This window comes from Pieris napi, chromosome 12 (assembly GCF_905475465.1).
Source record: "Pieris napi chromosome 12, ilPieNapi1.2, whole genome shotgun sequence".
Taxonomy (NCBI): Eukaryota; Metazoa; Arthropoda; class Insecta; order Lepidoptera; family Pieridae; genus Pieris; species Pieris napi.
The window spans coordinates 7,114,372-7,240,115 of NC_062245.1; the positions used below are offsets into that span (position 1 = coordinate 7,114,372).

At 32.2% G+C, this 125,744-nt stretch overlaps 1 protein-coding gene and 1 long non-coding RNA gene across 2 annotated transcripts; one reads left to right on the top strand and one right to left on the bottom strand.

Moving 5' to 3' along the window:
- Positions 1–992: 992 nt before the first annotated feature.
- On the top strand, positions 993–67,912 carry LOC125054604 (dopamine receptor 1). The gene is made up of 8 exons (XM_047656598.1): positions 993–1,110; positions 50,996–51,136; positions 54,338–54,425; positions 57,409–57,589; positions 58,341–58,469; positions 59,278–59,526; positions 60,292–60,539; positions 65,176–67,912. The coding sequence occupies exons 2-8, from the start codon at positions 51,107–51,109 to the stop codon at positions 65,481–65,483; spliced, it is 1,233 nt and encodes a 410-aa protein (XP_047512554.1). The 5' UTR covers positions 993–1,110; positions 50,996–51,106; the 3' UTR covers positions 65,484–67,912.
- Positions 67,913–76,981: 9,069 nt separating this feature from the next.
- LOC125054662 lies at positions 76,982–77,625 on the bottom strand. The gene is made up of 2 exons (XR_007117734.1): positions 77,477–77,625; positions 76,982–77,321 (listed from the first exon to the last, which is right to left on the bottom strand). It is a non-coding gene; the product is annotated as an uncharacterized LOC125054662 (long non-coding RNA).
- Between the last annotated feature and the right edge of the window lie 48,119 nt (positions 77,626–125,744).

The window sequence follows — 125,744 nt, forward strand, 5'->3', positions numbered from 1 at the left end:
TATACAGTAAAAAGTGATTATATAGGTTTTTGATATAGATCATACTATAGAAACTCTAATGTTAGACAGTCTACGTAAAGCTTTAATTGATATTAGACTGAGCGCTATATTAAGAAGTGCATTTAAGGATCGAAATTAAAAAAATCTCAGGAATTTGAAAAGTGAGTATGTGAGTATAAAAATATTAGGTAAATTTTGATATCAGCTAAACGTCAATTTAAATCTAAAACTAAATCCGGGGTCTTAACAATCTTATCAAACTGTTATAGGTATTCATTTGACTCATTTTTATATAAATTAAAACTGTAACATTAAAACCGACTCGAAAGTTTAAAGATTTGTAACAAAAGCCAAATTCCAAAGAATTCGAGGTAAGATATATCTGCTCCTTAATTTATAATTATGGAATACTAAAATATTCCTGGTGAAATTATTATTAATTTGGGAAGAAAATATGAACACAATATACCAAAATAATAGTAATTTTTAAATTCAAAAGGATGAGAAAGTTAAGCTCTTAAAGATTATGTTCTCGTCTCATAATATCAGGCAAATAATTTTCTTCGTACTTACGGTAAGGGTTGCCAATTATTTTCACGTTCTTATTATTAAACTATGTAAATAATCATAGAAGTTTTTTGCAATAATAAACCATCGTAGTAATGCTTTATTACTAAGCCATTATGTTAATGTTAAATGATATTTTCTTTAATATACTAACTATTAACGAAAAACAAGAGGTCAAATAATGCGTTAACATTCTTTTTTCCTAAGTTGACTGTTAAGACTCATATTTTTTCCATGAATTTAGTTTGAATGAAAATAGAGCGAGTTACAACCCTACCTGTAGAAGAAAATGGCGCCAATTCACGGCACGGCAGTAGACTGTGCGGCGCCGATGCCAGAGGCCACTAGTTGAGTGCCGCAAGTTCAAGATCGGAACGTTTCAGGACATTTGAAATTCGAACTATTCTAATTCTGTTTAATTTGGCGAGACTTTATTGTCTGTGGTAATTAATTGATGACATTTTTTTTGTGTTTTCTGAGTGAGTGTTCGGTGCATTGGCTATTTTCAAGACTTATTTTTCACATAAAAATATTGGTAATAAGGTAACATATATTAAGTTATAATTAATATGACAATACATACAACTTGGCGAACTATCATATTTTTATTAAAGCATTTTATTATATTTTTAACGGGCATAGTTAATACTAATTTAATCGTTACTTATAATCGTTTATTACTGTAGAGTAAGTTTAAAAGTCTTTTACATTCATAGCAACTGAAGCATTTTATAAGTAATCTTCTATAGTCTGCATTGAAAGTAAGAATTTTTCCTCACACAATAAATTGTAAGTTTTCAAAGAAGTTTTATTATAATCAAGTTGGAAATTAAGAATTTAATTGCTTCAAAGTTATTTATAATTTTAAAGTACACAAAACAAAATATAATATGTACAACATTATAGTTGTAAAAATAATATAACAATCATAGAGGTTGTATGTATAACACTTTTAATTCGTGTAACGATGACGTGAAAAAATACAAAATAAAGAAAAATTCGTTAAATCAGGTACTTTTAAAAGCGAATAAAACCTTTTTTGGCACTACGAAGTGCTAAGTAGGACAGTATTAGCTATTCACACAAATCTCACGTTTTAAATTCAGAATTTCAGCTTAAAAATCCGAGAATTCGAACTTTATTTGCACATTTTAAATGAAAATTTGAAACTAGATGTTATATGGAACGTATCATATATTTTCTAGTTTCACATTTCAATCTTATATGTGCTTTGTATATTATGTAATCTATGACAGCTGTTTCTTATTTACATTCAATATTAATTTAATCAAAATAATTTTTAAATTCTAATCAACATCTTAGTTATTATAAAATTTATACGTAAAAAAGTTTTGAGGCTATAGACAAATCGTTATATCTAAGGGGTTCTAAGGGTATCGAAAAATAGTATGACCGCTATTATCGGTGTATCGCTCTCGAAGGCTATAATGAATAATCAAATCAAATTCTATCAAGAAAAGAGATTTTTGTCTATGTTAGCTTAGGAACTTTTCGGCCCACCTATCTGCCGCTGCAAGTACTTAAATTATTTCTAGTACATGAGAATTTGTTAAGTAACTTCTTGACCACACATCAATGTTACACATAAGAAGACTATAACCAATGTGTGGCCAAGATAAAAGGTACGGACGGCGTGAACAAACATAATGCTTATTATATAATAAGTTTAAGTTAAAAAAATTATACAAAAGTATAAACTTTTGTATAATTTTTTTCGTTTAAATTAGAGCGGTTTATACATTTTTTCGTCTTAATCATGTTACGTGTATGATTGTTTGTACAGACTAAATCTAAGTAAAATATATATCTTTTATAAAAATATTACTGTTTCGATAACTTTTTAAAAAAATATTTTACCCACACAAAATATATCTCTATTCAGAATTTTCTACAACTGAGCGTTTTGTAAAGAATTTTTTGCCGCGTACAACCACTATGTGGAACTAGCTGCTCACTGAAGTATTTCCGAACCAATTCAACTAAGGCTATTTCAAGAAAAGAGCGTACCAATTCTTTAGAAGGTCGGCAACGCACTTGCGATTAACGTGAGTGTCCACGGAGGGCGGTATCACTTAACATCAGATGAGCCTCCTGCCCATTTACAAAAAAAAAACACTACGCATAATTATATAAACCTACATGGATCCACAAAACAACAATTATGGCGAAACAATTAAATCTTAATTTCTCTTTTTTTATTACCAAAATTACCTCAATATTTTAAGCACACATTATTGCATATATTCCGAATTGTATTGCTGTAACAAGAAAAAATTAATATACGTCGAAGCAAACATGATAAATCAGAGCAGGTGCAGACTATGTGAATGGCTGGCAAATTGAAATTCACAGCTTTGTCGCCACAATCCATATAGAAAACTTCGCCTTTGTGTCACAAAATAGGTTATTGTGGGTCATCTTGCTGAAGATTTATTTATTGAAAAGGCATTTTTACTCACAATTACAAATGTTATATAGAAATTGGTCATTTTGCTTGAGGTTTTGACACTGACTTTCAAGGCGCAGGTAACACATGTATACAGGTGTTTCTATAAACAATATTAACTTTAAATTACTCTAATCTACGGCAACTTCAAATTGCAAATAGCAGCAAATTTAACAGGGAATTAGAGGTAAACGTTTCTTGCTTTTTCATGACTTAGTTATTAATTTCAGTCTCTTTACAAATACAATTTGAATTCAATTTTCTGTATTTGCAAACTTTATATTAGTCGCAACCTCGCACAAAAAATATATATATAAATTATAAATACTTTACTTTCCTCTTCACAGGAAGAGGAAAGCTATAAATACCTTACTTAACGAAGTAATACCGAGTTAAGAGCACAAAAATTAAAAAAATGCCAGCTTTTAAAACGTTTTATACCTCCCTAGGTAGTAAAAACTAGAACAATGCACTTAAGTCTTTTTAAAGTCGCACTTTTACAATGGAAACTTATTCGAGATGAATTTAAATGCATTACGACAGTTTCAAATACATTTTTAAATAAGTGATCAGATTTACGAGGAGAAAGAATACATTTTCGTAAAAAACCAGCGTTGTATGGCAACATTTGTTGGCTCTGCGATCCAAAAATTGTCTTGGCCTCCTAAACGAGGAACTTCCTAGGTCTTACTTCCCTGTTCCACCTCCCGCCAATGTTGCACATTTAAGCACTAATCATGACATCAAATTGTTATCCGTTTACTTGGTGAGCCGGTCTCTGACTGACCGCGATTACTATAAAGATCGAAACAATATGAGTTCTTTAGATTTCCGTTAGTAATGTTTTAATAAAATATACTTGCGAAAATCAAAAACAATTTAATATAAATATTTAAAACCACTGTGAAAAATTATTATCAATTGCAAAGTGAATTTTTTAAGGATATTTACAGAGAGAATTCTACGTAAATTATTTGGGTGTATTTCTCGATTATAATTAGATATATGTTATTTCGTAAAGAAAAACAATTACACAATTTAATAACATTTACGGCCTATTCATTTAGCACAATAGTAGAGAAAATAAATGTGTTTTTCCTTAACGACTCGTTACTCATCATTTGTGAGAATTCAAAGGAAAATAATTGCTGTTTAAATTGCTAAACAATATTTGATTTGAGATTTTATTACTTTCAATAAAAACAATTAAAATTAATTTATGCATTAATTATTAAGCGAGGCGGAGAAGTGGAGAGTGTATCAAATACAAAACTGCTTTTGTTTCATTAATAATGTTTTCATAATATATGATAATAAGTTCAGATTTCCTGAAAGTCTAAGATTTAATTAAAAGACATGCTTCCTTAAAATAGTTCGTATTCCTTCGTTATTTTTTCGAAAGCGCGGAATAACAAATTAAGAATTAAATTAGCATCAAGGCTTTTTGAATATTAAAAATATTGATTTTTATACGGATCATTGTGACACAAAATGGCCACAGATTAGTCGAATAGACCATGACTTAGCATGCTAGTAATTATTATGTTATCCCCTGTTGTATAATAATAATAATTATAATACTGTTTTGGAGCTTAATGTTGACACAAACTTTTTTTAATCGAAATATGATATTATGTGTAAATTTTTTATTTATTTATTTCGTAATCCAACACAAATTTATTTATTTTACACAAATTTTAGGAATTATAATAATTAATACGTAAAACACTTGACGTTCCTTACGTGTTTCATATGGTTGTCACAGGGGCTGGCGCGAGGCCATCTTGTTTAGAGAAGTCTTTTGGCGGGTTCTAGAAATAATGAATGTGGGCTATCCTTAAAAATTATTATTATTATTATATCATCAGTAGTACATATTTCATTGAAAGCAAATACGACAGCAGTGTAAATCTATTGCATAATATAATTATAGTATTATTACTGGCAATGTTTCTTAGCTCGGGGGACTAACTGTATACCTATGTTTCTATTTTATTGTTAGTTTACGTTTTGTTTGTGAGTTATTATTATATTTGTTAATATATGTAAACGTGCAGGATGTTTTAAAAAATGGACACGAATATCTGCAGTATGCAAAAACGCGGGATTGACTTTCATTAGATACAGAGTACCGACACAGGTCGGCTCCACATATTACGGGCTTTTTACGAACCTAAAAAAAAACATAAAAGGTTACCCTTATTACAGTGTATAAGAGACCCATTTCAAATATTATTTGAACATGAGACCACAGAGTACTTTTACTATTTTTGTACGAATTACTGACTAAAATTATATCTGCATTATTTTGACAACTGACAATCAATCACACAATATACATTCGATGAAACATTTTGTTCACATTGTTACATTAGTACAGTTGGCGATATAATCCGATTCTGTTGCTGTTCGTTGTGGTGAAGCCACTAATTAATTAGTGAATTTATTACTGTTGCATAATTCGTAATGTGTTGAAGGTATTTCCGATTAAGTATCATTTATCATAAATTCTGTATTACAATTCAATACTTTTTGTAGGTATACATGTAACTTTAGTTTTGTTTGCAAACATAATTGTATGTTTAGAAGCTTAGCAGATTTATTTTGTGTAAAATGAATCTATTATCATAGACTTAAGATATCTCGATAATATGTCATTGTAGTGACAGCCGAAGCTAGTCAGTGTTGCTAGAACCGACCTATTTGTAAATTCTGCCTACCAAGCAGACCGCCGCTTTTCGCCCGCAAACATTACCCTAAAGTCGGGACATACTGTGGTGGCAACACTTTTGTAATATGAAATGTGCTAAAGTATTCTGCTTATTTAATTGGTATCGATTAAACACTTTCGCGACCCTTACATCTTTCGTTTTATAAGCGTTCAATGTTCACATTGTACTAGACGCTAGAGGTCGACAATTTTAAACCCAATACAAATAGTTTTTCTAATATACGTCGTGAACAGTTGTGGCAGACCGCATATCGTGAGCACGTGCCACCGCAAACCGCGTACGTGCCTACTATGTACTCGGGCCAATTCATAAAGCCGGGTCCGGGTTCACGGGTCGAAAATGATAGACATAACTTAATTTTTAATAAAATTAAAAAAAAATAATACTTAAAACGTTATGGCAAAACATTACCTTAACATATAATCTAAATTGGCCTGATTCTAAATCAGTGACTATTGTACTAGTTATAAAGTGATGTCAAAATAGAAATTGTTAAGACAAGTAGAAATGAAATGTAAAACACGAAATGTCTTTCATAAATGAAGAAAGCGAAAAGTCCCGAAATAAGTCTACAAAATCAGTTAAGTAATTGCCATTGTCAAATATATGGGATAGGTGACAATAAATCCCTAAAAGCATCAATGCACTCTGAATATGAAGCGATGATTGCAATAACTTATTGTCGTTCGATCAATTGGATTAATGTACTGCCGATAGGAAATAATTGCCAATCGGGTGCCTATTCATACAATTCAGTACTATCGATACATTCTTTACCAATTTATACGTGAATTTAAAAGTATAAAAGCTACGATGAAGTACTTTTAATCCTCTTATTAATTGGGACAGTTAGTTAATTAAGTTGTCATACTTTTCTTTGTAACTATTACCGTTATTGTCTTTCTAATATACAAATCATCATTTAATCATATGTACTGTTTTTATTAATATTTTCTAATAAACGTAACCCTTATGTTCAAAGTATTTAATAACACTTTTAATTTCCACTATACTTACCCATTGTTTACTAGACTAGTTCAAAGGCTTGGTAATTTCGATTTCGTACTAAAGTCTCATAATGTCGATTCATTCTCGTGGTAAAGCTTTTAATGACGGTGTTTGGCAATTTTTTTGTTGACTTTTGTGGAGCAATTCGTATTTGTGTTCTTGTTTCATAACAATAAGCAATTAAGGCAATATATGTTGTTAATCTGAGAATTATTATGGAATGGAATTTTTTTAAATATTTAGTAATAATGTTACACGGATTTCCTTAAGTATTCCTGTATATCGATACGGTAACGCCACAACCTCGATCGTATCGACAATTTTCTGTACGATTCGTATCTGATAGCCTGCTCAGTGATGCATCCAAAATTGACTGGAGTGGTCTGTACGACTTAGCTTGCCTCGACGACAAAGTTGAGTTGTTCACTTCTTCCATCACAAACCTCTATGATAAGCACGCCCCATTAAGACGTGTTAAACTTAAACATCTACCTGCTCCCTGGCTCTCTGATGAGATAAAAAGATTGATTCACAAAAAAAACAGAGCCATAGCTAAAATGAGAACTGCCAAATCTGATGCGGAGCGCGAAAAATATAAAGTAGTTCGCAATCGTTGTAATACTCGCTGTCGTGATGCTCAAAGGCAACATATCCACGACTCAGTATCCAATGGTGACACCTCAAAAATCTGGAAGTTCCTCAAAACCTTGGGGATTGGCAGATCGGCACAGAATGTTATTTCTTCAGCAATAGATTTAAACAACCTTAACTCTCACTTCACCTGTTCTCCTGCCCACGATAAGTCTTCTCTTAGGAAGACAATCAATAAACTAGCTTCTCTTCCAACTCCAAACTTCATGCCTTTTAATTTCACTGAATTCACCGAGCGCGAAGTGGAGGGTTGCATCCTGTATATCTCGTCGGATGCTGTCGGATGTGATCAAGTTAGTCGTGCTATGATCTTACCTATCTTGCCAGCTATTCTTCAAGTTATTACTCATATTTTTAATTATTCAGTTACTAGTGGTAAATTCCCTACTTCTTGGAAGGATAGTCTAGTTATTCCTATTCCCAAACGGCCCAATCCCATTAACTTTTCTGACTTCCGGCCCATTTCTATTCTACCATTCCTATCTAAAGCTCTAGAGCGCCTTATACACTCGCAGCTTAGCGGATTTCTGAATAAAAACTCAATTCTAGACCCTCTCCAATCGGGTTTCCGCCCGGGGCATAGCACGACTACTGCATTGGTTAAAGTTTGTGACGACATTCGCCGAGGGATGGATGGTGGGCAGCTCACTGTTCTCACTCTGCTTGACTTTAGCAATGCTTTCAATACTGTGAACTTTGAAATTCTGCTTGGGTTGCTTCGCTCTATGAATATCTGTCCATCCGCTATTGACTGGTTTCATAGCTATCTTAACGGTCGTCGGCAGCGTATTAAGATGAATGATGCTTACTCTCAGTGGAATAGTATAAGTGCTGGTGTTCCGCAGGGTGGCGTTCTTTCACCTCTTCTTTTTTCTGTCTTTATCAATACCCTGACTGCACATCTATCCGCTAGTTATCACCTTTACGCTGATGACCTCCAAATCTACGTTCAGTCTACACTGGATGAGCTTCCTCTTGCAATACAGGCGATGAATGATGATCTTGAAAACATAGCCAACTGGAGTAAAGACTTTGGTCTTCAAATTAATCCTGCCAAGAGTCAAGTCATCATCATCGGAAGCCCTTTCTTTATTTCAAGAGTCAAATGGGCTCAGCTCCCTGGTGTTTACCTTGACGGTGTGGCCTTGGCCCTCAATAAGACTGTTAAAAACCTTGGGGTCTTCTTCGACCAAACATTTTCCTGGAGTCATCACGTAAAGGAGATCAGCCGTAAACTTTACGCCGCTTCTTTTACTCTGAAATGTCTTTCTAATTTCCTTCCTATCCGCACTAAAACTATGTTAGCGCAGTCTCTTCTGCTTCCTATTCTCGATTATGCGGACTCATGCTCCTCTGATTTGAACGAAGAGCTACTTGACAAGATCGAACGCCTGCAGAATTTCTGCATACGGTTCATATTTGGTCTTAGGAAATATGACCATGTGTCTAAATTCCGCAGGCAGCTGGGGTGGCTACCTATTCGATTCAGACGTCACGCTCATCTTCTTCAACTTCTATACTCAATTCTTTTCAATCCGAAAACCCCTTCTTATCTCAAAAATCACTTTAAATTCTTAGGTCCTTCTAACTATATGTTACGCTCTTCTAATAGATGTTTATTGGAAATTCCTTCTCACACTTCATCCTTCTTAGGCAATTCATTCACGATCTCCGCCATTAAGTTGTGGAATACGCTGCCCGACTCCGTACGATTGGCTACCTCTCTATCATCTTTTAAAACTCTTCTGCATAAACATTTCTTAACCTTATCCTATCCTGATCAATCGTGACTTGTATAAATCTTATGTTTCCTTTTTCATCACTATTTGCTGTCCATGTATTTGTAAGATTAGCTTTTAAGTTTTTAGTCTGTTGTTAATATTTTTTTTTGTATTACTTTAGATTAAGGTACTATGTATATATATATATTTTTTTTTATATAACATTTGTTTCTGCACTTCTCGCACGTATCATGTTTCTTTTTTTAGTTTTTTTTCTTTAACTAGGGTTGCCTGGAAGAGATCGCTTATTAGCGATAAGGCCGCCCGTTGCATCCCTTATATTTTTTTTTTGTATTGTGTTTGATTTATTGTTTTTTTGCAACGAAGTGTTAATAAATAAATAAATAAATAAATATAGTATAGTTTACTACACGAATTCTATCGAACGATGAATGTTCGTGCTAATAACAAGAGCGTACCATTCCCTCAAAAGTCGGCAAAGCTCAAGCAACCCCGCGGCGTTGCAGTCTGCAGATGTCCGCGGCGGTTAGCACTTAATTCAAAGATATAGACTTAATAAATATTTAATATTAATATTTAATGTAACTAAAAAATGATTAAAAAATAATTTAAAAAACTTTGGTATCTTTTATTAATAATGGCTTTCTTATTCTTCCTTTATATTAGATATATATTATAATGATCAATGAATCTTTGAACTCGGAATTTAGAATTTATTATAAATATATATATATATGTGCTTTGTTTGTTTGAATGTGTATTCCGTTTTTGGCCTTTGTGTTCACAGTACAATGTAATTGTTTGGATATTATTTAGTGAGTAGCTGTAGGAACACCGCCTGCTCCATAAAACAAATAATAGCCTAAGAAATTTCTCTTTTTTTATGTCGGTTAACAAGATGTCGCTCTACTTCCATGCAAGGAAGTAATTTTGTGTAATTAGTTCCCCTATTATGTAAACACGCCAACCGGGTACCGTTTAATTTAGTATGTAACGTCTCCGAGACAAAAGCTCGCAAGCAATCGACTTTAATATATACGGTTACGATAAAATGTAAAACAAAATCGTAAACGTATCGTATACCTACCAGAAAAAAGCACCTACTACTGTTAGCAGCGGGAAAATTTATACATGAACATTGAACATAATACTCGTATCTATAATACTTTAAAGTTGAATAGTTTATTTTGTTTTGAATTGACGAATTAAATTATTTTGTGTTGCGGTTTAATGCAGGTTCTTAAGAACAACCTTGAAACATGAAAAACAAATATTGCATGCAATGCATTTTATTGTTTATTTTTCTTAGGTATAACGGGTAAACCAATTCAAAAATACAAGAACAAGTAAACATTTACTATACTTAAATTACGTCACATGGTGCACGAGCCAAGGCTGTCATTTAGCTCACTCAGGCTTTCTTAGTTTTATAAGCATGGCGATTTCCTAAATCATGGGAGTTACGCCCCGAGACGCAGGCTCTCTCTTTAACATTCGTTCGTTACATAGCAATTAACATTTCATTATTTCGCTTATATTCTATTGTTGTACGCGAGTGGTTAATATAGACTAAAACTAAAACCCTCCATTATTTAAAGCATCACCATCGACGTCGGTGGTGGTGGCGACAGCTCGCACACATGCTATACTATTTTCTTAATTAATATTTTATTATTTTAATTGTAAACGAGGCAATCTATAATATAATTCTAAAATAATTGTATTGTAATTGGGTTTGGTCGATAGATTACGCCATAATGATTACTAACTTTATTAGAGTTTCTATCCCAGCGAATTATTGAAACCACGCGTTCGTGTCCATCTCGTCCTGTGTTTGAGTTTCGTTCTATAAATTATTCGTTACGCTATTACATGTAATCCATATAACGCAGAATCTGTTATATACCTGCTATGATAACTAATGTAGGGTGCCAAGCATCTCCCGCGCTTCATAGTTTGAAGAGTTAATCCGCCGTAGACAGAATCTCGTAAAATGTATATTGTAACATTCTCTGTTATATTTTGTTAATGTTTGTATATTCCTAATTATTTTGCTTTTAGAGTAGATAAGATAAGTTTCTTATTTTTATATGTAACGTGATGACGTGACCTTTTAAATAAAAAATGTGTGCGTGTACTAGGTTATACAAGTAAGAAGTGAAACTTCTTTATGACCTTATTTTTCGAAAAATGATCTACTACATATATGCAACTTTACAGAAATTGGTTAAATAAAGTTAAATTAGATAAAGTTTAACAAAAGGCTTTTATTATCATAGACATGAATACAAATACAATTATTTCATTTTAGTATTACTATCATTGTATATATTTTTGTTACTAATGGCTTCGAATCTCTTCGGATCAACCGTGGTAGGGACAAGAAAAAGATGGCGCGTAACCGAAAAATGTGACAAATGTGTGTAATTTTTTTTCCAACGCCGATAAAGAAGTTTGACTTCAAAAAGCAACATGGCGCGTAACCTGCTACAAAATTTCTCCCATACGTCGATAAAGAAGTTTCACTTCAAAAGATGGCACGTAACGGAAAAATGTGACGCGTAACGAAAAAATTTTACACTAAATTTTTTTCCAACCCCGATAAAGAAGTTTCACTACAAATACCTAATCTAAAAAACATTTTTAATTATAACCTAGTTGTTATACAATGTATAAAGGAAAAGTCGTATAATGTAATGGGCACTTTGATCTACTAAGCCAGCTTGACCTAACTAGGATTAATGTAACATTAGATTTACACGATATAATCTCACTGTCGTATGTGGATTACTTAAGTAGTCCAACTAGTGGAAACACATTTATTTTCTTGATACATAGGCTGTGGTAAAAATATTTATAGTACTTTTATTAATCATTGGTAATGCTGTAAATACTAAACAATAATTACTTAATCAATGCCTTGTATTATTTTTTTCAAACTACGTGACACAAAAATTTAATAGAATTTAAATTTACATATTATAAATAGTTAATTTCGATATTCCATTTTGTTAACATATCAAGGTTTTTTAAATTTTTTACACAGCTTTACTTCTGTCTCTGTGTATAGATATAGTGTATTTTGCTAGTGAGTATCTGTGTCTTATGTTTAAAAAAGGCTTGTTTTCCATATATGTAAAAATGAATTGCTGTTCGTTGGTATCGCTAAAACTTGAGACTGGCTGGATCAATATGGATAATTATAATCTTGAAATATTTGTGAAGTTCAGGAAAGTTTTGATCGGTGGGTAACATAACTAATAAGTAAAGAAAAGTACTTAACCCGACAATTGAATTTTCCATTAAAAACTGTTCCTAGCTAGGAAATATTTGATGTCACTAATGTCTTTTGTCTTTTTATTATTCCTTTTATTATTTTATTAAAAAAAAAAAAAATGTCACTTAGTTGTTTTAAATTTAGATGTCTTTAGAAATTTGTGTTTCATAGTTGTAGTATGAGATCTCTTTGGTCTGTTTTAAATATTTTGTATTAAGTTTTGACACAAACATGTGTACGTGATATGAAGTTCAACGAGTCATCCAGTAAGATAATAAAAACATTAGAATCCGTATTAATATCCTTTTGTCTATGAATATTTCACTGATCCTTTGTCTTGTTGACAGTTTTACGCGTAAGTAAAATGTATTCCCATAACACGTTGTATACTCCTGAAGCAATGAGTTTTGAAATTGAATCTTAATATCCATTTTGATCGTTACGGGACCTATTTTGTGTCGGATTACAAAAATTGGTTTTGAGGCCGAAAAACAATATAACAGGAAAACAAGTTAGCTCTATTATAAAAGTAAAAAAATGTAATAACGGACTATTTTCTATTAACTGGCGCTTAGTTGCTATTTAACTTTGAAATTGATTATTCCATATACGTGGATGATATTTGAGTAAAAAGCGGTTTCTCATGCTTGGTCAAGTGTTTTGTTCATTCAATGCGGTGAACGCATTAAGCCGTGTTTCATTTTCAGGAGACAAGATAGGCGTACCCACTCATGAATAGATACTGTATCATATAACTAATGTTTGCGGTTTATCACGTGCGTATATCATGTTTTAAATTTATTGCTTTTAATAGTCTATTTTGTTATTTTAGGAGTAGAAATTATATATTTGTGCTTTGTGGGTGAATAATTAAATGCTTCATCTGCCATTTTAGTTGAATTTCAGGAACTACAAACTTTCTTTTTGAACAAAATTTCTTGTAGAATCCAAACAACTATAATTTTAAGGAAATTTTAAATCCGCTGATCTGAATTACGTTAATGTTAATTTTAAAACGTATACGTAACGATAAGAAACTGGCATCTGATCTAGAAGGTATGAAATGGTCAACGGATTTGACGTCATAAAATGTGTTACGTTGATTGATAAATTGCACAATAAGTACTGCCTGTTTGAGCTACTACTTGCTTTGTTATTATTTTACTAAGTGTCACGGAGACATGTGGTGAAGCAAACTGGTTTGGTTAAATTTACATGTAAGAGCAATATGCCTGGATATTTCACAATACATCAAACTTTAGATCCACCTACGCACTTAGATTCTCTTCCTTGAATGTAACTCAGTCGCGTGAAGGCATGTAAATAATATATTTCGTGAATAGAATTACTGGCAATGTATTTAAGTTTTATTAATAAATACTATTCAAGTAATAGAGGCACGCGTGAGGTTACTTGAAATGGAAACAGACAGAGCAACTTATACTAAATTACTAAACAATCAGTAAGATTGTTAGCATCACTTTATGCTCACTCTCCTTTATATATTTGCATGAAGTATTTGAGTATTAAGGTCGGTTAATTCTTGCGTGAATTAACTTATGCGTGAACTAACTTGAATCAATGTATCGATCTATTTATTTGTAACGAGTTGGAATAATTGTGGCAACTCGTTCTAAGATTAGTTTTCCTTTGTTTTATATCTGTTTATTGTATGCTTATAAATATATGTAAACTTTAATTGCTGTTAGAAATTGTGTATTATTTATTAATTTAAACTTAACACAACTTAAGTACTTGGAAGCTTGGAACTTGGAAAATGCACTTGGAAATACGCTTAGGTATTTCTTCGTTCAATCAAAGAACTTAGTAAACTGTGCAAACTATGCAAATCACTATTATTGAAGTATTATTTGCTTGATACTTTTGCTTAAATTACTATTTAAAAAATCTGGCATTGAAGAAGAATATTTATATTTGATACTAGTTCTATATAGTGATATACAGTAGATATAGTACTGCTGCGTTCTACTCGTAAATAAGCATATTCTATTTTAATACGAGAAATGCGTAAAATATAATGATAGATAGATAAGAGCATATTCAGAAGTATGAAACAATTTTAAGGTTGTTCATGCACATTTTCCTGCAAAATATAAAATAAATCTTATTATTGGTATTTTCAGATTAGTCGGACAACGTAGAAACGCTTATCTTCATAAAAGCGAGCAAAACTAACACAATCGAATCTAAATAAATAAAAATGGATCGCAAAATAAACGGCTGGACCATTTCGTTTCTTTATTTGTTTTTGAGCTCTGATGAGGCTTTTTATGGAAAAAATTAAAGTACTTTGGTTTTTAATACGGAAAGGAGACCAGTGTCTATGGGGTAGCTTAGCAATATATTCCTTATGTCGGTATGTAGCTAAAAATGTGGGCCAATTAAAAAAAGCAATGTTGGCCTAGAGGCTTCAGCTTCACTCTCATCCCTGAAGTCATAGGTTGGATTCCTGGCTGTGCACCAATTGATTTTCGTTATATGTGCGCATTTAACATTAGCTTGTACGGTGAAGGAAAACATCGGGAGAAAACGGGCTTGTCTTAGACCCAAAAAGTCTTGATAAATGATCATGAAAAGGTTTAGGCGCTATTGAATTATTTTTTATTAAGGTAAATATCATATTATTGCTAGAGATATATAATAAAGAGATATGAGCTTTCCTCTCTAGTCTCTAAGGTTATCGTGTCTGAAGATTGTTACTGGCATCAATGATCAGCGTTGCATATGTGGGGTGGAGTCCAACGGCCTATTCACATTTATCAAAATTTAATACCATAAATAATATAAAATTAAAGTATGTATACATAAATTATTAGCACCATATAGTTTATTAAAAACTTGTTGAGATAATTCAAGCGAAACTCCAAAGCAGAACCTCAAGACATTCCCGTTTATTAAACTTTTGATTAACTTGAATCGATGAATATTTATGTTTTCTTGTCATTTTCAACAAAAGACAAAATTTCGCAATATTTTTATAAGATTCACACAAATACTAAGTTAGTATTTGTCACTTTTATAAATATTTGTGATCCACGTACTTCTTCCATATTTTATGGGACTCGTAGCAACCTCCCTTCTTTAAATGTATATATTGGGTTGGGGAAAAAGTCTTTTCGCATTACAGTATGTATGAACTTGTAATAAAATATCTTTGGCTATACTAGATGGATCAGGCTGGTTTTGTTATCAAGGAATGTTGAGATATTAAAGAAGATAATTCCAAAATCAAATTAGGATAATGTTTGTTTTTTATTTATTTTTCGTACCGTCAAGATGAGTGAACCGAATGAAGAAATTCGATACATTTATAATTTTCCTCCAAAAAAGGTCGAAATACAACACAAGCCGCGAAAGAAATTTGTGATGTTAATATGGCCCTAGCACAGTATCTGTGACAGTAGCACAAATTTGGTTTAAGCGTTTTCAATCCGGAAATTTTGATGTCAAAGATCCAAGTCGCTCTGATCGCCCTATAACGGATAAAATGGATGCCATGTTTGAAAAAGTGGAGCAAGATCAGCATATCAGTAGTTAAGACGTAGCTGAAGAACGGGGAATCGACCACAAAAAAGTTTTGGTGCATTTGGAAAAAACTGGGTACACAAAAAAGCTCAATATTTGGGTACCTCACGAGCTCACTGTAATAAACCTAATGAACCGTGTACTCATTTTTGATTCTTTATTACGACTTAATGGAACCGAACCATTTTTGAAGAAGCTGACAACTGATGATGAAAAGTGGATCACGTATGACAAGAACGTGCGAAAAAGGTCGTGGTCAAAGGTCGGTCAGGCTTCCCAGACTGTGGCGAAACCCGGGATAACTCGCAACAAGGTGATGCTGTGTGTGTTGTGGGATTGGAAGGGCATTATTCATTATGAGCTGTTACCACCAGACAGGACCATCGATTTTGAACTCTACTGCGAACAACTGATGAGATTAAAGCAAGAAGTTGAGAGAAAGCGGCCCGAATTAATCACCAGAAGGGGTGTGGTTTTTCATCATGATAACGCTAGACCTCACACATCTTTAGCATCTCAGCAAAAACTAAGAGAGCTTGGCTAGGAGGTGATAATGCATCCGACGTATAGTCCTGACCTTGCACCTTCAGATTTCCACCTGTTTCAGTCTCTCCAGAATTCTTTAGGCAGTGTCAGGTTAAAATCACGAGAGGACTGCCAAAACCAATTGTCGCGGTATTTTGATCAGAAGTCCCAAAATTTCTGTAGCAATGGGATCATGTCCCTACCTAAATGATGGCAAAAAAATATCGAACAAAATGGTACCTACATACTTTAGTCAAATGTAAATAAACTATTTTAAAAAATGTTTTGAATTTTCTTAAAAAATGCGAAGAAACTTTTTCCCCAACCTATTATGATTAAAAATAACTAAATAAACAAAAGATTACGTTAAACTTCAATTCCACATGATCCAATAATCATATTTATCTACCAAAAATCAGAACCGAATTACTTCGTATATATCTTATTTCGGAGCGAGTACAACAGCGTGCCAATAGTAGCAGTGGACTAAATAAACTTGCGAAGGTTTTTGGTGAATGGACTTTGATAAACTAATACCGGACGACGCGACGGTGGTATATTTTTTTACTTTCTCATAAGTTAAGTTGTTCTCATGTGACGCACTTTACCAAAAGTCTTCAAACCAAGTAGCACAAAACAATTCCTTAAAGAAAAGGCATTTTTTTCTTTTTAAGATACAACAAGTTACAAATGCTAATTACTAAGTAGTTAAGATCTCGACTTGGATTCTTGCCAACATGGCTGGCTTTATGAATAATACATAAATAGGATTCAAGATAGACATCTGTGAGGTCGCGAATAAGAGATAATATCCAAATTAATATATTTTTTTTTATATATATTATGAATAATTAGGATTTTTGGTGCTTACCAGAACTTGTCTAAATTAAGGAACTTTTATGATAATATAAATGATAAAATCAGCTATTACACACATTATGATTAATAACTAACAATACACGTATATTTTTATTATAATTTCCATCTCCTATAAGAACAATAATAGCTTAAAACGCCTGGTTTAAATTACAAAGCTGACGTATCCGATTATTTCGTCAATATGTTAATGTCTAGTTGGCTACACAAATTCTATTCCAACTATGTAACGTGTTTTCGTGTATTTCCTAAATTTGAGCTAAATTTTTCATAAATAATATAACATCGCTATAACAATAGCTATTCAACTTACGTATTGTTTGTTCACCAGAAAACCGTCTTCCTTCAAATCTGAAAAAAGAAAATAAATAATAAAAGCTATAACTTATGAAATTTTCTAAGAACTTCTTATCTCTTAGAACTGGCCCATTCGTATAAAAGTAAAAAGAAAATAAATTGTTTCATTTTCAATTTAAAAATTCAGCAAAATGTTGGATAAAATGAAACCCTACAATGCAGTTAAGCCTTAATTAATAGCTTGATTGCATAAACTTAGCTCAAAGTTATAATTAATACTGCACATGAAGCTATATATTAGCAGGTTTCGCATCGGTTGAACGTATCGGAAAACCGAAAACAAATGTTATGCAATTAAGAAAAGTTTTCCTTTAAATTACTACCCATTTTATGTTTAATCACAATTAGTCAATATAGGTTTGGGTCTTGGAAACAGACGATTGTTTACAAAAGCGCTTTATTAATCTTAATATATAAGAAAATAATAGCTAAATAAGTTGCTAAGCGCAAAACTCGAAGACGGCTGGATGAATTCCAGTATTTTTTTAAATTTATTCCTTGAACTGAGTAATGTTTTTATGGAGAGAAAAATTTGAGGAAAGAATAGCTTTATTCAGTACATAGGTTTTTATTCCGGTAAAGCGAACAGTCTCTATAAAGGTGCGTACAGACTATATAACATAACATGTTATACAACATTGCTATACAACATGTTTCAGATAATGTGGATACTGAATGTTATAAAACATGTTATAATAACATGTTATTGATATGTATGCTAGGACGAACCCAGCATCTACGTTTTTTGTTTTTCTTTTGTTATTTAAAATGGTTATATAACATTGTTATATTGCTTTGTTATTATAATGTGTACAGTATTGTTTTATGTTATAATGTTGAATGACAAGGTTACATAATGTGGACGTGTTATAAAACACAAGTTATATAATATGTTACATAGTCTGTACGCACCCTTACGTTTTTGCGTTTGTTACGTTGAAGTTAATTAACAAAGGAATTCAGGTAATACCAGATATTGATTATTATTATTACCGGCTTAAATAGGTCTTAAATTTCTTATACATTTGCTAATGTAATATAGCGTAAACCAATACAAATGGATATATATATTATCTTAAATTTAAAAATACATAGATATCTATTTGACTGAAAAACTATTGGACCAATTTCAAAAATTATTTCACTATTATCCCTAAATAACATCGTCTATATTTATTTCGAAAATATTAAAAAATGTAAATACATAAATAACAAAATTGTTTCGTATTAAAACTTAAATCTAGTTAGATCCAGATGAATAATTAAACATAAATATGTTTCATAACGAACGCTCCCTGTTATTGATGCGAATGGAATAATTACTGCGAACGGCTTCAATATAAAATTACGAATAAAGATTTTAGTTGCTTTTAAAGCTTTCATAATTAAAATAAGATTGGACGCGTAATTCTATTTTTGTTCTTTAAAATAAAATAATATTGCTTATGGCACTTTAATAGACGTTTTGGAAATTTTTAACCTTCTTAAAGGATACACTACTTAATTAAATGTCCAAGGAGTTTGAAAAAAATACGATATTTATACATACTAATTTCGTTAGTAAACTTAGTTTAAATAGAGCGGAAATCTGAACAATTTAAAATATTCGTGACATAGAGATAGGTTGACGCAAATGAACGATCTTAGTGTCTTACCCTCAGTTTTAGAGTCTAGACTGACTAGCTCTAAGTGAGGATTTCCCGAATGTCAAATCCGTTTATTACAAACGGAAGTAATATACGTATATACGACGACTCATTAGTCTAGTGGTTAGTACCCCTGACTAGGAATCCATGGGTCCCGGGTTCGATCCCCGGCTGAGGCGAACATTGATGTGATGAGCATTTGGTGTTGTTCTTAGGTCTTGGGTGTTTAGATATGTATTTATATGTATATCTATCTATAATATGTATGTATATCCGTTGCCTAGTACCCATAACACAAGCTTCACCAGCTTAGCATGGGACTAGGTCAATTGGTGTGAATTGTCTTTAAAAAAAAAAAAAAAAAAAAAAATATAGCACTGAGTCCCGATCTTCGGTATCGTATATTTTAGAACTTATATGGTATCATTATGTGAATCAAACCATTAACCAGAAATTTAATGGATAATTTCGTAATATTCAAACCACAATTCAAACTAAAGCCGAGCTGTCTACGTTTCTGACCATAATTGGCGTATCAACCCTAAATTCTTGTTTGCTTAAACTGTAAATTATAGTTTGTAAGCTTAATTCGATGTAGAAGTCAATAAAATTTCTCAGTTTTAGAATATTTGTATTAGGTGGAATATCTTTATGTTTCCATCTTAACCTACGTACTAAACTAATCCTGATATTGTTGTAGAGGATTATAGCAACGTGTAAGCTCATATATTTCCTCACCTCACACAAAGGGGATTACTAAAGTGAATCAATTAAGCAATGCAGATTTTATTATGAAAAACATGTACCGTTAGGGTGCGTACAGACTATGTAACATATTATATAACTTGTGTTTTATAACACGTCCACATTATGTAACCTTGTTATTCAACATTATAACATAAAACAATACTGTACACATTAGAATAACAATGCAATATAACAATGTTACATAACCATTTTAAATAACAAAAGAAAAACAAAAAACGTAGATGCTGGGATCGTCCTAGCATACATTTCAATAACATGTTATTGTAACATGTTTTATAACATTCAGTGTCCACATTATCAGTAACATGTTGTATAGCAATGTTGTATAACATGTTATGTTATATAGTCTGTACGCACCTTTATAAAAAAAATACTAGAAACAAAACACAATGCATGATTCGCAATAGATGTTCAATAAAAATATATATAAACATATTTTTTGTAGGAAAATGTTGGTGAGGTGTTCTCGAAGTGGTATGTCACAAAGACGAGCCTAAATGTAAAATTCAATTACGAATTAGATTATGTAATATTAGCGAAGGCCCAGATATCGGTTTGTAGGCACGTAGCGGTGTTTAACGGGTTAACCTGTTTACAGGTATTTATTACCGTTGCCTGGCAAGGAATACTTAAATTTAGGCGGTTTATTAAGATCTATGTACTTTATAAAGCAATGTTTATATTTCAAGAATTTCAATTTACAAATCACTTTCGTGATTTATTCAAGTAGGTTTCGACTCTGGGAATCGATAACAAACTAAACGTAGTATAGTTTTGCAATTAACTCGCGTTATAATTTGGTTTCTCACCCTATTAACAATACTTAAATATTGAAGAATATACATATCTAATGATTATTTTAAATTGAGCAGTGTTGGCCTAGTGGCTTCAGCGTGCGACTCTCATCCCTGAGGTCGTAGGTTCAATCCCCGGTTGTGCACCAATGGATTTTCTGTCTATGTGCGCATTTAATAGTCAGGCACAGAAAAATGATCATGAAACAGATTCAGAAATTTGAGGGCTAGACCTAAAGAGGTTGTAGCGCCACTGATTTATTTTATTTATAATGATTATTTTAATCTGTAACTTATCGTACCGTGCCGTGGTCGTTAACTGCTAGATCTTAACATAATTCTTTATTAAGCTATTGCATAGATTTTATCGCAGGCTTTGAGCGCGGCGACCGAATCAAGAAATTCCGTAACGAAAAATAAACCTAACACACGATGACGTAATATAGGTGCGGCCAATACGCGTTAGAGCGGGATAACGCAACGTCTCACATCGGTTTAGCGTGATCGGATAGGCGTGTTAGTCTGAGTCTGGTAGAGTGGTAGATTGAATTAATATCAAAGAAAAAAAAATACTGCAAAAAATAAATAAATAATTATATTGCATTAGTCATAAAAAATGCTATGCAATAGCTTTACCGCGGCAGTCCCCGAGTGCCACACGTATTTTTTAAATAAAGTGCAGAGTACGAGCAGCGTTGGCCTAGTTGCTTCAGCGTGAGACGCTCATCCCTGAGGTCGTAGGTTCGATCTCCGGCTGTGCACCAATGGAGTTTCATTCTATATGCGCATTTAACATTCACTCGAATGGTGAAGGAAAACATCGTGAGGAAACCAGCTTGCCTTAGACCCAAAAAGTCGACGGCGTGTAGGCACAGGAGGCTGATCACCTAATGGCCTATTAGATTGATAAAAGATCATGAAACATACAGAAATCTGAGGGCCAGACCTAAAAGTTTGTAGCGCCACTGATTTGTTTTTATTTAAATAAATGAAGGTACTTTAATACCTTCAAACGGCAATAACAAAAATAAACATGAATGAAAGATTCAATTTTTCTTTTTGTCACATACAATTCAGAGCGTGTTGCTGAGTACAATACATTTTTTCGACAGTTACAATTTTTTACTTTTATCCCTACATTTTCGCGTAAATAATGGATTTTACGGTTTACCACGCTTTATGCATCTATCATGCGTTTATAGTATACATTTTCACTTATATACCTCAGTTATATTTGGTATTCAGAAGCAGAAAATTTATGTTCTCTTTTGTGTTTAATCTTTTTAGTATATATCACTTTAAATAAAGGCTTTTATTTCCATATCAAATGTTGTTAGTACATATGTTTATAGTATACATTTTCACTTATATACCTCAGTTATATTTGGTAATCGGAAGCAGAAAATTTATGTTCTCTTTTGTGTTTAATCTTTTTTATATATATGACTTTAAATAAAGTCTTTTATTTCCATATCAAATGTTGTTAGTATGTACTTATGGCTAAATATTAGTATAATAGCTAGGTAGCTAACTAGCCTACTGTGGGATTTTTAAGCTTTTCGCGACATTAGGCAATATATGAAATAGAATATACATGAAGAGCTGATAAAACATCCAATCATCCCACGTTATCCACAAGGCACCCTCAACTTTTCAATCTTCGTAAGCAAATTTGTTTCCGTTGGAGCACACTTGATTAGTTTACTGAAGGCCAAGTATTCTAGATGTCTAGATGAGTATTTATTCATTTATTTTTAGCCTATGATTTCCTGTATTATAATTAACTTTTCTATAGTTTTGAGAAGTGTTCTTATATAATGTCGGTTAATGTCGAATAGATTTTTAAAGTAGATATAATAATAATAATAATTTATAAAATATTTTATATATATAACTACACGATGAATATTTTTTTTACATTCCATATAGTTTTAAAGCAGTTTTTTCCGCGTACCACTATGTGAGACCAGCAGACTATTGAAGTATGTCCATTGAAAGAATTCGATTTAAAGTCCTCTAAGAAAAGAGTACCAATTGGCAAAAGGCCGTTGCCTTTTATGAATTGGTACTCTACACTTCTGGCAGTGGGAATGTCCATGAGCGTGTGGTATCCCTTAACATAAAGAGAGCCACGCCCACTGTCCACTGTTAGATAAAAAAAGGTTTAATTTTTGTAACAAGACAAATATTTTGATAAGCTTAATTTCGGTAACTAGTCGATTCTACGTTTAAGATACTGCAGTGGTATTATATTACAGTGCTTATGTTTCTCGCATACTGCTACGTCAGCATGTCTATTCACTTCTTCAACAATGGCGCAATGTAAACACTTTTATAAGAGATCATAGAAGGTCGATTCTTATACCAAACGTTTGCTATTTATATTTTAATACTAATATAATAATACAGTCAGTGCTCGAAATATTTAATATGTAAGTAAGCAGCCGATACTCAATACCTAGTGTCTGATCTCAAGGATATTTTTTATGAATGGACAATTCCCACCAATTGACCTAGTCCCATGCTAAGCTGGTGAAGCTTGTGTTATGGGTACTAGGCAACGGATATACATACATATTATACATAGATAAACCTAACACATATAAACACATATTTAAACAGTCAAGACCTAAGCACAACACCAAATGCTCATCACATCGACGTTTGTCTCAGCCAGTGATCGAACCCGGGACCCATGGATTCGCAGTCAGGACCACTAGACCAATGAGCCGTCTAATATATCTGATACTAAATAAGTTAAATTGGATATCTGACCCATATAAACTCGAATTTTTAAATTACAGGATATACACCTGTCTAATTAATATCACAGTCTTCTTTTTTCTATTTCTTCCTACGTTTGGGATTGGTGAGCAAGCTAAAATATGCATTTGTTTTTACAAGACTGGAGGCTAAACTTTGTTTCTCAGACAAAAGGGGTCGTTGAATAAACAAAAATGAAAGGAAATCTTTCTTAACCCTTCGTCCTTATCCCTTTTCCTCTGAAGACGTGGCAATGTAAATATTTGCCCTTCAATATTTTAAATGTAGCGAATCGAAATCTATTCTACAAGTTGAAATAAGAATGTATTTCCTTACGATATTTAAAAGGCGAAATTGAAAATGACTTGATAGGTTGTAATTTATTTAGCTTTAAAATTAATCTGTGGTCATAGATCAGACAATGATAAGTACATTCATTCATATATCGAGTGTTTCATATATTAATAGTGCCTTCAAGAATTCTTAATAATTTAATTGCTTGTAATGAAATTGCATTTATCATATTCTGACCTATGGATATCAGAACATGTAGCATGTTTATACGGGATACTTTGCATTATTATTGAGAGTATTTTCTCTTAATTGGAAAGCTATTGCTCTATGGCGTTAGGTCTTTATCAAGGGGCTACACTTGTACCCCATTGTTTCAAATATTACTTGCAAATCCAATACACGCTTGAGATGATTAAGTTTGCCTTCTCCATCGACAAAGTTTCATATTTGCACGAATGAGGTGAGACGGCGCTATACTAAAACTCGTAGCATTAAATAAAAGAATGCACACTATCACACTAGCAGTGATACTTTATTAATAAGTTAATAATCTTATACGGGTATACTAATCGTACTAAAATTAATTCATTAACTACGCTGGTTTACTCTACGTATTCGCAGAATATTCGTAACTGGTGCAACAGAGGTTTTATAATACATCAACCAGTTTAATACATGATATAAATCAAAGGCAATTTTAAGCACTTCATTACATGGACCACTTGCTTCAATTCAGCGCTGGTTTCAGTATAGCATTAATTTTAGTCTGGTTTTAGCATTTAAGGCATTGATACACTTGCGTTCATAGTATTTTTTCGGTCGCACTCAGAAATATATTGTATAATTTATATTATTTTCTATAAAAAATGAGTAAATTGTAGTTAAACCCGCATGAAGAGGTTACCAATTGTTTTTATTTATACAAAATACAAGTAAATTGTTAGTTTATCTCGTATTTTAATTTATCACGACATTGAATTAACAAAATTTACACTATCGCATTAATCTGCTAAATGAGTGTGAACTTGTAATAAGTGTGAATTTAAATAAATAGATAGTATTTTGTGTAACATGCGCTGCATAAACAAATATTTATAAAATGGCCACGTACTTTCGTAATTTCCATACAAATTTATTTTGAGATTGCGACACGTCCTCGAAAATAGGTTTTTTGTCTTTAAGCCTCAGGCATTTTAATTAAAAATGGAGCTAGCCCCAGCGCTTTGAAAACCAGATAAAGTAATAATGCTGATTTTATCTGGACATCGGCTATAAATAAATAACTAAGTATAAATAAAAAGTTTGAATTTTTTCATGAAAATCTATAACATAATGCAATTTGTGATAAAAAAAACAAGTATTAGCCTTTATGCAAACGTCTAAAGAGTTTGTTGCTTGATAGTTCATATATTTTTAGAATCTATGGGAATATCACCAGTTTATTTTTAATTTATTACATATTTTTTTAATTATGGAAATTAATTTAATTTATTTAATCGATTGAATAGTTTCAAATATCAACAGAACGCTTCTTCTCTCAATTTTCTTATTTCTTGTGTCACGTCGCATGTCGCATAGCTTTCTCCGTTCCTCCTGTTTTCAAGCCTTGACGCCTAAGTAAAACTAAGGTCTGTAAAGATCTCTACTTGGTCGGTCCATTAGGTGGGAGCTCGTGACTCTACAAGCTGCTCCAAGTTATTGAGATCTCTGCGTGCTGTATGTCTTAAGAAGCCTATGTGCTGTATGACAGGTTCATTCGGTAACACACTGAAGAAAGGGTCTTCCGAATTATGTGACCATTTTAGAACTGGGCCTCAGAATTTTATATCTGCTTCGAGATTATTTTTATTTTTTTCTGTTATACATTGCTTTATTTCAACGAGTGTAATAAAGCAAATGAATCTTAAGTCACAATCTCCACTTAACTGGACCACTGCCAAATTTGACAAACTCCTAAAAAAACCGTTTGACCGTAAGTGACGTTTTAGAATAATTGTGGGTCCTATATTGTCTGAAGACTATTTCTAATTAGTGTGTTGCCATCCTTACATCTTTTAGGGGTTGTTTATTTAACACAGCTTCAGAGACTTCTGTTCTCACACCTGCCTTATCTTTGAATACAATTAACATACCCTTATTTTTATTCTATTACAAAGGAAAATAAAGTTAGACCTTCATGCGGTGTGTTGTCCTTGTTTACGACGTTTTATAGATAAAAAGTAATATTCTTTAACTTGAGTGGGTTGCCGTAAATTTAAAAAGGTTTCCGCAGCAACAAGTCACAGCTCTTGGTAGAACTTTTTCCGACCCTAATTTTTCTCATTTGCGACGGCGAGGAGATGTTTAGTAGATAGGGCTATTAAAGCAAACCTTGGGGAATATTTTCCGAAAAAAAATTCTATATGGTAGATTAAACAAAAAAATATCAGTGTTTAATATACACCATGTTAAAAAAGAAATTCAAGGTTTATCTCTTAAACACGGTACGATAAGAGCAGAGTAGTACAAAACATCACAAACTAATACTGTAAACTGCAATACCATTACATGTACTATCTGCATAACATGAGCTGCAAGCATTTGCTATAATAATAATAATTTAAATTTTCCTATTATATTAAAAAAATAAGAATACAAATAATATATCGAAATGATATAAGTTGGCGTAGCAGTCCTGCGATTCTGTAACTCACTTTTCGAACTCACACAGCTGTTTTCGCACCGGCCACGGCGGTCGCTCTCAAATCAGTCATTTTATGATTTGGAATTCTGATAAACAATAAACTACAAGCTCCCACCTTTTCATTAATATTATACCATATATCATTTTCGGTAATAAAAAGGTAAATAAGAATGTATCTTGAAGGTTATGAGAAAATCTGCAATATAATAGAATATAAAATATAACATTCATTTAAAATACTTCGATTTGCTGACGGTGCATAAACAGAGATTTAAAGGTTGTATACAATAATCACCAGCAGTAAAAATTTATTTGTCGTGAAGCCGTATAGACCGGAACGCCATTTTATTTTAACTAACGCTATGTTTATGGCTTTTTATGGTATTACGGCTTACTTTATGACCTCATTTTTCACATCAATTCACTATCGAGGCATGCATCACTGCGTTTATTGAGAATATGAATTATAGGTTTGTTTTAGTAATGATGCTTTTTCATAGATGTATTGTAACCTAATTAGATATACAATGTCCATGTTTATTTATTTAGAGAATGATACTAGAGTGATAAGAAAACTCTCCACAGGTTCAGATAACTCATTCATACAGTTTTTAATTGAAGGCCAATTACGTAAATAGGAATTTTATAGCTGACGTAGAAGAAAGTATAGCGTATAATTTAGCAATTTTTTCGCGAGTAATGGCAATTCTGTTTATTGCCAGTTCTTTTCTTCCGTTCTACGCCCTTGATTTGAGAACTAGCACGAAATTAGAAACATAAATTTCTTTTTTGACGCTCATAAGTGTACGTTGTTTTCCATGAATAAATGATTTTAATTTGATTTGTGTTGATTTGATTTGAATGCACTTTCGCACTGACTGTAGACTTCCTATAACAACCATACCCAATAAACCCATCCCACCCATCACGTCACGGGAGACACGTTCGTATTCTATCAACAGACCTCGTGACTAGCTAATATAGCAACTCTTTCCCTCTAAGTTATAATCGGGCTGCAATTTCTTGGATCAAACGTGTGATTTGCCTGCATGTTCTCGCTCATATATACAACGCAACGCAGTGCTTCCTCACATCTTGCAAATGTACGTTTCATTTTCCTGCACCTAATGCATATATTGTCCCACTAGATGAGCAGATCTTGCTGGCTGCCTAACACTGTAGCGGTATTGATTTCAACAGCAGCGAAATATTCTCGCTGTATTGACCCGCTATGGTGCTAGTCGATTGCAGTAATTTTTAATTCAAAGAATATGTTATTGAATGTCACGCCCATAATCACGAATGTCACGAATTTAGAATGTAAAATATCAATTGAAGACTTGTTTTTGGTTAACGAAAATCATCAAAATTCTTGAATATTTATTCCATCTTTATTCGTTATTTTAATTGTTTTATTCCAACTTCAGAGATTTTAACAAATTGTCGTTCAGTCAACAAAAGAGAATCCATTCTCTAGGTTGGAGAAATTTCTTTCTCACTTAACACTAATAAACCTTTATATCACCGTTTTTCACAAGCCTCTGTTACTGTAGATAAATTTTTAGATATCAGCCCTGCAATTCTGTAACTCACTTTTCGAACTCACACAGCGGTTTTCACAGCGGCGGTCGCGCTTAAATCAGTCGTGAAGCAGTCATTTTATGATTTGGCATTCTGAATAAACTACAAGCTCCCTTCTTATCAGAGATTCGAAAAGTGAGTTACATAATCGCAAGGCAGGCCTCAAAATATACCTATAATAATAAAATATACCTAAGTAATTAATTGTTTAAATCTAACAGCCATTTTTATTCCACGCGCATTCTTAATCCTGCAATTGTATTATAGTATCATGAGTGGTATTAGTACTAATACTAAAAGCATTTAAGCGTTACAGTTTAAAGTTTGTTCATACAAAGTTACAACGCCGACAAAACTTGTATTTATTATCTTCTGACCTGCCCTAGTTTCATATACCGAGTCATTCATAGAAAAACTGTACCATGAAACTGTATAATGTGAATTTCTGTTATCAACTCAGGAATGGAGTTTTCTTAGCAACCAAACCACTACCCTGATCATTTAGACTCTGTAAAATAAAATAACACCTTTATAGGAAAACAGAACCAACTCAAAAATATTCTAAATAAAAATTGAACCAAATGTTAATCTGGAAACTTTTGTTCATTACATTAACTACATTTAACATACATCCATACTTTAATTGAAGCAAGACAAATTATTTATTTTGTTTTAAAATAAGTTTTGTACTGATACGTGAGTAATTGTAATGTTATAATTAATAGGTAATTAATAATATATTTTTTTTACATTTGATTACTTATGGCATGTCTTCCAATCCGATACCAGAAAACGCATCCCAGGCTCCTGATGCATGTTCTCTATAGTAATATAAATATTTATTATAATAGTTTAATTTAAAAAAAAATACGATAAAACAATAATTGTGACGATGAATAATTTATGATAAGATTAATAAGTATATATTATAAGTTTAATATTCCATATAATTTAGTAGATTTTTCATATCGTAATTTTCAAATGCTGTAAGTCCGCGGAGGCACTTTTTGTGCTGACATTGGTAGGCGTTTCTAAAAACTTCTCTTCTAAAGTGGTGCTAGACAGGTGTAGTGCCTTTATGGACTTGTGATTTAAACAGGATTTTATGATTATTTTATTGCAAGCACCTTCGGGTTCTTTAGTAAAATTAGCGGCTTATTTATAAATATATAACGACCCGCTTATTCCACTGTCTACGAAATATTTTTATAGCCTGAACAGCGATCTTTATTGCTGAACTATGGCTGACGTTTTACTAATGGTTGCGGCGTAAATAATACTACTGTTTGCAAAATGAGGTATCCGTTTTTATCGTGTCTCCGGAAAAACTTTCCATTTGATGTGTGTCACGCAATTTCGCGACACAAAAATATCGTTTGAACGTTATCTTCTGTCTGTTTTTTTATTCTTTTATAGTTCTATTCATGCTTTGATCACGATCTAGTCATAAAATTAAACTAAGGTTCAGTTCATGTAACAATAGATTTCTGTTAAATCCAAGACCCACGTATATCCATGTACAATCGGATAATATTATTAAAAGTAAAAACTAGTTGAAATGTAAAATAATTCATATTATTTCGGGTCGGTCAATAGAGTTATGGGCGCAATATGAGAGGAAAACCAATATTTGAACGAGTTGTAATATTTGAAGGGGTTAAATAAACCCATTTATTTCTACGTAACGATTTATTTCGATTGTGCGGAAATTTGAAATAAAACTTTATTGGTTTCAGAATAACATGAAAGTTTTGTCAGTTTGATTTTTTGTAATTACTAGATCTGTGTCATTCTTTTTATCATAGTGCTGTGAGTACACCGGCAAGACCATGGTGTTAAGTCATAATCTAAATGTTTTCCGCATGTCAAGATAAGCGCCAATATTCTTTTGCTTATCTCATCTCGTCTTAAGCTCTAAATAATATCGCTATTTAGAAGAAATGGTTTGACAGCGCTTGAAACTAAATGTTTTAAAGCAAAAATGCGAGTCTTGAATTGATAATTGACTTGTATATTAGATGTTTTCAAATTGCAAAAATTAAAGCTGCATTTACATCGTAAAACAAAGAAGTAAATAATATTGTTTATGATTTAAAGATATATATTTATAAACGATATTCTAACATAAGTGTCAATAAAACTTCTCGTACTCGGGGGAGCAGCGAACATGTTGTTACATAAACAAATATGGGAGATATTTTATTTTCTAGAAGGGATTTATGTTAGCTGTTAGATTCATTTTATTTGTTTGTATTGAACATTGTAACAAGCTACACGTAAAATAAATAATTCCCACGTCTTAGTTGAAACCATAAATAGTATAACTGAATACATTTCTGGGCGATAGATGTAGGTTTGAAAGAGTTGCAGTTTATGTTTTTACGCTTTAATAGACCTTACACGCATAAAATGTCTTAAAACTAAACAGCGATTTGGAAGGCTTATTAATTCATTTATAAGTTCTAAAACAACGTGTATGCATAAAATTATTCAATAAAATATAACATCACAAATTTTACATACATACACCTCAGTTATATAATATACTAGCAGATCGGCCAAGCGTTGCTGTGGCTAAGGTTTTTGTTATAATAGTAAACTATTCAAGGGAAACGATGGGAGAACGCCAGTTGTGGGGACCACCATGCTTTTTTGGTGGTAATGTCATTAAATTATAGCTTATGTGAAACGTTGCTACTTTTAAGACAGCGCCATCTGTTAGCCGTCATATTGTGACCGTCAAATAAATAATATTGAGGGTATAAATTGAGATGTAAGCTATCCTATCTTTTAAGTTAGATCAAACTGCACACAGTGTAAAAATTTGATTGATATCGGTTCAGTAGTTTAGGAGTCCATAGTTGACAAACAACGTGACACGTAATTTATATATATATATATACTAGCAGACTCGGCCAAGCGTTGCTGTGGCTAAGGTTTTTGTTATATTACATAATAGTAAACTATTCAAGGGAAACGGTAGGAGAACACCAGTCATGGGGACCACCATGCTTTTTTGGTGGTTATGCCATTAAATTGTAGCTTATGTGAAACGTTGGTACTTTCAACACAGCGCCGCGCCATCTGTTAGAATTGTGTCAAATAATTTGTAAAAAAAATCCATTGCGGGTATTAATTGAGATGTACGCTATCCTATCTTTTAAGTTGGATCAAACTACACACGGTGTGCAAATTTGATTGATATCGGTTCGGTAGTTTAGGAGTCCATTGAGGACAAACATTGTGACACGAGATTTATATATATTAAGATTAAGACTAGCAGACCGGCCAAACTTTGCTGTGGCTAAGGTTTTTGTTATATTACATAGTAGCAAACTATTCAAGGGAAACGGTAGGAGAACACCAATCATGGGACCACCATGCTTTATGATGGTTATGCCATTAAATTGTAGCTTATGTGAAACGTTGGTACTTTCAACACAGCGCCATCTGTTAGAATTGTGACTATTAAAAAATAAACAAATATTTTGCCATAAAATAATATTGCGGGTATAAATTAAGATGTAAGCTATCCTATCTTTTAAGTTAGATCAAACTGCACACGGTGTGCAAATTTGATTGAAATCGGTTAAGTAGTTTAGGAGTCCATAGCGGACAAACAACGTGACACGTAATTTATATATATTAAGATATTATATACTTCCTGATTGCTTATACAGATTTATTATTATTGAAATATACCCGTATGTTTATATGAACGTAAACATATCTGTTTTATTTACTGCCTGTAAAGTTCACATCTGAGAATAGTGTTGCTCATCCCTTAGGTCGTAGGTTTGAGCCCCGGCTTGGTGCGCACCAATGGACTTTCTGTCTATGTTTGCATTGAACATTGGCTCGAACGGTGTAGGAAAACATTGTGAGGAAGGGCTTGCCTTAGACCCAAAAAGTCGACGGCGTGCGGCACAGGAGGCTGAGCTACTTGCTGATTGATAAATGATCATGAAATAGATACAGAAATCTGAGGCCCAGACCTAAAAAAGATGTAAAGCAAATGGGTTTTAAGTTCATATTGGTTTTTCGAATTTAAAGCTATAGAAATTATTTTGTTAACTTTGGTAAAATTGCAGCTACGTTTTCCTAATTCTTGGTAGACGAGGTTTAGTATCAATTTAATTAGTCTACGTTTAAAACGATTAAAACTGAAAGCTATTAGCCTAGATTAATAACGCTTTAATTAAATATCTTGGAAGATCGGTAGATGAGAGGTATAGCTATTACAGTAGAATTTAGTTTCTGTATTTATTGGAATACAAGAGAAGATAAAGTCAATTAAAGAAATAACATCTTCTGTTCTTATTTTGACTGACAGACAAAATTATTTCGAAGTTTTTGTATGAAATTTTAAGGTTTTGCTTGTCGTCTTGTCTGCGAACTTAAAGGATTTTTAATAATATTCTACATTTGGCTAGTTTGAATGTAGCAAATTGCCGAAATTCACTAAAACTGCCGCTTCAATTTCTTTATGTTGCAATTCTATTCCCCGTTCACAGCAATTTAGCCTCTACTGTTGTTCAGAAATAAAACTCCTATTTTTAAAGTCGCTTTTTTATGTAAACGTTGAAACTGTTTTCTGAACAAAAGTTTTAATCTGTACGTATTTTTTTATGATTTTCATTTTATATATATAATTTTTAGGGGGCGAAAGGGCTCATCTGATGTTAAGTGATATATGCCGCCCACAGACACTCAATGCCAGTGGGCTCGCGAGTACGTTGCCAGCCTTTTAAGAATTGGTACTTTATTTTCTCGAAGGACCCTAAGTTTAAGACCGAATTGGTTTGGAAAAATTTTGTGGGCAGCTGGTTCCACATAGTAGTGGTGCGCGGTAAAAACTGCCTTAAAAAACGTTCCGTTGTAGATCGACGGACGTCGAGGTGGGTGGTATTTCGTATTCTGCCTCGAGACCCGTTGATGAAACTAAACATTACAAACCTGAATTGATGTTATTATATTAAAATTTTTGACAAGAAAATATCTCTAAGATGGGTAATTACTATATAGTTTTTAAATTACGATAAATGTAAAAGCTCACGGTATAACGCATTAATCAATAATTAGCAAAGAATATATCACTTAATATAGTATATATATATATATATATATATACACAACGACACTTACTATATAAGTATATATATATATATATATATATATATATATATATATATATATATATATATATATACTATATACTTATATAGTAAGTGTCGTTTTAAGTTTAGTTTAGTATTTCTATAGTATTAAATGTTAATACATATTATTTACGCCTGAGTTGTCTGGATAACACTGCTTTATCAGTAAAACCGCCTAACGTAATCTTTGGCCTTCTTTTTTTTTACCTGGTGTGATATTTTCGTGATTTAAATATAAACAATACATACATTTATTATATATATCTATGTCTATGTCTACATTTATTAAAAAATGACCTAAATTAATAACCAGAACTACGTAGTATTAACTATTTTATACGTTAATGGAATTATTTTAATATTAATTATCAAAGCTAAATTATAGATATTGTTAATAATACTAAATACGTGTCTATTAATGAGCTTGGCTCACTTTCCATCTATAAGTAGGTCAGGCACAAGTGTCGCGCAAATTAGCTCAGCCTCACGTCAGGGATGTATTTGAATTAAAGGTACAGACAAAAATATGATGTGGATTGTCCCAAAATACTATATGGGTTTTCAACACATCGATCTATTAATGCTTCTTAAATAACTAATTTCCGTCGATTGTCTTAGCATCTATTGCTTTTGTTAATGTGTATATTTGTCTCATGACCATAATTTTATAGCAGAATACGAGAACGTGTAAATACGATCATGTTATATCTTTATATTGAATCAAATATTGTAAACTATATTTTGGTGAAATTAGATGTAATTTCGAACATGAATGGAAACAAAAATATATAATATTTTATATTAATAAAAAAATAAAATAACGTTAAATTTATACAGTTTTTACATATTATTATTCTTTATAAGAACAAATATGAAATATTGCGTATTATAAATATAGTAAGTTGGCAAATGCAGCCCTGTCTTGTTCAATATTAGGAGTATGTTTGATATCTCGTAAGAAATTAAAATATTTCGTGTTTGAAATGAGATATGGGTTGCTTTGATGAAAATGGTTATTATTTACTGACACATATGTAATTATTTATATAGTATTGGTTTCGGTGGAGCTTCCATATTTGTATTAAATCACAGCTCGTATTTAATACGTTCATTTTCCCTATTTACTATACTATAAAGGTTATACATGTTTTATTTATATATTGTACCAGTAACGCTACATAAAATTAATTATACATTACAAATATCGTCGAAAATCAATGTTTAATTGCATAGAGTCGCGAGTAACACGCACTAATGAAATGCTAACTTTAATGACCCCAGTACTGGTGCTTTCCTCACTCAAAGAATAATAGTATCGCAATACGAGAATTGTTTTCCTCGTAGAGTGAGGAAATGCTGTCAGAGTTAAAAAAAAAATTGCCACAGGGAAACAAAAATCGAACAGCAGTTATGTCATATAATCAAGTGTTTCTAAAGACGGGAAATCTAATAAAGACTAAACTTATCTAATTGTTTGAAAAAAGCAGTTATCTAACTCATATTTTCGTAAGCCTGGAGACTAAAATTATTTCAAATATACATATAATATATAAATGAATAACTGTTCGATTGTCTTGGTAAAACTCGAGAATGGCTGGACCGATTTGACTTATTATGATTTTAAAATATTTGTGGAAGTACTGAGAAGGTTTATACGGTGGGACACATAATTATATAAGCAAAGAAATGTAACTAAAATAGAAAATTGAATTTTCCTATATTAAAACTGTACCTAGCAGTGAAATATTTGACGTTAATGAATGAGCTCTGTGATATAAATGATAATGGCAGCTGACAGTAGCGAAATTACTCCGACGTATATAATTTTTGATTTTATCGATCATGCGTTTAATAAAACAAGATCACTTACACCATGGCAAAGAAAGTTACCCAATTAATACACCATGCAATTAAAACTTACCCCTGAAGCTCTCTCGGTTGAACGTAATGTGATTGGCAGTGCAAAATGAGTTCAAAGATGTAGGTGAGAAAATGCAGCGAGCCGTTAACACACCGAGGATCGATTTTGTGTCATTCATCCCTCACGTGAATAAACTTCCATTAATAAACCTCCTCTACCTTTTTGACAACAGTATTTTTTACACTAGGGTCAGTATTCTGTACATTGCGATAGATCGGACGTGTTTGTTTGTAAGTTTGAAGTAGTTTTCTAAATATCTGTACCGCTGATGTCTGAACGGGAGTTACAGGGTTTCCCAGCGGTCAAGTCGCGATTTCGTTGCCTGCCTTTAAGATTAATTAGATTAGATTCATTGGATTTGAACCTCGACGGACAGCTGGTTTAATATACTTATTGAAAGTACGCTCTGTGTGTCTTGAGAAACGCTAAATCGTGAAAAATTTAAAATTAAGTATCTACAAATAGAGTCTGGCTAATGAAAGAAGATAACGAAAAAGCGCGGCAAATTAAAAAAAAAATTGTATGGTATCCCTAAAAGTTTGATATATTTTGTTGATTAACTTACTTGATAGTAGTTCTGTATTTCTGTGAAATTAAATACTATACGTATTTAGTCTTTTACTATTGATACTTAAAATGACTAGCATTGCATGGAAAACTAAAACTATATTTATTATAAAACACAACTTTATTCGGAATAATCAAATCCTTCGAAAGAAACGAAATATTCTATCAAATAAAACAAAGTTTAGGCTATTGTACCGGTTAACTATTCGGAAAAAATATATAATAGAAATAAAAATGAGTAATTGCATGAAGTATCAAGACAATAAATCATACTAACCTAAGAAATTCAATGACATTCTGTGTTGCCATCCGAAAGTTTTCAAATAATTCAATTATCTTCTTTCATTAGCCAGACTCTACTACATAAGCGTCATTTCAATTTTTAAAAATCGAAAAACATACTCCAAAACACACAAATTAAATATTAATACGTTTTTTTACTAAATAAATATATAACATATAACCTATGCGTATGTTAACATATTTGATTATTTATGTTGTTATAAAAAAGTTATAACGTTAAGCAGTAGTCACACATAGTACCTCGCTGCTAGATTTATAAAATCAAAATCTAGGGTTAAATGTCGTCACAAATTACTGCTAGCTAATTCATGATGTACTCGAGATTATATATTACAGCTTTTCATACATTTAACTGTGGTACGAAAGATATTTTAAATAAAAAGCAATATGCATTTTTAATAAAATTAAACCACCCTTAATTATAATATCCTGAACAGATTCAAAAAGCAGATTTTGCTCACGTACCCAACCATTAAACGAAACGAAATTTTAGGTAATTGCTTAATTAAGTGGGGATGCAAACAAGATTTACGATAGGCTTACCACTTGCTGAGCCAGCGAAAATGTTTTACGTTCATTTTTAAATCGTTAATTAGGACATATTCTCTTGATTAGATACAAAAATTATTCTAGAAGTTTTACTACATTAATTAAATTTATTCCTTCATGTTCGGCACACCTAAGACCCAAGGATAGATGCCAAGTCAGGCACAAAAGACTGATCTTGCATATAAGAATAAATCAAACAGATTCAGAAATTAGAGGTTATGTATAACTTTATTTAAAAAGTAAAGGCCGATTTACATTATCTTAGTGTTTAGGAGAGTGCTTTAGTACAACTTGAAAGGCAAGTTCTTTAGCGCAGCGTTTACTAAAGCAAGTAGCGTTTACATGTTTCAACTAAAGTACTATCCTAAAGCACTCTCCTAAACACTAAGATAATGTAAATCGGCCTTAAGTGAAGTGAGTGAAAGAGTATGAGTATGAATGGGTGTGTGAAGGTAAAATTCACTCTGTATTTGAGTTTGAGAGTTGTTATAAGCGTGCGCTGTGTATGAGCGCAAACTTTTGCAACCTTAGAGTCATCCTAAGTAGAATGTAGAATCGAAATCCAAATTCAAAAAAATGTGAGCCGTTACGGGACGCCTGGCAGAAGTGAAACATCGACATTATTTTTTAAAAGTAATATGCAGAAAAGAACAAATTGTGATAGGAACTAAATATGTCATAATGATAAAATTAAATATTACGATTTTTTTTCCAGATAACGATGACTATTTATTGAATAAATATTTATTTTCATCAAATAAAGAAATTTACGAATTTATTTCAAATCGTGACTACTTAATTCGTTTAATCAGTGACTTCGAAATACACACACCGTACACACTACTGCATATAGACTGTATATATATATACCATCATATACGTATGCCGTGGCGACTCGTCGCCACGCCAGAAATCGGTTTTACGTGCGGCTTCACATCCAAAATAGGGCTAGTATAATTATTATGTTTTTTGTAATTTTATATCTGGATATTTAGAACCCGTAGAACGCTTGCTATTGCTTTGAAAAGCAACATCATGTTCTAATAATCTCGGTTCTGAAGTAATTAACGTATGAAGCTAAATGCTGGAGTAATAGCAAATGGCAAGGTATTAGCGTCAAATTGAGGCTTAAGAAGGGTTCTCAGATTAAAATAATGTCTCGAATAACCGCGATCGATAAGGTTTTTGCTTAATTGGTACAATTCTAAAGGGATAAGGACCCTTAAGAGCCAAGGTTGTCCCACTCTCTAAGTTTCCGTACATCGTCTGAAGGATTTTGATGAGAGTATAATTAGGTATATCAACAAATATTATGATATAACTTGGGATGTTATTTACAATAATATTATGTATGTGTTTTGTGTATGTTTGTTTAATAAATTAAACTATGTTTATGAAGTGTAAACCTTTAAAAACTTTGGCTTTTATGAACAATACATTGCATTAATTGTACATGAATTATTTTTGATTACCATAAAGTATATTGGTATCCACAAACCTTAAGGTGGGAACTGACCAAAGTTACGAGGTGTAATGTAGCATTCGCATCGAGCGTGTTACGCAACGAGCATGTTACGCTGTGTTCTAAAATTGGCATAACATGCTCGTCAAAACTCTGTGCTCCACTTTCGCCGCCAGTGTTCACGAGATGTGATAGTGATAATTTTGATATCTTTCATTCCATTTAATAATTATTGTTTCATCCAAATTAAGAAGAAGAAAAAATGTTACTGGACATAAAACTTATTTAAAACACAGGCGTATGAGGTGGTTTGTTATTGATTGCAATATTAAAAATCAAATGATTACTGGACAGTTTAAAAACTTTGTACGCAGATCTCGATTTTGAAGAACTGTTGAATTTAATTGGACCAAAAGTACTTAAAAAAGACACAGTTTATAGAAAATCATAATCATGATCACTCGCGACGTGCGACGCGTAATTACTGAACCACGTAACGGTCAAAGGATTCGCCAAAAAACCGACAGCCGGGTGGAGCACTCAAAGCGAGCAACGAGCGGCTCGTTGCTCGCTGGTTTCCCCATAACACGACGTACTGACTGCACGAATGCTCGCTGTGTAACATTACATTACTTGTTACATTACACCTCGTAACGTTGGTCAGTTCCCACCTTTAGAAACGTCATCTAAAACTTAAGTTTCACGTTCAAAGCTAGTACCCATACTACCCATACAACAATTTACTTAATTAAGCCAAGATGAAATTTAAAACAATGTATTTTATAAACTAAAGAAATTCCAACTAACTCTGATGTATTCTGTAATATCTATACAATTAAAATTAAAGGAAAAAGTAAAGCACGAGCTTGTAAAACTAAGTGTTAATACTATCAGTATAAATAGTACAAATTGTGCTAATAAATCGCGTTAAACTAGCCAAGTGCTTTGTATAAAAATACGTTCTTGGTATTTTAAATACTTGAAAAAAATCGGTTGTCTGTAAAGTCGGTTTACTGACGATAGTTGAACGTGACAACGTCATAAAAAAATATTGATGGGATGGTTGCATTTAAAAAAAAAAAATATTTGTTTGATAGGTATTTTGTATGGATATAGAGAAGGAGGTAAATGGAAATCACAATTGAATTGATCAAGTTACATTTATTTGTACGCATAAATACAATTATGTCAATTTTAAATGGAACGCCTCAGAGCGAGGTAACGCCGCATGAGTCATGTTTTTTCGTGCGTGCAGCCGGCTCCATCGAATTATAAGACGTTGTCACGTCAAAAATATTCCAAACATATATTTTTTATAAAAAGCAAATAACTTACAAAGAATAACGAAATGACGAATGGCCAAAAATACCCCAGTGAATACTGTTTACTACTCACACAAAAAATTCATCGCAGTTAAAATACGTGACCTATAGATCTTGTTCACTAACGCTAAACGACTAACGATGGTTACGTGACGAACTAATGGTTTTTTTAACATATCATATATATAGTGTTGATTCTGTCTGTACAAACTCTTGTGTATAACATCTGCGGAAACAAAGACAAATAATATATGACATCTGCATTTTGTATTTTTCACGTTTATAAGAATGTAATAATAATAATAATAGCCTTTTAATTCAGATGCTTTTACATTTAAAAATGTTACTATTTCAATATATTTTAGGTATCTGTTTGCCCTATTTTGGCAAAGGCCCTCTTCAAATCCCACCATTCCTCTCTGCACTGTTCCACTCTCTGCCATGTACCACCTGCTGTTTCTTTAATTTGGTCTACCTTCTAAGTTGTCTTCCTCATTTTTGTTTGCTGTACCTTGGGCACCAGTTTAGTACTTTTTTGCTCCAGTTTTCCGTCCTCTTACCATGTGCCCCTCCTATTTCCACTTAAGTTTATTTATTTTTATTGTAAAATGTTACCTTAGTTGTATTTCTTAAAGTGGTATTCTTTATGTAACCTGTTAGCTAACCAATATATTGTATATATTATATATAGTAGTTTCTGGGAGAACAATTAATTCAAACATTTTAGCTAGATTATAAATATCTTCACTATAGAACAGGGTGTATTATGTTTCACATCACTTTTAAAATATCGTCAATTCAAACAATGTCGATCCGAACAAGATTCTTATCACAAACCCCAAGGGCCTTGTAAGAAGTCTCATTTTTTGCTAAAGTTGGGGACCCTAACTAACTGCTATTACTTTCTGACTTTGAGGGGATTCGTTATGTACAAGTTAAGAGATAAGACGTTTATTACATTAGTACCCTTATGATCGCCAGACTGCGGTGAATTAATAATTTGTTTTTAGTCGTAAATAGCATATAATAAATAACAATAATTAAAAATAAATGCATAGTTGCGGTAACTGTGTCTTTACAGAAAAAAAACGTGTGGTGTGGCAACCATGAGTCAAGACCGAATTTAGACTCAGATTTCTGTAATCCGTGTTTTTCTTTCTGTGCTCAGCCAGCGATCGAACTATGAACTATGGCTTTAGGGATCGCTGCACACTGAAGTCCCTAGGCTAAAACTGCTCACTTGTCATTGCAGAGCCAATAGACAAACGTGTGGTTTTTATTCCACAGATTGTAATAATTAGAAATAGTATTATTTGGTATTTTTAGTGTTCTTGTTTCCGTTTCATATATTTTTTACTCTATGGGCCACTGACCCCATGCAGGATAAAACACTTTGTTTGTTTGATCAATTGATAAATTTTACCATATTTAAATAATATATACATCTTTTAAAATACATAATTAAATCTATGAAGTTATAAATAACATTAATTAATGATATTATTTGTAAAATAGTCCAATCAATTTCTAAAATTAAGCTTTTCATTATTCGAATATTTCTTGTTTATTCAATTTCGTTCAATCTTTTCACCCGTAGATTTAATTAGAGAAGCTTAGAGAAACGTGAATTCAAGATTATAAAGTATTGGAGACGGTCCAACTAATTGACATTGTATCGACACGGCTCAAGGCTCTATCGAGGTTATTTACCGACCTACTGTTTAGTTAGTACTTATTAAAAATATTAATTTAATGAATGTAAAATAAATCCATAACCGAAGGTCATGTATTCGTAATAGCCATATAAACAAAGGGACTTTGCTTTCTATATGTGACGGAAAACTTGCTTAGGCACAGAAGGCTGTTCACCTACTTGAGTATGAAGAAAAAACTATCACGAAACGGATACAGGATCCTGATGCTAAGATCTAGGCAGCGCCAATTATTTTTTCTCTCGAAAGTAGCTAGTGTGGAGACACCCACACTAGAATCTCTACTAGTTAGAAAATCAGGTGAGATGTACTGAATAAAACTCGGGAAGATCCAACAAGGTTGCATTATGAGGCCCCAGGATTGGTCTTGAAAACAAAAGTACCTAAAGTTTTTCTTTTATTGTTATTTGCACCAATAGACATTTCAGTTTTTAACAACTGATTTTCTGATAGTTGTGCATTTGATGATGATAGAGGATTAGGTAAGGAAACCTCGCACCACAAGGAACTGCTCTACTGTATACACCTACATTATAATTAAAATATAAAAGTTGTGTTTGGGAAAAGGAATAAAAATAACTATTCTGACTATTGTTCTGAGAACTTGTCAACAATTGAAAGGATTCAATTTGTCCATGCAAAAGATGTTTACGCGAATAAAGCAAATAGAAAAGTGATATCACAACTTTTCATCTACAGAGATCTTACCTTATGTTATAACAAGTAGTTGGAAATGTCACTATACTGTGAATTCTTTGCAATATTTTCTATGTAAGTAAAAATTTATGTTTATTGGATAAAATGTTTTTATACCTAACAAACGAATTTTGACACATCAATTTAAAAAAGGTTTAAAAGATCTAGTTAAAATTGATATTGTTTAGCTCATTTTTCTCAGCCCATTATCAGCCTTTTATGTAACGTGAATTCAAGAAACGTATTTGTAACTAAGAAAACAATGTTATCTTCATATAAAAGTAATTGTAATCACGGTACTAACTTTAGTATGTGAATGTAAGTGCGTGCTCCTATTTCACCATGCCCCCTGCTGATACAGGACAACGTACGTTTTATAGTAGACCACATGGATACGGTGTGATGTGTGACAGAAAAAGGGTTGTCTGGTTTTACCCAACATGAAAGTGTAATCGCCGATCACGACTTAAATAATTTAAAGATCTGAGAGTCTGTTTTATACAGAGAAACAGAATCAAGTTACGTTAGTTACATTCTGAATTATATTTCAGAAGCAAGTACTGAAAATAACAGCCTTGCTATAGTATCTTAGTCTAAGCACGACTAGTACTTAATACGCGTAACAAATCCACTTAATTGACTTTTACAAACTTTTGTTAAGCTACAATTCTCAAAGTTATTCTACAAGAAGAACAAAGAAACACTTATTATTATTAATTAGAATAAAGATAGAATTACATGACTGTGTGATGGATCTTCTTTGATTAGTTATGAGTAAAGGAACAAATTAGATTAACCATATTACTTTTATACTATTCAGTCAATAATGTATTTAATAAATACCTTATATACAAAAATATTTCTTAAGATTAACTTTAACTATGCTGACATTATAGTGACAAGACGAATAATCTTTAAAGTGATTAAAAGCAATACCTTACTCAATTTGTGGATTTTGTTAATTAATATATTGTTAGTACCGGTGGCCAGACCTGGTGCTTTCCTCGCTCAACGAGTAAGTATTGCAATACAGCGTGGAGCGTTAAAGGTAAACTGCCACATGGACCAAACTTTTTATATTTGTTTTAATTTTAATTTTATTTTATTATTACTACACATATAGTCCGGCTTTGATTAAGAGAAATGTTTGTCAAGGGTCAACGACGATTCTTACAGCTTCTCTCCTAAATTCATGCTTGTAACTTTAGGAATTAAAGTTTATAAGTCCTTATTTATAAAAATAACAAAACTTATATTTTATTTATTCTTCGAATGCCTTCAAAAATATTATACGTTACCGTATTAAACTTATAATAGTGTCATAAAACCTATAATTCAATTTGATAAAACATGAGATATATCTGTACAAAATGTCCATTATATTCGTGAGAGAGACAATTGTCACGCTAAAGCTCTCTTAAGTCTCGAGGGAGCTCCTTTTCTCGGTTCCATATAACACGATATCTTACGACACTGGTATTAGCTTAACACTCGTAAATCTTACCTAATATTGATATTAAGACAAAAACGCAAAATGGAATTTCGCTCGTATTTTGCATTATATGTTCCATGTGTTATTCATATTCGATAATATTGTCAACATTTTGAAAGCTATGGCGGCTAACTTTTACTATGTACTATGATGACATAATACTTTAATTGTCTTTCCTTGTACTTAGAGTTAGATATTGCGTCGAAATTGCGCAATATCTTGAAAATATATATTTAACCTCAGAAAGTTCAAGTTTATCTTTTTATTACCGCTAATAACATTTTCAGTATAGAAGAGAAATAAATTACCTATAATATACCTACAAGAATTCTGAAAAATCACAGTCAAGCTAACAAGCCAACGCGGATATCTTTAAATGTTTGAAAATTTCCTACGGATTTTTTTCCAAAATATAACCGATGCATAGTTTCTTACAAACACGGAAAGGTAAGAAGAATAGTTTTTAAACTTTATGCTTGCAACACTAACTTCGTTATAGTAAGAAATACTAAAAGATGGAGCGGTCGAACTGTTAACGAGAATGAATCACTTTGTATCCTCAGCCTCTCTTGGGTATAAAATTGGATATATTGTCCCATACATTGTTTATTTTCGCTTTTACAAGCATTTGAACGTTGTTTTATTGTCATAGTTACACCATACTTACACACTACAATTGCGTTATAATAATATAGGTTTCGACTAATATGTATATTGTGTAATGTGTACTATGTTTACTTATTTTTTATTTGATTGTAATATAGTAAAATTCTAATTTTTAATTATGTAAGATAAACTTGCACGCCATTATATGTGGCAGAATATGCGGAGTTAAGATTGTACAACCATAAGACTTTTATACCATATTCTTGCAAATAAATTATTATGATCTTCGTGACTTGAACACAGTATCGAAGAAAGTAAGGATTATCTACAAAGACAAATTTAAAAATTATATCCTAATAGAAATAATTAGTTCTATCAAATACATGTGAAAGAAATTTTGTCAATGCCCGAGTTAACTTCGGTGTCGGTTGTTGGTGGGATGTTCAAATAAATGAAAAACTTTGACAGCTAAGTCTCAACTGTCTTTAATAGTTCTGAGCTTCAAAAGAGCTTCTAACTAACATAAAACTGGAACTTGAGATGTTTATCGGTTCTTAAAACTATTACACACATCTGTTACCTCATATAATTTATGTTGACATATTCAGTTTTTTTAGGAACGAGATATCTTAACATGAAAAACTAAAAAGAATGTTTATTATATTGTATATTGAATATTATATGGAACCAAAACTTGAATTTATTGGATATAAGCTAGTTAAGTTGTTCGTTAACATTTACGATTAATAGCTCTATATTCTTAACTTAACATAAAACGTACTTAGAAATGTGTCTGCTTTGTAGTTATAGAACTTTAAACATATTTTATACAAACAAGATAGTATTGTATTGCGTTTGTTAAAAAAAATTATAGCTTAGAGAGCTTCTAATACAAATCCCACTCCGAAGTGATTTGCATGGCTTGTTAAATCGTACCAAAAGGCTTATTGGTCCCAAGTGGCTAAATTATCGGAGTGAAAGCCGAGATAATGCCAACGGAAAATGATAATTTGTTGGATTTCGGTTAGTTTTTTTTTCTAATTAGGGGCCATCCATAAAGTACGTCACACGAATTTTAGGACTTTTGAACCCCTCCCCCCGTCCTTATATTATATAACTTGTGTTTTATAACACGCCCACATTATGTAACCTTGTTATTCAACATTATAACATAAAACAGTACACATTAGAATAACAATGCAATATAACCATTTTAAATAACAAAAGAAAAACAAAAAAACGTAGATGCAGGGTTCCTAGCATACATATCAATAACATGTTTTATAACATTCAGTGTCCACATTATCTGAAACATGTTGTATAGCAATGTTGTATAACATGTTATGTTATATAGTCTGTACGCACCTTAATACTTTGGAAATATTACAAATCGGTATAAAATCTGTATAAAACCTTTATTGTACAAAGCTTGATAATAAGCAAAGCCGTGAACAAAGCTAGTCATTAATATTGTCAAGATTTAAATGTAGCTAATTTCAGTCATAAATATTAACAACCAATAAAACTCGCACTTGGGACATTATCTTTTCAATTAAATTAATTGCTCGTTTTAATTGTTTTAAATGTGAATTTGATCGTTTATTTACTGCAAAGTCTTAATTAATTCTGAAGTGAATACTGTAAAAGTAATAAAAACTCTATTATTGGAGTGATTCGATTCGAGCCAATATATCTGGCCAAGGATTTCATAAAATCGTCATTTTAGCTCGCCATAAAAGCAACTGATTACGAAAGAGCCATACATATAGGCCCATGCCTATAAGGTTTTAGCGCCACTGTTTCTTGTCCTTATGATATGGCCTACGATTACTTTTGAGATCATAAAATTGTTAACTATTTAGTGTTGAAGGCACCGATATAGTTTTGGTGACGCTTGTTGATAGCACAGAATAGGTACAAGCCAGTAAGTATGACTTCGAAAAGAATTAACACATTCTTTATTGTCTATATTTAAAGACTTTCTTCGACCATTATACGAGTAGATACAAAAAAAGTGCGTGCATACAAAGTACACTTGTCAGAAGTGAAACTTTTTTGGCAAACAAATTTTGAACTCTTGTTCATATTTATAAAAATCCAAATCTTTAGATTTCCGAAACTTAGAGGGAGGGGAAAAGGAAGATATTTTGGGAATTTAATGAATTTAATTGTCATTAATATATTAAGTGTCGAAAATTAATAACAATAATATTTTTTTTAATTTAATTCTTCTATAATAAAAACACGTGGCATTTTAATTTACATATGGTAATAATAAATAGATATTTTTTTTGCATAAAATACTAATACATATTTCATAAATTCTCTTTGCGAAATTTTAATTTTAAAAATAGAATTTCTATAAGGTAATTCACCCTTCTCACTCTCTCAATCGGTCTCAATCGCTCTCCCTTTTCTTCTACTAAAGCGCTGCACATCTTCGTGACGTTCAGTAAAAATTTTACCCTCATGCGCCTAAAGAAGTATCACTTCAAAAACATACTTTTTAGATCTAGGCTTTCGGTATCTGTTTCCTGATCATTTCTTTTTTCTGTTAGGCAGATAGATAGATGATACCTATCACCCACCCTGCCTTTTTGGTTCTAGGGCATGTCCGGCTTCCTCACGATGTTTTCCACCATACAAGCGAGTGCTAAATGCGCAGATAGACAGAAGTTTTCGAATATACGAACACATAGAGAAGAAAAATCCGCTTTTATTTTTAAGAATTATATATAGTCTTTCTTATGAAAATATTATTTATTGCATAGAACAATGAATGGTTGCATAAATGTTCCTTTAACTATTTTTTTTTATATAACAGGGCAAACGGACAGGAGGCTCACCTGATGTTAAGTGATACCGTCGCCCATGGACACTCTCAATGCCAATGGGCATGAGAGTGCGTTGCCACCCTTTAAAAAACTAATAGTTCTTTTGTGTTCGTATGTTATACTTTGATTCGGCTGTTTTTTTTTGTTCTGTACACAAATACCATATTATTTTGTTGGGTTGCAGAAGATTGCTTCCTCACTTGAACGTTCTCGAAATCCATTCAGATTCTCTGTGTGAGCTACCCTTTGTCAGTGGTAAGAGCTATTTGACAGCCAATAGTCTGTGTTGCCTACATTAATACTCTGATACCCTATACCTCAATAGTTAACGTTATTTGTATGAGAGGTTGAAACACAAGAAAAACACTAAGAAATCGTAGGAGTAACCACGTTATTTATGTATTAATTGGGCTGGGAGTGTGATTATTTAAAACATTTTTTCACATTTAACAAACTAATCAAGTCTTTCTTGTCTATAAATAATAGTAATATAGGACATTTACTGTATTTATTGTTTAGGATAAATAGCAGTAAAATGTGATTTTTTCTTTTAATTTTTTTTCTTATCGTTTGTTTCATTTATTTCTTGTTTCACTGATGGTTCATTTTAGACACACTATTTTTGCGTTTTCTTGGTTAAAAGCATACTGGCATCATAGCAATATCCATAATGCCTTATTAAGATGATATCTATAGATTAATGATGAAGTCCAGAAAAGTTTTTAACAAATCTGACTCGACGAAAATATACCACCCTTTTACCCATGTTACTTCTTTTTCGAAACTGCTGCCCACTTGTTGTCCATTCGACGAGTGCAAGCTTGCTAGAAGAAATTCCCGTCTACGAAATACTCATCTGTCTTCATGTAAAATGTTCAATTCAACAAACGCTCACGAAGCAAATGTATAGAGATTTATTTTATTTGCAAGTACTCCAATATTGTTGCAAATCGATTTGAATTTTAAATTTTATTGGTTTCGTATTGTGGACTGGTAAAACTGCAGTGTAGCGCAGTAAAACTTGCACATATAGCACAAAGTTTTGGTTAACTATAAATACGTCAATACGTCATGTCAGTTTTTGACAGCTCACAATTGTATACTTTAATTAGACATTAATAAACAAACGCTGTTTGTACTAGTTTGTTTCTATTTAGTTCATAATAATGCCAGGTTTGGTAATTAATATTGTTTTTTTATTCGATTTTACGTATTATTCGTGGGTATCAATATACATAAGGGTATAGTGTTGTTTATTTCTTAACTAATTCGTATAACTAAATTATCTGCTCGGGTTAAATGTCAATTTGAAAGTTTTAATTAATTCTGCAGAATAATGTTAAAGTAAACAAACTCAATTATTGAAGTGCTTCTATATTTAATAACTAGCAATGCGAAAGTCGTCAAACTGAGAAATAGAAAGACCAATTAGGACAAATAATTAGTTGTTTGTAACATTTCACCATTTATCGGTGTTTTGATTTCCGAATTTGAACAAAAATGGTTAGTGAATTTGACATTTTTGTAGGCAAATATGTTTGTTATAAATATGAAGAAGATTTTGTAATTTTTCACCTAAGTAAATAAAATGTTGATTTTTTACTTTAGTTTTGTTTTGTGTTATATTATATACTAATATAATAAAGTATGTATAAAAACTATACATTCTTTTGTCTTTAATTGACATAACCTTTACACATTTAAAGAAAAAACTTTTTACCGGATGAAAGTTATGTATTATTATAAATTTACAATTATTTAACATAATTTTAAATTTATCCGACGCTTCGCGTGCTTTACAGCGTGCGTGGTCACCGTGACCATAGATTTCTTTATACATACTTTATTATATTAGTATAAACGTTTTATTAATAATACAGTTTGATCATTTAAATTTGAGATACTTAATGTGGAAAACATTTCTGAAGAATTATTTTCTGAAGTTCTTATATTATCTATTAATAGCCCAATACTGTTTTTTAACCTTCGCTTGAATAAAACACATTAAAAGCAAACGAAATAGAAAATGTAAATTTAAACCGAGCAAAAATAGGCTTCCACCTGAATACGACCTAATGAATTAATTAACGTGCCCTTTTAAATATTAACATTAATACGTTTTTCCAGAATAAGAAGCGTTTTCAAATCAACACCGTTTTCTTTCAAAACTCAATTTACGACAATTGTGTATTTATGAGTTTGAAAATCATGCAATTAATCATAGCGTATTTATTTACTTCTAAGAAATACAGCTTTTGTGCGATGTATTTACAATAAACTATGTTTGGTTTTGTAAGCACCCATTCGGGGAATAAGATTTCCACTTTAATTATCTACTAAAATGGCTGATACAAGTCGTTGGATTTTAAATTTCACCGTACGAACAATAAATTATTATATCTACAACCGGGCTATCAATGCTTAACTGAGCTGTCATGTTAAAGATTAATAATGTCAAATTAATAAAATAAATTACTAGCTATTTCTAGATATACATAATAAATATTAATTTTAATAACTTTAAAGACACAAAGCCGAATAGTAATAATAGATTTATATGTGACGTAAAATATAGAATCATCTTTATAAATAAAGTACGAAGACTAAAAAAACTGAACCGAACATGTCATCATAATATAAAATAAAATAATTAAAACTCCTATATTTGTTTAAAAGGTAAATGTCATTGTCAGATGTCATGGTCATTCAAAATTCTTGTTAAGCTGCTAAGCTAAGAAATAGAATATGCGTGAAGTTAGCTTCCCATCTCGCTCGCGCACGCTATATCACACTCCCAATTTTGTGTCACAGGTGCGCGCGCATCGTAAAATTTCACTCTCATCAATTTTTCATAACGCGCCTAAAGAAGTATAACTTCAAAAATGTGTATATTCATTACAAACAATGCATTATAGTAAGTTGCAATGCATTATAAAGAGTTCCCAATCTTTTAAGTAAAATACCTGTGTCAAAATGTGCGTTATATATTTCGGAAAGAAAGGGAAACACGATGTCATTAATTCTATCAAAATAGCATCCCCAAGCAATATCATAGACTCACAGGTTCTAAAATGTCAATGTGTCGATCTGTCAGTAGAGCGTTGAATCGATTGTTGAATTTCAAATTTCAATTGCTCTCTGAACGACGCGTGCGTTGAATGTGCGCACGGACTTATTTTAAAATCAACATGACGGACGACAATGATTGAATTGTAAATGAATGATGACGTAAAAAATCTCTTCGAATCTGAGACATGTACTTTTTAACGCTATTACAAAATAACATAGTAACATAAATAAATAGTCTTCGACTTATTATATTCAACTTAACATGACATACCAATATTCAAATAAATAGCTTAAACCTTTTCCAAAGAAAAATCTAGTATACGTTAACCCATAAATATTTTTATAATATTAGGATTACGAAGGTTCATGAATTATTAATGTCTATATTGGCTTATCGTTATCCATAATTATGTTGAGCCGGTAGGATGTATAGCTTAGTCCGTAGCGTGAATATAATACAAACAGAGTGGAATTTTAAGTAAAACATCTTTATATAGTAAATTTTACTAAAATATTTTACTAGTTATTTTTTTAAATTATATAATTAAAAAGGTTGGTATTTTAGTAAATGTTTTCTAGCTTCTACCTACGGCCTATATGAAAATATTAAGAATTGGTTACATAAAACTGATTCTGAAAATATTACATTGAGGTTAACAATTATTTAAAAAAAAAACAAATTGACCTGTATTTAGTTTGGTGGCGGTTATTTGTATGGATATGTTCAAATAAAACACTTTCTATGAAGCTGGGTAACGACTGCCTTTAATGGTTTCAAAACTAACATAAAATTACGGGTTTATGTTTAATTAGGGGTTGCGAATAAATACCCATTTTCTTTTGTTGAACTTTAAGTTAAACGTTGACAACGTTATTTACCCGCATTCAAGTATTATTCATATCGTAAAATGTTTTTTAAAATTGCTTTAGAATTTGATGAATATAGATATTAATTTTTTGCCAAGAATGTTTCTATTAAAATAATTTATTACGGTATTTGACTAAGTGAAAAATACCTTTTTCTTTTAGAAATGTGACCAAAGAAAATGGACTCACGGTGGCAGATATGGCGTGTCGAGGGTTTCCTGTTGAAAGAAGACACAAAGATTTGAGACATGCCTAAACATAAAATAGAATAAAATGGAGTTCAATTATGTCACTCCGACTACTGTAAGTATTTTTATGCATGCTTTTGATTTCAGATTTATGGCTATTTATAAAATCAACGCCATTGTTACTCGATTAGTGGAATCCCCAAAAATCTTTGCTCAACTTTCTTGTTATCATCCTTTTAATTGGAGGATTAAACAGATACGATTATTTGATTAAGGTACAATTTCCCTAAAATGCTAATCTAATTTTTTCCGGACCCTTCCAATACACAAACAGTTTTCGCTGTGTGACCTCAAATTGTGGTTAAAACAGAGTAGCTGTCACCACACCAATCAGAGCCTCAATGTATAATTTGACATGTCGGCGTGTTTCAAAGGGATTATTAATTAATTTATAAGTCCTAAAACAACATCTATGCTTTATATACAAGAAGATATGTCTTCACAAATTTTACAAATACACATCAATTATATTAGAACATACAAATTACAAACTAGCAAAGAATAAATTAAACACGCGACTACAAACAACTAAAACTACTATTTAGAAACTAAAGCCTCATTAAGAGCTTAGAGCGATACACAAAATTACGGTAAGTAGGAAAATTGTTGTAAAATATATCAATATTTTCAGTAATGGTTAGTAATTAAGTTGTAAGAGCGAGATAGCCTATTCTTAAAATCAATGTAAAATTATTTTATTTCTTCGTATCGTCTTCATTATTAGCCATTTTCCAATTATATTTCTGGATGAAAGCCTCCATCACTCCAAATTCTTGATTCAATAAAGTAGGTTTCTTATCCAATAGGGTTTATCTATGCGCACAATATATACTTATTATGAAGTACTAAAGTTTTACTACAATATTAAAATAGATATTTATTACACTTTTTTACTTAATACACTTTTCATATATCTGTCGTGGCCCGATCGTAAATTTAGCCCCTTCATAAAATAGCCAGTTTAGTTTTATGATAATTCAATCAACATTTCGCCATATCGTCTATGTAGCGGCTTCTTCGCCTTTGTAAGTCACACAAGATTAAGTTCAGTAAGTTCAACAAGTTGTTTCGAATTTCATTAGGGAGCTTCCGCAGTTGCGTTTCCGGTTTCTGGAATACAGCAGTTGTACTTGAAGTTGTACTTCCAATATGTTGATCTCTTAGCAAAAGGGAATGTTAAAAAAAAGTCAAATCTGAATGACTTTAAAATTATACCTGTAACTATATGCAGTTAAGTAAAAATCATTCAAAAACTTGTTTGGTTAATATGCACACACACACACACATTATTAGTATCTTTCAAACAATTGTTGATTGCCGGAAATCGGACCCAGTTTGAACCCAGAGAGGTTACGTAACTGATGAATGAGGCATTAAAATAGCACAGTACATATCTAAGACTAATAATTATTGACAATTTTTTAAATTGAAGGCATATAAGCATAATTTTAATTGCCTCACATAATGCTGATTTCATTTCAGTTTTATGATTTACTAAAAAATATGAATTTAATATGTTTTCATTTTCTGAATACATCATTTAAAAGGCGAAGCCTGATCAATGCTCTGAATGAGACTACTCAATGAATATGTATGCTATCTGATTTACAAGTTAACATACTGGTTACATTAACAGTGCACGCGATTTTCTCCACTACTTTAAAGCAATAAGTGTGAATTTAGTATAACAGAGAGTTAATTAAGCAATGCCGATTGTTGTTAAGGTATTCAAGCGTGCAGCTTTTGTAAATGAACGGTAAAGCTTTGTTTACTTACTACTTGAATTATTTCGTTGAAGAATTTCGCGTCGATTTTTCGTGAAAATTCTCTTTCACACTCTATGCACGCTTAGTGGGATATAAATACCTCGAAACGAATTCTTTGGTATTTAACGAAGCTAAATCATGCGGTGCCTTTATTTCCGTAATTTATAAATGTGTGTTTTATTCCGGTTTATTTACAATTACATCTAGCATATGAAGTTACGCAAATTATAAAAGGCGCTTAATATTTTACGAGTATGATTCAATCCTCGAGAAAAGAAGAATTAATTGTTCTTGCTTCTTTTTTCTACATTTAGAAATTTAAATGGTTCGTAGTCGTACAATTAATTTAAAGTAAAAATTATACACATTGGCTGCATACATTAGGTTATGTGTCTATATAGTTGCTGTTAGCTATCCAAGTAATATCTATATTATCTTTCAGCAACAGGACCGTATATTTTTTTATCTGGTTTTTCTATAAAACTTACTCTATATACCTAAGCTAAGACAAGTATATCGAGGAATGAAATATTTTATAATATCATGAAGTTGTCTCTTAATACAAGCAGAAAATTCTTCAAGAAATTTTCATATAAATGAAATATTAACTCGAGAAAATCCTAATACATATTTGTTCTTCAAAGTTCCATGTTCAAATATCTAAGAAGGAAACTTTTGACGCATTCGTAACTTCATAATATTTGAGTTTAAACTTTAAGTCTGTCTTAATTCTGAGTATCGACACTTCTTAATTTATTAAAGAGGAAAAGAGGAAAAGTTTTCAACGAGTCCGTAAACTCAACAGTGTTTTCAAAGACAGAATTATTTAAAATAATGTTGTAATGGTAACATGGGACTGTAGATAGAGAGATAACTCCGTTGGTGATGTTACATACATCTCTGCATTCTTAATCATAATTATCTTCTCATAATTATTTGTTTGTATAGGCTAGTATAATTACTACCTTCTGTGTCTAATGCACAGATTTTTAAGTCTAAGTCATGTTGGTTTTGCCCGCCCATACGCGGTAGCGGACGCGCAAGTGTTGATACGGAAAAGTCTACTGGTATAAGACCTCACACGAATACACGCTCAATCATTATGGCTCTGAAAGAATTTGATACTGAAATATACTGAAAGAATTTGTTATCTTTACTTTTATACTAATATTATAAAGGGCAATGATTTGTATGTATGTAAGTATGTTTGTAACAAATAGAGTACTTAGAGCCATCTAAGTACTGGACCGATTTGAAACCATTATTCTTTCACCATTTGAATGCTAAATTATCACTGATTAGGTAATATAGGTTATTTTGATTGCAAGAAAAACATAAGGAGCCCTACTAAAAATACAATAATGTTACCCAAGGTCTATAAAATATCTTTCATCGTATGCGCTGCGAAAACTATTGATGATAGAACAAAAAAATGTTCCACGATATATCTGCAAAAACTGTCACACACACTAAACGTAATTATTTTACAGGCGATGATAGGAACGAATGAAACGACCGTAGAATATGAAGACGCTGACGACCCGGATGCAGTCACTCTCCTATCGATACTACTAGTCGGTAAGTCATATCTACTAAATCGGATTTTTTCATAGGATAAGAACAATTTGACAAGAGCCAAGGCTCTGCAGGCGCCCATTGGAGGCTCGTTCGTTCCATGGATAAATAAATGTGTTTGATTTTTTTTATAGGATAGGCTAAACGCATAAGGCTCACCTAATGTAAAGTAACTACAAAAATACATAATCCGATTAAAGTTTATAAAATAATATTCGCGTGCTTGTATTAAAGTAAATTATTTCTTTTCACTCTGAGATTTTAGTTTGTTTTTACAGAAATCTTTCTTAATAAACAATAGCGAAATTAAGCGATGTAAGAATATCTATGTCAATAAATATATGAGAGGTAGGAGTGCGTAAAGGGAGTTGTAGTATTTGTACTATACATTGTAACTAGTATTTTGCTAGCAAACTGTTTAAAAACAAACGAAACAAAAAAGACGTAGTACAATTGACATCCTAAAAACAATCAAATGGGCAAAAGAAGCAACGTTTAATACTAAAAATAATTGAATTTTATTAATAATTATTTAAATTGTTATACGTAACTAAATACAACCCTTGTGAATCCTTTGGAATATTTGAGTATTATTGACAAACAATAGTGTTGATTATACCAACTTAACACCGCTTGGAAGTATTAAAATAGAATAGCAAGTGTAATTAATATTTGGTCTAGATTAAGCTTATAAACCTTGGGAATTAATACAAACAATATATATTGTTATCTAATATCAGTAAATATAATATAGACTACTAAAGTTTCGTTTTATACCGTTTCAACCGAGCATTAAACGTACCGTTTACGGCACCTTATATTCGATTCCCTCTGAAATTATATTGTATTGTGGGTGAATGGCTTATGAGTACGGAATAGTTGAAATTGAATGGTTGGTTTTATATTCATTTAGAGAGAGTATGACTTATTAAACACAGTATTTGGCTCTGATTTGTCTACTAATAGTAAGCCAGATGAAAAAAAGTCCTTAAGATGGTTCTATTATATGATGAAGTGATATATTAATATCTGTGTAAAACATAATATTTTTTGACGTTCATAAGTGTACATTGTGTTACCTATATGAAAAAATGATTGACTTTGAATATAATTGTGATAGTACCAGATGTTTTTTTACAAATAATAGTGGGTTTGAAAGTTCAGTACAAAGAAATGTTCAAGTTTAATTTATAATAAATTTGTTAGTTGATTTTGGCCATAGGACCAGCTCTGTGTTGTTGGCGTATAACCTGAGAGTACCGGGTTAAATTTTCAGAGAAACAATTGTTTCGAGTTGGTGACAAAACATTCAAAGAAATCACAATCATAGTATCATTAGTTTATGCAGTAATTTAGTCACTTATGAACAAAATTATGCTTCTAACATTTACCGCTATTTTTCTATATGGGCGTAGAACGGAAGAGAAGAACTGGTAATAAACTCTCCTTCACTCTTTTAAATCGCCGGAGTTTTTATAAGTTCCTGCAACTATTACATCATAGTCCTCATCAGATTTTAAACCAGTTTCATTAATTAATGAATAAGAAAACCAAACATTTTACCTCTATTAGCAAGGCACGGTGAAATAATCTAGTTTTTAATCTGCCCAAAAATATTTATTTATCTTTTTCTTAACAATTTTTCTTATTTTTAATTTTATTTTATTTACTATATACTTTTACACAAAACTTCATTACTTACACTGCTAACTTTTACTAATTCATATTATTTTTTTCTACTAAGTATTATTATTACATTGTTTTTCTTTTTTTGCGACTGAGGCGCAAACTAGCTGCTGTGGTCTCTAGCAGAATGATCAGCGCTGTGGAACAATCTGCTCCTCAGCAAATGCTGAACCAGGGCCAATTTCAACCACAACACACACGCATTACACACTTCAAACGTACCCTTGTTCTTTAAATGAAAAAAAAAATCATTCTTTTATATTTTAATTTGTTGGTAGTACATGTTATGTCTATGTCTAAATAGAAGACCTGCACAAAATAATCTTCTAAGTAAGCCTAATAGTTGATTATTGGGGTAATTATTAAATAATTAACACATAGCTTGTTAAGCATCCGAGATTAGCCTAGTTGATGACCTTATTTCACTGTAACACAAAGTGCATCGATTGATGGGAGGTCGATCTAAGTGCCCTATACGTGCCAATAGTGGTAATATAATATTTCTTCCCTCTTGAAAATTAACATCAAAGATATATTCCTCCTAATACAAAGACATCAGTCCAATTAGAGTCCTATAATCCGGTCAAATTAGACTAAAAAATAGGGGTAAGGTTACAATAATACGCACTTGGCTGAATATTGGTAGGATTGCTCAATACACTATTATAAAGGAAATGTGAAAAGTCCTCATCGATCCGGCACGTGCAAAAAAATTTACTCCGGGTCATAGATCACAAAAATGGGTTTTTCGCGATTTTCAGCTAAATGGTAAGTTTTATCATAAAATTAGTTTAGACAAAAATTGTAGATCAGATAATTATCTATAAAAAATGTCTAAATACTTTTTTTTCCTAAGAGCCACCGTTTTTGACAAGAGGACTTGTCAATATCTACAGTTATTCAATAGTTTCAAATTAAATAGAATCATAAAAGATCAGTGGAATAGGCCTACCGGGGAAACCACATTAAAAAAAAAGCGCTTAGTACACTACCTCAAAGGTGGCGTAGAAACGTGTGCATAATATTATGACGATTACAACTCTTTCAACTTTTTGAATCGTTATACCTATCTCAAAAACAAAAATTAACTTTAAACCTCTCTTCTTTAAGAATTGCAATATCATATATATTAAGGACCATGCTCATGAGTACTTTAAATACGCCTTTCGATCAAAGCCTGAAATATTTTTCATTACTAGATTAAATTCTTGTTTTCACTGCTGTACACACAAATATAAAGTAATGGATGCGTAAGCATGCAATTCGGCTTAAAACTATTTTCGCTCTTTATTTGTTCTAGGTATATTTCTATCTCTCCTCATATTTGTGAGTGCGGCGGGTAATATTCTTGTCTGCATCGCGATATACACCGATCGGGGTTTGAGAAGAATTGGGAACTTATTTCTTGCCTCGCTGGCAATCGCTGATATGTTGGTGGCCGCTGCTGTTATGACATTCGCCGGTGTTAACGACTTGCTTGGGTATGTAAATATAATAAAATAAAAACATATATAATATTTTTCTAGATCTTAACTTGCATTTGTTACATTTATTTAACAAAAAAAAATATTTAAAATTACTGACTGCCATTGTTGTATATACAACTGTTTATGACTATTCTCTCATTACTTTTGATTGCGTTTATTAAAACGAAAAAGTATGTAGATATTAACTACAGACACTATAAAGAATATTCATTATACATTAACGAGTAAGTGAATAAAGATCAAACGATATTTGATTAAATAATATGTAATGATAGCGTAGGCATCGTCAAGAGGCAATATATTTAGTCTCGATATAATGCAATTATTTTCGCCCTCTCGTTCCCGAAATATCATTACGAATTCCGTGGTCCCGGGAATTTATTCGCAAGACCTATTTCATTCTTGTCTACGTTAATATTATTATAAACAATATTTTTATTATGTGTTAATATTTTTGTCGTGCTACGCTTTCGTAGAGTAAATTAGCTTATATTGTTTTGTCTTAATAATGTATTTAATTTTTGTCGAACTCCATAAGCGGTCGAAACATAGGAAATATACATAATATTAAGGAATATCGGGAGGTGTTTTATCATCGCATACTTGTACAATTAGGTTTCTTATTAAATATGACACACGTTGTGCAAAATAAATGCTAAAGTCCAACAGCAAGTTTAAAATAGGAATTAATCCTAAAGAATCGCAAGGCTGTTATGATTTATTTGTTATAAATATTTATTTGTAGGTACTGGGTATTTGGCGAACAATTCTGTGATACGTGGGTGGCGTGTGACGTCATGTGCTCCACTGCGTCCATACTTAACCTCTGCGCCATATCACTTGATAGATATATTCATATAAAGGACCCTCTGAGGTAAGTGATAGATAAGATTTCAAACGTTCATCAAGTTTTAACTTGGACCTAAAATATTTTAGATGTAAATATCTGCTTTAACAATTTTCGAACAAAAATCTAAGGAATATAATGTCACAGTCGTTATTATAGTCATTAACCGTTACTTAACTTAATAAATACTTAAATACCACCATTGTAACGATCGTGTCAATCGCTATGTCTTTGCCTCTCAGTTGTTCGGGCATTAAATAATGTTTTTTTTACTAAATCATGCAATTTACGACTCTGAGTGTCTTTTGTTATGATATTTGAATACTAATGTCTATAATGTATGTTTGGGATTACCTAATTTCTTTTATAACTATCAAATCTGTTCAGTACTTACCAAACCTTAACAAACACCCTTAGAAATTCTAGTGAAAACATTTATTATTTATTTAATATAAAATAAATGACTCTCCTTACAATTTTCAAATATCGAGCAGATGTCGATTCTTAATTAAAGTTGCCTTCACAGGTGTAGAAGATTTATAGTTTCTGAACGACATTTGAAAGGTTCTCTTTATTTATTAGAGTAGAACTGTAATCAATTCCAAACATTGAATCATCATTAAATATGACTATGTAATATAAATGAAACTATATAATAATTCAATATTTATACGTTGTTCTCTGTAATGATTCAGCAATCGTGTACGCGTGGTATATGCAAGCTGTATAAAATATTTCATCAACATAATAAAGTTATGAAATCATGGTCCGGACATATCGTATATCTAAGATTTTAATATTGTTCTATATCAAAGACGTGTAAACCGTGTTTTAGATACGGCCGTTGGGTAACGCGTAAAGTGGCAATCATCACCATAATTCTAATATGGTTGCTAGCCGTGATGGTCAGTTTTCTACCCATATCCTTGGGATTGCATAGACCGCCCGATGAGACTGTGACGACAACTGAGAGCCCCCCGCAATACCCCACGTGTGCCCTGGTTTTAACACCCACTTATGCTGTGGTGTCAAGCTGTATATCTTTTATCCTGCCGTGCATCGTGATGATCAGTATATACTGCAGGTGAGATCATTTTATGTTCGCCCAATCTGAAAAGCTAATGTCAAGTGTCAAATTTTTGGATGATCGTAAATTTAAAGGTAGACAGATAAAATAAAACACCTGCTCTGATTGGACAAATTACCTATGATTATAGCAACACTGAGTACACATACAAATTGGCGTGATTGATAATAATTATCCATAGTCCATTTCTTTAGACTTTCTTTCAAACAAATACTTTGTTATATTATAAATAAGTTGTATCAACTGGCTTTTAATAGTTTTCAAAATTTAATAGCACTCATGAGGCACAATGTCCAAGAATGAAACTGATGATAATGACAAAAAATTATCATGTCAAAGATTGCCATTTATAATAAATAGTTTTCGCAATATGGCAAGGTTCATTTTTATTTTCTTGGTTGCTAAACATGATAACTGCCCCGATATATTTAACAGTTTCAACTTTAATGGATTTGACATTTATATTAACATTAGTATCAGTTGAATAGAACACCAACAGTCCTTCCAAAAACTGGACGTTAGACATAAATCTGTGATTACCGAATTAATCGAAGCTAGTTACCGTAATGTTAGAACGTGCAATTTTAAAGTTTTTTTACTAATAAAACATTTGTATATTGCAAAGCTCTGTTAATAATTATTAACGTGGTTGTACAAAGATTGATATTAAGCATATTGCGTTCATTAATTAATAATAATTAATGAGTTAAATATTTATAGATATTGATATATGTATGGATTTAAATATGCTAACCGTTTCAGATTATACTGCTACGCCCAAAAGCACGTGAAATCAATCCGAGCGGTTACTCGGACGGTCCAGCTACCGGATAACCGGACAAAGTCCGTCCGCACCCGGGTACATACACACGTACATTCTTCCCCATATCACGTGTCTGATCATAAGGCAGCCATCACTGTTGGTATCATTATGGGAGTGTTTCTACTCTGCTGGGTCCCCTTCTTCTGTGTTAATATCGTTGCTGCGTTCTGCAAGACATGCATACCAGGTAATTACTATTTTTCTGTACTAATATAATAAAATTGAAGATTTGTTTCCTTGTATATTTGTAACGAATATACTCAAAAGCTATTATACCACTTTCTTTGGTAAATCTAAGAAAGCAATATACGAAAAAAATATATATGTCCATAAGGATAAAGTTATTGCCGTGCGAAGTCGTCAGTATTATCTATAATAAAATTTAGATTCATTCTACAAAATCTAAATATTACTTTACATTGTTTCTTGCGACGAAATAATTGTATTACACAAATTGTAATTGTTAAGACTGCCAAAAATCTGAATCTTAATAAATAACTTGAAATCAAGAGTTAAATTGTTTACTAAAATATCTAAAGTAGGTTCGTACTGATAAATATATATTGGGTATTTCAATTTACAAAAACATTTATATGTATAAAAAGCCTACCAAACCATATAAAGAACAATATTGACAGAAAAAATAGGCTTATTTTTTCCAGAATTCTGTTCACAAAATTGTGTTGTTGCTTCTAAGATTGCAAGTGACTTATTTTCCTGTACCAGGTGATTAATGACGGGGCAGACAGGCGGAAGTATTAATCATTTTTAAGTTTTACGACACGTTTTCTATTTAACATAACATTATGAAAAAATATATTCCTAAACTTATCTTACGTTATGAAACATTGAAATATTGCTACTAATATCTTATTTTATGTAAGAACCTTTCAATAGTCAGTAGCAGTACGTATTGGGTACATGTATTTAGGTGACTTTATAGTGATACTAGCTGATCCGGCAAACGTCGTTTTGCCATGTATATCATTTATAATAAAAAAATAGGGGTTGATCATAGAGGGGTGAAAATTAGGGGTTGTATGTATTTTTTAATGCTGTATCATAAAAAAATAGAAATTAAAAATTTTGTCTAAAAAATAAAAATAAAAATTTAGGGGTGGACTACCCTTAACATCTGGCGGGCTGATTTGTGAATCTAAACCATTCCCAGATCCCCTTGAAGACACACAAAAAATTTCATCAAAATTGGTCCAGTCGTTTAGGAGGAGTTCAGTCACATACACACGCACACAAGAAATATATAAAAGAAAAACGCTTTTTACCGGATTAAAGTTATGTATTATTATAAATTTACAACTATTTGACATAATTTTAAATTTATCCGACGTTTCGCGTGCTTTACAGCGTGCGTGGTCACGGTGACTGAAGACAAAAGATGTTGAATGTCAAAAAGTATCACAGCTGCAGAGAAAGTTGCATTATCTGTATTTATTTCCCCGGAGTTGGTATCGACTAAAAGATGGAGGGTTTTGGCAAAAATGGCTCACGGTGTCCTCTATTTTCGCGGATTGTTTTTCTTTTTGAGATTTTAATTTGGATATTATTGGATCCCAGGTGTTTGACAATTTTAGGCCGTCTTCTCTATTGAAATTGGGGTGTTTTTTGATTTCAATGGCTTCGCGTACCAATCTTGGGAAGAATCTTTTCTCTTTCGCAAGTATTTTCGGTTGGTCAAAGCGTATGTAGTGATTAGGCCTATCTAGTATGTGTTCACAGACTGCTGATTTTGTGTGTCGTCTATGTCTTATGTCTGCAATGTGTTCTTTGAGTCTGCTGGACATATTGCGTTTAGTTTGCCCTATGTAAGACAGGCCACAGTCGCAATCCAGTTTGTATATACCTGCATCTTGCAATGGGGTGTTACTTTTGATTGGTCTTAGGAATTGCTGAATCTTCTTGTGCGGCTTGAAAATTGTATGAATAGAAGCTCGTTTTAGGATCCGGCTAATTCTATCTGTAACTCCCTTTACATATGGCAAGTAGGCTGGCTGGCGGGGAACTGTTTGTGTCTTGTTTTTGTTTTTGTGATGTAGCCGGGGGATGCGCAGCTTGTTTCGGTGTAGCACCTGTTTGACATGCTGTAGTTCCTCCTCGAGGTGGGCATCATCACAAAGACGTTGGGCTCTCTGAAACAAACATTTACCGACAGAAAGCAGTTGTGAGGGGTGGTGGTGGGATTCACCATTGAGGTACCTATCTGTGTGGGTTGCCTTCCTGTGTATTGTGTGACCTAGTGTGCCATCTGCTTTGCGTATAATTAAAATGTCTAAAAAGGGCAGACAGTTGTTGTTTTCTTGTTCAACAGTAAATTTAATGTTCTTGTGTATTGAATTTAAATGTGCTAGAAATGCAGATATTTTGTCATTGGGGAGTACTACAAATGTGTCATCGACATATCTCTTGTACAGTCGAGGTTTAACCGGGGTATTGGCCAAAGCTCTCTCCTCAAAGTCCTCCATGAAGATGTCAGCGACTATAGGTGACACTGGAGAACCCATGGCTACTCCATCAACCTGCACATAGAACTCATCTTTCCACATTAAGTATCCTGATGTGAGACAGTGTTTTACAATATCTACATAATCTGGTGACATGTTCTGTTCCCTAAGTCTTTTTGCAATGATATCTAGGCAGTCATTTAGTGGTAAGTTTGTAAATAGTGACTCAATGTCAAAACTCACCATGGTTTCATTGTGGAGTAATTTGAGATCTCTCAATGTTTCCACAAAATGGTAAGAGTCCTTAACATGAGCACTAGTGTGCCCCCTGAGAGGGGATAATATTGACACTAAGTGTTTGGCTAATTTGTATGTGGGTGAGTCGATATGACTGACTATGGGTCTTAAAGGATTGTTGTGTTTGTGTATTTTTGGCAATCCATACATTTTTGGAGGTTTTACGCAGGCTGTTGTTAAAGATTTGACGTCTAATGACAGTGTTTCGGAATATTTAGTAAGGAGGCTAGATGTTTGTTTTATTACCTTGTTTGTGGGATCTTTATCGACTTTTTTGTAGGTATTGACATCGTTTAAGAGGAGAGCCATCTTGCTTTCGTATTCCGACGTATCCATAACAACGGTTGCATTCCCTTTGTCAGCTCGGAGTACTACCAAATCTTCGTTCGCCTTTAGCTCCGCGAGAGCCTTTGTTTCAGCGAAGGTGAGGTTTCTTTTTGGCGGTTTGCTTGCTCGCAGTATGCACGAGATATCTTGCCGTATGGTTTCAGCCTCATCCTTTGGTATCGTATTTTTGAATATACATTCCTCTACGTAACTAACAATTTCTTCGTGAGGGATTTTTCGCGGTGCCGTTGCAAAATTTAAACCTTTGTTCAATACCTCAATGGTTTGTTTATCCAAATTTTGTTTCGACAGATTGATGACAGTGACGTTTTGACTACTATCGGGTGTGGATTGCGACTGTGGCCTGTCTTACATAGGGCAAACTAAACGCAATATGTCCAGCAGACTCAAAGAACACATTGCAGACATAAGACATAGACGACACACAAAATCAGCAGTCTGTGAACACATACTAGATAGGCCTAATCACTACATACGCTTTGACCAACCGAAAATACTTGCGAAAGAGAAAAGATTCTTCCCAAGATTGGTACGCGAAGCCATTGAAATCAAAAAACACCCCAATTTCAATAGAGAAGACGGCCTAAAATTGTCAAACACCTGGGATCCAATAATATCCAAATTAAAAATCTCAAAAAGAAAAACAATCCGCGAAAATAGAGGACACCGTGAGCCATTTTTGCCAAAACCCTCCATCTTTTAGTCGATACCAACTCCGGGGAAATAAATACAGATAATGCAACTTTCTCTGCAGCTGTGATACTTTTTGACATTCAACATCTTTTGTCTTCAGTCACCGTGACCACGCACGCTGTAAAGCACGCGAAACGTCGGATAAATTTAAAATTATGTCAAATAGTTGTAAATTTATAATAATACATAACTTTAATCCGGTAAAAAGCGTTTTTCTTTTAATGTTATGAGTTATGTTAATCAAAGACAATACTAAGAAATATATATATTAAGATTAAACAGTTCTATAAAAGCACTATAATGTCGAGTAATATAAATAGTGTTGATTGAAGCAAAGTTATCACTTACGCATACAATCACTACCAGATTGAGAAAAATAATCGAGAAGGCATATTGCGTTCTAATTACGTGATCGGTATATAGGTCAAGCACACAAATACCATTAGCATTAGTACCTGAGTTTCCTAAATTCGGAAATATTTGATCCATCTACCGAAACTTTTTGATTGTACAATTGGACCTTTGAGGTTGTTGGGACTCCTAATGCCTTTTGAAAGGGTTGTTTGGGTAAATTTTCTTATTTCCAAATGGAGAAAGTTGGCATCTAAAAACGGCAGTTGTTGGATTTGCTCTTAGACTTGATTTATATTTAAGGGTATTGTCGGATAGATTAAAAAGTTAATGGGACCAATTTAAAATTGAATGATTTAGAAGTATCTCTTATAGTTAGTGTTCACATTGGAGCATCGATATTCTAAGAGGTGACGCAAAAATATTCAACCAAAGTTGATTACCAGTTTTCTAGATTACCTATATGTTTAAGGTCTGCTAAATAATCAGACTAAAGATAATCACTAAGTATGGGTTTATGATTCAATGTGCATGACCCGACCCGTACTTATTACTCTGATATTAATAGAAGTACATACAGACTTAAAATAAAACAAAAGTATGAAAAAATAATTCCTAAAACAAAGAGTACGTCAGTTCCATTAGCTGAAATTTTTAAGATCTTATTTGTTACAGATCTTGCTTTTAAAATCCTAACGTGGCTCGGTTACTCCAACTCAGCATTCAACCCAATCATCTACTCAATATTCAACACAGAATTCCGGGAGGCCTTTAAAAAGATCCTAACCTCAAGATATCCGCCATGTTGTGGCTATCAAACGGTTCGCGCCAACACACCAACGAGAAATGACAACTTCGTCACAGACTATGGAACTAAGACACTCGTCGTAAGACGCAGTGGTTCTCTAGGACTTTCTGGGGTTGACCCAACACCTAGATCTTCTGCGGAGTCAGTCAAGCCCCTACGAGAATACCACATTTGACAAGAAGATGGGAGTAGTAATAATGGGCTACTCGATAAAAGTGATGTAGTATAATTTCACAGATAACGAAAAACCGGTTACTGACCGTACCGTAAATTTTTAATCTAATCTATCTTCTAAATAGCAAAGTATGGATAATGCTAAGAGAAGGTATTATAAAGTATCTGTATATAGTTGAATACTAGCTTCTATTAAATCAAATAAATTGTGTTTATATTGTGTGTGAGATGTTTGTTACTATATTAAATTTTTATCTACCATTACCTACCAAAGACTATTAAGTATACTTTAAATATCCCTATTCATTATTATTAGTATTTAAAATTTCCTGTGATACTTTTGTAAATAAATTTTAGTCTTTGTAAATTGTATTAATATCATTTAATTTATAATATATTATTTAATTTACTACATTGTGCATAACCTACGTTAAAAGTTTGTTGGTCGCGTCTTCCCGCTTAAAATCTGATCTGTTAGTAAATACATTATAACATAAACATTTCAACGGACTATATTTTATCAAACTTATTATCTTACTTATTATTACTTAAAATCGAATTCAATTCCATATCCGTGTTTGTAATGAAATAATATATTCATAATTATTTAATCGACAGATAACTAGACTGTACTATTTAAGACTGTCCCATAGATGTCACATATATTGTCAATTCCACAGATTACAACAACAACCTTTGAATTGTCATAGAACACATTGTTTACAGTTTATTACAAATGAGTTTGTATATCGCCCAAGCATTGTGTACTAAACCATTATTAACCAACTAGTAAATGGTGTTTTGAATATTTAATGTTGTGATAACAGAACTAATTGATACAAATTAACCTAAATTTGACTTCAGTACGTATTAATGACGATTATTTATGGAGCCTTCGGACTCCAGGGAATTACATGAGCAATCACATTATCCTCTATCTGTCAACATTCAAGAGACATTTTAATGATATGCTATTTTAAACGGGTTATTCGGCGTTTGAACACACTTGTTATATTAATTATTGAATATAATTTTTTAAGGTGGCCGCACACTGTCAAATATTTTAATTTTCCTAAAAACAAAATAGTGTACGAACCCTTGTAATGGAGTTGGTTAGAAAATATATTTATAACTATTTTACAATCTTGAAAAGCTGTCAACTGCTCAAATTTTTTTTTTTATAAAGAAATTTGTTGAGATTTCATACCTACTACATACGATTTCGATTAATTTTGTGTTAGAATTTGATTTGTGATATAGAAACTATTCTTATAAATATCAGCTGCTGGCAGCGCCTAGTGAATTATAATTAGCTTATACCGAGATTATCGAGTCTCATTAAAAATAATAATTTTATTATAAGAATAAGCTCTCTATGTAAGTTTAATTAAGAGCACGAGTTTTAACTCTTAATATATATAAAACCCTGTATAGACGCTGACTCACTAATTGATTATCATATAATAGATAATTTGGACAAATTAGACTGCGTCTTTAAAAAAGTATGCAGTTAAAAATAACCATTAAATGATAAATTATTATTATTTGCGTTTATAAAATTTATTTAAAAATTACCAGAAAAATCGTCCAAAAATACAACTTTTTGGACGATTAGCTGTTGAGAATGACTAAATACTTAAACAGACAGAATTATTCTTAGTATACATATACCACTTATCCCGAACCATGCTCGGACCTTTTGGCGATATAATTGTTCTTCTAGCTTGCTTGTTTCAGGTTTTAAAATGTACAGCAATATTCGTTAACAACGTTAATATCGTCGAAAGTATCTCTAAGTAAATATCCTGTTCTATTTCACACCCGATAACGTTAACACTCATGCTAGGTAATAAGAACTAAAAATGTATTAGGTATACTTTAGCATAATAAGTGCAATATTAATCATATAATTAATTATTTATAGATATAATAAAGGGGGAAAAGCGCTAAGAATATTATAATTTGTGTATAAAATGTACTATACTTATTTTAAGAACAAATTAATGTAATCGTTTTTTCTGTTATTAATTGTATCGTTGACATAATATCTATTAACGTGTAAATGACGATGAATTTGCTTTCCAATTACGAAATTTATATTGTGTTCGCCTGTCAGATGTCACGATGTCATTGTCAAATCGTTTATGTATTCGAGAAAGTTGATATTAATATAGATCATACGTACCTTACTTCATATGCCTCAGAAAGAAATAAAATTCCCATACAAATTTGGCGTTAAGTGGGTCACAAAGTACTTTTATTATTAGGCCGTCACTTCGAATTTTGTTGAAGCATTAATAGGTAATATTAAGTACCAATGCGCCTAAAATATTATGTAACAGGCGCAGAATAGTATATCTGCAAATTTACGATCGTTCCATTTTAAACTCAATATTCGCTTAGTGTTTAAAACATTTTTAAAACACGTGTAAAAGAAAGAATAGGCCGGTGGAAATGATAAAAGCTTTCAAAATGTTAAAACGTTGCAGTTGTGCGATGAAAACTATGAATGCAGACATTTTCACAGAATTTCTGTCTATTGAAAAATCAATAACTATAAATCTTTGTTCTATAATATAATTCTTAAATAAATCATGTATGTATTTGCAAAGAAAGTTGTACTTTAAAATATATTCATAAAAATCCGCACAATCAGCCATATAAAATAGGCATGTCATATTATTTAGTAATTATTATTTAATCATCACAATTTTCTTAATCTACATGGTAATAATAAAAATAATTTATTATTAATAAAAATAAAATTTAACTAATTTAAATACTTTGGCCCCTGTGGCAGTGTGATACTTATCCGTTGAGTGAGGACTACTGAAGAATTCTATACTAGTACTAGTGAAGTTAAATATAAATTGCAACATAAAATTTGTAAGCTTGTTTTAGACAAATAAAAAAAACATTATTTTCGTTTCGTTAAAGTAATTCAAGAGTCACTCTAATGCATTCAAAACAATTAAAGTTACCAACAAACTTTATAAAACGATTAAAACTTTACAACCATAATATTAAATTTATTTCGCGAGTAAAAATAAATTCTAAAGTGCTTTAATGTGACGCTAAGTTGATTTAAAAAGTTAGTCTATTGAGTTACGGCAAAGCTCTGCACTTTGTAGCAAGAAACTTTTAAACTCAATTGTAATTTTATTAAAGTAGTTCTGTTTTTGCTAAATTTCTACGAATAAGAACTTAATTTCGCAGACGCTAATTTAAGAGAGAAAAAGCAGCAATGGCCTAGTGGCTTCAGCGTGCGACTCTCCGCGCAATGGACTTTCTGTATATGTGCGCAAAATTTACACCCGCTCGTACAGTGAAGAAAAACATCGTAAGGAAACGGGCATTCCTTTGACCCCAAAAAGTTGACGGTATGTGTCAGGCACAAATGATCAGGAAAAGGTTTTTTTTTTTTAAGAAAATTGTATAATAATCAAATCAATTCGGTCTTAATTATTTTCATTGAAGCAGCTCAAAACGAGTTGAGATTGCGTCTTCAGATAAGTTTATACACAAAGTTTCTGGAATGCTTATAGCTCGGAAAAGCTAAGATCCGTATCCGTAGGTTCTATTTACTCCTTTAGAAAAAAGGCGTGATGATATAAATAAAGAAATACATAGGTACATAATAATATAATGTAAGCCTCTTGGCGTTGTTGGAATACCTGCCTAAGTTCTGATCGTTTAAACATATACTCGTATTCAATCTATAAATGATATGTAATTAAATAAGTAAATAAGCGTCTCCAAGAAAAGAATTACAATAATACTAGAAAACGCCGCATCGAAAATTCAATATTTTCCGCTTTGTGACAGAGTAAATTAAATTTTATACTCTTTTTGATTAATCACTCGCTTCTTAATCTGGTTTTAACGACTTCTTGTCAACGTTGCTGAATTTAACCACAAGATTAATATAAGCCGGTTTTTAATCAACGTGATCTGCCCGAAATTACTTCCCATACATTTTTTGGCTTCTTAATTTATAATCCCACTGATTTTGGCAAAGAGATATTGAATCAGCCATCAAAATACTGAGAAGTTATGTCGAAAATGTGAACTGAATATATTTCGTACGAAAACACCGCCGATTTTATTACTAAACTTACTACTTATAACAATGTATTGATAACAGGAATATAAGTTAATAAATAAAGGGTAATGAAAGAATTATAAGCGCGCTACAGTTTTAAATCGTGACGTGATTAACACATTAACCCACTATACATCAAAAAATTAATCTAATTGCACCGTTTTCACTGAAGTACCTACTTATCTATCTCTTTTTATCACAGCGTAAAACTAATTGAAAGAAAGAGATCAAAGAGTACTTTAGTAAGGTGCAATTAAATTATTTTTTTATGAATTATCTTAAAGCTTTTAACCTCATTTATCTATAGTAATATATACTATATATAGATATTAAGGATCCTTATATTTATTAGAAGAAGTTAAAAATGCTCATTCATCGTCATTTGTCACGTAATGTTCCATTTATTTAATCGTTATATTATATTTAGAACGCTGTATGCTATTACTAGTACGTAGTATATTTTAACAAATATTAAGAAAAACTGTGTTAGATGTCTTATGAATCGTGTAAATACTTGAAGATTAACGGCCGTTAGAGTAATGTATCAAAAAGCAATATGTGGTATTTGAACTTCCCTATATGCTATTATGTATGCACATAGTAATAAAACTAATTAAAATCACTATTTCATATTCGATCTCACAATGTTCGAAAGTTTACGCGAACATTTTCTTTTTGTACATATGTAATAAAATTCAATAATTCTTTATTTGAAAATTGTAAATAATTTTCTATAATCTTTGGATTGCGAGCTTTCTATGTTGCGGCAATTCTTGTACTTGAGAATTCTAGTCAATATAAATTATATGAAAATAATTTGGTGTTTTATTTCAATCTACATTATAACTAATATTGTTGTGAACAAAATTTGTCAATACACAAGTTAAGTTCGGTGGTGGTTGTTGGAAGGGTTTTCAAATAAATGAAACTTTTTGTTTGAAGTCAACTGGCTTTAGTCTTTTAAAATATGAGCTTATAACTAACATAAAGTTAGGGGTAGTGGTTTGCGACGTTAAACTAACATAAAAACTAACTTGACTTCTTGAAGCGTTCTAAAATCTACTTGACTTATAAAAAATATTAAGTATAGTTGACCTATTGAACATTACCGAATACAAGAATGATATATTATTATGAGACTATGAAAAATTTAAAGACAAATTTATTACAAAACTGTCATTTTTCAATGTATTAGCTACAAGTATACCATAATTTTTGCGCTTCTCATTATTAACTAAAATATATATGTGTGTAACTAACCTAATCTTAGGTTATTTAACTCGCATAATGAAAAAATGATTGCAACCAATTAAGATGCAAATACACTATGCTAGGAAATTCTACGTCCGAGGTGTTCAATAGCTTCAGGGCTATGAATATTCAGGAATATGAATAGTCTCTGGACCAATTTTTTTAAAATGAAACTGTAAGAATGTGTTTATACATTATTGTCTATAAAAGAGAAAATTCTAACGGAAAAATATGAATATGATATGACTTATGTTATTACATTAACTACTCACCCACACCCCGAGAACCAACAACTCAACTATTAAAAACTCATGGCATTTTGACTTAAAATAAATAGTTAAATACAAAACATAGCTCCAAAAATTCGTTATTCATCATCTTATTACTTTTGATATGAAAAAGCATTAGATATTTTTATTTCGTTTGTATTCGAATGAAATTTAAAATATTTTGACGACGACGTGAAAATTTCTAAACATTTTACAGATATTGCAATATATGAAAGCGAGTACAGAAACGCTAGTCGTAGAAATTGCGGTTATTCATCATCCTCAATAAATATTTTTTTTTAACTTTGGAAACCGGAACACAAAGGAGAATAATTTTAAATTCTTACGCAGTAACTAATAGGTAAGGTATTTATTATTTAGGGAATTAAGTTCCGATATTTACACAATTTAAGAGTGTGTATAAAGAAATGCGTTTGAGATATTATCTTAATATATATAAATTACGTGTCACGTTGTTTGTCCGCTATGGACTCCTAAACTACTAAACCGATTTCAATCAAATTTGCACTCCGTGTGCAGTTTGATCTAACTTAAAATATAGGATAGCTTACATATATATATATAATTCTACTGTACGTGTGTATGTCGCTGAACTCCTATTAAACGGATGGACCGATTTGAATGTTTTTTTTTGTATGCGTTTGGAAGGAGCCCTGGATGATTTAGATTCACAAATCAGCTCGGCAGATGGCGGTACTTTCATACTTAGTTTAATATCCTAATCACTTGAAATATTATGCAGGACAACGTCTGTGGGGTCCGCTAGTTTATTATATAATGTACTACACATCACTTCAATTATTATTGAAGTAATATGAGACACTGGTCTAATATAATATAACAGTTTATAGCATTACGTCATTGCTCAAGTTTGTTATGAAAATACTACACATAATTACGAACCATAAATGACGAAACCGCAGCTTAGTTGACAACTATAACAAAAACATTTCCAAGACTTTTCCTGAAATACCAGGAAAAAAAGTTGTTGTAAGGCATAATGAAATGCAAGTGAGTTTGAGGAGCATTTTTGCTTTTCATATATACTGGTTGGGCAACTGATTTTGTTTTTGTGTCAGATTTCTATACATGTTTCGTGATCACTGTTTTTTTCTAATAGGCAAGACGTACATTTCCGTTACACACACGTTTTGCGTGCAAGGCATGCCGGTTTCCTCTCGATAATTTCCTTCACCGTACAAATGTTAATTATCATAGACGTAGACATAACATTTATTACTAACAAAAGACACACAAAATAACAATAATCCATAAAAAAAAAAGAATGAAAGATAACAATTTTTTTTTCTTTTAAAGAACAAGGTACGTTTTAATTGTGTAATGCGTGTGTGTTGTGGTTGTAATTGGCATTGGTGCAGACTGTTCCACAGCGTTCACATGTTCACATGTTCTTTATAACTGCGTCGAAAAATTGATTTTAGTTGCACACATAGAAAGTGTATTGTTAAACAGCAGGGGTTCAAAAACTACGTTACGTTAATCTTGGCCAACATATTATGTTATAGTAAAAAATACAATCTAAATAGTTTCAGCGGCTTGAGCGTAAAAGTAAAACAAATATTCTTTAACACATAAAACTGTAAACTACTTGAGAATTTGTAAGTCGTAAGAACCGTATAAAAGCTTCCTCTGCAGTATCAAGTAACAAATTGCATATAGGAACCTAGAAAGGTACAACACAACTCCCGAAAGACCCCAAAACCAAATGTTAGAAAACTAGGTACGATAAATAAATAGCAAAATAATTGCTACGAGCTACTGACCACATGATTAAAACTTAAAAATACGTTGTATTAACTTACATTCTAATACAAAGTTGTTTTATAGGATTTTAGAATCAAGTCCTAATATGCTCGATATTTATATTTCGTCAATGTTTAGTACTATAGCAGACTTGATATTTCATGATCATCATCAGCCTCTTTATTTATTCCATTTCGGACGTAGGCCTACTCCATTTTCCTCCAGTACGCCCTGCACTGGAAGCCGACCTCCATGACGATGTCGTCAGTCAAACATGCGGCCGCGCGTTCTTTTGTTCTTTCGAGCTCCCCATTTATAGAGCCTGTGGGTCCATCGGTTCTTGTCAATTCACGCTATGTGTCCTGCCCATCGCCACTTAGATGTTGCGACAGCCCTTACTACTTCGCTTACGCCGGTCTTTTTACGAATGGCCTCATTTTATACGCGATCGCGAAGGGTTGACTTGACATTTACGATCTTTTAAATATTTTATTTGGATTTTTTTCCATTACTCAATTTTTTAAGAAAACTCCGTGGCTCTGAATCAGTATGATACGACCCTGGCAAGAGCTTTGTTCCGGCGGAAGTTCGTAAATCCGAGGCTTCGCTCTACAATGTGGAACAATAGATTTTTAATATATTTCAACTTTGTGCTTTCCAGAGCTTTATAGGTTATAAGCGTAAGTTTAAACACCTGGATACAGTGTTGTTAAATGCAGTTTATGTGGTTGTATTACACATATGTTTGACCCCGTTTTGGATTATTCCTCAAAAAATGTTCAATTTGTACGTAATAAAAACTACTCCAAGTTTTCAATTTCAAATAACTAATGTGACTTATGTACTTCACAGTGGGCATAGGATTTTTAATCTATACATGCATTGGGTAATTATTACGCCATGTGCTTATTTCCTTCCCACCAGCAGTGTTAGACAAAGAAGGCTTTTCGCCATTAACAGTAGATTATATTCGCTCTCATAATTGTATCTAAAAAATAAAGTTCCTTGTATCCTGTAAAATTTATGAAAATAATTTATTCACAATATTTTAAATCAAGTCCTTATAAAGTTAAGGAAAAAATGTCAAAACAGGCGAATTACTTGGCGTGGAAATAACGAAGATGATTGTCTGAATTGTTAAATTGGGTCGGAAGATACGGGTATATTTATTTCTTTTAAATTTTGCTTCATTACGCCAGAGCGTCGAACTCGGAAATAATCATTACATGACGATTTCGCTTTAAATCATGGGAAGTATGTAAAGAATTTGTTTATACGCAATAAAAATTATATAACAAAGATCTAAACAAGGTAGAGATTAAATTACAAAAGGGCAGGTTGTTAAAACCTAATAACAATTATACTAAAGTAATTGTGTTTTCGCTATGGCGGTTAAAGAATGTATAACAGTACTTGTTGGACTGATAATTTATTTAACATACCGAAGAAGAATATTTTAAATACGTTTGTGATAATTTTAATTTTGCTATGTTATATGATAATCTTTTATATAGATATTATATCATCAAAGGTGTCGATGGATTGGAGCATGGATCACATATGATATAGGCAATGTAGTTAAAAACTTTCTAGTTATGAATTTGTTATGAAGTTAGTATTACCTGTTTATAACCTGTCATAACTGGTCATACATTGCTCACGAGTCTAAAGGTGTACGATTCAGAAACCATCCTTAGCAAAGGCCGCCTCAAGTACGTTGAAAATGTATTTAATTTTGACATGTATTTTAGAATCAGAAAAAAAGCAACATTTCCGTGGTACTACGGGGACTTTAAAACATTCTTAATTATTTCATAAGCAGAAAGGGCCGCTCCCTTTGCTTATATTTGATTGTTATCAATGAAATTAATCACATAGATTATTAATTACATTAATTACGATCTTAAATACAACGCACTTGCCTCTGTCACAACCTTATAGCAAAGTGAGTGTTACCCGCCACAAAAAAAACACTGTACAAAAAAATACACTTAGTTTGTTTGAAATTTTTAAATTTCTTAATTCTTTTTTGAATTTTCGAATTCGTTTACGTTCCTTCTTGTGAGTTTTATCTTTTATAATACGAAAATAATTTCGTGTCATACGTCAGGTATCTTGAAGTTTATACGTGATTAAATTCCATTTCATTGAATGCCAAATGAAATGCTGTCTATAATATTCTAGATGTGTATGTATAACGTTATATCCTCAGTCCAATATCCAGTTTAATTTGGATCAACATTAATGGTTTCTCAATCTAATACGAATAGTAATCATGAAATTGTTCAATCTATTCTATCACATCACGTCATCGCCTTTGACATCACGTGTATTGAGGTCTATTAAAAAATTGCTTTATGCTATTGTCACAATACCCTTTATCTACCTTGATATCTAACTTTGTCTGTGCAGAATACTGGCTCAAAATGTATAGAGTTTTTGTTACGGATAAAAAACACTTTGAATTGCAACCATTGCCTTAAGTCGGTTAAAATTTCAACCAAAATGCTAGCTTAAAGATGAGCCAAATGTGGTAGATATCTCGACTCGTCAGTAAAGAAATACATATTAATGCTTCTAATTTTACATTTACTGCCAGTTCTCAAATCAAGGACGTAGAACGGGAGAGAAGAACTGGCAATAAACTCTCCACCACTCTTTTTAATCGCCATTTTTTTTTACACAACGTTTGTAAGGAGCTGCAGCCATTACACCATGTTCCACGTGAAATATCAAGTAATTAATAATAATAACATAAATTAAAAACAAAGAGTTGTCCTCTATCAGCAGGAGCCATGGTGAAATAGGAGCGGAAAGATTTTATCTTTCACTTGAATATTTTCCTGCGAAATCAATATTGCAATCGGAATCGCCATTATAAGTAACAGGGTACCATTAATGGCCTTTAATTAATTTTACTAAAAGTCCATGGTTCTAGTTGGTTCTAGTTTTAACGAAATCTTTCACGTGTAAAAGTTTTGTGCCTAACCGACTCGACTGCGCAATCTGCATTTCCCACTCCGCTGAACAACATATGACGAATCAGTTATTTAATAAACCGTTTATCTTGTATTTACAAACACTGTATTATTAAAGTAAATGCCGCATTATTCCAGAGGTTAGAATGACTGATTGATGGCAGTGCAAACTTATAAGTTGTTGGTGTTTGAAAATTACCATTATAGGATAGACACATAAAGTCTTACGCCTGCTGTATACTCTGTTCGTGTGGAACATCCTCGCCATCCGTAGAAGTATAGAATAAGTGATAAGAGTGTGCAAACGTCTTTGCAGCATAAAAACACTATAGCTAACTATAGAAATCGCTACCCGCGGTCAATACTCTTAGATCATTCAAGCTCCACTGTTCTGTTTCAACGCGAACGAAGTCGCCTGGATAAAAGTTAGTGCACAATAAAAACCGGTAAAAAATAATAATTTAAATAGTCGAATTTTTGTTTTATTTATTTATACGTCGTTACATATAGAAAAACAATAAACATAATCCATAAGAATTATAAGGGATGCAACGGGCGGTCTTATCGCTATCATGCGATCACTTCCAGGCAACCCTAGTAAGACCAAATCTATAAAACGAAATATGATGGGTCAACCTTAATCTAAAATAAACAAAAAAAATATCAATAAAATAAACTCAAAAGCTAATCTCACGGATTCATGAATTGCGATGCAATACAAAAGAATAAGAAATACAAGAATTACAAAAGTCACACTTGGCAGGATAGGATATGGTTAAGTAATGATTTTGTAGAAGAGTTTCAAAAGGTTTTAGGGAGGTAGCCAATCGTATGTAGTCGGGCAGCCTATTCCACAAATTAATGGCGGAGTTGCTAAACGAATTGCCCAAGAAGGATGAGCAGTGAGAAGGAATTTTCAAATACAGTAAAAACTAAGTAATTTGCTAAATAGTCTTCTTTCGGTTGCTAATGACAACATAAACCTTTTCCAAATTACAAGGCTTGTTTTTCTTCGAAGGAGTTTTGAGAGAAAAACAGAATTTTCCTTAGACGTTAGAATATATTATGTTAAATATAGTGTTATTTATAACTTAAATACTAGAGAGATGTTCTTTTAACCCTAGAAAGATAATCATATTTTGTAATACGGAAAAGATAATCATGCGTAAAATTTACGCAAGAATTTGAATTAGTTGTAGGTCTAGGTTTAATAGTTTATTTTAATGAATTGTATGTTATTATATATACACATATATTACAATAATTAATACTGCAGATAATTTTTTAAACTCCTTTATTTTTACTTAAAAAAAAAGAAAACTTTAAACGTGGTCCGCTACTTCACTGTCGGTGTCCTCACACGGAAGCTCGTCATCACTTTGCATAAGAGCGGCCAGGATTTCGTGTTCGTTTAAATTGATACTCCCCATTGTGATATATATTTGCCTCAATATCTTTAAAAATGAAATTATAATATTAGTTATGATATAAAGTATTAAAACAGTACTAAAACTGTCATATAAGCCAAAATCATAAAAGTCACGATAAAGATAATCATGCGTAATTTAGACTCACGCGGTCGTTATATTTCAAAATCGGTGGCACTTACCTTATTGACACTTACGTCACGCGGCAGCTCCCAACGACGAATGAGATGTCCTAAACGCACAGCTATGGATTCGCGCTAATTAGAAAGATAGAGCAATTATTCGAAAACGAATGCGTAAATTTTACGCAGACTATCTTTCCAGGGTTAATTGACTATAACATCTGAAACGCTTAGACCTTAGTATTTAACGAGATGTATTGTATATGTTCCAACTTCCACTATAAATTCCTCTGTCGGTATTAAGAATAAGATATCAAATGGATTCACGATCGTCCCATTGAAATAGTTTTAATCTTTTAAATAAAGAAGTAGTTGAGTGTAGTAGACAATTTTTAACTTACTGTAATTAGTATACAATTTTTAGTTTTAAGCAAACGAAACTTTCCTTTGAAAACCTTGATGACAAATTCTAGTCTTTAGTATAAGAATAACAGCGCTGGAAAATGCATCACAGGAAATAATATCGCATATCGTTATCTCAAAAGATGGTTTATCATATAAAACACGCTGCAACCCTATTCGTATCGGCCGTGCTAGCCTTCCTGGCAGTGATCCAGTATATCTGTAACAGTTAATATTAATATAATTATAATAATATGGAGAGATGCAGATTATAACTTGTCTTTATTTTGTACATAAACCAGCTGGATCCTGGAAATACAGGTGCTGAGGGGTTACGACTGTGAGACATAGAATAACCTAACCAAACAATTGTAGTTACATTGGTCTTTTTTATTTATTTATTTATACATTCCAAAACAATGTGCATGCCTAAAAAATACAAGAAAACATGAAGTCACAAATTTAACACACATACACATCAATTACGTTAGAACATAAGAAATCTATGAAAGAAAAGAATTAAACAAACAACCAAAAAAATAATAATAATAATAATTACTAAAAATTCATAATAATAATAACGAAAACTAAAAAGATAAAAAATAACAATAACAGAAATAAACAAAACTAAATGAAAACTTAAACCACATTAGAGCCTGCAAAACAAAGTTACGGTAAATTGGTAGACTGTTATAAAACACATCAATCAATAATTTCATCAATGTTTGTAATTAAGTTATAAGAGCGAGATAGTCTATTCACTGGACCATTAAAAGTAGCAGATAAGCGAGATAGAAGTACGAGTATAGAAGACTTTTAGTTCTAGTTACTCTAGGATTACAAAGAAGAAGAAATAAAGAGAAGAAGAACAAAGAAGAAGTTCTGCAAGGTTCATGACATAATCGAGCAGACATCGGTTTCAAAATGTTGGAAAACAATTTTTTGGAGTCAGCACTTGTAATAAAAGTCTATTAATATTATATTGCGTATGTAAATAATTATCTAAGTAATGGCAAGTAGTTATAGCAAATTTAAATAAAAAAACATTCGGAAAATTCTACGAATAAATAGAACCTGAATATATTGGACAAATATGTATTACTTTTTCATATTGTGAATCTGTCAATGACATCACATCCATTTTATTTCCGTAGCGTGTCACATTTTGTCAGAAACTCGTTTAGCGGCGGACGTTTTAGGCAAAATTATATTAATATTGATCGAGCCAACGTGACATGATGTCATTTCTCCTTTAAGATCCTTAAAATTAATTTGGCAAGAGTTTGGAACGTTTAAATTAAATGTGCCAATATTATTTGTTGCTGATAATACAAGGGTTATGTAATTAAAATCACGTTTACCGTATCAGAATTTGGCTTGGATTTTATCAACTAAATATCAAATTTAACGAGACTGTACACTTAAAACTAATCTAAAGCAAGGATACACTTAAAATACGGTTTTATTTTGAACATAAAATAGAACATCACGCTATTTTGTCATCGTTTTTGGCGCCAAAGCTACAGATTACATAGAACTAAAAATACTGAAAATACCTATAGAGACCTTGATGGTTCCAGTTCCATATAAAGGAATATGAGTAATTTATTTTCACGTTACTTCAAAAACAAAATACTGACTAATAACATTTTAATCACGTAAACTTTTCTTAAAGGCCGATTTACATTATCTTAGTGTTTAGGAGAGTGCTTTAGTACAACTTGAAAGGCAAGTTCTTTAGCGTAGCGTTTACTAAAGCAAGTAGCGTTTACATGTTTCAACTAAAGTACTATCCTAAAGCACTCTCCTAAACACTAAGATAATGTAAATCGGCCTTAAAAAATAATGTTAATTTTTTTTAAACGAAAAGTAAGTTCGAAATATTATTATTACTGTCATTCGATAAGAGCGAACACGCCGCTGCGTCCTTTATGTATGGAAGCGCCCGAATTAGCGCATGCGCGGGTATGTGCTTCGTTTTGGCGCCAATCGTGCGTTGGTGATTTCGTATCTCTATTTTATAAGTGTTTAAAAATATTTTGTTGCAGGAAAACAAAAATAAGTCCTTGATATATATTATTTTCTCTTATATGTGGAGATGATTATTGTTTCAACCGTTTAATTTATAAGATATTAGCAGACTCGGCCAAGCGGTGCTGTGGCTAAAGTTTTTGTTATATTACATAGTAGTAAACTATTCAAGGGAAACGGTAGGAGAACACCAGTCACGGGGACCACCTTTTGGTGGTTATGCCATTAAATTGTAGCTTATGTGAAACGTTGGTACTTTCAACACAGCGCCATCTGTTAAAATTATTGTGACTGTCAAATAATAAACAAATAATTTGCAATAAAATAATATTGCGGGTAAAAATGAAGATGTAAGCTGTCCTATCTTTTAAGTTGGATCAAACTACACACGGTATGCAAATTTGAATGAAATCGGTTCAGTAGTTTAGGAGTCCATAGCGGACAAACAACGTGACACGTAATTTATATACATTAAGATAGAGTATAGTAGAGAGTATTTATAATATATGAAATTGCAAACAACTCGGTATTAATCTCTAAGGGCTTTAATCTTTTAAGGGCTTGTGGTTGTTTTACAACGACGTGCCGTGTAAGATATTAGATTCCTTTTGGCAGCGTAAATCGTAATTATACATATGACAGGTGAAGTGAAATTTCTGTAACATTGTACTGCCCACGTAACGACACTGAACTCATATATCAGAGACTAAGATAAGACTTATCCACCATACGCCGGGGCTCATTTAGGTAAAATGGTAATATTTTATTTTTTGCTATCATCTTTGATAGCATTAAAAACTCCACAATTGTAGTTTATACGCACACATTTTACTTCTTCTTTAACGAACGTTTTAATGTCAATCAGATCTGATTTCATTTTAACTATTTGCGAAATATTTATATAAATATTGCATTCACGTTCAAAACATATATTTTTATTAAACATTCAACGTTATTAATCCTCAGTTAATAACGAATTGAACATTTTCGTTATATTTTCTCATAAAAAGAGGAAATTGGAAAATATTATAATTTTATAGATATGGTGCCAATTTTGTGGTAAACTAACTATCTACGAAATATACCATTTTCATTATGACATCGTAATGTTTCATTTAGTTAAGATTATAGGCTTTTAATAGTAATTAGGTATGTAAATATTTTCATGTTTTTGCTTTGGGACTGACGAAATATTAATTTATCGATCACAATTTTACGACAAATACAAGTTGCGTACAGAACATAAAAACAAAAACTCAATGGAACTCAAAGACACTAAAGAATAATTCAACACTTAGGTTATACCTAGGTATACTCTAGACTAGGTAGACTAGAGAGTCTACCTTACAATAATTATATTCCTGTCACGCAAGCTTTCGATACCAGCTCAATTCTGGATTAATTCGTGATATATAGAGGTATTTAGCTAAAGACGTGCCTTGCATTAATGCAGGAGCGAAATTAATACATCAATTATTTTATTAGAAACCACCTCAGTTTTATTGGTTTAGTGTGATATTATTATATTTATTTCCATATAAATCTTTTAATAGTCGGTGTGCGATTCTCATCCATGAGGTCGTAGGTTCGATTTCCGGCTGTGCATCAAGTGACTGAAGAAAAATGTGAGGAAATCGACAAAAAAAGTCGCCTGGGTCTGTCAGGCTGATCACCTATTTGTCTATTACAAAAACAAATGAACACGAAACAGATACAGAAATCTGAAGCCCATACCTAGAAGTTGCAACGCTATTGCTTTTTATTAATTTTTGAAGTTATACTTCTTTAGGCGCGTTATGAAAAATTGATGAGAGTGAATTTTACGATGCGCGTACACCGTGACACAACATTAATAGAATGAAGTTGCCTACGGAAGATGCTACGGCATTGGACATAATTTAAAAACAACATTCGAATAATAATAGAATTTATGTTACACTTAATGTAAGAGAATAATAATAAATATTTAATTTTTCAAATGTAAACTGAACTTTATTGACTATAATGTCTCCTTTTCCAGTCTTTGATTATTTAATTGTAATTAATTATTTGCATACTATCAAAAACTATTTTTAATAATGCCAAAGAAGTATAACTTCTTACGCGCGTACATTCGTACACCCACCCTTTTTTTTAATCGAGATCGATTCGAAAACTTATTTCTTATCAAAATATGTAATTAAAGGATATTTATTTAAAGTCGTTCAAAGTGTCAAAACTCTATTGTATTAAATAGATTGACAGGATCTCAAACATCGGTGACGTTTTTAGAGTTAATTGCTTTTCGTTAAAATTGGCATGTTACAGAAACCAATCTTAACTTTTGGGCTTCAAAGCTTACAACTTCAAAGTCACATGTCACTGAAATAGGGGCAGACACGGTGACATAACAAATATTGGTACCTTAATGCTTTCTGGCTGCTGCCGCTGATTTCGTTATACTTGTATTAGATTTAATATGTTAGACCGATAATCTATATATATAAAAAGAAAATGGTGTTCGTTTGAGGCTCTTTCACGCTTAAACCACTGATCGTATCGACATGAAACTACCACCATTCGATGCGAAATTTTTCCTAGATGGTTTATGGCTATTTAACTCCAACGTTCCTTCATTTTTTTATTTCTGTTTTACTTTTATGAAAATTTTTCCCGCTAATAAAAACAAAAGAGGCTTCCTAGAACCGCAAAACGTCAACATCTGTTAAAAACTCGATTTTCGAAATATTTCAATTTTCTTAGCGGGAAGTTAAAAAGAAGAATAATAAAAATGTGAAAAAAAATAAAATAATGAAACATAAAATTTATTTTAATTCGTCCAGCAAAGCGGGCGCGAAACGGCTAGTATATTATAAGCTATAAATCTGTTTTAAACCGTACCTATATTCGACTAACAAGAAAAATTAAGTGGAAAATAACTTTCCTATCTTGCAAAATCGTAGGACCACTTCACACGTTTTGATGATCTTGTTACATGTGATGTCCCCCATCGCGAGGGGGCGTATGCTCCCTTCAGGTGGTGTGCTGGTTCGCGCCCTGCTAATACAGGGCTGTACGGGGGCGGGCATTTAGCCTTTGATGAGAGCTGCAGCGCGCAGCAGATGTCTTGAGTTGTTGTTGTCGTGAGGACCAAGGAGAGTCGCTCCTCGGTCTTGGGGTCGTGTCCGGGGGAGGCCCAGTGTGGCCAATCAACTGTTTTTATAGAGTTTAGTCGATGCACACTAGCGTGGCGACGTTTTGTGGTAGCTACAAGCTGAGCTTAGTTCATCTGAGCAGTAGTGCATAGACTTATCGACGTATTTAGAGTAAGTGAGAAGCATTACTTCTCACTTATTCTCTCTATTTCTCACTTATTCTAATCCGTTGGATTTGCGAGCTGTCGACCATTAAAAATATACGTCTAAGTAAATATATGTATAGGCCAATGTAACCAGCTAAAATAGACAATATAGGGATTCGAAGTTGAAAAAAGTTATTTTTAAGGTAATTTATTAATACCGATTTAATGGAACAGCATTTAAGCCATCAAAATTTTCATTAAAGTTCTTTGGCTGTGCAGGTGTAATAATTAGCATCGTGTTCGCTTTTCAAGAATCAAATTAGGATCAAACTAAGATCAAAGGTGAATATTGTCTTTATCGAAATAGAATTCACATGCCAATCTTAAACTTGACTTGACTTTAAAATTGAAATGCAACTTTATTAAAATATGTTAATACAAAGCGCTTTTTAATCTAAAATTGTTAGTTACTTTTTTTAGCACCAGCTCGCATAGTAGTCTATACAGCGAAAACCTCTTTTCTAAAATACTAATAACAAAAGTTTGTATTAACATGTTTGTATTATTAATATTAAATTATACAATTTTCATTCAGGCTATTAGGTGTATTGGTGTAATAACCAATATCATGTTCGCTTTTCAAGATCAAATTAGGATCAAACTAAGATCAAAGGTGAATATTGTCCTTATCAAAATAGAATTCACATTCCAATTTTAAACTTGACTTGACTGTAAAATTGGAGAAATAATTAAAGAAAATGTTTGTATAATAAATATTGTATTACTAATAAATACATATTTATAAAAATAATTATTTTAATTCGTGTCTATGGAATTAAATCACGTCAAGTTCAAGTAATCTGACTAGACCATAAATCTTTCAATAAATTATATTTATAGTTAAACGAATAAAAGTTCTTAGAAGATTCCATTATCACTTCAACGTTCCAACTTTTCAATCTAACTTTCCACGTTCCTCTCGTTTTCTTTGCGGATATCAACAAATTGGATAAATATTTTCTCAATCTCATACCCTAATAATTTATCATACTCTGTTAAACTACGTTCTAATTGTGTGATTCTTTTACGAACCGAAATTTACCTTTTATTAGTTTTCTTATTGTAATTGAAAATCAATATATATATTTTATTTATACTGTCTACTTATTTTGATGTGTTTTTTAAGCGTTTAAGCTCACATTTTTGTAGTCTAGTGAACGGATTAAATATTTTTTTCAGAATAATTCAAAAATTCGAACATTAACATTTAATTTAAATTCAGTATTTATACGTACAATAACATTAACTTTCTGATATTTATAACAATTGTGCTCTTTTTGTTTATATATATGTATATCAACCAAGAGTGCTGTTTTTATATTAAAGTAGTCCTTATAACCAACGTACTATCTATATAGTACCTATATAGGTTACCAATTCTAGCGTAATGCAATTAATAATTAAACTCAGTTTTGCATTTATAATTCTAATAAATTAATTAGTGCAAGTTTGCGTAAAATATGTATTATTATTAATATATTATAATGCTATTTATTGCGAATAACAATGAGGTTAATAACTTATTAAATTCCTAATCTTACCTTAATTCGAAATTCGTCACATAACTTGAATAACATCATTAACCTCAGATTTTCTTTAGCCCCCAGCGACAATTTTGCGTGTGAATGGATACAATACTCTTTTGTTCGTCTATCTAAGGCCTTCAGGCGCTTATTTACGCTGCCAGATATTTGTGAAGTCCCTGACACCTCTTTGATGTAGGTATATTAAAATATTATTCGATGTTTTTAATACTATACATCAAAATTGTAACAAATATTGACAAATAAGCCAGCTTTATCATAATTTGACTGAAGGAGAAAATAATGAAATGATTTAAAGCGTTGATTCTATACAGCAACATATTTATGGTATTGATAAAGGCAGGTAACATAAAGCCATTGCAAACTAAAAAAGTAAAGCTTAAAAATATCTCTCTTTGATATTTAAACCGATTTAAATTAGGTTGTATGTAACAACATTTATTTTATACTCTCAAAACAATATTTTACTTTTGTATTCCAGCAATTGCGAGGCCACCTAGTTTAATTGCTTGGACTGAAAATATTATGATTATTAAAAAACAAATAGTAGAACAAATATTTGTATATAGAAATACGTTAATACACTGCGTAACAAGTTGGATGAAATTAAACCCAAGAAACGTACTTTTACGTACACGTATAAAATGATTACTTGCAACTTCGTCTTGACAAAAATATCAAGTTTCTTTTCGGAAAATGGATATCCCTTCTTACGATATCTCAAGATTGATTGACATTTATTCGACAAATAATCCAATGGCTGTGCTCGCTGTGTTTCATTTCAACTTTTAATTATAGCCTCGGTCTGGCAAACATACACTCCAATTAAAAACCTCGTCAGTAAACTTTTGTTTTAAATTCACAGTACGTTAAGTGAAAAACTTTTTTTAATATCTTTCATATACGAATAACATATTTTAACGGGGTCTTGTGTTTGGTCAGTGAGGAAGGTGAAGGGAAAAATTCTGAAGAAAACGTTTTACAGCCTAAAAGCGATGTTTATCGGGCAAAGAAAATATATTAAAGAAAGGATTGTAGTTCCACTGGATTATTACTGCTTTTTTTTAATATACTTAAACTGTTTACAAAATATCTGTGATGGATGATTGAGTTTGGGATTTGCAATAGGATTAAATATATTTAGTTAACAATGAAAATCCTAAAAATAATATCAATTAACTAAAGTCACAAATAGCATCAAAGGAGAACTAATTTACAACTTGAGACAAAGAGTTGTTTCTTCTTATCGTGCTATTTAGTGTTGTTCGATTAATTGTACGTCGGTATATGTACGTTTGTTTGTGAGGGAAGGTAATTTGAAAACAATTCATACAGTTCTATTTAGGAATAATTAGAAATTCTTTTGATTAAAAATATGGTCTTGCGATGTTAGCTAGAGACTGTTGTATAAAATCTTTGTGTCAGTACTTTCAATAAATACCAAGCGTATAAAATAAAAACTAGATAAGCATCATATTATCGTACTTCTATCGCTTTTGGTGTTGCAATTTCTGAATAGAAACAGAAACAAAAAACTGTCATCATTTTCTATATATTTTAGGTGATTACCGTGCTAGATTTCTGTGCTTTACTATGCGATTTAAAAAAGGAATAGGAAATACAATGGCACTTAAATCTATTGCAAATAAAACGGCTGAGTCAGATTTTTTAAAATCAAATTCTAAACAGTCACAGCTTAAATAGGACCAGCAACTGTACGTCGCAGTATAGCGCGAGTCCTATTTTTATATGAAAAGTTTTTTTTTTCCAACAAGGAATTTTAGAAACTATAGATTTTTTCACATTGTCTGACTCTTTCCGTGATTATCAGTTTTCCGTTAAGTGGAAATCCCGTTTTTCACTTACAACTGTAACTACTTCATTTGTTATCCATTTCAACAAAATATGTTCCTTTTTGTTATTTTGAGTCATCACCTGCAACTTTTATTACAATGCCCAAAAATAAAACACCAAACAAAACCGCACCAAAGCTACTTTATTTAACTTTGGAATCGGTTAAAAGCTTAATACTTTGTAAGTTGTTCAACATTGCAGTCACGTACTAATTTCAGTTTTCTAAATGAAAGTTCCCAAAACACTCCTTTACACAAACCCGTAACCGTTTTAAGTGAATTTAAATATAGAACACAGGTAAAATGGAGTCTAGTAAAAAACAAATATATGTATGAGCATTATCTCATGTAACATGATTGCAGTAGTAACGCAGAATATTTCCAATTCAATCAAAACCTAGGATTGTTGAGGATATTAAATTAAATATGGCTAAGAAAAAGATACATTTTCTTATTAATCCCGTCTAACGCAATTTAAATATACATATATGTTAATAAAATCTTAAAGCTTAAGTGTAAATAAAAACGTAACACCTCTTTTCTATAAATATATAAGGCAAGACACAAGTCTCTTTAAATAAAGTGAATAATGCCAGCCATGTGTTACTAATAAGTTAATTAATTTTCTCGCTGACATTCGTTAACATTCGCTGTGTCATTAAAATTTGAATATTAACTTGGTTAAATATATTAAGGCTAAGAATGCTTATGTTAGAGTGAAATACTAAGGCAAAAGCTTGGGAAGGAAAGAGAAAGAAAAACTAAATAGAAAGCTATTAGACCTTTCATTGCTGTTGGTCAACAGCATCTCTAGTCCAATTATAGACATGCGACACGATCGTCTTTGCTTTTGACTAATCACAATCAAAAGAATCGTTTCACCGTTCGTTTAATATTCTCACCTTTCCGTTGCTTTATCATGTTTGTCAAAGTATGATGCTAACAAAAATATTAGTATGAAAAACGCACTCCTGACGCTAGTTAAGTTCGTTGGCGGTTTTTTGTATGCAGATGTTTAAATAAAACTCCTTGTTTGAAGCTGGGTAACCATTGACATTAATAGTTTAAAATATGAGCATATAACTAACACAAAATTAGGGGTTGCGACGCTAAAACAAACTTGGCTTATCTAAGGGCTCATTAATCTAAATGACACTTATGTTATTGGACTTTATCGGATACGAGAATGTTAAAATACAATTTAGAAGTGTGTTAAAAACTAAAGGGCTCATATTGGCTTCTACTTCTAATTATTACCTACAATATTTATATGTAACTTAACTAAAGTTAGTCTACATAACCCGCTAAACTTCTTTTTTGATACAACTGTTTATCTCTATTATTTTGATAAATTCATAAAATAACTGCTGTAGTAGTATGATACCTATTAAACCGTCTTAAAAATGAAATTCCATAACTAAATCCAAAAGGATACATATATCTATATTACTTTCGTATAAATAATAAACACAGTTCATTGGATAACTGTAAACATTTAAGAAGATTTAAAAATACTGTTAATATTTGCGATGTTTCCAATTTGCATTGGAAATTGTTTATTTAGCCGGCTAACTAATTGTAGGCTTACGTGATCAGATTGTGAATTGGTCTCGGTTGTTAAAAAGATTTATTTACATAAAACTTTATTCACTTCTGGAAACTCCATCAAAATATATCGAAAGAAATAAACTATAAATGCTTATGTTTATTGAATGTGCATGGTTAAACTCTAATTACATATTTGTAGTTTTACTAGTATTCTCTATTAAGCCAAATACACAAACTTCGTACATATAATAATTATCTAAGAAGCTTTTAAACAGCCTATTAGTGTGACCACTCAATCTATGTATTACACGGCCTGATCGGTCCATAAAAACACAAGTAGTCACACCGTTTATAACGCATATAAATTATAGTATAAACAAATTCTACCAATTTTGTTTAGCTACAATACATCACTGCGTGGCGGTGCAGGTGACCTGGATATCCACTCACCTCGTCATCCCTCCGATATAATTAGCAACCCACAGAAGTTATTTTAACACTACGTCAATAATAACGGTGTTTGTCAATGTACAGATTTATTTACTTAGAATAAAGTCTATGTCTTCAGTCTTGTCTAAGCGTTTCAGTTATTAAAAAAAATTAAAAACGTTGGCGTTTCGTCATTATTTTTTATCTTTATTTAAATAGATAATAAATTTCAAGATGATCAGGATTTATCACCTTTTTTTTGCTTTAGACCCAAAATAAAATCATCAACAATACAGTGTATTTTTTTAAATATCTGTTGCCTGTTCTGTGATTTGAGATATGAAGTTAATGGTCTAAGTTGTTCAGGGATTAATTGCAAATGAATGCTTAATATACCTACACTGAAAATTTTATCACATTAATTCGGTGTACAAATTAGTCATCTAGATAGGAGTATGTTTATGAATGTTAAATATATATTTTTTTATTCTTATTTTTGCTCTTAGTCTTGCTAGACTAAGAGCAGATGTATTGAGAGCTGTTAGGCGTTCAGAGCAAAATCTCCATCGAGACTTGTCCTCTCTTTCAACCGTGTCTATCAAGACTTAGGATTTGTCGCCTTTTAAGCCTATTTATTAGGTCGGGTGTGGTAAGCAGTATTTACAATATTACATCTTGTACAATACCTACATAGTAAAAATAATAGTTACTATTATTATCTATTTATCAGTTTTTAATTTAATTGTCATTATATTTGTGTGTGTGACATTGAAATAAATAAATACGTAGATAGTTAGAATGTTTAAGAATCTATAGATTGTATTTGTTATTTTTAATTTATAAATAAATTTATTATTCTCGAGTCCACATATTAAATTGCGGGTAGCCATTCTATAACATTCTTCTAAACAATGTCCAATCAAGTTTAGGAGGGTATTGTGAGGTGATTGAATCGCAAACACAGTACAAGGCGGCCTGATTGAACAAGGCTGTATAGAGATATTGTCTGAACCTTATAGATGACAAACTGACAACCACTTCATTGGCTTATAATTAACAGAAATAAAATACAAATAATCTCAGATTAACACAGTATTGAGAACTAGTGCGAAAAAAGGTCACATACATCTAAAATATGTTACTATATAATACATCGTTATGGTACTGAGTTCCACTCATTTTCGGCACTAACATAATTAATATCACAGTATTTTCGTGTATGTAATAAAATCTAATAGCGCTCCAACCCTGGCTTCAGGTCGCCCACGTTTCTTTGATCATTTTTATTTTATAGACAAGTGGTAACCTTCTGCGGCTGACTTATATCGTCAATTAGATCAAACATATGCTGGTTTTTTTTCCATCGTGAAAAATTATCCATATATCATTCAAATTAATTAAAGTCAGTCATCAATTTGAATCTTTAATTAGCGCCTATACACTTGAATCCGGCCTAAGAATCCGGTCCCGGATTTTGAGGCACAAGCTATATTAAGATTAAGTTTACACTGTTACACTATTAAAATCCAATGGCGCTACAACCTTTTTGGTCTGGCGCTCAGAATTGTTAAGAATATCTATTGGTGTACAACTATAATTCGAACGCACAATCTCTAATGGTCTACTCAACATTGCCAATTAACAATAATAACACTGCACTTTCAATAATGCTTGCCACTGCACTATTATAATAATAACACCTTATTTTAAACTAAATAACAAGAACCCATATCGTTGTAATTAAAATGACAGGAGAGCGAATCAGTTAACAATTTCAGTTTCACGCATAAGATTAGCATAAAAGCCACATGAATTTATGTTGTGGTTCACAATGTATAGAAAATTAATTATTACTATGTCAACTGAAACCCGCTCATCAATTATACAAATATTCGACACCACAACAATATCGCTATAGTTCATCAAACAAGACGGAGAAATCAAAGTTACTGGACTTTTAGTGGTTCAACAACAATTAATCTATTGTGGGAAAATTTGGCGAATCACGGACTACAAAAACTCAGATTGGAACAGTGAGTTTCCTTCTATTAAGAGAGTTACAGAGCTTCATTTATTTATATCATCAGGCCTGTTTTCCGATGACGTAGCCAGATACTATGTCTCCACTTGCTACGGTCCTGGCATACCTCGTTCGTTTTAACCACTTTCATGACATTCACAATGCAGGTTCGTCGGTTATGAGTACTTTTAACTTGTCCCTTGACTTTGCTCCAGGTATGTACGACAAAGCCTACCTAACCCGATTTCACCACCAGTTGCCTAGTATATCCTACTTGTTAACTGCTTCTTATTCATCCATTCTACATGGTCAAACTACCTACGTAATCCCTAATTTAAGTCTAACCTATTTACTAAAAAGGATATTTAACAGAAGAAAGTGTCCTTACATTCTGTATTAAGGGGAAGACACTCTGTTCTTGTGTACTATTTTTTCCACACTAATTTTACTCATTCGAAGGATTTTGTTCTTATCTCCTTCTCTTTCTTTCATCTTCTCATAAGGCTTGTGGTGTCAAGATGTTAAATAACCTAGACATGCACGTGTTGGTTGAGCCTTTGTTCGTGGGCTCCAGCAACCTTTTTATTTATGGTGGCGAATATTCTCTGAACAATTAAAATTGCACGCGTATACATAATTACACTAAATGTTCTATAGACTACAGTTTTGAATCAGCTTTTAGCTGATCGACTGCTTTGTTACTCAAAATGCAAACGAACCAAGGAGACCAGAACACTTGAGTCAAACGTTTGATTTGATAGATTAATTAATTACCTAAATAGCTGTATATACGAATTACAGAAAACTGATTTATTCTATCTCTGGTTAAATATAATCTTTGAAATACGGCAATATTTTATAATGACTCTTAATCTTCTTTTACTTTCGTTTAGAATAAGACTAGATTAGAATTATTCTAGAGTTTTGGAACAATATTATTCCATGGCCAACTCTGTGGCATACCTGCCCTGCGATTCTGTAACTCACTTCACGAACTCACACAGCGGTTTTCGCATCGGCGGTCGCTCTCAAATCAGTCGTGAAGCAGTCATTTTATGATTTGGCATTCTGAAAAGGTGGGAGCTTGTACTTTATTGTTTATCAGAATGCCAAATCATAAAATGACTGCTTCACGACTGATTTGAGAGCGACCGCCGATGCGAAAACCGCTGTGTGAGTTCGTGAAGTGAGTTACAGAATCGCAGGGCTGTATCAAATCTTTACGTTTTGGCATAAGATGGAAAACTAAAAACGTCGAGTATAAAAATGTATTTATAATATATGTATTGTATTTTCAAAATAGCAAGGAAGTCACTATTTCACACGAACGCTGTCGCAGGGATAGCTAGTAAATATTCTCACTCCTCTGTCTCTGCAACTTTAAAAAACGTGTATTTGCCTCCGAAACGAGAATAATCTTTATAAATATAGGTCGGAATACCTAAAAAATAAATAATAAATATCAAAATAATGTCGTGTCAATTTTACTTATTATATTACATTTGGAACTAAGTAAATCCTAGACTGTAAGCTTTATACAAACTTAACATCTCATGTGTAAGTAATTAACAAATTCACCTTATAAAATACTAGAGCGTCCCTTGAGTAAAATTCTCAAATTGAATGGGCTCCGAATAATATATTGAAAATCTTGTAAAGGTAAGGTTTGACCACAGAGCTCCCAGCGGAAAATGTATCTTTATTAATTAAGATGGAATTAGGATTTACATTTGGAAAATAAAGACGAGCCTAATCGGGACGAGATTAAATGGGCGATATGAAATGTGGATTTTCCCACTATATTTTTTTATAGATATATGTATCTACACGTTAATTTATTCGTATTTCATAACACGAATCAATGTCATACCTAATTGCAATATTTATAATTGTACCGACACTTACAATCTACGGCTACATTTACTGCGATGACGTCATGCCCTGAAACCTTTAACAATTATTCCGGCCGCTAAAGATACAACTTCTAGCCACTGGGACTTTCGGGACCGCCAGTCGGTGATGAGACTGGTTAAGGATCCTTTACATTGGACGAACTATTTACCATTTCTTCACACAATAACAAAATTTTATGACGAAAATATAAAAGGTCACGTGAAAACAGTTTTTTAAAACTAAAAATAAATTATTGCAAGATTTAGATAAATACTTTGAAAAAAATGTAGCTTTGAGAAAACACAGAATAATATGTATATGTTATATGTATAGACGTATATATTATTTATATTTTCCTCGTCTTAAATAAAAAAAAATATTTACGTAGTATTGTTGCGTAAGTACGACTTGCTGAGTTAGCTTTTATTCCGGAAGTATGAAGTCAGCTGACAATTCAGAATTGCAACTGGCAAGGCGGATTAGAGTTTCCAATTTCCACTTTTATTATGCGACTATTTTTGACAAGCACAGAATTTTGTATACAAGTTTTTAAAGCGATTAATTGGACAAAAAGATAATGATGATTTTGATTTGTGATTTTACGGAAGAAATTTCAATAATTCAGTGGTGCTACATTCATATGACTTTTGCTGACTCTAATTACTACGAAAACATCATTGCTTAAGTGCTGGAGTACAAATGCAACAATAAAAAGTATAATTACATATTTCATTACTACTTATTACTTAGATTTTTGAAGTGAAATTTCTTTATCGGGGTTGGAAAAAAATTTAGTGTAACATTTTTCCGTTACGCGCCATCTTTTTCTTGTCCCTACCACGGTTGATCCGAAGAGATTCGAAGCCATTAGTAACAAAAATATATAATAACGATAACAATGATAGTAATACTAATAATTCTATTACAATTAAGGAAATTCTGTAATAATCTTAGTACTACATAGTAGTACAGTAATAAGTGAAATAATTGTATTTGTATTCATGTCTATGATAATAAAAGCCTTTTGTTAAACTTTATCTAATTTAACTTTATTTAACCAATTTCTGTAAAGTTGCATATATTTAGTAGATAATTTTTTGAAAAATAAGGTCATAAAGAAGTTTCACTTCTTACGTGTGTACACCTAGTACACGCACACATTTTTTTTCGAATGAGTGCTCATTCATGTGAGGATTGCATCATGGAAAACATATCGTAATCATCTCGATGTGCCGTCAATAGTATACGTGCAGGTGCTATGTGATAATACTTAAATAATGACGTTTATACAGTATTACATATATTACTATGATTCCTATTTTTTACTTGAGAGTAATCTGTGTCACAGCAAGTCAAACAAAAAAGTGGAAGTTGTAATAGAAAAAGTTAGTTTAAAAAGGTAGGATGACATTTGAACTTTGTGGTTCGCGTCACAGATTACATTATTAGTTGCCGCTTCGTATTTTATTCAATAGTCTATGGTCAGAGTTCCTAATGGATTTCCGCCAGTATTATATCTTAAACGATTATAAGCGTTGTAGTGTATGACAATATAGGGTATGGGTAGATGACAGATTGACACATCAATTAATAGATAATTTTCTAAAACGTCGCTCTTATATACAATCATACAGATAAAAATCAATGTGAAAATTAACATATTTTTAACGGGACAGTTTTATAATTTTAAATTATTATTGCACTGCGATTTTATATACACATTTTACAAAAATTGCTGTTATCTTACATATAAAATTCTCGTGTCACAATGTTAGTTACCATACTCCTCCGAAACGGCTTGACAGATTTTTATCAAATTTTATATGCATATTCAGTAGGTCTGAGAATTGGCTACTATCTTTCAACTCCCTAAGTGATAAGGGGTGTCCATCCCAAAAAAAAAAATTATTCTTTAGAATTTTTTTGTTTTTATTTTTTAAGATACAGCATACAAAAATAGATATAATTTTACCCCTCTACGATCAACCGTTATTTTTCATTATAAAATAACTATCTATATTTTAATTAAATAAAAATAATATTTCCTAGAAATAATATACATGGCAAAACAAATGTTTGGGTTAGATAGTTTAAAAAAAAATTGAGTTAACATCTGCACCTACTCATAATAGTACCTACATTTTACGTCAAATCTGTACGAGGCATCTTAGAAGGGGCTTCAAGTACAGAACCTGCTCAGCCATTGTTCGTTGAAAACCGATAACTACCCTCCTTTGTTTAAGCTTCGTTTTAGTGCACTTAAGGGGAAATCTTCGTTTATTATCAACATAATAAAACAAGTAGATGATGTGTGGGTGCTAGATGACCCCGCATGATCTCCATTACCTTTGTTGTGTTCGACTGCCGATCATGAGTTCTATTCAGATTCAGATCACTGGCCTATTATTTAAAAATATCAATAGTAGGCCAGATAGTTGCAGGTGTTAAAACAACCTAGTGCGTAGATTAAACACCTATCCTACGCTTCAACTTGTGATGTTCCTTTCGTTGGAAAATTCCTTACACATCGTTGGGAAACAGAGAGTTGGAAACATACACTTTTCCACTATAAATGATAATTTCAAGATTCGTGGCTAACAAATTATTAATAATAAATTAAAAGACGTATGTTTTGTTAATCATATTATAGAATATATCTGGTATTTATAATATCTTAAAATTTCATTTAAAAATAAAAAATATCACTCTTACCAAAATCCCTAACCAAATAAAGCGCAACCAGTCAAAAAGATTCAGATTTAAAATAAAGTTGTTATTTGTTTATAAAAATCCATTTATATATCCAGTTTTTATCCAGGTCAGAGATAAAAATAGTTGCTAAAAATAGTATTCGTTTTACAGTATTGCCAAGGTTTGTGCATGCATTTTTTATCCAGTTTTACATAGAAATGTCGGCATGACTACTATTTACAAAAAAAGGTTTTAGACAAAAGTCGCGGTGAGTATTGTACAATATTTCCAAACAACGTTCTTTATTTTTACAGTTACAGTCGTTGTTAAATTTTTTAAAAATCATATTCATCTAAATAACGTGAACGTAAAATCATAAGAAAACACGTATTATTCTACGAGTATGTCCATTTTTTTGTATTGTATTTAAATTTACAAAAAATGAAATAAATAAATCAATGGCGCTACAACCTTTTTAGGTCTGGGCCTCAAATTTATGTATCTGTTTCATGATCATTTGTTAATCTAATATGCAAGTAGGTGATCAGCCTTCTGTGCCTGACACACGCCCTCGACTTTTTGGGTCTAAGGCAAGCCGGTTTCCTCGCGATGTTTTCCTTCACCGTTCGAGAGAATGTTAAATGCGCACATAGAAAGAAAGTCTGGTGCTCAGCCGGGGCTCGAACCTACGACCTCAGGGATGAGAGTCGCACCCTGAAGCCACTATGCCAACACTGCTCCTGACTTAAACGTACTGTTATTAATATTTGATATTATGTATTCCCGTTCTTATTATTCTTTTTTTGTAACCAATTCTTGCTTGTTAAGGTTTAACAGATTATATCATTCTCGGTGTTTATGAAAAGATTATATCATTACTTCTGGTTATGAAAAGTATTAAATTTGACGAGTGAACAAATATTGTTACAACGAAAGGAAGATCTTTGTGGAATCAGATTCCAAATAATTAAACGCGATCCGATCTTTCATGGGATTGTAGTTTAAAAACAAACCCAGTTTCCACTTTATCGTTTCCTTAATACCAAATTTCAGATATAGACGTTTTTTATTTCCAAATATCCTGATATAAATAGCTCCATTTGGATCGATTTAACTTTGTTCAATGGGTGCAGAATCGGTGTTCAGGGGTGCGTGTAAACATTGCGTTTGCCGAAATTGAGACTGAGTTTGGTTCAATAGATTTCGGTGCACATACATATGCGTATACCTGTATAAAAGGCTGGCTAACGTTTTTGGGTATGAAAATGGGTATTGTATGCATGCATGACTTATATGGAGCGATATAATTCCATAGTGTTGCTTCAGTCCTTTATGTGTGTTTGCTGATTACTATTATATTCATCTAATATATAAAATTCTCGTGTCGCGGTGTTTGTAGTTAAACTCCTCCGAAACGGCTCTACCGTCTCTACTTCTCATGAAATTTTGGGTGCATATTGGGTATGTCTGAGAATCGGACATCTATTTTTCACCCCCCTAAATGTTGAGGGTAGTCCTAAATATTTATTTTTTTATTTTTAGATATTTTTTTCTGTTTTTACTTTTTGATACAGCATTAAAAATACATACAACCCCTAACTTTCATCCCTCTACGATCAACCCCTATTTTTTATTATAAATGATATACTCGTACATGGCAAAACGACGTTTGCCCGGTCAGCTAGTATTTATATAATAAATGTCATCCATTACGTCATCAATTTTTATATACCGCTTCCCTATCGGTGTTTTTATACCGTACGACGTAGAAAAAAAAACTATAGATGGTATATTTTAGACTTTAAATATTTTCCTGTCTGAAACTTATATTAACACACCGAGATTCGAACGCAGTACCTCGAAGTAGTGTAAGGTTGAGAATTGCACACTTATTACGCTAACACTCCTCACATTATTATTAATATTTATGGTAATTTAAACCTGCATTATTTATCCTTGGAGTTAACCTGGCGAGCCAGGGTAAGTGCGCAATTCGCTTATAACTTTCAAACTTTCGAACTTCTTGAATATTAAGCAGCAATTAACGCTGAAGTACGGACAAACAGACAGAATTTGTAATTTATGTTATTGCCTTACAAATGAAATTCAAAATTATGAAATACTTCTCACTCATGAACGTTCTAAGACTCAAACAGCTATTGATTTTTTGAAAACAAAAGAAGGTGAATTGTAACTTACCAATTGAGGTTAAAATCTATGAATAAGACTGATATTTTGTATCTGTGCAAAATATTTTATTTATTTATTTTTTATTTTATTATTACTTTACAGTATAATTAATATTACATAATTTAATTTGCGTAAGTGTTATGAAGAACGAACAATTTTCTTACTAATGTAAGGTTGATTTAAAAAAAATTATATTATTAAAATTAATATTAGAGAAGAAACAAAATAATGTACGGACCTAGCTTTAAATCTTGGTTATAATTAAAGGCAAAGTAATCGTGAAATTGATCCTTCTATTGATAGTTTTTTTTGCAGGTTAAACTAAAAGTTTTAGTTCTGAGTAATGTAAAAAATTCAATCACATTCATTTATTTCCAACACTTAAATATACAATTCTTAACCTTAATTAAAAATAATTCTTACTATGTAATAATTAAAAATAGATAAATAGAACTTTAAAACAGTTTAAAATGTTTTGTCCCCGTGGCAGTGTAACTTTAATGCTGGCACCCTAGAATCACCAAGCTGGTAATTCTGCTTGAGACCATTCGGTTCTCTCTTGGCAACGGTAATAATACGAGTACATGAGCATGTTCCTACATGATTAATATAAATGCATCAATGTTTTAATATCTATCAGTATTGTACCAACACTCATATTAAATAGTCGTGTCCTAAAGAGCCTCGTTTCATTACAATACTCAGTACCTTAGGTCATACCAATACCAAATAAGGTACAACCATTTATTAATCGCTATACCATACCTCATGTATTTATTCACGATAGCATTTACGATATCTATAGGAATTGAGTTTTTCATCATATTTTAAAATGTATGTACGAGTCTACATGAGGCAATAAACACAACAAGCTTCGGTTTTGAATGAGCATCAAGTATTGCGAATCGCTTGAATTACCGTGAACTGCATTGAATACGTTCAGAAATATTTTCCCTGAATTCTGGATATTCTGCGGTTTTAAATTTATTTTTGAAAACCTAAGTCTTTCAACATTACGATTGAAACCTTGAAAAAAAATATTTCTTGTTTACGTGAAGGTACGAATCCAAATTTCGCTTTTTTTATGTAACAGATGATGATGGAAAACGAGTAATTCTTTCCAAGGCAATTGTATACGTTTTTTCAACAAAATCCCTAGTGAGATACAAGCGTTGTCAATAAATAAATTTAAATCGTACATTAAAGTAAAACTTCTTACTAAGGCTTATTATAATATAAATGAATATTTAAACGATCCTAGTGCTTGGATATGAGTTGCTCCAGTATATATTATAGGTAACACGACTGAATCTCTCGGCTGCATTTCCAGACTCTGGGGCGATCGTCAACATCCACGACTGTTTTAATGTAAAGTGGGAACAAACCGTGATCCATGTGGTATCCAATTATTTCAGTATTATTATTATTTTCTTATGTAGCCAAGTCCACATTTCAAGGATCGTCATGCTCGCTTAAATGTCATTGCTTGTGGCGGCGTCCATGCGTCGGGTTGTCTCTCTCCCTAAAATATGGCGAGGGGGCCGATGGCTGGCCATGCGTCATACTCGTGAACGGGTGCTGCTTGTGGTGACTGGTCGTACTTGAATTCGTGTATGCGTATTCGTGTGTTAATTATTTCGACTATGTGTTTGCGTGTTGTTCCCACGAGAATGTAAGTGCGTGCTCCTATTTCACCATGCCTCCTGCTGATAGGGGACAAGTCTTTGTTTTTATTTATGTTCTTATTATTAATTACTTAAAATGTCATGTGGAACATGGTGTAATGGTTGCAGCTCCTTACAACCGTTGTGTAAAAAAAAAAAAAAACATGGCGATTAAAAAGAGTGGCGGAGAGTTTATTGCCAGTTCTTCTCTTCCGTTCTACGCCCTTGATTTGAGAACTGGCAGTAAATGTAAAATTAGAAGCATTAATATTTATATCTTTAATGACGAATCACAAGTGTACATTGTGTTACCTACGTGAATAAATGATTTTTGAATTTGAATTTGAATTTGATGGGCAGGAGGCTCACCTGATAAACAAAAGGGCTCGCAAATGCGTCGCCTGCTTTTTAGGTACTAGAGCACTCTTTTCTTGAAGGACCATCAGTCGATTTGGTTCGGAAATTCATCGGCTGGCAGCTGATTCCACATAAAATTATAAAAGTTACTAACAAAGGACTTATAACAGTAGAGAATTAACTACTAAACATGTATGTGATTATTATTACTTATTTTAATAATAAGTTACACTATATTATATTATTATTACTGTCAATGTAAGAATAAGGATGTAAAGATTCTATAAAGCTGACTTTTGGAAGCTAGCTATCTATAAAGGATAACATTTAAGGCATTGGTTTAGTGGTCCGACACTCAGAGGGCTAATGATGGTATTCCAGCTGCAAGGGAATCATCTTCAATCAATACATCATCTCAATCTTAACCACCGGGGCCTTTGTACAACAGTGATTAGATCAGACTGGGATTTTCCTTTAAGATTGGACTCTTCACCTTCCTCTACATATATTATATCAATCATATGTTCGTAAATTCGAATCGTAGCTATGACCCAACAGGTTTTCAGTCCATACGTGCTTTTACTTATGTGAAGAAAAACATCGTGAAGAAAATGGCAAGTCCTAGATCCAATAATCGTCATGTTAGGCTGAGCATATTCTTCTCCAAATAATAATAAGAACACCTTCTGTATCTTAATAGAGATTCCAATGATGATACCACCATACGTCTAGTTAGCTAATGGTAGCAAACAAAGTTTTCAACCTAGTATGCATTAGTTCTTAAAAAAAATATAATTCTTTCAATTTTTAGCTTTTTTATACTCTATTGCTTACGGTAAGATGTCATGTGGAACATGGTATAATGGTTGCAGCTCCTTACAAACATTGTGTAAAAAAAAACATGGCGATTAAAAAGAGTGCCGGAGAGTTTATTGCCAGTTCTTCTCTTCCGTTCTACGCCCTTGATTTGAGAACTGGCACTAAATGTAAAATTAGAAGCATTAATATGTATTTCTTTACTGACAAGTCATAAGTGTACAATGTGTTACCCATATGATTAAATGATTTTTTGAATTATATTTATGTGAATTATTTGGTCCAAGGGTTAATCCAAAGGGACGTTTCAATTGAGTCAAAATTATTACGAATAAATTTACGGATATAAATCCTAAGAGTGACATCGGGAAAAATTGAATTTCACAAATATATACGTTACTATACACAAAGTTATGTTAAAAGGACATTATTTAGTTTTATTTAAGATAACTTTGTATTTATGAAAGTCTAGTCGGTGTACGCGAATTTGTTTGCGTGAAATTTGCTATGCAACTATTGACATGTGCGGTGACAAAGCTAAGCTTTAACTATCATAACTTTTTTTTTTTAAATACCTTGATATTGATTAGAGCTAAGCTATTTTTATTGATTGGAGCATGTTCACACAAGACAAATAAATAAAAACAGTTTTCAATTACCTATTGGCTAATTTCAAATTGCCAAAAACATTCTACTTTTGTAAACTTGCCTAGCCAGTTAGGTATTTAATGGTAAAATTTCTAAATAAATATATACCTACTGTATGCCCTTCCTCGATAGTTTAATAACAGGTGTAATAAAGTGTGATCAGTTTTATCAATAAAATCTTAATTTCTTAAATTCTAAAGCAATATTCTTTATCTTAATATAAAATGATTTAGTTTTAAGCTTAACAACGTCTAGCAAGTTTTATCGAAACGCGATTTTCATGTTTGAAACTTGATATCTTTGAAGCTTAAATGTAATCAAATTCTTAGGATATGTTTTGGGTTTGTTATAATTAAAACAAATGAGTAAATATTACACCGGCGACACATTTTCGAATAAGACCTAACTTGCAGCGAATATTTTAAAAGAACAATATGTAAAAGCCGAATATTAGAAGATTAGAGCCCTGAATCATCACGGGGACGTTAACGGAAATAAAAATTCGAAAATATTATTAATTAAACCTGAATATAGAAAATGATATGTTGAAGAAATATTACAGTTCAAATAACCCAAAAAATAGGGGAAGGTTACCAACTTTACGTACTTCGACTCATGCACACATACAAAAGCAAGACTGTACTTTGTTTCGTTCAAGTTTTATTTTGACTGTATGAATGTGCCCCGCGTACGAAGGGTAACGATCTTCCCCTATATGCTTTTATTATTAAAAAGTGAGCGTAAAATCATTAAGAATTGTTATTGACGTAATCTTCTCATAAATGCAAGAGCAGTGTAAGCTTTGTGGGTTAAACAGAACCATCCATCCTGAGGTCGTATGTTCAAACAGTGGCCACCAACTGATTTTTTACTCTCGTACGATGAGAAAAGACAGCGTGAGGAAACCGGCATTACTCTCAGTTTAAATGTCGATGGCATTTGATCAATATTCCTATTTTAAAAATTATAAAAGAGGTACAGAAATATGAGGCCAAGATCATAATTGCTTTATATCTAATAAATACACAAAGTATAAGTAGCTTATTTTATTGGCCAGGGTTTGCGTATTACTGGGTACTTTATGCGTCACAGTATTCGGTGATGAAAGGTAAAATGTGGATTCATTTGATATCCTTTTCAGAAAAACCTGAATAGGCCGTTTGAGCCCAAGCACTACATATATAAAGGTTATATCGGCATAAAAGCATTCACAAGCCATTGCTTTTTACTAGTATAAGCAAGCATTGCTGCTACTCTATTACTATTAAGTTTAAAAATGGAACATTGTTCATTTCCGGTCATGTTATCTGCCCGGTTTAAAAGCGTTAGGATAACCATCATACAAAAACATAATTTTATGAGTTGATAGTAATTAAATTTTTGTTGTCCATAATTATTTAGAATAGAATTAAATTTAAATAAAGAATAGTAAGCGGCAATAGTTAATTTGGAATCTGCCAATAATGTACGTTTCAGTTTTTCACTTCGTTGTCACATTTAAGGGTATGGAGCACTTCAAATAGCTTATAAAGGAGTATATACACTTATTGGTAACAGACACTGTATTTTGTTAGTGTAAAACGATAAATGTAGCTTATATGATTTTTTTTGTTTATTTGGGAATGTTTTTTAATAAAAAGATATTTTAAATAATCTCTCATTTTAGTAATGAGAGATTATTTATAAAAGAGTAAATAAGATACTTAAAGGTATGATTAAAGCAAGTACATAATATATTGAATGCTAGATATAGATATTTAAGTGTAGTGTTTTAAAAATAAACTATCTATACATATATTGTAACTTTATATTTAGGAATGGGATTACAAACATTTAACAAAATTAAGCAAGTGACAAACATTTTAAAGTTTATAGAAAAATTATTTAATAAAAACGAACTTTTGATTTAGCTAAGATTCTCATTGCTCAACTTGACCCGACAATCTACATAGTATTTCATTCAAATGGGCGAAATTTCAAATATTGCTGACACTTTAGAATTTCAAAGCTATAATTTTTACAGATGGACCTGTGAGGTCACACTAAGTCTCATCAGCAATCAGCTTTGGTCTAACTTGCCCGCTCCACGCCCTGGACTTGCGAACTGGTAGTAAATGTAAAGTTAGAATCAATTTAACATCTTTTCTGCTGACGTTTATAATTGTACTTGTTCATCTATATCAATAAAGTTATTTTGAGTTTGAGTTAACAACTAGCGAAATCGATTGCAAAGCAAATCCAAAATGAATTCGTGTAGAACCCCATCTATCCGCAAATTCAGTCTCACCGCAATGAGCAACTCGAGAACGAGCACCTGACTGCAGCTTTAAAGTTACAATGTATTTGAAATATCTGGCAGAACATGATTGCCTCTCGCTGACAGACTGATATAAGTAACTTAAAACTTATTTGTAATAAATTTGAGTGCTTTTATAAATTTTATTTACTAGCAAACATAAAAATTTATAGAATATTGTGGATGCCTACGTAACATCGGCTGTTAAATTAATATAAAGTTGTTCAACGACGTAAAAGTGAACACTTTTACAGTGACAAGTGTGCACGATACCTTATTAACGCTTGAGTGAGCACCCCGAAATTGGAGTGGCAGGTTACCGGTACAATTTATATTTTAACGTTCAGAAGCCTATTCGATTCACTTATCAATTTCCTGGACGCAATAAATTAATATATTTTTAGCTTCAGTTATTTTTGAGCCCATAGCGAGGCTTTGTGCAAATATGTGCGATGAATATTTTGATCGTGTGTGCGTAACTGCGCACGACTTATGTCAATGCAATCAAATGTATCGTATTTATCAATCATGTAAATCAATTTTAATTTAATTTTACTATCAGCCCTGCGATTCTGTAACTCACTTTTCGAACTCACACAGCGGTTTTCACAGCGGCGGTCGCTCTCAAATCAGTCGTGAAGCAGTCATTTTATGATTTGGCATTCTGAAAAGGTGGGAGCTTGTAATTTATTGTTTATCAGAATGCCAAGTCATTATCATATATCGAAAGGCTGTATAATGTTATTAAGCATCGGCTGCATATCCGCCATGATTGTCAATATTTAGGTAATTTGATTCTTAAAGAAACCTGGCAAAGGTCGTCCATTACTAGGTGTACGAGTTTAATCTTTTATCTACTATGAAATATAAAGTTAATCCGTTCATAAGTGAAGCGTTCAAAGTCACTGTCCCTAAAACGATTCTTAAATTTTCCCACTTACGCCAGAGTAGTTTTGGAGAATTCTTGCCGTGCAAGAATGACACGAATATAGTGAAAGTTGGAATACTTTCACAATGTGATCTTTATATCAAAGCAGTTTATTGTTAGTTGAACTAATGGTTTCGGCTACAAAGCGTTTGTCATGTAACGTATATCATACTACGGATACCTGTGTCGTTATCCGAACACTATTTATAATAAATGAATGTACTATTTCGAAGGGCTTCGAAGGACGTGTGCTCAGATCTTCGATGTATGTTGTTTTGTCAACAAATACTTCAGAAACTTAAAGTCATACTGAGATTATCCTTTTATTAAAGATTTATTGCAAGTTAAGGAAGTTTCTTCTTCTTCTTGAAGTACCTCTCCACTACTGGAGGTTGGCGGTCAGCTCATCATACTCCTTCTTATTTTTCGCCAAGCGCATCAGCTGTTCTACGCTGTCCACTCCCGTCCATTCTCTAATATTGCTTAGCCACGACTTCCTCCTTCTGCCAGCGCGTCTTTTCCCCTCGACCTTGCCCATCATAATTACTTGAGGAAATCGGTACCGTTCGTGTCGAAACACATGTCCCAAGTAACTTATCTTCTTCTTTGTAATGTTCAACGTGAGTTCTCGGGATCTTTTGACGCGCCGTAGAACTTCTTCGTTCGTGAAAGTAGGAAGTTAGGAAGTTTCAGTTTTATCAAATTAGGTTAAAAGTGTTTTTTCCTGTTCAGTTGACAGGGGGCCTATCATAAGCTCTTATTGCGAGCCTATTAACAACCTACAACTGAGGTGCATCCTTTACGATGACGTCATAAAAAATCCGCCCGTTTATGTTTCCACGGCCTTTGATCAGATTTCGTTCATTCAATTTTTATGAAAACTTGTACCATGGCCTCGCGACTGAACTTTGACTAAATTTGACTATTTCGCCTTCAAATTATGACAGTATAAGAGATTCTAAAAAAGTTACTTACAACTTTTTTGTATCGAAAGGTTCAAATATTAGTTGAGAACATATAAAATTCAATATTTAAAGTAAAAATAATAATATGTGTCTACTATGTTAAATATAATAAAAACTTTATTTTGGGTTAATGTTGAGTTTAGGAAGAGTGATTATGAAGAAATTATTAAAAAATCGACGGAGATAAGAAACATGAAGACTCTCCTTCTACAGACATCGAAGATGTCGATTTTATAATTTGCTATAGATAAACGACTTTGATTCGTTAAAGATTTCGGTATCCCTACACACAATTGCGCAAACTATGTTTATTAATATTCAATTAATTAATTATCAAATTATGTATCAAGAACAATAAAATATTATTCCTTAAAATATATTATTTTAAACCAGCTTCCGCCCGCGTTGATTTCGTGTATTTTACCAAAGTCTCTTGCGTCATCAACGATTATTCCGTGTATTAAAATATAGCATGATGAATTTCATACCTAAATCTTCTTTAGGAATCTGTATTAAAGGTAAAAACTACCGTTGTGGGTATCACTCCGACTATCTGTTCAAATTGTTATTTTACTCAAATTATATGGAAACTCTATGTTTCAAATTTTTTTTAATAAATACATACATCGCCTCTACTGTGTGATTTAAACACATTTTACCAGTTTTATAAAACTTCAGCCTACAAAAATTCGTTTAATTAACTAATACCTGAACACACACAAGCCACTCAAATCACTGCTAGTTGCAAAAAATGCCGGGTGTTTATGCTGAAATATAATTTTGTGTAACTTATTAAATGTTTTGTGAATAACAAAACTTTAGAATCAATTTATACATATTTTTTGCAAATAAAGCAGTTTAAAACAAATATCGATTAAATGTCGCCGTTAAACAAAATAATTTTAGAAGAAACAAAACTGAAAGACGTACCACTTATATTTTTAACATGTAACGCAAGAACTAAATTATACAAGAATAACTTTAATCGGATACATTTCCCAAAGATAATATTCTTCGCGTAAAGCCTAAAGGTATTCTGCCGAAATGGCGATCGTGTAAACCCTCGAATTATGATAATCCAGCTTATCTACTTACTGCAGATTATTTTCACTTCGCACACTCCACGAAATAGCCCTAACAATATTCTTATTCTAAGACCGTATAATATTAAGGTATGTTAAGTATATTTTTGCTACTATCACGTATAAAAATTTTGCTGTAACCTGGAATTATTATATTCATATGTGTTAATAACAATAAAAGTCCCAGTAAAATTAGTAGTGTAACTAGTAACTAGAACTTAAATAGTGTTGGCCTAGAAGCTTGAGCGAGCGACTTTCATCCTTGAGGTCGTAAATTCGAACCCCGGCTGTGCACCATGACTCTGTACATATTTTACACTCGCTCGCATACCATAACATAAGTGTACCATATGTTATGGTAAATATGTATATGTTGCATATGTTTCTGACATACCGCCGTTGGCCAGTCAAGTAACTTGATGCTTAAAACTACCGCGAAAAAGTATCCATAGCTTGCTAAATAAAGCAATCTGTGTATTGCTGTAGTTTAATTATTATGATTTTTATATATAATAGGGTGGTAAACGAGCGTACGGGACACCCAAAAAAGGCAGTCATCGCAGCCATTGGACACCCATAATATTATAACAAATTACACACGATTATAAAATAAAATATTTAAAAGTACACGAAGCTTTATAAAGCAACATAAACGTTATATCTAAGTAGGCTCGTTATTCCTAAAAGAACTCAAATGGCACAGATAAATATCACCTCTCTGTTTAACTTACCACATTAAAGCGAGAATAAGGAAGACAAATAATGATTGAGGCAACTTCTCACGCGAATCTTACTGTAATATACTAAAGTCGGACCCAATTTGCGACAGGAAGGGCAATTGTAGGGGAACAAATGCGTGTCTCAATGTAGGTAGGTTAAGGTATATTACTGAATTGATTTTATTTCGATTGAATGATGTTCTTTATTTTTAATATATAAAATTTGACGGAGATAATATAACTTTAAATTATTTAAGAGGTCGATACTGCTTAGATTATGTGGTAATAATATACCTACATAAATATAGTTCTGAATATACATAAAAATTAAATCGACATTTGTGTTGATCGTAGAGATAATAAAGATAGCTGATACTACACGGTGCACAGTGAATAAGTTACGAAAGATGTATTCAATCTTATGCAATTTTCTGTATCGAAAATTTTGTTTATAATTTTAAAATACATTAATTTTTGAAGTGAAACTTCTGTATCGGGGTTGGAAAAAAATTTAGTGTAATTTTTTTTCGTTACGCGTCACATTTTTCGGTTACGCGCCATGTTGCTTTTTGAAGTCAAACTTCTTTATCGGCGTTGCAAAAAAATTTACACACATTTGTCACATTTTTCGGTTACGCGCCATCTTTTTCTTGTCCCTACGACGGTTGATCCGAAGAGATTCGAAGCCATTAGTAACAAAAATATATAATAACGATAACAATGATAGTAATACAAATAATTCTATTACAATTAATGAAATTCTGTAATAATCTTAGTAGTAATAAGGTAAAATGAAATAATTGTATTTGTATTCATGTCTATGATAATAAAAGCTTTTGTTAAACTTTATATAACCAATTTCGTTAAGTTGCATAATATAGTAGATAATTTTTCGAAAAATAAGGTCATAAAGAAGTTTCACTTCTTACGTGTGTACACCTAGTACACGCACACATTTTTTTTAATTTGATTTTAAGGTCGGATTATCTGGCGAAAAGCAGTGTTAGCCTAGTGGCTTAAGAGTTACACTCTTAATTAACCCTGAGGTCGTGCATTCGAATCAATTCTGGGTGTACAGCCAATGAGCTTCTTTCTATGTGCCTAATTGACACATGCTTCTACGGTAAAGGTAAATTTTGTGAGAAAACCGGTGTATTTAAATAAAAAAGATACGACAGACACAAAATAAAATGATCAATGAAACGGATGCAATCTGAGTCCAATACCCATTTGGATTGTAATGCCACTGAATTATTGTCTCCAACACATTGGATTAAAATATAATTAATTTGGCGTGTAATAATGTCATTTCGTTTGATATTAATATTAAGAGTGATATACTTGACGCAGCCTCTCATCTTCAGTGTGTGTTTTATCTTGAAAACACCTGAGCCTCAAAGTGTATAAAGTAACAAAGAAAATCAACTTGTATTAGCCCTTTAAAAAAATGTTAATCGTATTTTGGTAGAAATATTACGCATCTTAAAAATGGAATACAGTTAGTTAATAAACTTTGTTAATTTTTAAATAAGGAACGTATTACCGATTACGTATCTTACTATTATTATTATTACTAAATAAATACTAATTAAATCAATAAATAATAGATTCAGAAGGCTTTATTACTATGTGTTAACACAACGTACTTATAGTTGATTTTCGAAAGGCAATTTTCATAAACCCGAGGGAAATATGAAAATGGAGTTCAATCATATTCACTACAATATTTATCCGACGGAATCTTTGATTATATGGAAAGTGGTTTAAAGTAGATGTATTTAAAATATTCACCAAAGAGATTGTTTACAATTAAAACTCAAACTCAAAATATCTCAAACTCAAAATATTCATGTAGGTAAATAAGTACACTTATGAATTATCAGAAAGTTGAAAGAAGTTAAATTAATTGTAAATTTACATTTACTAACAGTTCGCAAGTCAAGGGTGTAGAGCGGGTAAGAAGAACTGGCAAGAAACTTTCCGCCACTCTTTTTAATCGCTAAGTATTGTCATACAAATTGTTTGAACTGGAGATAATAAATAATTGCATATAGTCTGTTAAAACTTTTCAACTGGAAGTCAATTTGTACGATAATTTTTAATCACTCATATCTCAAATATGTATTATAAAATATTTTAAATTTGATTGTGTATAAAGAGTATTTTTTCATATTAAACGTTCATTTACTTTGTGTATTTTACGAATTTTGAGACCATAAAAAACTTATCAATCGTAAATAAATAGAATATTTGAAGTCCTAGACAAGTTATATAGTTTGGAGTAGAATAACAGACCACGTTACCTAGAATAATTTCCAATTCAAAGTGTCTAACTGGCAATATTACTCGCATTTGTTGAAATAGAGTTGCTAAGACATTGTACAAGCAAGCGTTACGATCGAGATATTGCTTTAATTAGGAACTTGTCCGTACCAATTCTGAATCAATTAGAACCAATTTGGCGTATTTTACATCGTACTAAACTATTTCACGTATATTTATATAGTTACTAGCTGGCCTGGCGAACATCGTACCGCCTAACAGTCGATTCTTTATTTTTTTTAAATACTTATTCTGCTATTCGAGACACCGGTCTAGCCAGTAAGATAAAAAAAATAAAGTTGATAAGACAACAAATACATTATGTCAAAAAATAAAAATTTACCTTCCCGGAACCCCTCCACTAACACTTGAACTCTATGATATGGTATTAAAGTTCAAATTGACTTTTAAGTATTATTACGAATATTTTGTATGGTAATATAGAAAAGTGTTGTTTTTAGGCTTTTTCACTAATTTTTTTTAATTTTTCTCTACGTAAGAACCATCCTCGTACTTCAAGGAATATTATAAAAAAACAATCAGACAAATCGGTCATGCCGTTTTCATGTTATGTCGTGACAACGGAAAACGGGTTTCATTTTTATATATATAGATTTTAGAATATAATGAAGAAGATAAATTTATAAAGTGTAGGCATCGCAAGCGTTCCAAATTTAATAATTGTGCGGGTCGTTGTTGTTCAAAATTCGAACAAAGGTCTTTGTAATCTTTTCCGCCCATCTACTTTTACAATTGTTTGTATATTCTAAATTTAAATTTTAACCTACAATTCATAGGCCTTTGTGAACTTTAAACACTTTTTTAGCTACTATTTAAGAAGCTAGTCACATAATATCATGCTTACATATTCAATATTTAATGTTCTTGGAAAACGGTCATAGGTGGGATTAAAATTACTAATTAGTTATGCGTAAACACGTACTGCCTGTCTATATAAAACCTGGTGAAGAGTCGAGCTGCTAAGGTGATCAGCTGTCTGTGTCTAGCAGTCTAAAACAATTTTTGTTTACCAAGTATTGGACTCAGATACTTCTTATAGGCAGATTTTATCGTGGATATTAGAATTATCTTGAAACCAATGACGTTTAGACAAAACACGAATAAAACAAGATTGCAAATTAGAATACTACGTTATTTAATATGTTTTTAAAAGAAACTCATTAAACTGTATTTCAGTAAAGGTTAGTAAATGTCCCAGAAGCCAATTACCTACCTGCAGCGCCTTTGAATCTATTATCTTAGACCCGCTTCAATCTAGACTTCAATTTTACCTCTCAATATAGACCTAGATGAGAACACAGTATTAAACGAATGTAACATCAGGGCTTTTAAATATTAATAGCATAATAGCGTAAGCTCTTATGGCTATTGCTTCAGAATTCTTGACCTGTTTTATAAATCATTTTTAACCAACGTCCGATTCCAAATACGAATAAAGTGGTTATTAAATAGATTTGTAAAGATAAAAAAGTATTATAAAAAAGTGGTATAACACTTCTTTCTTTACAAGCTTTTAACGAAAGTATTTATTTAAAAAATCCAAAAAGAATATCTTTCTTCAGACTATGCTCTTTGTATTGATCGTAGGAGTTTGATACATTTTTATTCCATAATTTAATTTATAGGTTCTAAAAAGATATATGTGGAGGAAGGATGGTGATCATTTACTGCAACCTAAAGGGAGGATCCTCGATCAGTTTATAGACTGATAAACGTGGAGGCCCCAGTGGCTAAGGCCCAAAAGTTGTATGTACCTTTAGCGGTTGGAATAACTTTGTTAGGGCGTTCCAGAGTTTGACGTCATCGCAATGATTGTAGCGATATAATGTAGTTGTCGCTACATATGATGCTAGAAACTATATTAAATATGTATCTTTATAAATCCTTTCCTTTCCATTTGTGCACAACAAAATTATATTGAACAAATGTTAGTGTCTTTATAGGGGAAGCGACTTAATGCTCTAATGGTATGAGTATGCTCAAATGATAAAAATAGTAGTTTTTTTTAACTATTTTTAGTTACAGGACAAAAGTTTTAGAGATGGTGCTTTCCTCAAAATGTGAATGACCCATATAGGTTAAAAATAGTCTTCTCCAGATTTAGTATCCTCTGGAAACCACTAGAGATACATCTTAAACTGCAAATCAGAGCCCTCGGTCTGTTATTGGCAATCAACTCGAGTAAGATACAGTTATTATGAATTGCCCTAAAAAGTAATTTTACGATGTGATTTATAAAATATAGTATTTATGATAGTACATTTTTTAGAAACTACACGAAATTGTTTGATTGTATTCAAAACCCCATTATTTTTCTAGGAAAAAAACAGAGTGTAAGTATAGTATTATCAATAAAATAATAGTTTCCAGTTTTTTCAGTTTAGAAATAAGGCTGCCAAGCTTAGGCCCTCACTAATCCCCAAATCAAAAAGTTTGAAGTTTGCCAAATGGCTATGGAGAGACGTTTACAAAATATAAACAAAACAGACAGACAGTGTTAGAAATACTTACATTAGGAAAACGACAAGGACAACATTGGAATTATAATGATTTAATATTCGAAAGGAAAAGTAGAGATGCACGGGATACACCTTGCGAGGAGATGCGAAGTGAAGTAAAACTATAATAAGTTTGTGCATACAAACTTGGAAAAAGAAATAACAAGCGGACAGTACAAGAGATTCGAAGATGAATAAAACTGGTTGCAGGTAAGGTTTGGCTAAAGTGGGGCAAGAAATGGCAGAGTCTAAGGGTCGGTAAACGGAACTTAGTTTGATTTTAACTGATTGTATGAAAAAAGAACTGTCCAAAAAAAGGATATTTTTATACCCGCTTCTCTCTTTCAAAAACACACCGGTAAATTAGGTCCTCTCGTAACAAATTTGGAATCTTTTTTTGGCTCTTTCTATGAATTGACTATCTGACTTCCACTACAGATTGAAGCTATTAAATTATAACCCTATTTTACCTATAATTACAGCAATTTAACAATAATTCTAGAATTTCACCAAAAAGTTTATCTTAATGCTTTCACCAATAATTCAACTCCCAAGAGTTCAATATTAAGTGGGTGCAATGTACGCGTAATTAGTTCATCTCTGAGCAGATTATTGAGCAATAAATCCCGCATGAGACTAGTCTGTTAATCTCTTATCGAAATTACTATTTAAACAAGGTTTTACTCAAATAAACGCAAATCAATAATCACATTTCTTGTAGTACGTCAAGCTTAGCAAACAACTTCAATTTCGATTCTGATCGCGATATATCGAACTTCGTAGCAGGAAAAACAAGTATAAGTATTTAGTTTAATTAATAAATAAGTTTGTAACATATCACTGTAGACATTGAAAGTACTACATCTAAATGGCTTTATCGTTAGATGACGTCAGTATTTGTTAGGGAATGGTAATTGTTAAACATTGTTTTGTAACATTCAGTTACTCCGCTGACTCTGCGACCAAAAATGTGTCTTGGCCTCCGAAACGAGAGACATCCAGTGCTCTGTTCTCTGTGCCGCCAATTGTTGGCTTTTAGTTGCAGCAGGTGCTTCTCCTCGTCTGCCTCCTCGTTTGGAGCAGTGCTGGCTTCAGCGTGCGACTCTCATCCCTGAGATCGTAGGTTCGATCCCCGGCTGTGCACCGATGGACTTGGTTTCTATGTGCGCATTTAACATTCGCTCGAACTGTGAATGAAAACATCGTGAGGAAACCGGCTTGCCTTAGACCCAAAAAGTCGACGGCGTGTGTCAAGCACTGGAGGCTGATCACCTACTTGCCTATTAGATTTAAAAATGAATCAGATTCAGAAATCTGAGGCCCAGACCTAAAGAGGTTGTAGCGCCACAGATTTTTTTTTGCTCTGTTGATGCAGCGGCACCGGGGCCGGCCTACTAGTATTTATAATATAACTGTACGCTGCCTTAAAATTCTAATAGTGGTATAAATTATATAATTAATTCCTGTAATCACAGAAGCCTTAAGAAAATTGCATAGTCACAGAACTAGCAGGAATTAACCAGAGTTATTTAAATGTAAAAGCAATACCGCTTCCTATTCGTTTATCTCAAATTGGAATCCTTAATAGTTTTCACGAGTGGGTTAGTACAGGATTCATCGAGTTGACGTAACTTTTGCGCTTATTAGTGAGCTAAATTTTTGGTACTAAAAATGATCACGAAATTGACCATCTGAGCCCAAGACCTAGAGGTATTTTTATACATTCCATAAAAAAACAAGATGTTCGGCCGCATTCCGAGTTTTCGGATACTCTATTAAAATACCTCTAAAGGTTCAAGCTTTCTCTGTCTCTATGTATGCTTAAATCTTACTACGCAACGGATTTTGATGCGGTTTTTTTAATAGATAGAGTGATTGAAAAGGGAAGTTTATATGTATAAACATGGATGGAGAAATACTGTTATTTTTGAGGTTTCTAATGTGATGTCGTAAATCGTAAATAATTACATTTTTTCCGCTTACATTGCGAATCCTATGAGATTTATCAAAATACTACTCAGTATTGTATACATTGAAAAGTTCTACAGAAAACTCCGCGATGGTATATCTCTCATGGATATCCCCAAATAAAATTGTTTTGTAATTTACTTTTTACGACAAATAATAGCTAATTTTCGAAGCGATTTTAACCAATACAGCATTAATCTCTATCCAATTACCTTAAACACATTGTTGATTTAATTTAGATCTATATGGCCCTTTACAACATATAATTTAAATGAATGTTTTCGAAGATATTATAGATTTAAAAATTGCAGGACGCAGCGCGTCGGAGGCCGCGGTTCTCCCTATACTCTATAGCACTTTGAAATTAGTATCAGCATTGCATCCGTGCGAAGCCGGGGCGGGTCGCTAGTTTTAAATATAAGTAAAAAACTTAGCTAAAATTTAAGACAAATTACTCCACATGCAAGAAAGAAAATATAAATATTTATAAGCATATACATTATACATATTTATTACTGTCTGGATTAGGATAATGGATAATTTAAATTCAGCAGAGTTTTTATTGTCTGTATATTTAAAAGATTTAACTTTTTAAATTTAAAAAAACGAAGTTACCGGTTCGCCCGTATCACGCTCTTTCTAGTGGTAAATTTAAATACACAAAGTCTAGAAAGTTATAAACTGTGTTTTATACATTCGTATATTATCAATTTGCGTCTATTTTTGCAATGAAAATGTTAATTAGGTAGGTAGCCCTCTTATTTCCGGTATTACATTTCCAAAATAGTTACATACACATATACTTCTTCTAATTCATTTGTGTTTCAATGGCCAGTAATTATGCAACAGCCCTGCGATTCTGTAACTCACTTTTCGAACTCACACAGCGGTTTTCGCATCGGCGGTCGCTCTGAAATCAGTTGTGAAGCAGTCATTTTATGATTTGGCATTCTGATAAACAATAAACTACAAGCTCCCACCTTTTCAAAACTGCGAAAACCGCTGTGTGAGTTCGAAAAGTGAGTTACAGAATCGCGTGGCAGTATCGTAAAAATTATACACGCCATACGTAAGAAGTTCATAGTAAGTCTTAGAAAGGGTTTTTTCCAATTCAGCGATGTCGGTAACCCTCGTCAAACTATGGATTGTAGGTAACACATTCAGTTAGGGTCCATTATATTCGCATTTCGAACAAAATACATCAAGGACCATTTATTTGGCTGTGACAGCTGTGCTGTAATAAAAATGTCCAGAAAAAATTACGCATTTATTGTTATTCATCGATATAAAATTCCCTCTATACTCTAATTTTACGATTTATTATTGATTATTTTTCCGACCCAAATATCGGCCAATAGAATTGCACCATTCGACGTCACGTGGTACAACCTACATGGTATTATACTGATAATTTTTTGTGAAAATTTTCTCTGGTCGTTGCTTCAAGAAAAGTATTAAGTAGTTGTTTTATTCATTATGAAATTCTTATTTGTTAACTGTACATTTCGTCTCATGGTGCAATTCTATTGGCCGACATTTGGGTCGGAAAAATAATCCCCCGAATACCACACGAGCTTCAAAATTATCGGGCATTTCCCTCAAGGTTCCCTGCAAACAAATATAGTCGTCATGACGACTATATTAATTGTTTGCAACGAACCTATCGGGAAATACCCGATAATTTTGAAGCTCTTGTGGTATTATAACTGAAAATACATTAAAGTTTAAGAAAAGAATAAGTTTTATAACATAATGACACCTCTTTATATAATTATTACTCTCTGAATTGAAAAATATATAATCTCTGTGCCGCCCTTTTGATTTCTCAGAATTCGTTAGATCATTGAGGTGTATATGAATATAACTCGCAATACATTCGCATTGAAAACGTTAAATTAATGTTCACGAAGGCGTGAATTATGGTGTCAAAGCCTTCAAAAGATAATGTATAAACATATCAGTAATGTATATCATATCATATAAACATATACGTGTTAAAAAAAAAAGTAGCGAGGTACGAGGTAGTCGTGTGAAATTTGGGGAAACTTCTTCATTCCTCTTGTATGCCTCTATATATATGCTCTGAAACAACAGATGAAATTAGCAATCCCTATCCCGAATGAACTAACTTTGAATAAATTTCATATTTTCAACAAATATTAACGGCTTAATAGGGGAGGGCGGGGCTGGTACTAACAAATTCTGTATTATGATTTATATTTTCGTTGATAATAGACTTTTTCGTTTTATTTTTTATTGAAAACATGCTTTGGTTATTCAGCTATGATATTAATAACAAAAATCATCAGGTATGTAAGTGCTTCCAGAAAGAGAGCCATGAAAACCAAAAAAGTCATTTGTTAATATATACCCCGCATGTGGGGCGAATATTAACGGAGCTGGGGTAAGTATTAACGTAAGGGGCAATTAATAACAGATACTTGAATTATCTCAAATACTCAAATAAAATGTCACTGAAATTAATGAAAATGTTTTATTGCCTTCAATGTTAAAGAAATTAGTACTTTTTATGATAGGAACTGAAAGAATATAACAAATTCTTTTAAATCTACACTTAATAATAATCATTGCTACAGTTTGAATAATTTTAAGCCTAAAAAAAATTAAACACATAGTTTAAACTTAAACTTTTTAGGTTCAACAGTCTTTAAGTTTCTTAATGGAGTAGAAAAAATAGTATTATCTTATAAATCTGTTACGAACATTTTTTTAAATAGTTTAAACATAATAATTAAATAAAAGTCATATAAACTTTTTAGTATCAGTCTTAAAAAACCTCTATGAGTTACCTTAAGCAATACAGTATTTTAAATCTACTTGATATTCATCAACAAATGTCACAGTGTTAATACTTTTTAGTACGAGACAGTCTTTAGGTATATTAATAAGGTAACTAGTTAATCAGTCTTAATCTAATTTGTACTTAAACTTGCCAGCCTTTCCGTCTCTTTTCCAAGATTCTGGAATATTATCTATCTTGTATCGAATGGCAAGCTCGTAAGCTAATTTTTTGACGTCTGGTAGCAATCCAAAATAGATATTAGAACATTTGACTAAATAATTAGCTATCATTGTTTCTTGCTCAGAATTGAAAACTAGACGGTTTTTTTATAACCCACAGCAACAGAAGTTCCCTCCTTTTTTCTTTACGTATTTAAATAGTGTTACGTGACAAATATCGTATTCAGTAGCAACATCTCTATATTTCCTGTTTTTTACCAGAACTTCTTCAGCTGCCAGCACAAATACTTCTTGAGATGTAGACCCCCTTGTACTCTTCCTTTTGTAATTTCTCATTCTATAATAAAACGTACTTTTTGTAAAGAACAGTCGTTTAATATCACATGTTAATACTGACCCCACCCAATTTGTTAATTTTAGCCCCAAGGTCACTTTTTATATTTTATCAATTATAGAAAATAAACTAATCAAAATATTTAGAAACAAGTATAATAGTTTTAAAATCAATAAAATACAATTCCATTTAGGATTAACTTTGATTAAATTTAGTGTAAAAATAAATCTTAAATCAATTTATTACGAAGTACAAAAAGTTTGTTTACCTGTCAATTCGAAGGTAGTACGCACAACTATAACTAGCGTCGGCCGATCGATAACTGACAAGTTAGGACTTGTTCGGCTGTGTATTCTAGTTATTCTAAACCGAGCCTCATTTTTTTATCACTTCACGTTTGGCGGGTATAAGCTTGTTAATTCTTACCTCCGTTAAAACCAGCCCCGCCCTCCCCTACTATTAAAATTTGCATAATAATTTCAAAACTCATCTAAATTTAAATGGAAACAGCGGCAGGAAAAAGTGAACAATTAAGCAGGTGAAACGGAATGGTCAGAGCATTCGAAACGGGAAATAGAATCGTAATCGTGTTGGCTCGAACCATACAGCTTTGCATGTATTGCCTGCGAAATTTTAGAGAATTTTTCTACTTTTTTAACTGGCCAGTTGTGAAAAATAGTGTTAGGGATTAGGCGCGTAGCTGATGAAACAAACTAAAACTTCGTGAGTAAGCACGTCTTACAAAATAGATGGCCTATGTCAGGCACAGAAGGCTAATTACTAACTTGAAAAAATAAAAATTGAACAACAACCTAGGCGTGACGGACAGCCCCATATGCGGAGGCTGTTTCAGCGCAGAGGAATCAGTCACCCACGTAGTCCTGGAATGCGAGGCTATGGCTAAACAACGTGCAGAAATCCTCGGAACAGTGAAGCCTGCGAAGTTCTCAAGAGGCTTCTGTGCTTTTGGAAGGAGTTAGGCTGGCTTAGTTAGCCAGGACTTTACGCATAACGGACCTATTGAGAGTCTTAGTGCGGAAACTAAGTCCACAAACCATAACCAAACCTGAGCGCCACTAGTTAATAGCAAAAAAGGTTAATTATAATTAAGGTAACCTCTTTTGAGGACTGAATAAGTTTCTGTTTTACCTAAAACTAGAGATTTAATTTCGTTGAATATTTCACAGTGATAATTGGGCTTTGGATGAAAATTAATTTGTCCTTTCATTCAAAATTATATTTCTGTATTTTGTAGAAAATGTACTACGCCACAAGATATAATTTTAAATGAAAGACTAAAGCAAACACGACACTTATTTTATGATTTACTTATTTATTTGAAGAAACCTGTTTGTTTTACAACGTTCTTTTTTATTTAAGTTCGACTACAAATCTAAAATTATATTTACGTTGTCCTTTCATGCAAAATTATATTTCTGTATTTTGTAGAAAATGTACTACGCCACAAGATATAATTTTAAATGGAAGACTAAAAGCAAACATGAAACTTATTTTATGATTTACTTATTTATTTGAAGAAACCTGTTTGTTTTACAACGTTCTTTTTTATTTAAGTTAGACTACAAATCTAAAATTATATTTACGCGCGTTAACTTTTCTGACTTCTACCTGGATCATGTTGTGAAGCCTCTTAGCAATACACTTTTTAAAAATATACCGTGGACTTTCCAGCAGGATTCTACACCTGGTCCCAAGGCACGAACTATCCAAGCCAGCTGAAAACTGGCCCTCATCAAGCCCAGACCCTTTAGACTTCCAATTATGGTCAGTTTTAGAGGACGTGGACACATGTCTTCTACCTTGTTTTTTCTTCTGGGGCTGATATTATACCTACAAAGATGGTACTTTCTCTTCAAGCATATTCAGTAATAGGTCCAGTAATTTAAATACAAGCTACAAGCAAGATAGTTTAAAGGGCCTCATAGCCTAGCGGTCTTATTAAGTGGCAGCTATGTGAGGGGTACCGGGTTCGATTCCCGGTTCGAGGGCAATCGGTTTACTTTAATTTAAATTTGTTCTCGGCCTTTGGGAGGTTTGTGCGGTACCGGGCGAGTGCTTAAACCTTACATGGAGGGCACGGTCGAATTTCTAAGGCAAGCAGTGAGTATGCTACCTAAGAAAGGAGACTGTGAAGGTTTAGAACGTAGCAATACGTTCTAGGCCGATGATGGTAATTAGAGTGGTCAGTAATTCAACATTCCTTTTTTAGAGGGATTTGAGTGTAGACCCAGCCCCACAGTCCCCGCGTCAAGTTCGACATCCTTGATGCGGGCCTGCGTAAGCGCATTTTCACCTCATATATAAAAAAAGCAAGATAGTTTAACATTTGATTTAGTCTCATTCTGTAATATTGTATCAACATTGAGATCAAAAGAGATTCACTAAAGAATTTCGAACCGAAGAGACGCAACACACGACCCTAGCACAACTGCTATTACATTACATTTTTTATATTTAATTCAGGATTCAAAAGAACTACTGAGCATACTGATAAAGCTACCTTAATATCTTGTGTATATTTTGCTTCCATACAAAGACTTCGTTATCAAGTTCTGAGTTTGTTCATCAAGCACAAAATAAGCAATGCCGTAATGAAGAAAGTTTGTTACACAAAATTCACCTTTATTTGGGAGAAGATAAGGTACTGTAAAATCAAGTTTTCTTGTAGCACAGCCTTCTTTACAAGTTTAATATTTCGGTTCTACGAAATTCAAATTCTAGAATATCTTTATTAACATTTCCTTTCATCTAAGAATGAATCAAAACGCTAGCGCAGTTGACAATCAAGATTAAATAGGAAAATATATGACTCGTAACAATTACAGTTAGTTTGGATGGGGGTTAAAAATATCACCTCGACGTCCGCCGTTCCACAACTGAGCGTTTTTCAAGGCAGTTTTTGCCGTGCACCACCACTTTGTGGAATCAGCTGCCCACTGAAGTATTTTCGAACTAATTCGACTTAGGGACCTTCAATAAGGCCGGCAACGCACTCGCGAGCCTTCTGGCATTGAGAGTATCGATGGGCGGCGATATCACTTAACATCAGGTGAACCTCCTGACAGTTTGCCCCCGTTCTATAAAAAAAAATGTGACAGTAACGACGGAACGATGCTACGGCGCAATTTTATTTATGATTTATGTGAAGTGTGAAGACAAAACGATAGACCACAGGCAATAAGTATTAGCAACCAAAACTGTGATATCCGAAAGTTTGATAATTATTGATTTTCAATTTAATTTAAACTTAAATGAATATAAGCGATAATTACACGCACATCACCGTTTGTCCTTATTTTTGATCAACCTAAAAAAATCAAACATTAAAATGTTTAAAAGGCGGATTATAAAGAGAACATAGGATCGATCCGTAAGGTTGAAATAAGTTAGAAAGTTTTGGTCTATACGTACGTATGTACAGAAATCCTTTAAAAAATCTAACATTATAAAATAATTATTATTATATATAATAAAAACATATTGTAATCATATAGACACATAAAACTAATAATAAAATAATATACATTGAAATAAATAACTAAACTAAATAATAATAATAATCTCCAGACGTAATAATATTAATATTTCGTCACCCTGTAATGTCTAATAGGGCAGATACATTTTTCTCGATAGTCATGTAATTACGTACTTAACGCCGCGGCCCAGGGACACAAAGTGAGCCGTGACTTTCGAAACTACAGACCGTTGGTCATTTTGGTGAGGATTTTCTGCGCCTTCAAATATTTGTTACTTCACTGGAATCCAGGATATTCAAGGCTTATACGCTTATATAGCTTATGCACTGGTCCCTACTAACTCAGGCAATGAGAAAAAGTTGGCAGAGGTAAAGGTTTTGGTAATATTAAAATACTTGAATTGAATTCGCTGAAAAACTCGCTACCAGAGGCTCCCTATAACTGGTCCTTTTATCAAACTGATGAGTCATCAATTAGGCTGTAATCGGATTCTAAAGTTGAGTTCACACGGGGTATTTTAATTATGATTTTATTAAATTATTTATCTCAGAGTTGGCGTATTTTAAGTTTATTTATGTTTCTAGGTTAGTGGGATATTTAATTTCTGCATTATTTATTATCCTCTCAAACAGTAAAATGATAAATGGACTTAAGGCGATTTTGTTTTTTTTATAGAACAAGAGGGCAAACGGCCAGTAGGCTCATCTAAAGTTAAGTTATACCGCCGCCCATAGACAGTCTCAATGCCAGAGGGTTCGCGAGTGCGTTGATGTCCTTTTGAGAATTGTTATGCTCTTTTCTTGAAGACCTTAAGTCAAATTGATTCGAAAATACTTTACTTTGCAGCTGATTCCACATAGTGGTGGTTCGCGGCAAAAAACAAAAGTTGTGGAACGACAGACGTCGGGGTGATACAGGTGGAATTTCGTATTCTGCCTCGACGTCCTCTGATGAAATTCAGCTGCAGCAATTCCAAACAACTCATCTGAACACTCTCCGTGATAAATGTGGTAGATGATGCACAGAGACCCACCATCTCACAACGCCAAAGGATCAAGCCGCTCAGACAGGGATTGGTTGTCGACGATTTAAACCGCTCTTTCTTGAATCCGGTCTAGTGGAAGTTGGTTGTGGGGACCTCCCTCCGAGAGATGATTCTTTGTTATCTTCTATCTGTAGTCGCTGATAAAACTAATAAATGTCTATGAACAGAAGCATACAGACTTTCATCGTTTAATTTAATTATTACAAGCTTTTGTTTCTTTAACTCCCTCAATTAATTATTTATTGTATTATTACCCAGTGTACTACATCTTCTCATAGTAGGAATATTTCGTGGTAGAAATATTCACAGCCGGGCGGCAAAAAACCTCTTGTTCCAATGAGTTTTACACTAACTTAGATTAATGAAGCCTTTACTCGTTTATTTTAATTAAAAATATTCTAACAAAGGTTTTACTAATTAGTCTACATCGGCTTTATTTTATTTAAAGTGATCATTTAGTTTTATAAGAAAGATTTTTATTTTAGTCAATTTAAAGATACGTTCTTCGGTAACAACTTAAATAAATATATTTTTTATAACTGATCTTTAAAGTTCAGCATTCTGATAAGGTCCCTCCTTGTAGTTTATTGTTGATTAGAATGCCAAATCGTAAAATGACTGCTTTACGACTGATTTGAGCGCGACCGCCGCTGTGTGAGTTCGAAAAGTGAGTTACAGAATCGCAAGGCAGTTGTCGAGGCTTCCCCCCTCGAAGAAACTTTTTTTATTGATGCCTCTTTGTGTGGTCAGGGTGTGATTCAGCCACATATATCTTATAATTTGTTTTGTGTCTTTACATACACGAGGCATGTATCAAAGTCGATCTTATGTAACCAAATAAAATAAATATAATATGTGTATTAAACGGCTCAAATATAAGTCTTTACTCCAACTTAGATTTTGTTACCTTTGGAGTAGAGAGTCTAGGGCCGTGGGGTTGCGCATAGGCGCTAATTAAAGATTTAAGGTGTGTGGTGTGGTGGTAGATAGTACCGGTGACCCCGGAGGTGGTGCTTTCCTCGCTCAACGAATAAGTAAAGCAATACAGCGAGGAAATGCTGCCAGCGTTACTTACATTACATTTCTATGTAAATCGTATATACTGTGTATTTGATTATTTTTTTATGTAGCCGAAACGTGACGTCATAATTATTGCAGCCGTGATTATTTAAGGCTGTTTCTTTGAAAAAATTGAATATAAGGTTATACTTACTTATTGCTTATTGCATAATATAAACATTTAAAGGAATGTTGTATCAATTGTATCTTGTTGCTTTGACGATCATACAAGTAACACTGATACATAGCCACCGTACTCATCTTAATGCGTAATATACATGCCGTACTTACCTATTCAAGATTTAGGAACGAGACTTAGCACTAAGTATGTGGACAGATGTTTGATAAATTACCACCTAATAGTAAGTAAGACGCGGCTATTTTGAGGACTATCCAGAAAATGCCCTTAAGCCGCCGCTTGAATGATCCTATTCTCTACTCTTTAGGCAAGATTGAAGCAGGCAAGGAGTTTCTTTCTTTCCCGGTTCTCACAAGAAATAATTGTAACATAGGTATGGAAGTCAAATAAATAAATAATTTTATTCTCTGAGCGTTATTTACAAATATTTAAAAAAAATCTATTAAAATTTATTTTTCTGATCTCCTTCTCTTTTGACAAAGGCCTCCCCTATATTTGCCCTTTAGGTATATTCTACCCCAGGCTAGCCGGGGCAACTTCTTAAGTGACGACGTAAGTGCAATGCTACCCACTGAATCCTAACAACCCTATCTGCTCGCTATGGACTGGAAGTAGGGTAACAGATGCCTTTTCCAGGCAAGCCTGCATTAACTCCTCGGCAGCACATCTGCCCATTTTCGGGAGTCATAGTTCGCACAGTCTTATTTCTTGATTAAGTTACAAACGTGCATCAGACTGATCACCGATTCTTATTAATGAAATTCGCAGAAAATAGTCTGCCGCGTTTGTTATAGGACTTCGTACATATAGCGCAATGTTTAACTTCCATTGCTTTTTAAATATTTCAAGCAAATATGATGTATATGTTATTCAGAATAAATATAAAGCCAAATAATCAAATAACGCAGAAGTTAACAAACTTTAAACATTCTCTTTTTAAGAGCAGCAGTGAATGTAATTTATATAATCGTAGGAAAAATCTCATTATACCAGATACTTAGAAATAAAGAGAATTCAAAAGGTAAAAATTACACAAAGAAAACAGACTTTTGTTGAATTTACTTATTCTCTTGAAAATTTCACTTTCAATTAGTCTCGATTGGTATAGATTTTTGTAATATCATTTGAATGTTTTTTTATGAAAGAAAAATGTTACCTATGGTATAGGTATGCAAATGCCTAGAGCAATATAATGTATATATAGAAAATATATATTATTCGAGGACATTTGCGTGCTGGATAGATCGCCTGATATCATTTCAACTGGCTACTGCTTTATTTAGCATTCGAGTGCTTTGGCGCGACGGACTTGTGCCGCGACGTGTCAACTTCGATTGACACATTGACGATTTGTTTTGTAAATTAAATATCTGATGTATCTTATATTAGAGAAAAGATTTGATTATCCGTTTGTTTGCATTGAATAGGTTCGGAAACTATTGTACTAATTTAGAAAACGTTTCACCGTTTAAATAATCCTGATGCACATATTATGGTCTAAGATCCCGCTATACAACGACCTTCACCGAGATGCTTATTTAATGAAACTTATTTTATATAAGTTAAAATGAAACAAAAAAAGGAACAAAAAAAGGGAAATGTTTAAAATTTTTTTAAACATTTCCCCGGTATGATTATTTTAGATAAATTCTATACCAATCGAAAGTATGAAGCCCATAGAATATGCAAACGTTAGGTTGTGGTGTATAATACTACCCTGATTAAAAATATTGATTGAAAAAAGTTCAAAAAATGTACTACATGCAAATTATAAAAAAAAAAAATTTTTTTTAATATTAATTAAACATACTCTGGACTGCAATTTGCTAGGCAACCCATATGGATTATATTTATTGACATATTAAATTAAATATAAAATAAGTTTCATTAAATAAGCATCTCGGTGAAGGTCGTTGTATAGCGGGATCTTATACTAATAGGCTATAGAGGAAAATCCTAAGGAATCTGTACAAAAAATTCAATAGTGTAACCCAAGGTATGAAAAAACAATAAAATCCCTATAAAGTTTTATAGAAGACATCACAAAAAAGGCTGCAATACCTTACTTTTATATATTTAACTGGCGGAGCCGACAGACGTTGTCCTGTCTTAACTATGAATATTGATTTCAAATTGGTATAATTAATTAAAAAATATTTCAGAAACAAAGTGTTCATTATTCTAATGCTTTATGTTATACAACATTCTTTGTTTGTTTTTCTGACTCGCATATTATTATATTATCAATATAATATCTCCGATCGAAGCATTTATTTTAAACGATATTCATTTTTCTTACATCCTCTTTGACGATATTTGCAGCACTCATTCTGTCAATGTTATGTCAAACGCCATAAGGTTACATCAAAAAGTTCGAATTGTATGGTGGTTAAGTATTCTTAAATTTTCTAATTTTCCGCGCAATTTTGTTCTTTTATAAGAACCTTCTCCTGACAATTACAAACACAACAAATAAAAATCAGACAAATCGGTCAAGCCGTTTTCATGTTATGTCGTGACAACGGAAAACGGGTTTCATTTTTATATATATAGATAATATAAATATCCACTCATAAGTTTAGTAGTTCCAGAGATTTTACCACTTAAAATAACATTTTGTATTATATTACGAAAGATAAAAAACATATTTGCATACGCACAAAGATGATATTAAGCATAAGATCTTCTAAAAATTCCTCTAATCCTTAAGAATACAAAATGTATTTGCTTTATAAATTTACGAAATAAATGACTACTTCTCAGTACTTATTAATTTTATATTTAAACGTTAAGCAGAGAAATTTAACAATACAGTATGTTTAAAATAAGTTTATCATATTTTTTAGTTCTATATTTTATTATATCTTATGGTCTAAGATCCCGCTATACAACGACCTTCACCGAGATGCTTATTTAATGAAACGTATTTTATATTTAATTTAATATGTCAATAAATATAATCCATATGGGTTGTCTAGCAAATTTCAGTCCAGAGTATGTTTAATTAATAATTTAAAAAAAATATTTTTTTAAACATTTCACCGGTA

What these genes read in the sequence shown, in the direction of transcription:
- LOC125054604 (XM_047656598.1), top strand. Translation starts at nt 51,107, where the DNA reads ATGGAGTTCAATTATGTCACTCCGACTACT. An exon ending in CCTATCGATACTACTAGTCG is followed by an intron (nt 54,426 to 57,408) that starts GTAAGTCATATC and finishes TATTTGTTCTAG; the next exon opens with GTATATTTCTATCTCTCCTC. An exon ending in CATATAAAGGACCCTCTGAG is followed by an intron (nt 58,470 to 59,277) that starts GTAAGTGATAGA and finishes ACCGTGTTTTAG; the next exon opens with ATACGGCCGTTGGGTAACGC.